Source organism: Trachurus japonicus, unplaced genomic scaffold (genome assembly GCF_045865225.1).
Source record: "Trachurus japonicus isolate A0001 unplaced genomic scaffold, Traja_1.0 AP029848.1".
NCBI classification, from domain to species: Eukaryota; Metazoa; Chordata; class Actinopteri; order Carangiformes; family Carangidae; genus Trachurus; species Trachurus japonicus.
The window spans coordinates 70,133-214,311 of record NW_028219981.1 but is presented as its reverse complement, the minus strand read 5'-3'; the positions used below and the strand labels follow the sequence as shown (position 1 = coordinate 214,311).

The 144,179-nt window shown below is 41.9% G+C and overlaps 4 protein-coding genes across 4 annotated transcripts in view; 3 read left to right on the top strand and 1 right to left on the bottom strand.

Annotated features, from left to right (window-relative positions):
* The window catches only part of LOC146960909 (E3 ubiquitin-protein ligase TRIM39-like), a 1,391-nt gene extending 1,336 nt beyond the window's left edge, over nt 1–55 (bottom strand). The window contains exon 1 of the mRNA XM_085771952.1: nt 1–55. This exon is cut by the window's left edge and continues 1,336 nt beyond it. Coding sequence (XP_085628078.1) covers nt 1–55 — 55 coding nt within the window.
* Nucleotides 56–29,510: 29,455 nt separating this feature from the next.
* On the top strand, nt 29,511–41,851 carry LOC146960908 (uncharacterized). The gene is given in 12 exon segments (XM_085771951.1): nt 29,511–29,665; nt 29,943–30,110; nt 30,428–30,506; nt 30,690–30,903; nt 36,810–38,619; nt 38,726–38,899; nt 38,996–39,169; nt 39,423–39,596; nt 39,776–39,949; nt 40,131–40,304; nt 40,386–40,432; nt 41,299–41,851. Coding segments are annotated over 12 exon segments (3,804 nt in total). The 5' UTR covers nt 29,511–29,576; the 3' UTR covers nt 41,826–41,851.
* A 4,012-nt stretch (nt 41,852–45,863) lies between these two features.
* Nucleotides 45,864–78,496, top strand: LOC146960907 (NLR family CARD domain-containing protein 3-like). The gene is made up of 9 exons (XM_085771948.1): nt 45,864–46,018; nt 46,231–46,361; nt 47,456–47,532; nt 47,997–48,222; nt 50,008–51,817; nt 51,902–52,075; nt 52,984–53,157; nt 58,243–58,289; nt 77,973–78,496. The coding sequence occupies exons 1-9, from the start codon at nt 45,930–45,932 to the stop codon at nt 78,494–78,496; spliced, it is 3,252 nt and encodes a 1,083-aa protein (XP_085628074.1). The 5' UTR covers nt 45,864–45,929.
* A 15,769-nt stretch (nt 78,497–94,265) lies between these two features.
* Nucleotides 94,266–123,318, top strand: LOC146960906 (uncharacterized). The gene is made up of 11 exons (XM_085771950.1): nt 94,266–94,294; nt 96,500–96,578; nt 97,039–97,249; nt 98,012–99,803; nt 99,896–99,971; nt 111,666–111,876; nt 112,626–114,435; nt 114,532–114,975; nt 119,869–120,042; nt 120,155–120,201; nt 122,789–123,318. The coding sequence occupies exons 1-11, from the start codon at nt 94,266–94,268 to the stop codon at nt 123,316–123,318; spliced, it is 5,403 nt and encodes a 1,800-aa protein (XP_085628076.1).
* The last annotated feature ends 20,861 nt before the right edge of the window (nt 123,319–144,179 follow it).

Genomic DNA, 144,179 nt, shown 5'->3' with positions numbered 1-144,179 from the left:
TGAAGACCTCCGTACAGACCGGACAGCAGAAATCCTCCTCTAGTCTGGAAGCCATTTAGTCTGTGAGTGAAGCTGAAAACACAGCAGACAGGAAGTAGAGTCAGTCATGGCTCCCCTCCCTCCTCTACCGACTAGACTGAAGTTTACTGTGACTCTGAGTCCAGGTTTTAGTCCAACTCACCTTCAGTGTGTGGAGTGTCAGCAGGTTGAAGCAGCAGTGTTGTAGCTGGACTCACTCACAGGAAGTTGTTGGTTTGGTCTGAAGCTGAATCTGATCGTCTCTTCTTCAGTCTGCCGCTCTGGGACTGACAAAGTCCAATAAATTTGTTCCTGGGACTTTGTCCTCTGTGTTAATAACTAACTTGGTTTATCTCAGGTGAGTCATGTGAGGGGGCGGAGCTTTGAAAATGATTGAAAGTTGAACCGGTCAATCCACATGAATGTAGAGGAGCAGTTCCAGGCACGTGCCTTGTATTGAAAAGGGTCTTTTCATGTGTTTTTTAATAAATAAATAAATTACTGTTGCACATAAGGATGTAAAAAAAAAAAAAGTTATCTACCATACACATTTCCTTGTAAAACCGTCTCTTGTGTGTGTGTGAGAGAGTTCAGACATGTAAACTCATGTAGATTAATAACAGTGTGTACAGTCAGTGTGTGTTCAGTCAGAGTGTGTGTGTTCGGTGTGTGTACAGTAACAGTGTTTCCCTCTGAGCCTCCTGGAGGCCGCAGGAACAAAGAGGGGAAACAACAGAGTGTGAGGTCACAGAGGGGTCAACAACCCACCGGACCAGGAAGAGGAGCAGCTCCTCCTCCTCCTCCTCCTCCTCCTCAGATCCACACAGCACATGGAGGAGCCAAACAGAAGAAAACTCAGGTCGTGAACCGGCTCACGAGACGAGACACACACACACACACACACACACACACACACACACAAAGTCTCTTCAGGTTCAGACAGTTCGTCGACAGTTCAGTTCCTGTATCATCGTCTGATGTCATAAATTTAATCTCCACATTAGACACAGAGAGAAGTCTGGGCTGAATCACTGGTTTCCACGAGAGGAGTGAAACATGCATCTTCTCTTCTGTACATGAAACCATCTTTAATTTATAATATGATACAGCTCTGGAAAAAATGAAGAGACCACTGATCAGTTCCTCTGGTTTTACTATTCATAGCTATGTGTTTGAGTAAAATCAACACTTTTGTTTCATTCTATAACCTACTGACAAAATTTCTCCCAAATTGGAAATAAAAATATTTAGAGCATTTATTTATTTGCAGAAAATGGCAATAGGTCAAAATAACAAAAAAAAGTCTGGTGTTTTCAGACCTTACCGTATAATGCAAAGAAAACAAGTTCATATTCATTTTAAAACAACACAACACTACTTTTTAAACTTAGGAAGAGTTTAGAAATCAACATAGGTGGAATAATCCCAATTTTTAATCACAATCACAATTTTTTATTTATTTATAATCTTTCTTCCTCATAATTAAATAGGCTATGATTTGGAGTTCAATAGACACTGCATCGATGGCTGCCACATGTAGAGATAAGGCTGATTCATTAACAACATTTTGGAGTAGTAGTAGTAGTAGTGAGGAGTAGTGGTCTTTTTATTCTTTCCAGAGCTGTATACTTTCTTACAAATATTGTTTCTTATTGCTTCTCTACTGTTTCTCAATGTATCATTGATATTTGCTGCTGCAATTCTTTACATTTTCCACAAATTGGAACAAATAATGGAAAATCTGATTTGATCTTTCATCTCTAACCTGGAGCTGTTGATGTTTGAGACTCACCCACTGACGAGGATCAAACCAGGAGAAGCTCAGATCTGACTGGACGACGTTCTCCTGCTGAAGACGTTTCTGAAACTAAATGCACTCACACATTTCTCTGGCATCGGTTCATGAAGTTTGTGGAAACAGGAAGAAACCAAATCTTTAAAAAGTATCAGCAAAGTCAATTCTGGTGACAAATCTGATCCTCGGTAAATCAGTCCTCTGCAACTTCAAATAAAAACCACAGACTTCTTCTTGTTCCAGTTTCTCATTTGCACTGAAGCTGTTTTTCTCTGTGAAGTCACGATAAACTGAAAACACTGTTGGTGTGAGGCAGCTGCAGGGAAACAACAGGATGACACCGGTTCAACTGTCAGAAATAAAAACTAAACATTTAACGGAGGAAATAATCAGCAGGTTAATAGATAAAGAATATGAATCAATAATTCCCTCTTATAGGTAAAGATAAACCTCTGCAGTTCACAAGCTGAGGTTTGGTCAACATGCGGGTGAACAGCGCCACCTGGTGGATATTTTAACTTAACATCTCAGAGGAACAACTGAAATTCACAAAGATGAACAATCAAACAGCAAAAAAAAAACAAAACTGAGAACAAAGTCTGGTTAAATTCTTATTTTAATATTTTTTAAACACTAAAACTCCACAGAGCTGCGACGCTGAGCCTCAGGCAGGAAGAAGAAGCAGGAACAGACAAAACTAACGAGCCGTTACCGACAGATGCACTCTTCACTGTTTCTAATGTTTCCTTGTCCTCTAATGTGATTATTTAATTCCTTTTCAATCATTTCTGTGACTGAACTTTTCTCCCACACACAGAAGCAGATGTGACGCCCTTATATGGCAGTTTTTAATTGTGTAGCTGATGCTGATGATCCAGTCTGACAGATGTGCAACAGGTTGAACCTATAGATTCACATCATGTGTAACAAATCAACAGTTTTCCTGCATGAGGCTCAACTATAGGGTTGCAAAGGGGCGTAAAATTTCCAGTACGGTAAATATCCGGTAAATTTGCAGAAACTTTCCATAGGAATTATGTGAATTTATGGGAACTATTGGGAATTTATGGAATTAACTGGATATTGGGGGTTAATTTAAACAAACTATCATATCCAAAAACAAATGTAAATATTTTGTTTTGTCATCCATGCAAAATAATACAATTAAAAAAACATGACATTTCAATTAGATTTATTCGTAAGTAGAACTTTATCAAGTTTTAAATCAATTCTTTTACTGAACAACAAAAACATGAATGTTGAGTAAAATATTACCCCCTCCTCCACCCCATAGCCTCGTAAACCAGCCTCTCGCGGAAATGCATTTCATTTCATTTCTCGGGAGAGTCTGGCCTCATCCCCCCTGTAAGCGTTTGGGCTGGGCGGGAGTAGTAGCGTTGACAGACAACCCCATTCAGCCAATCAGCAAGTTGGTGTAGTGACGGGGCGTTGCACCAGTCGGTCCCTGATTGGCCAACGTGCTGTGTCAATCACAGCGGCGACGCTGATTGGCTCGGCCTTCTGAGGGTTTCAGGCCAAACGCTTAGAACGGGGATGAGGCCCGACTCTCCCTCGGAATGAAATGAAATGCATTTCTGCGAGAGGCTGGTTTACGAGGCTACCACCCCTACCCCACCCAATCAAAAAGTAAAATGCTACAATATATTTTCCCCAACTATATTTAAGTTTCCTGATAAGGGCCAACCTTCAATTTTGTAAATTTTGGATTTATTTCTGTTAATTCCCATGGAGAGTTTCCAACTTTGAAACCCTAGGCTCAACGTTGTGTTGTTTCTACGAGTTCCTCTCAGCAGCGTCATTCATTCAACAGGAGGAGTTCCTGTAGAAGGACAACATGTCGTCCAGACTCTGAGCCGAGCCCTGAGCGCCGGTCTGCAGGTTCTGGTTCTGGTTCTGGTTCTGGTCCTGGTTCTGGTTCTGGTTCTGGTTCTGGTTCTGGTTCTGGTCCTGGTTCTGGTTCTGGTTCTGGTTGTGGTCCTGGTTCTGGTTCTGGTCCGCGGTGCCGGGGGGAAGCGGCTCAGACTGGTTCTGTCTGTGCAGCTGAGGCGGGTAGTGGGGCGGATACTGAGGAGGGAAGTGAGGAGGAGCTGCAAACTGATGAGGAGGAGGAGGATAAGGAGGATAAAACGAAGGAGGAGGAGGATTAAAAGGAGGAGCCGAAACAGAAGGAGGAGGCTCTGATGACTGAACCTCCACCTGAGGAGCAGCAGCTGCAGGAGGAGGAGGAGCAGTCCCCTCCTCTCTGTCCTCAGGCTGCGGGCCTGTTGGTTTCCCTAACAGAACTTTACTTTACTTTATTTGTTTATTTAGTCGGGACAATGCATATTAATCGACAGGGAGTGCAAGAGTACCCACGGTAAATATACTGGATTTAGCATATGTGCTAGATTACATCCGTAGTCCCCAAAACATACAACAATTAACATAAAAAGTCCATAAAGACAGAGGACCAGTAGATAACATTTACATAGTTACAGGAGGGTTGGACATGATTCTTTGAATTGTAAAAAAATATAAAAGAGGAATGTGTTTTAAAATAAAATTATTCCAACTCTATGGGCACCCGTGTATATACATGAGGCAACTTTCCAGAGCTAGAAGATAGCTCGTTGCCTCAACAACTGAAGCAACCAAGTTAACAAGTAGCTAAATATGCTACTGTACGTTATCTTTTTTATCTTTGGCCACTTTTTGAAGTCGTCCTCACACCTCACAATATTAGTGGGCAGCGGTATTATGATATTGTCTCGTTTGAGTTGTAAAAGGTGGTGTTTTATGTCTCTAACGCTCGCATAAAGTGGATTAGCGCGTACTGTTAGCATGTAAACAAACGCGACTTCCGGTTCGCACCGGAAGTTGCGCCCATAATTCCCGCAAGGCATCATGGGGGCTAGGAATTAGGTGGATAGGGATTATGGCAATGGGCCAATTTGACAAAATGTTGAACTATTCCTTTAAGACTCTTACAGTTATAAACAAACACAATCTCTTGTTCACTTTTAACCCTTTCATGTAAATTTCTAAAAACAGCTGCAAACACGGAGGCATGGGAGCAGCAGAGACACCGGTTACCCTGGTTACCCTGGTAACCCTGGTTATATTCAGGATGTAATCTATTACATAGAGCGGTACCTTTGCCTCTGTCCCACTCTCTGACGTGACATACCGAATGACACTTAACGACAGCTGTCATAAGTATTCACTGATGTTTATGACAGCTGTTATGTCATGGTTATGACAGTGTTATGTCAATTTTATGAAGACCTATTGAAGTAAAGTGTTACCAAACACACTTGCAAACTGACTTCTACATTGCTACAGAGTGAACCCTGACCTTCTTTCTCCTCGTCGCTCTTCACTCCTAATTCGCCGTCGTCCGGTTTGTTCCTGCCTCACCTTGGCCAGCCGCACCTGCAGCATGGCCTGACGCTTCTCCTTCAGACGCTCGCGTTTGCTGCGCTGCTCCGTCGTCTGGACAACAACAACCACGACAGACACAGACACACAACGAGAGAAACAAAGACTGAGCAAAACTCAAAGGCAGGAACCAACTAAACTCTTCAGACTGGAAACAGCTGCTGATTAAACAGCACAGAGTGTGTGGTTTTCTGTGTGGAACTGGTTGTGAGAAAAGTGAAAATAGGCAACCCTTTAATTTACAGGCCGCTAATTATGTGATAATGTCAAGAAATAGCCCAGAAATACCGGTCAGTTTCATAGTAAGTATTGTCCATTTTTATTCTATCTATTGTATCTGTTTATTGATTGTGTTTATTGGTTGTCTATAAGTGTTCCTGTTTGAGCTCTCGCAAATCCTTTTCCAATGTGGTCTCCTTCCACAAATGGCAATTAAATAAACTCAGCAGCGTCGTGACCTCAACCATGGTTGATGAGAGAAGAAATTTGTTGTTGTAGTTATACCCATTTGTTTTGGATAGAACTAGAAAATATGTTTAAATGTTTGACAGGCATCAAGATTGCCTCACAGGTCTCACAGGTACGCTCTGGAGAAACGTTAGTATTTAATCATGGTCAACAAACTAACCTTCCTCATCGCCCCCGTTTGTTTCGCGCTGCTGGGGGTGTGCTGCCTGCCCGGATCGGAGGAGCTGGCATGGAGGTCGCGGTGGCCGGGCCGGTGGAGGCTTCCATGACTGGGAGTGACGGGGCGCGACATGCCGCTGGGGGTCTATCGGCGCCGGGGGAGAGCTTGGCTGCCGGAATGGAGGCCGGGAGCGTCGCGGCTGATTCGGAGAGCGAGGGGGATGGTGCACTGGCTGAACTGCGGAGTTTCCCGACCATTGTCGACTTTGGTTCAAGTAATCCACGTACAGTTATCTCGCACAATGTAAACAGTAAACTGGTAAATCCGGCGCACTCAAAGAACAGGAAGTGGGATGTCTTTCGGACTGTCAATCACTCAAAAATTGTTTGGGATCCTAAAGCTAAGCCAAAGGGTCTCTTGGGGGGGCATTTGAACATAAGAAGTATTAAATCTAAAAGTGACCAAGTGCACCATCTTTTATTGGATTCTAATTTGGACTTCCTCTGTTTATCTGAGACTTGGTTGCACAAAAACACTCCATCTGCAGCATTAAAAGTCCCTGGTTTTAACTTTTACAGGAGAGATAGAGTGGGCTCAAAGGGGGGAGGAGTTACGATTTATGTGAAAGACAGAATCCAGTGTAATGAAATCCATTGGTCAAACTGTGAGGAATTGGAATGTATTGGTCTAAACATAATTTTGTCACCACAGATGTCCTTTACTCTTATTGTAATTTACCGGCCTCCCTCTTCAAATATTAGTTTCTATGAGAAATTTGAGAAATTATTAAAAGAATGTAATTTCAACAAAGAAGTAATTATTATGGGAGATTTTAACATCAACTGGGGGGAAAAATCCTCTAGAAAGAACCTCAAACAGATAACTGATAAATTTGATCTCATTCAACTGATTAATGGGCCCACAAGAATAACTAAGTACTACTCAGTAGTACTCAAATTGATTTAATATTTAGTAACAGACCTGAGAGAATTTTAAAATCCTATAATATGGTAACTGGTCTCTCTGACCACAATTTGACACTGGTAGCCAGAAAACTAAGCAATAAGCGGTTTAGCCCTAGGGCCAAGGAATATGAATATTTTTGAATCCCCAAAAACAAACAGGAGAACTTTAAGAGTGCTGTTCAACAGATTGAGTGGGATGATCTACTGTTGGGCATAGACCATGAAGAAGATACTCAAATATTCTCAAATAAACTAGAGAGCATTATTAAAGATTTTAACTGCAAATTTAGGTGCAAAAATAACAAAAACACTGTCCCTTGGATAAATGCAGATATTTTAAAACTAATGAAAGAACGGGATTCTGTTCTAAAAACCGCAATAAAAACTAAGTTGAGTCATGACAGACAACACTTTGCTAGTTTAAGGAACAAAGTGGTAAAGAAACTAAGAAAAGCAAAGGCAGATTTTTTCTTGACCATAATAGAAAAGGCAAGAGGTAACTCTAAAATGATCTGGAACCAGCTAAAAAAATTAACAGGGCATCAAAACAAAGAGAGGAAACAGCTCGAACTCAAAATAAATGGAATACTCACAAACGATCCTGTAGAAGTAGCAGAAGCTTTTAACCACCACTTTATTGATTCTGTGGCCACTATTGCACAGTGTTTTTCACCTGAGTACACTAATGTCTGTCCAGTTAATACAATGGAACCTGCTTTCAGCATAAGAAATGTCACTGAATCAGAGGTTGCCAGAATGATTCGATCTCTGAATCCATCTAGAGCAAAAGATATATTTGGTATGGATGCAGTTATGCTCAAAGAGCTCAGTACAACACTAACTAATCCTATCACCAAAATTATTAACCTCTCGATTTCTCAGGGATTGTTTCCGAGTGTTTGGAAGTCAGCTGTTGTTGTCCCAATATTTAAATGTGGAGATCCTGTTTCAACCTGCAATTACAGACCGATCAGTATTCTACCTACAGTGTCAAAGGTTGCAGAGAAAGTAGTAGCTGAACAAATCACCTGCCATCTTAACAATAGCTCCACTCTGCACCCAATGCAATTCGGCTTCAGAGCTAACTATTCAACTGAAACTGCCAACTGTTTTTTAATAGAAAAAATCAAATCTCTGTTGGATAAAGGTGGTGTAGTTGGAGCTGTGTTCCTTGACTTCAAGAAGGCATTTGATACTGTTAATCATAGAATTCTCATGTCAAAATTAGCCAGTTTTAATTTCTGTTCAGATACACTTATGTGGATAGAATCATATTTGTCAAATCGATCTCAGTCTGTTCAGGTACAGAATCATAAATCAGCTACCCTTCGTCTGTCCACAGGAGTCCCACAAGGATCCATATTGGGCCCTTTGCTATTTACACTATATATCAATGACTTACCATATGTCCTGACACCAACATCCAAATGTATGCCGATGACACGGTAATTTATGTACATGGTAGCAGCATGACACAGGTTGCTGATAAACTCACAAACTCCATGACTCATGTAACAGCGTGGTTAAAGCAATGCTGTTTGCAGCTGAATGTGTCTAAAACAGTATGTATGTTTTTTACCAAGAAGAACAGTCCTAGTGTCGAGCCAGATATCTTTGTTTCAGGGGAGAGGCTACAGGTCGTATCTGAATACAAGTATCTTGGTGTTTTGGTTGACTCTAAACTTTCTTTCAAGGCTCAGGTGAAAAAGGTCTGTAACCGGGTCAAATTCAATCTCTCAAACTTTAGGTTCATTCGAGATGATATGTCAACAGAGGCGGCTAAGATGTATATGCATTCCATGGTTTTTTCCCATATCATCTACTGTTTAAATACCTGGTCACAGGCTAGTAACACTTCTCTAAAACCAATAGAATCTTTGTATAAACGAACAGTTAAAATCCTTGACAAGAAACCGGTACATTCTCATCATTGTCCAATATTAAGAAAATATAATCTGTTGAGTTGGGACAATTTGATTAAATATGTAAATGCCTGTCTTATGCACAAGATTATATATGGTTCCACCACGCCTCCGCTTAGACAGTTCGTCAACATAAGAACAACTGCATATGGGTTCACAAGAGGTGCAGCAAGAGGAGACTGTATTATTCCATTTAGGAAAAGTTTGTTTAGTCAGTCTGCATTCTCTGTTAGAGCTGCACTAGAGTGGAATTCCATCCCAGCTACTATTAGAGACCTGAATACTTACAATCTATTCAGAGCTCATTTGAAGAGATGGTTGATTGGTGCTCAGATCTGTCAGCACTAGTTTTTTTTTTTTTTTTTTTTACACCTTCCTTCCTCTCTCCGGTCCGTCTGTGCTGAACCTGCAACCATCTTGTTGTTGTCTGTCTGCCTTCATGTGTCGGCATGCATGTCTTTTTGTGGTGTCGTTATATTGTGTATGCATGCAGTTTGTGTCTGTGCTTCTGCTTTGCATGCTGTGGTGTGATGTGTCTTTGCTGCATGTGTTGGGGATGTATTGAATTATGTTTTCTGATTGATGTTATATATGTTCTTTTGTCATGTCATGTTGTATGTTCTTTTGTCAAGTTGTTAATTGCTGTGCATGTTTGTAGATTGCCTTGGCTAATAACTTTGTAATTTTAATCATATTCATATTCTGTTTTTAGGGTGACTTTTTAACATCTGTCTGGGGACTACAGATGAAAAATAGCCTCTTGGCTAATTCTGGCGCATTTACAGTGATGTTATTAATGTGCACTGTCCCTGTTTTCAAATAAACTTATAAACTAAACTAAGATTAAACTTTAAAAAAAAAAGATATAATTCTCACTTATGATGAAAAAAAACTTAAGGGAAAGGAATTGTTTTTGTTGAATCTTTTTATTTTACAAGGAACACATTATATCCATAAATGTAAATGGTCATCCAAAAAACCAAATTTTTATGAGTTTAAAATAGAAATCAGATATTACATGCAGCTATTACAAAATATGAAAGACAGAAAAGCTATAAAAACCTTGGAATATTATAAATTATTGCAAACAACTATTTAATAATACCTATAATATATAATATATAATATAGTGTTGGTACCCCTTTCAGTGTATATATGTATATATTTTTTGTTTGTCTGTTCATTGTATGTTTTTTGTTTGAATATTTGTATGTTTGTATATATAAATGTTTAATAAAAAAATTTTTTTAAAAATGTTGTTGTAGTGAAAATGGGCGGGACAGTCAAAACGAGCGACAAATCGCGTATCTCGCGTTTGGTCGCGCGTCAAAACTCGAGCGAGAAAAAAGCGTTCCTCGTGTTTGGTGGGAAGACGCGATAATCCCGTCGCACAAAACAAATCATGTCACAAAAAAAAAAAAAGTTGCGTGTACCGCGTCGCCCGGCGCGCGCGCCTAACCGTGTCATTGCATTACCGCCTTTTAACCACATTATTTACCAGCAACATAAAGTGAAACAGGCAGAGGTGTCCTGCCACAGTCAGTCTACCTCCTCCTCCTCCTCCTCCTCCTCCTCCTCCTGCTGCTGCTGCTGCTGCTGCTGCTGCTCAGGTTGCGCTGGAGCTAATAAATGCTAAACATGCTAATCGGTCGCGATCATCACACACACGCGGTCCCATACAGCAGACATAATAGTACGAATCGCCTTGTTGTTTACAACTACTTCCGGGTAGAAAACCAGCATTCGAACGAGAGTTTCACTATCTACTTTTTCATGTCACTATATCGCCGTTTAGACTAATCTGATGTTTGTAAAGTTTATAAAACCAATGATCGGACAAACATTACTATTTACGTGTGCACATTTTTTGTAATCAGTCATGGTTATCAGAGATTAGCAGGGCTAACGGTTAGCTACCTGTTTAACTTTAATAACTCAGTGACTCAATAAACGCTCCATGAAAAAATATTTTCTCCAGCGGATATCTGAGTTCCAACATGACTGAGCTATCTGGAGTAGTTTCATGTCGTGTCCCACAACGGGAGGGTAACAGCTGACGTCCTGGTGTTAGCTTAGCTACCGCCGTTAGCTTAGCTACCGTTAGCTGTCCGTCAGCTGCAGCCACTGATGCTTTCTAGACACCGTGATTCCCCCAAACTGAATAAATACAACACATAGCAACACAAAACACACACACAGAAATAGTAATGTTTCTTCATCATTTCAGATTTGTCTAAACGGTGATAGGGCGTGAAAAATATGATATATGATATATAGCTCAAATTACGTGCTGGTTTTCTACCCGGAAGTAGAATGTAAACAACAAGGTGATTCGGTAGATACAACGCTGCTCCTGGAGCATCTTCTAGCTCCGACTCTTTCACTCGCCATGCTCACAAACGTTTCCACAAGTGACCAGCTGATACACTGCTCTGCTTCTTCTTCTTCTTGTTCACCCATAGCAGCTGTAGCGACTTCAGCCAAAAGAGCCGCTGAGAGGCTAAAAGCATGGGCCGGTTATCAGACGCGCTATCAAAAAGAAACTCACTGAGATTCAGAACTAAAGATCAAAGTGTTTATTAACCAAACTAAATAGGTTAACACATAATAAAGTGTAGGGGAGAGTGGGGTAATTTGTGCCATGGGGCAAGTAGTTCCACCCCTGTTATCTAGAAAACCATAGAAGAAGTTGGTCATGTGACCACATATTTTTGAAGGGGCATCCATTTCACTCATCCAATCAAGAAGGGAGACACATGGCTTCAGAAGAAAGCACATTTATGTTCAAAAAACAAGTTTTTGCCCTCCAAAGTAAAATTTCTATGATCAAGGTTTTTTGATTGCCGTGTTTGAACAATTATAGATAACTTTGAAAACACTTCACACATGTTTTAGTGCTTTATTAAGCTACACCATGAGTCTATACAGTTAGCATGATGCCAGCCCAAAACAGCTGGGGAATCCTTTTTTCTCAAAATGCTGGGCTTGGGGTAATTTGTGCCAAAGGGCCTGGGTTAAATTGTGCCAGTGGCAGTGCTGTCTGTGTATAGGAGAAACATGGCAGTGGGCACTGATTTGCTTGAAACTTAACATGTGTGATGAGGGACTGCCCCTGAACACACCTGCCCAGTCTGGTTGTGCTCGTAGCCTGGTGGATGAACAAACATTGCGTTTCTTTGCGCCACAGCCCCCAGCGTGCCTCAGGCCTCCGCGACTGCATGGGGACAAGCGAGGGTCCGATCTTCGCCGCTTCTGGCTTTAATTTTGTATTGAATGTCTTGCTTTTATATAGTATTATCATTTGTGAGATTAAAATGATCTATTTTACTTCAATTATCAATGGCACAATTTACCCCAGTGTATTTTCTCTAATGGCACAACTTACCCCGCACCGGGGGCAAGTTGTGCCACAAAACCACTTTTTTTTCTAAAGCTATATTTCTGAAACATTCAAAGTGATTGTTCCCAGGGATGCACAACATCCTAAACTATATGTACATATATTAGTTGGGGGCATTATTATAATCCCCTTGCTTTAAAGGCAATTTAAGTAAAAATTGGCACTACTTACCCCGCTCTCCCCTACCAAGTAAAGCAAAGTAATCCAGAAAATAGCTTAACTATTTAACCCTAACCCACTCTCTCTCTCTGAAACAAAGGAAAAGCAACAGATGAACAGAAGTGCTAAACCCCGCCCATAATGACGTGACCCGCTACTGAAATAATAACATCAACTAAATCATACTCAAAATAAACAACACCAAAATAACCCTTAAACTTAACTAGAAAAAGCATTTCCAAAAATGGAAATGGTGTGAATGCTGAAAGCCATTGCTGAACCATGCTGAATTAGCAGAATAAATTGATAAAGACATGCGGAATGGCATACAAGAAACATGTCCAAGGAAGGAATTGAACCCGCAACCTTCTGTACATCAGCCCACTGATGTAACCACTTCACCATAGTTACATTCAATGTGAGAGTAAAAGAAATCCCTGTATAAGAGGCACTGAAGAGAGGTTGAGACTTGAGATTGAGATTTTTCAATCAAAAAGAAAGAAAAGAGTATAAATGTGCCATTAGTTTGTCTATAGATCAGAAATTGAATGAAGTCTCTAGCAGAAAGTACGACATGAATGAGGCAGGAATCGAACCCATGACCTCATGATCAATAAACCTGCACTCTGCCGCTTCGCCACAGAGAGCACACACATAAGCATGTTGTCATTGATTGTAATGTGATGATGTGCTGCAAACTGTGGCACTAGGAATGAATGAGTCTCTTAATGAACACCTGTAACCAATTGAGGGTGGGGGAGGGGAGCAGAATTCAACATAACATAACAAGAGTGCTCCCCTTGGATTCGAAAGTATGAAGGACTAGTTAAGTTTCAAAAGTATAAAGAAAATGGCCGAACAGAAGAACAATAGTGTGAATGCTTCCAGCATTCACTAGTGTGAATGCTTCCAGCATGCTTCCAGCATTCACACTATTGTTATTCGGTTCGGCCATTTTCTGCCTTTCTTCGTCATGTAACTAGTCCTTCATACTTTGTGCTATTTCAACAATTCAAATATCAAAATGTTCAGCCTTTTCGGGACAGGTGTGCTATGTCTTTTCTCTTTTCAACTATTCATACTTTTTGCAATATTCAACTATTTCTGATTTTTTTTTCCCCATAGAGAATGCATTGGAACAGTCTTGAAACTCTTCAAATCTTCTTACTTCTTTCAGCCTTTAAAGCGTCCACATACTTTCAGCTAGAGACTTCATTCAAATTCTGAGCTGTAGACAAACTTCTAATGTATTCATCCTGTATGTACAACTTTTTCATAGCTTGTACCGTTTTTGAGATAAATCCTTTAAAAGCACATGAGGATTTCTGTCTCAGTGAGCCTAATTGTGCAGCTAGACCCGCTCCAGTGGCTCATCCACTTCAATATAAAAGTAGGAGCTGATTTTTTTAGAAAAGCAGAAATGCCCCCCTTTTCTACCTTGCGACCCTGAGAAAAGTTTTTGCCCTACAAACATTTAATGCACATCAATGTGCTCAGGAAGGTCTCCTTGCCCCAGTAGTCATGGCCACATTCTGATAAGAGGTACGGTTCTCTTTTTATGGGCTGTTTTCAGAAGCTGCACAGAGCTCAAATCTCTCTGCTCTGCTCTGCTCTGTGTGCAGTTGGTCCAGCTGTAGCGGCCAGCTCGTTATCAAAGTCTATAAATAGAACAGGTGCAGGTGCAGCCTGGCCGCTCGTTAAGATGTTTTTAAACACAGCCCCACACACACGCGATAAACCAGACTGACAGAGGATGTCCATGCACAAACACAGGCATCACACTCACACAGACAGACACAGACAGACACTCACACACAGTCACACATGCACACATACACAAACAAACAATTCCATTCCATTCTTCATTCTTCCATTCTTAGATAATAATTTAAAATATTTTTTAAATGCAGCCAGGGAGCTCTCTGCTCTCATTCAGCCCAATGCATTTTTTTCACAGCAGCAGGAGAAGGAGCTCAACTTTGTAACTTGCTGTTAAGTGCTTTTTAATTCATTTTAATTCACCAAAAATAGTCACAGGTCACAAAAAAGTCCTTTTCTTGCTTGGTGTGGCTAATTTCTGCACTTTCCTTACTTTTTTTTTTAAGCATCATTGAAAAATCTCACATTCATCAAAGTCTCAACCTCTTTTGAACAACTCCACTGTAGTGTAGGGGGTATGGTGGCCGCTTGCCAACCCCAAGGTCACTGGTTCGAATCCAAGGGAAGAACTCTTGTTATGTTATGTTGAATTCTGCTCTCCTCCCCCGCCTTCAATTGGTTACAGGTGTTTGTTATCTCCTTGATTACTCATACCAGTTTGCAGCACATCATCACATTACAATGAATGACAACAGTCTTGAAAGCAGTGTGCTCTCTATAGCTGAGTGGCAGAGTAAAGGCTTAATGATCATAAGGTCATGGGTTCAATTCCTGCCTCAGTCATTCAGCTGTCATTGGACAGTCTTTGATTCCTCATAGTATAAAGCTCATTGTAACTCAGGTTCTCTGTGGCCGTATGGTTAGTGTGTTAGGTTACCACTCATGAAGTTGTGGGTTCAATTCCTTCCATGGACATGTTTCTTGTATGCCATTCCGCATGTCTTTGTCAATTTATTCTGCTAATTCAGCATGGTTCAGCATTGGGTTTCAGCATTCACACGCATGTTCCGTTAGGAAATGCTGTTTCTAGTTTTTCTTATTAGTGATAAGAAAAAATCCACACAATAACAGTAGTGCCCGGGCTTAGCACTGGTCCCTGCAGCTATTTCATAGCTGTTGGGACCAGTGCCCGGTGCGATTGCCCGCGGCCCTAATTATGAGATAACTAAGTCATAATTATGAGATACTAAGTCATAATTATGAGATAGCTAAATCGTAATTATAAGATACTGAGTCAAAATTATTATTTAAAGCAGAAGTAAGCAATATATTTGTGTTAATATAAGCCTTAAATAGTTATATCTTCCGACAGTAATCACTTACATGGAGTGTTTGGACCGAAACACGGGTCTGTCAGTCCCTCTGGTCTGCTCTGAGCTGAGGAGAAAACTTTTCTTGTATCCCACAGTTTTTATCCAATGAGGAGAGAGAACGGCATGCAGGGTTGTGTGTGCAGCCAAGGGATGCGCGTGAATGTGGTGACGTAGGGACGAGGACTGTTATGGTGCGTTCAAGGCAGCCCGTAACTCGTGTTTTTCCGACCTGTGAAGTCATACCAGTTCGATCTGGTACGAGTTCACGGGTCGGAAGTTACAAGTGGCCGTTATAGTGACTTTCACAGGTAAAAAAGGTCATAAAAACACGAGTGGGTTGCCTGGAACGCTACAAAATCGTAAGTTGTGACATGAAGCTGTAATTTACGGTTTCAAAAGGTGGCCTGGAACGCAGCATTAGCCAAAACGACCGGATCGCTTCTGCTTTAAGTCAAAACAAGGAGCACACAGAGGGTCTCCTCGGTAGCAGGATGGCTATGGAGTTTTCATCAATTTCAAATTCCGGTTCCCGTATAATTTACTTTTTAAAACAGTGAGGACAGATACCACATGGAGGACTAGCAGCATAGCTCCACAGCTGGATGAAGAACACACGTTCACAGTGAAGAGGTGGTTAATACTCCATGGTGCTTTTGGGTCATTTTGACTTAGAATCTCATAATTATGACTTAGCTATCTCGTAATTTTGCCTTTGTATCTCATAATTTTGACTTAGTATCTCATAATTATGACTTAGCTATCTCATAATTTTGACTTAGTATCTCATAATTATGACTTAGCTATCTCATAATTTCGATTTAGCTATCTCATAATTTCCACTTAGTATCTCATAATTATGACTTTGCTATCTCGTAATTTGGACTTAGTATCTCATAATTATGACTTAGCTATCTCATAATTTTGACTTAGTATCTCATAATTATGACTTAGCTATCTCATAATTTTGATTTAGCTATCTCATAATTTTGACTTAGCTATCTCATAATTATGACTTAGGAGCTCATTATTTTTTTTCATCAACTGGCGGAAATGGGCTTCCATAGTACACCTCCATACTAGTGACTGAGATCCATGTGAACTCACAGCTTTATAATTCTATAGAAAACAATGAGTTTTCATATTCTTGTCTTTGTGCACATTGAGGTTTGTGCATCTGACCCCTGGTTGAAATCCAGAGTCCCCCATTTGGGGGACTTGAAGACATGCATAACAATAACAGAGCCCCCAGTGCACTGATTATGAAAGAATATGGTCATATTATATGTCAAATTAAACAGCAGAAGCTGGGCTACAACGTGTAAAAACCATGTTTATATGACCCAAACACAGCCCAAACACTACTCAAACAAACAACTAGACATCAAACTTCATAAAGCACCTCTGTGTGGACCCAGTCGCCACATTTCTGGCTCGTATACTACTGTACATTATGCAAAACACATCAGCGACCGCTCATCTGAACGTGAACATCGGGGCGTCCCTGAACAACAGCTGCTAACACAGCAGCTAGCAGCAGCACGGCAGAGGGAGAAGACAACAACCAGCAAAGTCGAGCAAAAACAGACACTGCGTGGCCAAAACATGGTCGTACATTTGCTCTTACCTTTGCTGTTTTGCCGTGAAAAGGTTGTGTTATGGGTAAATCCACAATATTTCCAGTTGAACTCTGCCTAGTGTTTACATCTGAATCAGCCGGGCCGAAACCCGACGGCGCTAGGACCCTACACGGAAGCCTGGTGCGCGCGCATACAACCCCACGTTGGCCTACACGTGGATCTGCTGATCTGATTGGTTCATGGCTGGCACATGGCTGCCAGTGCGGCCAATCACATCGACCTGGGTCTAGCGTCATTCCTCTCTCTCTAATGGTCACAATGAGCCGCCCCTCACTCGAATCGACCACTGCGCTGCAGAGATAGAGGCTGAAAGCCAAACCCACCCAAACAAGCTGCTCTGAGAGTGCAGCAGTACGCAGAGAGACGTAGGCCCAATTCCAATCCGCCCCCTAAAGACTCACGCCCTGAACCCTCGTTGACTAAATTGACGTCAGCTGTAAGTGATTAGGCTCGTTCGAGATGAACTGCGCCTCGCCTGGACGGTCGGCGAGAGCAGGCGGCAGCAGCAGGGGGTGGTGACAGAAAGCTGCAGTCAAGTCGGACAGTTTCCAGCCGCCGTCAATACAAACAGGAAGTCACCAATTGTATATATTTCTTATGCTGTACTGCAATTGTCCAATAAATAACCAATATATTTCTCAGGATATAAGTTTGATTCAGTGTGAATATTTTTTTAAGCAGTATAGGCCTACAACATGAAATTCATATAATCTAGCATTATACAACAACACGTAGTGTTTGCAGTCCTAACTAAGAGCCAATCAGCTCGTGATCCGGTGCGTTTCCCATCATGCCCTGAGGCTTGCAGGCGGTTGCAGTCGGTGGAGAGCAACTGCGGCGCCTGGCTCTAAAAACTGCGGCCGCCTTGATCTCGTGAGGTTATCGTTGCAGGCGCGTGCATGACGTCAGAGCAAGTCGGGATCAAGTCGGACACAAATCTAACCGGCATGCATTGTGCGCTGGTCACCGGCGATCGATTCTGCGCACGCCTGGCTCATCTCGAACGCACCTTTTGAGTGTGAGAGCCTGTGAGGGTCCAGGATCTTAGAAATAGAATTGGAACAGCACTTCCACCCTTTCACGTTACCCTGGCAACAAAAATGCTGTTGACGCTGGCAACTCTGGGTCTGTTGATCTACAAGTTACTTACTGCACGCACAAGGCGAGCAACTAGACTCCCTCATCAGTCCATCTTTATCCAAGCACTAGCTTTGCAGGATGGACAAGAGGTATTTTCAAAATAATGATTGTATTCAGTGACAGACTGGCCATAGGGCAATATGGGCTTATTATTATTATTATTATTATTATTATTATTATTATTATTATTATTATTATTATTATTGTTATTATTATTAATTCATGTATTCATTTATTTTTGCATGAGTCAAATAGCTTCTGATAAAATGAAGAGTGTTTGTTCTGTATTGAAAGATAGACTTTTATTATTAATCTCAAGGTCCATTTTAAAAAGACAAACAAACACACATACAAATTTAAAAGAGACAGTCATACCAGTGTTTCCACTGGTATCTCACAGCACTGAGACCAGGATGCATTAAGACAAGTCTTCCATATCTTTAGTAAAAAAAAAAAAAAAAAACACCTTCTGCAATGTTTCATTGTCTATCAGGCAATCGTGCGCCAGTACGCCCGACTGAACACCCGAATGGCAATAATTCGGGTGTATTTGGACCCAGAGAGAGACATGAGGCATGACTTCAGGCTGTCCAGGCAGGCCTTCACTGGCCTTCTCAATATCCTGTCCCAGGAGAGGGACCATGGATGGGGTCATCATCTGGAGGCACTCATTTTTATATATTGGCTGGCCCATGGTGTGTCATACAGGGTGGCAGCACGGGCATTTGATGTGCCAACAACTACAATTTATAGAGTTGTGCACAGAATTGCAAAGGCAATACGTCAGGCCAAATCCAAGGTCATCTCCTTCCCTCCCCCTGACACCCTGGAAGAAGTTGGCCAAGGCTTTGCCCAGCTGGCACGTCATGCAGCATTCAACAAGGCTGTGGGGGCCATAGATGGGTGTCACATCCGTATAAAGCCTCCAAAAAGAAACAAGGCCTGCTACTATAACTATAAAGGATTTTACTCCATACAACTGCAGGGCATCTGCGACTCCACTGGAAGGTTCTTGGACATTTTTGTTGGGTATGGGGGGTCTGCCCATGACACCAGGGTTTTAAGAAATAGCCCAGTTTATTATAGATCACTGTACCCCCCACCAGGTTATTTTCTTTTGGCTGATGGAGGGTACCCTTGCCTGGAGCGGCCCATTGCAATCTTGACACCTTATAGAAGACCAGTCCATGGCATAATTGAGGAGCGGTTCAATAAAGCCCATGCCAGGGCTCGGAACATAATAGAGAGGACCTTTGGCATCATGAAGGCACGGTGGCGGGCCACATTGTTCAAGGCCCTGGAGGTCAGGCCACATTTTGTGTCAGAAGTTGTCTTGGCCTGTGCATTCCTCCACAACATCTGCCTCTCACATGGAGATGTGATGGAGGAAGAGGAGCTTCAGCCAGAGGAACCTGGCCCCCCTGTTCCAGCTGATGAACAGCACCTGGAGGAGAGAAGTGGGGACAACATGAGAAGACGGCTGTGTGCCCAGATTTCTGCACCTCAACAGCGTCATGGTGCTTTAACCGACCATGATTATACAATGGCCTGAATTTTTTTTTAATAGTTAAATTGTGAGAAGGGCAATTTATGATGGCTTTCCCACATTCATTTTGAAGTGACATAATTTTTTTTAACATGACTGCGGGACTGTGGGAAATCCCCTTTTTCAGTTTACCTTCTCTCCTACTTAATTTAGCTCTGAATTGTCACTTGACTGAATTTTAATTTAATTAAATTCTTATTTCTATTTTTATCCCTGCCTTGGCAAGGCAAGGCAATTTTATTTATAGCCCATTTTTACAAACAGTTTGTCTCAAAGGGCTTTACATGGCATCATAACAACATCCTCTGTCCTTAGACCCTCACATCCACTGAGGAAAAACTCCATGGAAAACCCTTTTAACAGGGAAAACCTTTAAACTATTCTTGGTACCTTTATGTTTGCACCTAACACCAAGACAAGTTCCTTGTGCTGTAAACTGACCCTTGCTGCTCTTGGCAATAAAAACAGTTCTGATTCTGATCCTGATCATTTTCATAATACTCAGAAATGACATATCAACACATTTGTTTTATAATACAAAGAACACTGCACTGAAATGGATGCTGCAAACCGTTTATTATTCAATTAAACTGAAATTGGGTGTTGTCGAAAACAGAAACAAAAATATGGCAAGTTGGTGGAGAAAGCTAATTGTTCTTCTCCACCAACTTGCCAAGAATCCCTATCAGCGCGTCCATCTGCTCCTCCTTTTTCTTCTCCCTCTCCTCCTCCCTGGCGTCCAGCTCCCTCTTCCTTTTCTCCTGCCTCTCGCTGTACTCTCGGATGTACTCCAGGACCTCATTTCTTCTTTTTTTGGGTCTTGAAGGCAGTGCAGATGTGGATGGACCAGGCAGTGCAGATGTGGATGGACCAGGCAGTGCAGATGTGGATGGACCAGGCAGTGCAGATGTGGATGGACGAGATGGGGAGTGTGGCTGCTCGACAGCGGTTGACTCTGATGTCGCAGAGGAGCCTGGATAGGAGGTGTCCTCCTCGTCCAGCTCCTCTGCGACATCAGAGTCAACCGCTGTGGCTATGGGGTTCAGGGGTTTCACTGAGTCCTTGTCCCCTAATGCTTTATGCATGTCATCAAAATAGGGCCAGGTGGCTGGGGTGCTCTCACCACCCTCAGTCCCTGACCCAGTTCGTGGTAGAATCAGGTCCTGTGTGAGGAATAAGACAAGAGTCAATTACCATATTACATTTTCTGATTGAAACAAAAAAAGAAAAGAAAAAAAAAGTTTGGTTTGGTTATTTAAAGGACTGGAGTGAGATAATTCACAAAGCTTTACCACCAGTGTAAAGAAAACCACCCACATACAGAAACACATGTGATCCAGGGGCCCATAACACAAGATAAGACTTCGTTTACCCTATATTTTTTCTTTAGATTTTCCCATTTTTTTGATGCTTGGGATGCGGTCACTTCTGCATCTAAACCCATTTCCTTTAACAATAAACTGATGACACACACAGACACAGACACACACACACACACACACACACACACACACACACACACACACACACACACACACACACACACACCTTGTGTTTACAGTCATTCTTTGGCTACAGTAGCCTAACAGTAGCCCAATAACTGGCAGTTGTAACGTTTACTAAGTGAATAGGCCTACTTACTCAAATCCCTGGGCAGACGCATTCCTGTGGCCAGTAAAAATTGCATCTCTTTCCACTCTGAGCTGGACGAATTGTTTTGTTTGTTGCTCACTCCCTGTTTGTAAGCAAAACCTATGATCGATCTGACCAACTCATCAGACTGCAATGATCACATTCTACACACAGTTGTGACAATCAACGTTTTACTTACATACAAACTTCTTCTTTCTGGCTCCTTCCATCGCTTTGGTTTAGGCTATTTGTTTATTTACCGATCGTTCTTTTCCTCCTTTTTTTTTTTTTTTTTTGATATTTCCGGGTATTCCGACGGAATCCTGCACAGCGCTATGAACTGTGGGTAATTCCCCTACCCAAAGTCCGCATCGGTGCTGACTTACGGTAAGGGGGCAGTAAGGGCTCATTCACTGACTCACTGACTTGATGCTCTGACAATGGAACAGCCCTCACACACTCACGGACTTCCCGTGAACGCGCCTCTAAGTCAGTGAGTCCGTGAGGGGTCGGATTGGAATTGGGCCTGAATCCACTATGTTAGTTATTTACAATCGGTTCCAGTAGATTTATTTTCAGTTAGTTTATCCAAATTGTGTGAAAATAAAGATTAAACAATAGTTTATAGTAGCAGGTGGTTCCAAGCTGTGCCAAAAATGGACATTTTGGAAAGTTCGCCTGGATATTTTGTAGTAAAATCTCAATAATTTTGTCCTGCTTCAATTAATCAGAATCAACCACTGCAGAGACAATGTTCACATGTTGTACAATGATTTTATAGAGAGTTTGAGCTTCATCAGCATTATTCTAAAGGGCACTCATCAAAAATATGATTTTTTTTTAGGCGAATATTAATTTTTATTAATTTTTTTCTGTGTGTCATCTTAATTTACTCTTTACCAGTAACAGATATACTGAAATTTACACATCTCAGCAATTCCTCATTTTTTTCCCTTTACTATGACACCAAAAGTATTCAAATAGACCTTGTGGTTGCAGAGATATACTCATTTTATTATGGATATGCAATTTTCGAGAAAAGGCCTAAAAAATAGGCTAGATTTTAAAGGGTTTAAAACCAGTCAGTGGAGCCTCAGTCCTCTGACTATATTAATCAATACTGAGTTTAGATCATTGCAGCTTTTGGACCCAACCATCCAGACTGTTGTGAAACTTGTTGCAGACGACACTTTGAGATTTGATGTCAGAGGTGTGAACTTCATGCTGAGTGTGAGCTCTTTTATGGAGGAGATGACAGTTTTAAGTTCAAGTTCAAGTTCACTTTTATTTGTATAGCACAGTTAAAAAGACCTGTGACAGTCGTCCAAAGTGCTTCACAGAGCAGAGACAGAAACAAAGACAAATGCATGTGCAAGAAACAAAATTACATGCATACTATCACACATTCTCACACACAGATGTATGTACATATACATATACGGACATATGCGCATACATACACATACGCAAATGCAAATGTGCACAGCTACAGTAGTCATAGACAACATTGCACATAGATATTTAAACAAAAAACTCGCCAGGATCAGAAGTCCTTATGGATCCGAAGGCCAAGGAGAAAAGGTGCGTTTTTAAGGCACACTTAAACTTCTCCATGGATCCCGCATGTCTAACATGTAATGGGAGGCTGTTCCATAGTCTGGGAGCAGCCACAGAGAAGGCACGATCACCCTTGGTTTTTAATTTTGACCTTGGTGCATCCAGCAACAACTCACTGGATGACCGTAGATTTCTGGCTGGATTTCGGATTTGTATAAGGTCTGCTAGATATAGAGGAGCCAGACCAGTTAAAATCTTAAAAACAATTAATAACACTTTAAAATCAATTCTAAAGCGGATAGGAAGCCAGTGGAGGGAGGCCAGAACAGGGGTGATGTGTTGATGTTTTTTAGTGCCGGTCAAAAGGCGAGCAGCAGCGTTTTGCACCAGCTGCAGGCGACGGAGTGAGCTCTGGTCTAGACCAACATATAATGAATTACAAAAATCGAGCCTACATGTTACAAAGGCATGGATAACTCTTTCCAAGTCATTAAAAGATAAATAAGGCTTGACTTTTGATAAAATACGAATTTGGTAAAAAGACCCTTTTACCACTGAGTTGATTTGTTTCTTAAAATCAAGTTTACTATCGAAAGTAACCCCAAGGCTTTTTATAAAAGGAGTGGTGTTAAAAGCAAGGAGATCCTGACCATAAATTGTGTGTAGGCTGCCTTCAGGGAGGCCAAATACGGTGACCTCGGTTTTATTTTCATTGAGGTTAAGATGACTCAGGCTCATCCAGCTCTTGACGTCAGCTAGACAGGCTAGAAAAGATTTCAGAGGATCCTTAGAGGACAGCTGAAGAGGGAGGTAAATCTGTACATCGTCCGCATAACAATGGAAGGAGATGTTGTGCTTACGGAAGATAGATCCCAGAGGCAGCATGTACAATGAAAATAACAGAGGGCCTAGAATTGAACCCTGTGGCACTCCGCATGTGAGGGGGGCCATAACAGAGGAGGAAATGCCCAACTGCACAGAAAAACTCCTATCAGTCAAGTATGACCTAATCAGCGTGAGGGCTGACCCTTTTATGCCCACATGGTGCTCCAAACGTGACAGCAAGGTCCTATGATCAACAGTGTCAAATGCTGCAGTTAAATCCAAGGTCATTAGCATTGCTGCACATCCTGAGTCCAGGGTTATACAAATGTCATTAAAAACTTTAAGCAGGGCTGTTTCACAGCTATGACGTGGTCTAAAGCCAGACTGAAATTTTTCAAAAATGTTATTCTCCTCCAAAAATGATAACAGCTGTTTTAGAACAGTTTTAGAAAGCAGATGGTTCAGAGCTTCTTTGTGCTGCAGTGGAAGATGATGATCCAGTTTCATTAGTGACACTTTATTCACTCCATATGTTTATTGGTGTGGATCTTCTTCAGCCTCATCCTCAGGTCCACACCAGAAGAAAAGCATAACATTGTTGATGTTTGAATTATTCTTTTTCATGAATTGTCAGTGAAGTTGTTGATAAATGAACAGATGATAAACTGCAGCTGTGTTGTGTCTTGTTCTCTCCATCAGACGCCTGTGAACTGGAACTGGGCATGATCTCAATGAACACACAGCTCAAACTGTCTGACAACAACAGGAAGGTGACAGGATCAGTCATATCCTGATCATCCAGACAGATTTAACCTCTCGCCTCAGCTGCTGTGTACAACTGGTCTGACTGGTCGCTGTTACTGGGAGGTGGAGTGGAGAGGAAGGGTTTATATATCAGTGAGTTATAGAGGAATCAGCAGGAAAGGAGTCAGTAAAGACTGTTGGTTTGGATGGAACGATCATTCCTGGAGTCTGATCTGCTCTGGTGGTCGTTACTCTGTCTGTCACAACAGCGCAGAAACATCCATCTCCTCCCGTGTCTCTCACAGAGTAGCAGTGTATGTGGACTGTCCTGCTGGCTCTCTGTCCTTCTACAGTGTCTCCTCTGACTCACTGATCCACCTCCACACCTTCAACACCACCTTCACTGAACCACTGTATCCTGGGTTCTGGATCGGTCCTGGTTCCTCAGTGTCTCTGTGTCCTGTGTAGGTCCCACTGTCTCTCCTGAGGATGGATAGATAGATAGACAGACAAACAGACAGAAAGTATTCAGACCCCCTTGCTTTTATTCATTTCATAATTAACAGCTTGTACATACTTTCTTACATACAGAATGAGAAATCTGAGACAGCGGAAACTGAAATGAATGTCGATGTTATGTTAATGTAAACATAATAAATGCTATGTTTATGTACAGTGTATAAAAAACAAATAAAGGTGGAGCTGAAGTGAGGAGTGTCATTTAAAAGCCTCAGGATTGCATTTTTCTCTGGCTTCAGAGAGATTTACTGACGAACACAGAACAGAATATCCCACAAAATTAATTTGTCATAATAACAGTACAATTTCATTCGGGTCCTCGTCGGTTAACTTAGGCGACACTTAGGCCCTAATGAAGAGACAAAATTAACACTATGACTGATTCTGACACTCCCTTTACATTAATATTTGAGACGTTCAGATAATAAAATTGACCTATTCTCTGCTGATCAATCATCTCAGACACCAACAGATAAAATATCTGGTCTTTAATCCAGGAAACAGCAGCAACATCACAGATCACATTAAAAACAACTTCAGTGACTTAAAGTTTGTTCAATATCAGCAGGTCGATGCTTCAATGCTGCAGATAATCAAGTTTTATAATGTCAGGAAGCCTGATCTATAATCTATAATCTATAATATCACATCACAACTTTACTCCAGTCGAGGTCCAGATCTACAAACCTGGACTTCACCTGGGTGAATGCAGAATAAAAGGAGGTGAAGAATCTGTTTTACAAAGAGCTTTATTAAACAGCTGGTTCACCAGGACAGAAAATAAAAAAGACGGCAAACTGACGACACTGTTTCTAATCAATACTCTAATTAATCCCCATGATCTGGTTCCTTTTCTGTTTTTGACCCCAATAATCAGATTAATTCAAACATGGTGACTTTTATTTTGAAATTCTGCTTGAATGTTTTTTTTAAACTGGGTTCGAACCCGCCGGCCGGCTGGGGCCCTTCTGTGTGGAGTTTGCATGTCCTCCCCGTGCATGCGTGGGTTCTCTCCGGGTACTCCGGCTTCCTCCCACAGACCAAAGACATGCAGGTTAGGTTAATTGGTGACTCTAAATTGCCCATAGGTGTGAATGAGAGTGTGAATGGTTGTCTGTCTACAGTATATACTGTATGTTAGCCCTGCGATAGACTGGCGACCTGTCCAGGGTGTACCCTGCCTCTCGCCCAAAGTCAGCTGAGATAGGCTCCAGCTCACCCGTGACCCTAGTGCAGGATAAGCGGTATAGAAAATGAATGAATGAATGAATGAATGTTTTTTTTTTAATCAAATATCAGTACATCAGTGTTTTAACCCCTCGATCTCCATCAGCTAAATCAGTTCTGTAGTTTCTTTCTCCTCCACAACAGGAGGAAGATCATCAAGTGAAAACATCTGTCTATCACCACACACACACATTCCTGTGCAATAATAAAACTGTGAAACACCTGCAGCAGGTTCTGGTTCAGACTTCTTGTTAAAACAGTGTTGGGTCGGGTCGCTTGTCTAAGTGTGTGTGTGTAGGTGTGTGTGTGTGTGTGTGTGTCAGGATTAACACCAATGGATGAGAGTTCAGAGCACAACAGGTCGAATGATTGTGTTTGCAAACAGCAGCTCCACCCTCTTATTAATGTTGCTGAACCACACCAATATACAACCTGTCAAAAGACTTTCTATATATGAGCTTCTTAATGGAAAAACTGTTCATTATCTTTAAACTACATTAGGCTGAATCTAATTTTGAATTGCGTGACTGACGTTTCTTTAACTGTATCAGGTAAAATATACAGTGATTATGCTGAAGCCTGGCTGCTGTGTCAGTCAGCTCTAGTGATGCAAAGAAAAAAAACAAAAACAAACGTATAATTTAATTCAATCATGTCTGGAACTACATTCTGCTGGGCGGAGTGATTTCAAGAATGTAATGTTACATGATTATCTCATAGCGTGGTGAATGTGCAGGTCACAACTTGTCCACCAGAGCGTTGTGGAGTTGTTGCATTGTGTATTTGATGAGTTTGATGAGGGACAGGGGACCTGTACCGTTCACCTCCATTGTGTTCACTGAGCAGCTCACGTCTCTGCCCCGCCCATCTCAAAACAACATGCACCGATAATTAAAGGTAATGAACCTACTGCTGTGACTATAGGGATTATGGTGAGAGGAGGACCTGACTAAATGTTGAACTATGCTTTTATGTAATTCACTGCACTCATAAACATATTAGATTTTTTTTTTTTTTTGCATAAAATTGGAAATGTAACATTTTGGACAAAATGCAAGTTGATGCAAAGTGCTCTGCTGTTGGTCAGGGATGTGACTGTCAGCTGTTACTGAACCTGAATATATTGCTCCCTGGAATATGACTTACCACCATCTAGTGGACAGACCATAGAACTACACCTCTCTAAACAGGTTAGACGGGTGTAGATGTCATTCTGATGTTTATTAAGGTGTGGACTCTGAAGTTATGAGGATGTGAATCAGATTAAATGCTCACATACAGCATGACTAATGAAGAAGACGGAGCAGCTTCTTCTCTCAAATGTTTTGTTGAGACATGAAGGTGGAAAGTGTGTGAAAGTCAACCTGAAGAGAGTTCAGCAGGTGAGAATCTTCAAATGTCTGGTGAACAGGATAAATGTGGTCACATTTGGTTGTGTCACTGTTTGACTGGACATGAGACAAGTTTTTGATGCTTAATGGGTGTTTCAGATTGAGTCAAATATTGTTATGAATGTCTGTTGGAGTTAAATGACAATAATTTAGGAACTATTCACATTTGTGTTAGTGTTTGATAGAAGCAACAGAGGCTTGATACTTCAATTGAGACTGCCTTCTGTTGCACTACTGTATAGGGCTGTGATATACTGTATTGCAGTGTTTTTCAACCTTTTTTGAGCCACGGCACACTTTGTTCATTAAAAAAATCCCGCGGCACACCACTAACCAAAAATGTTAGAAAATGACACAGTGCAGCCTAATGCAGTAAATATAATACAAATTTTGTCTCTTACACTGTTTGTTCTGACTCAGTAATGGTCATTGTGCAGGCTTCTGCCACTACACTCATTGACATAAAAAAGTCCTATTTTATTAGCCAACTCTGCCAGACAGTCACTATTGCAGACACAGCTCAACAAAGCCTTTTTTTCTAGCTGTCAATCAACTCATGGGAGCTTGTCAACACGTGCACACTTCCACTCGTGCCTTCAGCCATATTTCACAGCAAACATTAAACTTATGTTGTGCACTCCCTGTGATAGAAAGTCAGAACAAACTGAGTGCAACCTGCAACACGTGCTTCACTCTGCATGGTCGCACATCTCGCGCTGTGGAGCGCAGTGCATGCAGCTGCAGCGCTTCAAATCGGTTCAGTTCTATTTTTCATGCGAGCCGTGAGCCCCGAGAGCGCCGTCTGTCAAGCTGGGTAGACCAGATCAGGTCGTACCAGACAGGAAGTCGGGCACAGAAAAGGCGAGAGAATCCGGTCAATTTTCAAAATAAAAGAATTAAATGATGATTAATTAAGTTGTTGCTCGTCCCCGTCTATACATATTTGACCGTTGCGTCTGCACACGAGACACACACACATGTTTACGTGTGTGTGTGGAAAACAGAGTGAATACGAATAAGGACGGTGCCCCTAAAATCAAAAGGAGGGGCTTAGCCGGCTCCCCCGTCACTCACCTGCAGCTGCACAGACGAGCAGAGGAGCGCTCCGCTGTTCTGGCGTGGATGAGCCGCAGCACAGCGGGAGCAGCGCGCGTGTGTTATAAAAATAAAAAACAAACAAAATAAGACTGGCCGGTCGGCACGAGCCTATAGTCACAGACACTCAGTGGAGTGCTGAATCTCACTCGTTAACGGTTATAATCGCCTGAGCGTCGGTTATCGGTCTGAAAAAAAAAATCAAAATGTGCATCACTAGTTTGAATCAATTAAGTAAATTTGGTAATTTTCCACGGCACACCTGGCGAAAGCTCACGGCACACTAGTGTGCCGCGGCACAGTGGTTGAAAATCACTGCTGTATTGTATGTGTGTTGGAATGTTTTTTATACACCTACTGCAACCAAAATGCCCAAGTTGGGACAAATAAACAATTCGTGACTTGACTTGACTTGATTGTAACCTGAGACAACGACATCAGAAATAAATGCAGAGTGACAGAACTGGTTGTTGATCTTTGCTTGAAATGAATCATGTTGTTTGGACTCCATGTCCTTAAAACACTGTCATAACTAGTACAGACTTGTCTTGACTGGAGCCTTGTTTCCTTCCTATAGACGAATCTGTTCAAGAGCAAATATTCAGTCAAAGGTCAAAGGACATTGTGCTGTATGTGATATTGTTGTTGCTTCGAGGAGGAATCAACAGCAATTTTTATTTCTGTGTGTGTGTTAAAGCATACGTCTTCAACTTTCTTTCCCCAGACTGAAAACATTGTAAAATTATTGAGTGAATGTCACACAGAAGCAGTACGGGCTAACAATATCACTTCTAATATTTCAGTCAAAATTGCACATACCTGTATCAATCCTGTATTTTCCTGTGTTGTTCACTTTTCCAGTCTCATCTACTAGATGTTAAGATGCCCATTATTATGTGTCCTGTGATGTGAGTCCTGTTGTGATGAAGCCTGTTGTTGTGTTTGTGTGAAGGTGGGGGCTCTGCTATGAATCAGTGTGAGGACAGAGAGGAGGGAGCCCCTCCCTCTAAAACCACTCTGAGGGGGGAACATGAGAGCCAGACCAAAGCTCAGAGGTGAGATGAGGATCTCTAACTGTCCATGACTCTTCACAGCTCATATCTTCATCAGGGTATATACAGGAATCTTGAAGTTAATTCTAACACATCTTTTGAAAACCAACTTAATTTATCATGTAATTTGATGGTTATTAGGGTCATTATAAGTAAGTAAGTACTTTATTTATATAGCACCCTTCTCAGTACGGATAAACAGAGTGCTTCACAGCGTACATATACACATACATTATCAGGTTCAGTATATGTCATTATTCGTTATTTTCCTTATTACCAGCACCAAGAAGCAGGGAGAAGACTCTCTTGACCCCAGCTGTTTCTCCATGAAGAGTGACGGGTCCATGTTTAGACCCATTAATTTTAAAAGTGGACAACAGTCTCCTGTCCCCAGCTGTTTGTCCAAGAGTGACCGGTATAGGGTTCAGCTTGATGATGTCACAGAAAGGTAAACCTTATTATTCTCCAGTTTTTCATAATGTTGTTTTTTCACCAAAACTGGAGTTTTTTCCTACAGAGTTAACCTGCTGATTGAACTTGAGATTACTATCAAAAATCACACCTGGATTATTTTGCAGATGACTGGACGTTTAGATACCAAAAAATCACCTGGAAAATCTGATGGATTGCACCCAAACATTATCATCTTAGTCTTATTTTCATTTAAGTTTAAAAAGTTTCCTTTCATCCAGGATTTTACTTGAGGAGGTTCAATTCACAATCATGTTTTCTTTCATGTTCTAAACATTCATCTATTCTCCACAGAGATCTTCATGAGACCTCAGAGGTTCTCAGTGATCAGTCCACCAAACAGCATCACACAGACCTGGACTCCATTTTTATGGTGTGTAAATGTTCATCTACACACAGAACTGATGAGTACAGCAGCCACCAAGAGATGTTCAACTACTAATAGTGTCATGCTGCTTCATTTGTTTAACAAAACATTTCTAGAGAAGTGAATATGATTAAGGACAGTGTTTGATCCATATGTTAATACTAAAAGTGAAGCATGTTGTTTTTCCAGCTGCTGGAGGAGAACATTGTCACCTTTGTGAAGAACGAGCTGAAGAGAGTCCAAAAACTTCTGAGTCCAAATTGCCCAGAATTATTAGATAATCCTGACAATGACGATGAGGTAGTGGGTGGTGATGATGAAGACCAGAGGAGGAGCAGAGAGTCATTTCTGAAGATCACAGTGAACTTCCTGAGGAGAATAAAGCAGGAGGAGCTGGCTGACTGTCTGCAGAGCAGTAAGATGATTTCTCTAAAGATTTAAGAAGAATGGGACATTTCTTAGTATCTGAAGGGATAGAGTGAAATAAACTCACAGGTGCATGACTGACCTGCCATGTCCAGACAACGCAATTGAACACAAGTTTCACTCTTCTGAGTTGCTTGGTGGATTGGATGAATACATTCTCCCACAGTAGTAAGGGGGGAAAAACAGATATTGGCCATTTTTACACTTCATTCAATTGACACTGTCGGGGACCTCAGTAATGTGTAGAAGATCCGTATGCAGCCACAACTTCTTGGAAACTCCTCCTCATGTTGGTCACCATGTTTGTAACATTTTACTGTGGGACGGCTTCCCATTCCTCAATCAGTAGTTATTGAAGGTTGAAAGTCAACCAGCTTGGTTGGTTGTGTTGGTCATTCATGGGTTGAGGTCTAAACTCATGGCAGGTCAGTCATACGCCTGTGACTGACACACACCTGGCAGCACTTGAAGCTCAAAACAAGAGTGAATACCAACAGGAGACTATTGGAGATTTGGTACCATTTTGGGGGCGCTACCATTCCGCGCTACTCACTCCACAGATGAGCAATCCTAACCAGTTGTACCTGATTGTAAAGGTGACTAATCAGGATTTACAACGATATACAATACAACACCAATTGGTATTGTAGCTCCCACAATAAATTTATTTGAGGCTAGGACCACAACGCAGAATCAAAATTGAGCTGTGATCAGAAGACTAAGCTACAAGTAAGGAGGGAGTGAACAAGAGACTGAGGTTTGCTTAGAAAAATATGTATTGACACCAACAACCAAACAACAACAACAGTTAAAGTGCTAGATTTATACAGTGGAAAATATGTGAATAATAATTTTGGATAGCCAGTCCGAATGATTCATGTAGCTACTCATTCAATCATATATGTAATCAATAACAACTCGGACATGACAAAGAAAAAACCCCAGATGTTCTACTCAATGAATGCAGTTCACAACGCGGCTGCCCACCCACAGCTCATGGAAAACCCACGTCTGGGTTTAAAGGAGAACTCCGGTCATTTTTGACCCCTAAATCGTTGTCCTGATGTTTCACCCGGTGTTGGGGGGAGCAAAAAACGCGACTAAAATTGATGCAGGCAAACCAGAGTTACACCATGGCTAGACGGCGCTAGGGATAGCCACAACGCTAAAGTATGGAGGCAATTTTTTCAACCACAATAAACACTCAGAAAACAATCAGATATCTCTGGTACATGACTCGAATCCTTATGACACACTACTGAACCCATAAACTGTACAGTATAAACAGTGTAAACTTTGTGTTTTAGCATGTTATCACTCACCTCAGACAGCCAAACTCTGGAGCATCCTGGGAAGACATTACTATTCGATCACAGAGCGCCTTCTCCCCGCCACAGAAACAAACACTTTTTCCTTAGTAATGTCTTCCCAGGATGTTCCAGAGTTCGGCTGTCTGAGGTGAGTGATAACATGCAAAAACACAAAGTTTACACTATTTATACCAATTTATACTGTACAGTTTATGGTTTCAGTAGTGTGTCATAAGGAGTCGAGTGATGTACCTTAGATATTTGATTGTTTTTTGGGTGTTTCTTGTGGTTGAAAAAATTGCCCCCATACTTTAGCATGCAGAAAAACTCAGAAATGCAATTTTGCACTTCCTTTTCTGCTGATATGTGCTCTAACACAATAAAAATGCCACAGGAACATGTGAAAAGCTCAGAAAACACGATTTTCACGGGAGTGGGTCTTTAAGTGGAGTCCAGGGGGAGGTATGGGTAAGAGAATGTGTGGGGGAAGAGTGCGTGTGTGTGTGGGGCAATGGGCAGCAAGTGGGGTGAGTTCGTTGTGGGCTACAGGGAGCCCCCTACCGGCCTGGCAGAAGGTGGGGGGGGGGTGATCCGTCGAGGTTCTTGTCCAGCTGTAGGCTCTAGGCCTGCTCCTTAGCTTGCCATCAATCCAGAATCTGTCCTGGAGAACAGGACCATAGTTCCATAAATCACTATAGGCTACATCAAATAAATACTAATTCAGTGCGCACATAATTCAACCATAGCACTCCTAGCACTAGAGTAACTACTTTCAAATATTCATGATTCAGCAATAGAAAAATAATTAAACATAATTTGTTAATCATAAACAAAATTTCCAATATCATTTAGCAACCATGATTCAATCACATAATATCAATACAAATACAAATAACATGATTCAAAAGCTTTAAAAAAAAATACATTCATTAGGTTACAAATGCCATGATTCGAAAAACATTCATTTACGTTGCAGCAATGTGCTTCTGCACAGTTCATTCATTGCAGGACCTTTAGCTTTAATTTCGGAGAACCCAGGCATGTTTAGCAACCAAGCGCTAACCACGTCTATTAAAATGAATGGTGCGGCTAGGCAAATGCTAATGCTAAATGCTACAAACAATTAGGGCTGAAGCTATCGATTCTTTTTGTAATCGATTAATCTAGCACTTTATCGATCAATTAATTGGATAATTTTTTGTCTGCGTTTTTAAACAACCAAGACAACAAAAATGATGTGGCTTTGAATGATCAGGCATTTCGCTTTTTTTATTGGCTCCAAAAAGCCCATTTATTGCAAGTGCCAACAAGCAACACAGTTAACTTACTGTAAATTTAAACATAGGCTACAACATGACAAATAAGGATTTGCTCCTTCTGAAAATTACCTGAGACCAAAGAATATAAAATATCAAGCCAAACAGGTTAACAATATAAAATGTATAAAAAAAATAAATGTAAATAATACAATTATAAGTCAAGACTAGGCATAAAAAACTAATTATGTTTCCTATTATTAAAAATTGCACCAGGTCGGACCACGGGCTTCTTTATTTATTTTGCCGTGGTCCAGCCGAGAATTAATGCTCCCGAGTGCAGCTGCATCAGGGCTTCAACACCTGCGGATTGGACGGGGTCGGGTCTTTGAGAACCGTAGCATCTTAGAAACAGTTCAAACGGGCTTTAAGAGGAACTTGCTTTTATTTGCTCAAACCAGCAGCCAGACGTGGTCCAGCACAGGGGACCGGAGTCTATTGACACTGCCTTTTTTCTTTTTTGAGAAGTTGCAGTAGGTTTACAGTCTGGGAGATGCTATGGTGCGTATAGCCTACTGTGGGTGTCAAGTGTTCTGTCGGTGCAAGCTTTCCCACACTTGAAAGGGAAGGGCCCCAAACTCTTTAAAACCAGACGCTGGACTTCACTCGGTGCATTTAACTTCTTGACTTTTATTTCACATTTGGCACAGGTGAAAAACCTTAGAAAAAAAACCAAACATCCAAAATTAGAATGACTGTACCAGTAGCTATAGCACTGCTAAATATCACACACAAGACTGTAGGCGCCTCCGCCACTTTAGCTTTCAACTTCAACCACTCTCTTAACTCATTGAGTGCCGCGCTCCTTTCCAAAGTTTTAGTCAAGTGTACGGGCAATTTAGACCATTTTTGACTTTTTATGTAGAGCCATAGTGTATTCTATATTATTGCCACCAACACATACTGTAGCTCAATTGAAAGGTTTAACTTTATGCTTCAAATGGCCACAAACCGTTTGTTTCTACGTGCCTCCGTTCCTGAGAAAACTCAAGCTAAACATGGCTGGGTTTCACCAAAATCCCTCCTTTTTTTCTAGAAAAGGAGATAGAGTGTCTTTTATGAAAGCTGCTCTGTTTGTGTCTGTCGCTCTTCTCACACTCGCATTTCTGGATCAAAGGGCTCGTATAAGATAAATATAAACAACAATTGTTGTTCTATTCACAAAACCACCATCGGGAGCGGGGGGGGGGGGGGGCGCCACTAAACAACAATAACACAGACGCACCGTGCCGTGTCACTGCCTCTCGCCGCGGAACGTGAGGGTCTGCCGGCCACAGCGGCTCGGGAACACCGGTCCCACCGGTGGTCGCGGTCCTTCTGTGGTACGGGTCGGTGATGCCGGTCTGCTTTGGCCCAGAGACCATCAGATTTTACCGCGGGAGGACTTTGGGGAGGACACGGTGTTGCTCCAGATGAAGACCGGGCGGGACTGTGGGCTGAGAGCTTCCTGTTTCTGCTCCGAGCAGCTGGAGCAGCTGGAGCAGCAGCGCAAGTGAGAGCAGAGCAGCTGCTGCATCTGAATGCAGAACTCCGTTTGCAGAAGCTGAGTTATGATAAAAACTTCCAGATCATGAGCTGTCAAGAGACTTTGATCGTCATCTATTTCAGTTCTCCTCGTCGTAGAGTCCCCATACATATAAGGTGTATTAAAGTGTCTATTTTCATAATAAAAAAAAAAAAGCAAAAAAACGAAAAATTTCATTTTTGGCACTCAACGCATGGGAACGAAAAACGAGAAATTACGTGGTTGGCACTCAATGAGTTAACTGAAAAGGATTTTAGCAGTGGCTTCAAATGAAATGAAAAGGAATTTACCAGTAGCTTTAAACAATATGAAATGGATTTTAAATGAAATAACAATTCAATTTAATAGACCCATTAATTATTTGTATCTCTGACTTTTTTGACTAAATCAAATGTTTTAACAGGTTTTTACAGTGCATAGTTTAACAGTTTTTATAGTTCACAGCTTTACTGACATTTTACACTTTTATTCAAAGGCTTACCCTGTGATCAACTAATAATCTATTTCATTGCATTATTTTAACTTAAACATTTTTAACAGTGCATTTACACTGCGCACCCCAATATAACCACCTAGGTCACAGATCACGATTAGCGGGGCACTTCATGCCTCATAATGTCCATAAATAAATAAATTAAATAAGTGACCCAGTTAACAAGGAATAAGAAACTAGAATACCGGCAGTCCTTTGAGTTTTAGAGCCTTTTCCTTGCCCGTTCCTCCGTGAAGCGTCCGTCTACTCCCGACATGCACACACAATGCCAACCTGTCCTGCTCAGGTGATTACTGAATCTGCAACACCTGTGGGCCGCTCGCGAGCGATTGCCGGTGCCAGCGTGCGCACGCGCGCCCCACCACGCTCACAGCAGAGCAATCAGCCTCCACCTGAGGAGCAGGAGCGGAGCGCTCGGTGCTGCCCCTGACTCGCTGCAACAGTGGGGGGAAGCGGAGCGGGGGGGCGGGGGGAGTACGGGTGCCAGCGCCGCTTGAGTATGTAATGATCCCAAACTTAAGATGATCTCTCTGCCATTCACGGACATCCTGACTCTCCGCCATCTTGCCGAGTGTATCGCACGCTAGTGGTGTGTTTCCTTAACAACGGTCCATGTGGAACAATATCCCTGCGCATCATATAACGAGGCTTTGAGGCTTTGCCTCTAGCTATTTTTGTAATCAAGTTAATCGAATAACTCAATGAACCGTTTCAGCCCTACAAACAATTGGACTCACCAGTCTCCGTGCAAGTTACACGCTCACTCGTTGCAGATTTCCGCACGGCAAGAGGCTCCTATAAGTTAACACATCGCTTAACAATCGACCATCATAACAATGAGAAAGCATTGGAAAAATATAGTTTTACCCGACCTGTAGCTCGTCTCTCCTGCAGCTTCCCCACCCCTCTTACTGAGACTGAACACCGTGGCTCTATACATAAATGCAGTTGGTCGCGCCAGCCCACGTGACCCCGTGACGTCACTGAACCGCGACATTGTGATTGGTCCAGAGGGACCACATGAGAACTGGGCCTAACCCTGCGAGATTTTAGACAGGATGACCAGGAGAGAGAGGGAGAGAAACTGTCACCTGGGTTCAAGTATTGAAGATGATTGACTGAATAATGTTCCCAAACTTTAGGTTTCGAGTTTATATTATAATGGGCATTCTTGTGGAATTAGATGTTAAAATATTGATTCATATTTCATTCGTTGATCTTATGTTTTTCTCTATTTAGAAAGTCAAGTTGCGGTTTGTTGTCGTGAACACAAATTGAACCTGAAAAAGAAGTTCCAGTGTGTGTTTGAGGGGATCTCTAAAGCAGGAAACCCAACCCTTCTGAACCAGATCTACACAGAGCTCTACATCACAGAGGGAGGGACTGGAGAGGTCAATGTTGAACATGAGGTCAGACAGATTGAAACAGTGTCCAGGAAACCAGACAGACCAGAAACAACCATCAAACAAGAAGACATCTTTAAAGTCCCACCAGGAAGAGACCGACCAATCAGAACAGTGATGACAAAGGGAGTGGCTGGCATTGGGAAAACAGTCTTAACACAGAAGTTCACCCTGGACTGGGCTGAAGACAAAACCAACCAGGGCATACAGTTCACATTTCCCTTCACCTTCAGAGAGCTGAATGTGCTGAAACAGAAAAAGTTCAGCTTGGTGGAACTTGTTCATCACTTCTTCTCTGAAACCAAAGAAGCAGGAATCTGCAGGTTTGATCAGTTCCAGGTCGTCTTCATCTTTGACGGTCTGGACGAGTGTCGACTTCCTCTGGACTTTCACAACACTGAGATCCTGACTGATGTGACAGAGTCCACCTCAGTCAACGTGCTGCTGACCAACCTCATCAGGGGGAAACTGCTTCCCTCTGCTCGCCTCTGGATAACCACACGACCTGCAGCAGCCAATCAGATCCCTCCCCAGTGTGTTGACATGGTGACAGAGGTCAGAGGGTTCACTGACCCACAGAAGGAGGAGTACTTCAGGAAGAGGTTCAGTGATGAGAAGCAGGCCAGAGAGATCATCTCCCACATCAAGAGATCACGAAGTCTCCACATCATGTGCCACATCCCAGTCTTCTGCTGGATCACTGCTACAGTTCTGGAGGAGCTGTTGAAGACCAGAGAGGGAGGAGAGCTGCCCAAGACCCTGACTGAGATGTACATCCACTTCCTGGTGGTTCATCTAAAACTGAAGAAGGTCAAGTATGATGGAGGAGCTGAGACAGATCCACACTGGAGTCCAGACAGCAGGAAGATGATTAAGTCTCTGGGGAAACTGGCTTTTGAGCAGCTGCAAAAAGGAAACCTGATTTTCTATGAATCAGACCTGACAGAGTGTGGCATCGATATCAGAGCAGCCTCAGTGTATTCAGGAGTGTTCACACAGATCTTTAAAGAGGAGAGCGGCCTGTACCAGGACCAGGACAAGGTGTTCTGCTTCGTCCATCTGAGTGTTCAGGAGTTCCTGGCTGCTCTTCATGTCCATCTGACCTTCATCAAATCTGCAGTCAATCTGATGTCACAACAACAAACAACGTCCTGGTGGTTTAAAGTCTTGAGAGAAAAACCTGAATCAAAATCTTTCTACCAGAGCGCTGTGGACGAGGCCTTACAGAGTCCAAATGGACACCTGGACTTGTTCCTCCGCTTCCTCCTGGGTCTTTCGCTGGAGACCAATCAGACTCTCCTACGAGGTCTAACGTCAAAGACAGGAAGTAGCACACAAATCAAAACAAACATCATCCAGTACATCAAGAAGAAGGTTGAAGAGACTATCTCTGCAGAGAAAAGCATCAACCTGTTCCACTGTCTGAATGAACTGAATGATCGTTCTCTAGTGGAGGAGATCCAACAGTCCCTGAGATCAGGACGTCTCTCCACAGACCAACTGTCTCCTGCTCAATGGTCAGCTCTGATCTTCATCTTACTGTCATCAATTGAAGATCTGGATGTGTTTGACCTGAAGAAATACTCTGGTTCAGAGGAGGCTCTTCTGAGGCTGCTGCCAGTGGTCAAAGCCTCCAACAAAGCTCTGTAAGTGCATATACAGTATATCCATCTGGATTAACTCCTGGTCTTTTGTCAAGACAAACAAGCACATTTTCTGTTACTGTTACCTTTTGTTTTTTTCTCCTTTCAGGCTGAGCTGCTGTAACCTCTCAGAGAGAAGTTGCGAAGCTCTGTTCTCAGTCCTCAGCTCCCAGTCCTCTAGTCTGAGAGACCTGGACCTGAGTAACAACAACCTGAAGGACTCAGGAGTGAAGCTGCTGTCTGGTGGACTGGAGAGTCCACACTGTAGACTGAAGACTCTCAGGTTTGTGTGTAGCTGTTGTGTATTTATGATACTGATCTCTTGTTGTTTTGAAGTATTGAATGCTTGTTTTGTTTTTTGCCTACAATTCCTCATCAGACTGAGTGGCTGTAACCTCTCAGGAAGAAGTTGTGAAGCTCTGTCCTCAGTCCTCAGCTCCCAGTCCTCTAGTCTGAGACACCTGGACCTGAGTAACAATGACCTGCATGATTCAGGAGTGAAGCTGTTGTCTGTTGGACTGGAGAGTCCACACTGTAAACTGGAGACTCTCAGGTAGGGTGAATTTAGCAAGGCTTTATATATCTTTTACGATCTTGCATTGAATGAGGTGTAATAATAAAGTAGGACGTTTTGCAGAATTGGGCTGCAGAGTTGCAGACACTAATAATTTAGTATTTTATCTGAAGAACACACAACAAACACTGATTCAATCTCTGCGTGTGTGTGTGTGTGTGTGTGTGTGTGTGTGTGTGTGTGTGTGTGTGCGCGCGTGCGTACGTGCGTGCGTGCGTGTGTGTTTGTTCAGTTTGTCATACTGTCAGGTCACAGAGGAAGGCTGTTCTTCTCTGGCCTCAGCTCTGAGCTCCAACCCCTCCCATCTGACAGAGCTGGACCTGAGCTACAATCATCCAGGAGACTCAGGAGTGAAGCTGTTGTCTGGTGGACTAGAGAGTCCACACTGTAGGCTGGAGACTCTCAGGTAGGGTGAATTTAGCAAGGCTTCATTTATCTTTTATGATCTTGCATTGAATGAGGTGTAATAATAAATTGGGAAGTTTTGCAGAATTGGGCTGCAGAGTTGCAGACAAAAATAATTTAGTATTTTATCTGAAGAACACAGAAATCACACTGATTCAATCTGGCTGTGCGTGTGTTCAGGTTGTCATACTGTCAGGTCAGAGAGGAAGGTTGTTCTTATCTGGCCTCAGCTCTGAGCTCCAACCCCTCCCATCTGAAAGAGCTGGACCTGAGCTACAATCATCCAGGAGACTCAGGAGTGAAGCTGTTGTCTGCTGGACTGGAGAGTCCACACTGTAGACTGGAGACTCTCAGGTAGGGTGAATTTAGCAAGGCTTCATAAATCTTTTATGATAAAGTTTGTACAGCAACTAAGTGCTTCTTCTAGGTGCCAGCTGGTGCAGGATAAATCACAGTAATCACAGTGTGTGTGTGTGTGTGTGTGTGTGTGTGTGTGTGTGTGTGTGTGTGTGTGTGTGTGTGTGTATTTGTTCAGCTTGTCATGCTGTCAGGTCTCAGAAGAAGGCTGTTTTTCTCTGGCCTCAGCTCTGAGCTCCTACCCCTCCCATCTGAGAGAGCTGGACCTGAGCTACAATCATCCAGGAGACTCAGGAGTGAAGCTGCTGTCTGCTGGACTGGAGGATCCAAACTGGAGACTGGAGACTCTCAGGTATGAAGAGATGGACAGACAGCAGTTCTCACACTGTGTCAAGGTGGATGAAGTTGATCCTGACTTTGTTTCGTCCTCCAGGGTGGGCCATTGTGGACCTCAGAGACTGAGACCTGGTTGGAGGAAGTGTGAGTGTGTTTTATTTTTTATTTTTTAAATTTGGTTAAAAAGAACAAAGCTGAACAAGTTACACTAGATTTTGACATTTTCCAGAGTTATGTACGAAGTCTAATTTCAGTATCATTCAGGATTCAGCTTTTGTTTTGTCAGTGTGGCTGGAAAGATGTTAGAATTCAATCAATTTAAATCCACACACAATAAACTGATCACATTGATCAAATGAAACAATACAACAATACATGTTATTAAAGGTGTACAGAAAAGAAAATTGAATTTAAGCCCACTCTGGGTCATAAAATTAATGTGATAACTCATCTTTCAGTCGTTGTAGGCCAAACCAATCTCCTTCAACCATGCACGGAAAAGGGGAATGCATGACAATCAGTGTTGGTAATAACGGCGTTAGAGTATAACGGCGTTACTAACGGCGTTATATTTTTCAGTAACGAGTAATCTAATTAATTACTTTTCCCATCGTTACAACGCCGTTGCCGTTGCCGTTACTGAGAATGTGAAGTGGCGCGTTACTACAGTTCGGTTGAATGAAACACAAGGTGGTTTCGGCCACACATCAGCTGCCTCAGGACAGGGCGGCGAGCTAAGGTAACGCAGCTAACGCAGCATCCGAGACCAATCAGCTGTGTGCCAGTGCAGCCTGCAGCCCCTGGGACACAGCTCGAGAGTCACAGCGAGACACACAAGCACCCACACCTGAACAGCAGCGGTTGGAGTGGAGTGGAGTAAAGTGTGTCAATTCCCACAGTGACTGAGATCCATGTGACATTGTTGATGTTTGAATTATTCTTTTTCATGGATTGTCAGTGAAGTTGTTGATATAAACTTAAGCTGTGATATGTCTTGGTCTCTCCATCAGACCCCTGTGAACTGGAACTGGACATGAACTCAGTGAACAAACACCTCAAACTGTCTGACAACAACAGGACGGTGACATGGGTGACAGAGGATCAGTCATATCCTTATCATCCAGACAGATTTGACTTCTGGGCTCAGCTGCTGTGTTCAACTGGTCTGACTGGTCGCTGTTACTGGGAGGTGGAGTGGAGAGGAAGGGTTTATATATCAGTGAGTTACAGAGGAATCAGAAGGAAAGGGGGCAATAGAGACTGTTGGTTTGGGGCAAATGATCAGTCCTGGAGTCTGATCTGCTCTGGTTGTGGTCTTTACTCTGTCTGTCACAACAACAGAGAAACACGCATCTCCTCCAATATCTCTAACAGAGTAGCAGTGTATGTGGACTGTCCTGCTGGCTCTCTGTCCTTCTACATTGTCTCCTCTGACTCACTGATCCACCTCAACACCTTCAACACCACCTTCACTGAACCACTGTATCCTGGGTTCTGGATCAGTTCTGGTTCCTCAGTGTCTCTGTGTCCTGTGTAAGTCTCACTGTCTCTCCTGAGGACAGATAGACAGACAGTCATAGATAGATAGATAGATAGATAGATAGATAGATAGATAGATAGATAGATAGATAGATAGATAGATAGATAGATAGATAGATAGATAGATAGATAGATAGATAGATAGATAGATAGATAGATAGATAAGACATTGGAAACTGAAATGAACTGAAAGGATGTAGCGTCTCTTTTTTGCAACAATGTTGATGTAACGTTAATGTAAACATAATGCTATGTTTTTGTACAGTGTATAAAAAAAATAAAGGTCTCAGGATGTCGAAATGGAGCTAAAGTGTGATTTAAAAGCCTCATGATTGCATTTTTCTCTGGCTTCAGGGAGACTTGCTGAACAGAATATCCCACAAAAAGGAAATTAATTTTTCATAATAACATAATAAAAAACATAATCATAATCTATAACAGTACAATTTCTATAGGATCCTCGTTGGTCGACTGGTCGATGCTTGGGCCCCAATAACGAGGGAAAATTCACCCGTCAGGACTGATTCTGACACTCAGTTCTCCCTTCACGTTAATATTTCAGATGTTCAGATAACAATGTTGACCCGTTCTCTGCTGATAAATCATCTCAGACACCTTTAATTCAGGAAACAGCAGCAACATCACATATCACATGAATAACAACTTCAGTGACTTAAAGTTTGTTCAGTCTCAGCAGGTCGATGCTTCAGTGTTGCAGATAGTCAAGTTTTATAATGTCAGGAAGCCTGATCTATAATCTATAATCTATAATATCACATCACAATTTTACTCCAGTCGAGGTCCAGATCTACAAACCTGGACTTCACCTGGGTGAATGCAGAATAAAAGGAGGTGAAGAATATGTTTCACAAAGAGCTTTATTAACTCATTGAGTGCCAACCACGTAATTTCTCGTTTTTCGTTCCCATGCGTTGAGTGCCAAAAACGAAATTTTTCGTTTTTTGCTTTTTTTTTAAATTATGAAAATAGACACTTTAATACACATTATATGTAAATTTGGGGACTCTACGACGAGGAGAACTGAAATAGATGACGATCAAAGTCACATGACAGCTCATGATCTGGAAGTTTTTATCATAACTCAGCTTCTGCAAACGGAGTTCTGCATGCAGATGCAGCGCAGCTGCGCCGCAGCTGCTCCGCTCTCACCTGCGAGGCTGCAGCAGCTGGGAGCTGAACCAGGAAGCTCTCAGCCCACTGTCCCGCCCGGTCTTCATCTGGAGCAACACCGTGTCCTCCCCAAAGTCCTCCCGCGGTAAAATCTGATGGTCTCTGGACCAAAGCAGACCGGCACCACCGACCCGTACCACAGACGGACCGCGACCACCGGCGGGACCGGTGTTCGCGAGCCGCTGTGGCCGGCAGAGCCTCACGTTCCGCGGCGAGAGGCTGTGACACTGCACGCTGCGTCTGTGTTATTGCTGTTTAGTGGCGCCCCCCCCGCCCCCGATGGTGGTTTTGTGAATAGAACAACAATTGTTGTGTATATTTATCTTATACGAGCCCTTTGATCCAGAAATGCGAGTGTGAGAAGAGCGACAGACACAAACAGCGCACCTTTCATAAAAGACGCTCTATCTCCTTTTCTAGAAAAAAAGGAGGGATTTTGGTGAAACCCAGCCATGTTTAGCTTGACTTTTCTCAGGAACGGAGGCACGTAGAAACAAACGGTTTGTGGCCATTTGAAGGATAAAGTTAAACCTTTCAAATGAGCTACAGTATGTGTTGGTGGCAATAATATAGAATACACTATGGCTCTAAAATAAAAAGTCAAATATGGTCTAATTTGCCGGTACACTTGACTAAAACTTTGGAAAGGAGCGCGGCACTCAATGAGTTAAACAACTGGTTCACCCGGACAGAAAATAAAAACAACGGCAAACTGACAACACTGTTTCTAATCAATACTCTAATTAATCCTCATGATCTGGTTCCTTTTCTGTTTTTGACCCCAATAATCAGATTAATTCAAACATAGTGCATTTTATTTTGAAATTCTGCTTGAATGTTTTCTTTTTAAATCAAATATCAATACATCAGTGTGTTAACCCTTGATCTCCATCAGCTAAATCAGTTCTGTAGTTTCTTTCTCCTCCACAACAGGAGGAAGAGCATCAAGTGAAAACATCTGTCCAATCACCACACACACAGAGATTCCTACTGTGCAATAATAAAACAGTGAAACATCTGCAGCAGGTTCTGGTTCGGACTTCTTGTTAAAACAGTGTTGGGTCGGGTGGCTTGTCTAAGTGTGTGTGTGTGTGTGTCAGGATTAACACCATTGGATGAGCGTTCAGAGCTCAGCAGGTCAAATGATTGTGTTTGCAAACAGCAGCTCCACCGTTTAATTAATGTTGCTGAACCACACCAATATACAACCTGTCAAAAGACTTTCTATATATGAGCTTCTTAATGGAAAAACTATTTATTATCTTTCAATTACATTAAATCAAATTTTGAATTGCGTGACTGCCGTTTCTTTTACTGTGTCAGGTAAAATATACAGTGATTATGCTGAAGCCTGGCTGCTTTGTCAGTCAGCTCTAGTGATGCAAAGAAAAGAAAAAACAAACAAACGTATAACTTAATTCGACTGCTGGGCGGAGCGATTTCAATAATGTAATGTTACATGATTATTTCCTAGCGTGGTGAATGTGCAGGTCACAACTTGTCCACCAGAGCGTTGTGGAGTTGTTGGATTGTGTATTTGATGAGTTTGATGAGGGACAGGGGACCTGCACCGTTCACCTCCATTGTGTTCACTGAGCAGCTCACGTCTCTGCCCCGCCCATCTCAAAACAACATGCACCGATAATTAAAGGTGATGAACCTACTGCTATGACTATGGGGATTATGGTGAGAGGAGGACCTGACTAAATGTTGAACTATCCTTTTATGTAATTCACTGGACTCATAAACACTCTAATATTTGATTTTTTGCAGAAAATTGGAAATGTAACATTTTGGACAAAATGCAAGTTGATGCAAAGGGCTCAGCTGTGACTGTCAGCTGTTGATGAATCTGAATCTATTGCTCCATGGACTATGACTCACCACCATCTAGTGGACAGACCATAGAACTACACCTCTCTAAACAGGTTAGATGTCATTCTGATGATTCTTTTAGGTGTGGACTCTAAAGTTATGAGGATGTGAATCAGATTAAATGCTCACATACAGCATGACTAATGGAGAAGACGGAGCAGCTTCTTCTCTCCAAATGTTTCGTTGAGACATGAAGGTGGAAAGTGTGTGAAAGTCGACTTGAAGAGAGTTCAGCAGGTGAGAATCTTCAAATGTCTGATGAACAGGATAAATGTGGTCACATTTTGTTGTATCACTGTTTGATTGGACATGAGAAAAGTTTTTGATGCTTAATGAGTGTTTCAGATTGAGTCAGATATTGGTATGAATGTCTGTTGGATTTACGTAAATGACAATAATTTAGGAATTATTCACATTTGTGTTAGTGTTTGATAGAAGCAACAGATGCCTGATTGTAACCTGAGACAACGACATCAGAAATAAATACAGAGAGCAACAGAACTGGTTGGGCATCTTTGGTTAAAATGAATCATATAATGTTTGCACTCCAGTCATCACTAGTACAGACTTGTCTTCACTGGAGCCTTGTTTACGAAACTGTTCAAGAGCAAATATTAGTCAAAGGTCAAAGGACGATGTGCTGTAGCTATGTTGTTGTTGCTTGGATGAGGAATTAACAGCAGTTTGATTTAGGAAAGACCATTAGTTAAATATTTAAGGACATTTTTTTTTCCATTTTTCCATTTTTTTAAACATTGTATTTCATGTGTTTAACTTTCTTTCTCCAGAGTGAAAACATCGTAAAATTAGTCCTCTGAAATGAGAGTGAATGTATCAAAAAAAGCAGTATGGACTAATGACATCACTTCTATTGTAATTTAAGTCAAAATTGCACATTCCTGTATCAATCCTGTGTTGTTCACTTCTCCAATCTCATCTACTGGATGTTAAGACAGACATTATTATGTGTCCTGTGATGTGAGTCCTGTTGTGATGAAGCCTGTTGTTGTGTTTGTGTGAAGGTGGGGGCTCTGCTATGAATCAGTGTGAGGACAGAGAGGAGGGAGCCCCTCCCTCTAAAACCACTCTGAGGGGGGAACATGAGAGCCAGACCAAAGCTCAGAGGTGAGATGAGGATCTCTAACTGTCCATGACTCTTCACAGCTCATATCTTCATACTGTTTGTTTTTATTGAGCTTACTTGACATTCTTGGTGAAACTGGACAACGTCAGTGAAAACCAACTTGATTTCTCATGTGATTTGATGTTTATTTGGGTCATTATCAGGTCCAGTATATCTCATTATTTGTTATTTTCTTTAATGCCAGCAAGAAAAGGAAGAAGAAGAAGGAGAGAACTCCCTTGTCCCCAGACTCTCCTGTCCCCAGCCGTGAATCCATGAAGAGTGACCGGTCTATGGCTATATCCAGTGATTTTAAAAGTGGACAACAGTCTGCTGTCCCCGGCTGTGTGTCCATGAAGAGTGACAGGTCTATTGGTTTACCCCATAATTTTAAAAGTGGACAACAGTCTGCTGTCCCCAGCCGTTTGCCCATGAAGAGTGACCGGCCTATGGCTCAGCTTGATGACATCACAGAAAGGTAAGACCTGATCATTCTCCTGTTTTTCATGATTGCCAATAAAACCTCTCAATTTTGCTTCATCTTGTCATGTTAGTCATAGAAAACATATGTAAAAACTCAACTCAACTTAACCAAAGTTTACCAAAGTTCTGCACTGATAAATAAAAACAGGCCATCATTAAAATACCATAAAATACATACTTAAAATTGTAAAAACAAAATACATGTAAAAGAGAAAATGTGTCAATTCAACTGAATGCCAGGGAGAAAATGTGTGTTTTTAGGGAGGATTTAAACGTCTTTATTTACTCCACCGACCAGATGTGTCACAGCAAGCTTGGAAAGGCAAAGGCAAAGGCTCGGTCACCTTTGGTCTTAAGCTGAGTTTTGGGCTGACCAGTAACAGCTGATTGGCCGATCTCAGTGCTCTGGCAGGTGGATATGTAGGAGCTCAGATACTGGGAAACCAGCCCATTAAGAGCTTTAAAAACAAACAGTAAAATCTTAAAATGAAACTGGAAGTCAGTAGAGTGAGGCCAAGATAATTGATGTGTGGTCTCGTTTTTCCAGTGAGGAGACGGGCTGCTGTATTCTTTACAAGCTGTAGAGTCTAGAGTGACGATGTAGTAGTGAGTGATCCAGGCCAACATAAAGTGAGTTACAGTTATCAAACTGAGCATTAATAAAAGCAGGAATTGTCATCTTTAGGTCTCTGCAGGAGAGATTACTTTCAATAAAATCCTCAACTGGAAGACATTTTTACAGAAGACCGGACATTAAGAGCCCAGAACCTGGGAAATCCAATGGGTTGCACCCCAAACATTATGATGTCCGTCTCATTTTTATTGAAGTTTAAAAATTCTGATGCCATCCAGGATATTACTTGAGTTAAACAGTCCAGCAGTGTCTGTTCTGACCCAGTTCAATTTACAATCATGTTTTATTGCATGTTCTAAACATTCATCGGTTCTCCACAGAGTTCTCCAGGAGACCTCAGAGGTTCTCAGTGATCAGTCCACCAAGCAGCATCACACAGACCTGGACTCCATATTTATGGTGTGTAAATGTTCATCCACGCACAAAACTGATGACTACAGCCACCAAGAAATGTTCAGCTACAATTACAGTGTCATGCTGCTTTATTTGTTTTACCAAACATTTCTGGTCTCTCCTGTTCATCTGCAATGAATCCTAAAAAAAATATTTGTTGTAATTTTTCTCTGGCATTTCAGCCTCATCAAAAATAACTGAGATGCTGAGGTTTATTTTGTTCTCTCTTTCATATGAAACATGACAAAATGTTCTTTTTTTACAATAGTCTTTAGCACCAGTTCAGCACTAAGGTACTGAATATATTTTGCTCAGATCAGCAGGTTTGATTAACATCTATAAATCTCTCTGTGCAGCTGTGAAGAGAAGTGGATATCATTAAGCACAGTCCTGGTGACTGATGATCTGATGTTTGATCCATGTGTTTATACTGAAAGTGAAGTTTACACAGCATGCTATTGTTTTTCCAGCTGCTGGAGGAGAACATTGTCACGTTTGTGAAGAATGAGCTGAAGAAAGCCAAAAAACTTCTGAGTCCAAATTGCTCAGAATTATTAGATAATCCTGACAATGATTGTGAGGTAGTGGATGGTGATGATGAAGATCAGAGGAGGAGCAGAGAGTCATTTCTGAAGATCACAGTGAACTTCCTGAGGAGAATGAAGCAGGAGGAGCTGGCTGACTGTCTGCAGAGAAGTAAGAGGATTCATCTAAAGATAAAGAAGAATGGAACATTTTCTAATATTTAAACGGGTAGAGTGAAATAAACTCCTCAAATGTTATTTCAGTCAATAATTTTTCGCCCCTTTAACAATACCAATTGGTGTTGTACTTTATATCATTTATATCTGTGGAAGGAGCAACATAGCTAAACGTGTAGGTAACACCCCAAAAGAAAATACCAAAAGCCCAGCAATATTCTCCTGTTGGTATTTACTCTTGTTTTGAGCTTGCCGTGCTGCCAGGTGTGTGTCAGTCACAAGTATATGACTGGCTTGCCATGCATGCAGACTTGCTTGGCGGTTGGATGATTGCTGTCCAAAACAACACAGCCATTTTTTACACTTCATTTGACACTGTCAGGTACCTCAGTACTGTGTGGAAGATACATAGGCAGCCACAACAGCTTGGCACTTGCCCCACATGCTGGTCGCTGGCCTGGTCCCAACCAGGAGTTGTTGAAGGTTAACCAGAGTGGTTATGTTGGTCACTCTAGCACTTACAGCACGCCCAAGCTGATCCCACAAGTGTTCAATTGTTGCTCTCATTCCATGGATTCAAGGCAAGGCAAGGCAAGGCAATTTTATTTATATAGCCAGTTTTTTTTGTTTTTTTTACAAACAATCTGTGTCAAAAGGCTTTATATGGCATCATAACAACATCCTCTGCCATTAGACCCTCACATTGACGGAGGAAAAACTCCATAGAAAACCCTTTTAATAGGGAAGAATTGGAGAAACCTCAGGGTGAGCAACAGAGGAGGGATCCCTCACCCAGGACGGACAGACGTGCAATAGATGTTGTTACAGACAAGAAAACAGTTTATAACAGAGAATGTGAGAAACATGGAAATGTTAAAGAGAGTTGATGGGGGGGAGGAGAGGAGAAGGAGGGAGGAGGAAGGAGGAGAGGGGGGGTGGGGGGTTCTGTGTAACCAGATGTGTCCCCCAGCAGTCTAAGCCTATAGCAGCGTAGCTATAAAATGGTTCAGAGCTACCTGAACCAGCCCTAACTAAAAGCCCTGTCATGAAGGATGGTCTTAAGCCTAGACTTAAATGTAGTTAGAGTGTCTGCCTCTTTGACCCATGGAGAGAGCTGGTTCCACAGTAAAGGAGCCCGGTAACTGAAGGCTCTACCTCCCAGTCTGTTTTTAGAGATACTGGGAGTCACTAACAGACCTGCATTCTGGGAGCGGAGTGCTCTGGTCGGACAGTAAGGAATGATTAGTTCTTTCAGATAGGATAGAGCTTTATCATTAAGAGCCTTATAAGTCAGCAGAAGGATTTTGAAGTCTATTCTAAATCCTACAGGAAGCCAGTGGAGAGAAGCTAAAGTGGGAGAGATGTGCTCTCACTTCCTAACTCCTGTCACAACCCTCGCTGCGGCGTTCTGGACCAACTGGAGACTCTTCAGAGAGTTTTTGGACATCCTGACAGGAGAGAGTTACAGTCCAACCAAGAAGTGATAAAAATGCATGCACCAGTTTCTCAGCATCACTCTGGGAAAGGATATTCCTAATCTTAGCGATACTACGCAGGTGGAAGAAGGCGGTCCTTACAAGTTACCTCGTTGTAAAGGTGACTTATCAGGATTCCAATTGTATAAAATACAACACCAATTGGTTTTTACCAAGGGTGATTGACTGAAATAATGTTTCCAAACTTTTTTGATGAGTTTATGTAATAATGGACATTTTCAGGTGCAATTAGATGTTACAATATATTTCATTCATTGATCTTATCTTTTTTTTTCTCTGTTTAGAAAGTCATGCTGCAGTTTGTCGAAGTGAACACAAATTGAACCTGAAGAAGAAGTTCCAGTGTGTGTTTGAGGGGATCTCTAAAGCAGGAAACCCAACCCTTCTGAACCAGATCTACACAGAGCTCTACATCACAGAGGGAGGGACTGGAGGGGTCAATGATGAACATGAGGTCAGACAGATTGAAACAGTGTCCAGGAAACCAGACAGACCAGAAACAACCATCAGACAAGAAGACATCTTTAAAGCCCCACCAGGAAGGAACCGACCAATCAGAACAGTGATGACAAAGGGAGTGGCTGGCATTGGGAAAACAGTCTTAACACAGAAGTTCACTCTGGACTGGGCTGAAGACAAAACCAACCAGGACATAGACTTCACATTTCCCTTCACCTTCAGAGAGCTGAATGTGCTGAAAGAGAAAAAGTTCAGCTTGGTGGAACTTGTTCATCACTTCTTCTCTGAAACCAAAGAAGCAGGAATCTGCAGGTTTGATCAGTTCCAGGTCGTCTTCATCTTTGACGGTCTGGACGAGTGTCGACTTCCTTTGGACTTCCACAACACTGAGATCCTGACTGATGTGACAGAGTCCACCTCAGTCAACGTGCTGCTGACCAACCTCATCAGGCGGAAACTGCTTCCCTCTGCTCGCCTCTGGATAACCACACGACCTGCAGCAGCCAATCAGATCCCTCCTCAGTGTGTTGACATGGTGACAGAGGTCAGAGGGTTCACTGACCCACAGAAGGAGGAGTACTTCAGGAAGAGGTTCAGAAAGAAGCAGCAGGCCAGAGAGATCATCTCCCACACCAAGACCTCACGAAGCCTCCACATCATGTGCCACATCCCAGTCTTCTGCTGGATCACTGCTACAGTTCTGGAGGAGCTGTTGAAGACCAGAGAGGGAGGAGAGCTGCCCAAGACCCTGACTGAGATGTACATCCACTTCCTAGTGGTTCAGGCCAAAGTGAAGAAGGTCAAGTATGATGGAGGAACTGAGACAGATCCACACTGGAGTCCAGAGAGCACAAGGATGATTGAGTCTCTGGGAAAACTGGCTTTTGAGCAGCTGCAGAAAGGAAACCTGATCTTCTATGAATCAGACCTGACAGAGTGTGGCATCGATATCAGAGCAGCCTCAGTGTACTCAGGAGTGTTCACACAGATCTTTAAAGAGGAGAGAGGCCTGTATCAGGTCCAGGACAAGGTGTTCTGCTTCGTCCATCTGAGTGTTCAGGAGTTTCTGGCTGCTCTTCATGTCCATCTGACCTTCATCAAATCTGGAGTCAGCCTGATGTCACAAAAACATACATTGTTCTGGTGGTCTAAAGTCTTGAGAGAAAAACCTGAATTAAAATCTTTCTACCAGAGCGCTGTGGACGAGGCCTTACAGAGTCCAAATGGACACCTGGACTTGTTCCTTCGCTTCCTCCTGGGTCTTTCACTGGAGACCAATCAGACTCTCCTACGAGGTCTAATGTCAAAGACAGGAAGTAGCTCACAAAACAAAACAAAAATCATCCAGTACATCAAGAAAAAGATCAGTGAGAATTTGTCTGCAGAGAAAAGCATCAACCTATTTCACTGTCTGAATGAACTGAATGATCGTTCTCTAGTGGAGGAGATCCAACAGTCCCTGAGATCAGGACGTCTCTCCAGAGATGAAATGTCTCCTGCTCAATGGTCGGCTCTGGGCTTCATCTTACTGTCATCAGGAAAAGATCTAGATGAGTTTGACCTGAAGAAATACTCTGCTTCAGAGGAGGCTCTTCTGAGGCTGCTGCCATTGGTCAAAGCCTCTAACAAAGCTCTGTAAGTGCACATATATCCATTTGGATTAACTTTTTGTCTTTTGTCAGGTCAAACCTTTAACCTTTTGTATTTTTCTCCTTTCAGGGTGAGTGGTTGTAACCTCTCAAAAAGAAGTTGTGAAGCTCTGTCCTCAGTCCTCAGCTCCCAGTCCTCTAGCCTGAGGCACCTGGACCTGAGAGACAATGACCTGCAGGACTCAGGAGTGAAGCTGTTGTCTGTTGGACTGAAGAGTCCATGCTGTAGACTGGAGACTCTTAGGTAGGGTGAATTTATTATTATTATTAATACATTTTATTTAGAGGTGCCTTTCATGACACTCAAGGTCACCAGTCACCTTACAATTAAAAAAGACAATGTGAAAGAACACTTCAATAATAAAACAAATCTGTAATAAGACAATCTAATCAAGTAAAAGCAGAACTGAAGTCAAACAAATCAGAAATCTGCAGCAGCAAAGGTCAACAATGAAAAATGCACAGAGTGAACACAGAGTTAGAGGGAGTAGGCCTGTTTAAAAAGGTGGGTTTACAGACAGGATTTTAACCTGGAAAATAAGGTCAATGTTCCTAATGTTGGGGGGAGAGAGTTCCAGAGACGGGGCGCAGAGCAGCTGAAGGTTCGGACCCCATGGTGGACAGACGGGCAAGAGGAACAATGAGGCTTATAGACGAGGCTGAGTGTCCGGGAAGGGATGTTTATGTGGAGGAGGTCCGAGAGGTATGGGGTAGTGAGGTTATGTATGGCCTTGAAGGTGTGGGGCAGAATTTTAAAGTCCATGTGGAATTTGACCAGAAGCCAGTGAAGCTGTTGCAGAACAGGTGTGATGTGATGGATGAATGGAGTCCTGATGATGATGTGGGTGGCAGAGTTCTGGACCAATTGGAGCATATGGATGGACTTGTGGGGGAGACCGAAGAGAAGGGAGTTGCACTAATCCATATGGGATGTGACCAGAGGGTGGACCAGGATGGCAGTGGTGATGGGAGTAAGGGATGGACTGAACAAGGCTTCATGTATTTTTTTATGATCTTGCATTGAATGAGGGGTAATTATAAAGTGAGAAGGTTTGCAGAGTTGCAGACACCAATAATGTAATATTTTACAACACACAACTCTGATTCAGCCTCTCTCTCTCTCACTGTCTCTGCGTGTCTATGTCTGCTCAGTCTGTCAGGTTGTCAGGTCTCAGAGGAAGGCTGTTCTTCTCTGGCCTCAGCTCTGAGATCCAACCCCTCCCATCTGAGAGAGCTGGACCTGAGCTACAATCATCCAGGATACTCAGGAGTGAAGCTGCTGTCTGCTGGACTGGAGGATCCACACTGGAGACTGGACTCTCTCAGGTATGGACAGATGGACAGACAACAGCAGCTCTCACACTATCTGTGTCTCTAATGGTGCGTTCACACCAAAAGCCTTGGGAGTGTTGTGGCGGCCAGATGTCATCAGAGGTGGCAAAAGTACTCATATTCTGTACTTAAGTAGAAGTACAGATACACGCCTAGAAGTACAGATACGCGCCTGTAGTTGCTCTGGATAGGGCATCAGCAAGGACTAGGTGTTTACCTGGAGTATATATCAGTTCAAAATCATACCTCTGCATCTTCATCATTAACCGCTGAATCCATGGAGACATTTCATTCAGATTCTTTTTGATGATGGCGACCAGCGGTCGATGATCAGTTTCGACTGTGAAAGACGGCAGGCCGTACACGTAGCTATGAAACCGCTCCAAACTATACGCCAGTCCCAAACATTCTTTTTCGATCTGAGCGTATCGGCATTCAGTTTTTGTCATAGCCCGAGATGCATAGGCTACCGGTTTCCAGTGCTCACCCTCAGCCTGGAGTAGAACGGCACCAATACCATCTTTGGAAGCATCTGTAGACACTTTTATCCTCTTCGTGTGGTCATAAAATGACAACACAGGTGCTGTGCTCAGTGTGTTCTTGAGTTTTTGCCACTCATGCTCATGTTTCACTGTCCATTTAAACTCACAGTCCCTGTGCAGAAGCTCTCGTATGCATGATGTCTTTGCTGTCAGATTGGGAATGAATTTACCTATGAAATTCACCATCCCCATGATGCGTAGCACCCCTGTCTTGTCTGTGGGCCTTGGCATGTTCTGTATTGCATGTATTTTGTCTTTATCTGGTTGGACACCACATGCAGACAGCTTGTCTCCCAGGAAGAGGATCTCTTGAACGCCAAACTCACATTTACTCTTGTTGAGTTTCAGCAGGGCCGGCCCTGTACATCTGGGGGCCCTAAGCAGGATAAAATTGGGGGCCCTGCCTCACAGTGTATATGTACCATCAAATATTCATAAAACCAGCTACCGTATGCAACCCTTGCATATTTTATTGTACCTCTATCAACATGATGGCGAGCATATATTTTATTACTAATTAGAGTCACTGAAACACTTAAAGCTGTCTAATTGCACTTGTCATTTTTTCTTCTACTTTGTTTTTGTCTGAATGTTAATGTTAATATTGTGAATGGCAATAGGTGGCTCCAAACCTGCAGTATTAAATCACTACTTTTGATATAGCAGAAAGATAAAAGATTCTACAAAAGATTACAGTTTGAACAGATTTATTTTCTTTAAATTATCTGTACAGCTAAATTCTAGAACCCTTAAAACAAAACTTAAGTTGAGAAGAAGATAGAGGATGTTGGTTGGTCAGCAGCATCATCAGCAGTAACCATTGGAGCTGTGGAGAAGATTAGTAGAATTTTTTTAGCCACTTGTGTACACACAATTTAATTTTCCAACAGAGATAAACATATTGTGGCAACAAACAAGAAACTTACCAACTGTATGACTGGAACCAGCCACAGGGGATGAGGATGTGGCAACATGACATATCTAATCAGCCATTAATAAATGGGTGATTGATCCTTTATCCCCTCACAGGAAAACAGCTGTTATCTTTTCACTGTAAACAGACCTTAAAATCAGCCAGGACATGTTAACTGCAGCAGGCTGGTATGTAGCAGCTAGCCAGCTAAGTGAGCTAACACAAGCACCGACATGTTTTTCGGCTAAACGTACATCTAGTAAACATAACATTAATTAGCCTTACCTTGTCCTTGTTTTTTTTTCATCCTCGACCTTCTTCTTTTTCCTATTTTCCGCATCTGACGGATATATCCTTTAGGACATCGTCGCTTTCCAAAAGCCAATCACCTCCTCGCAAATCGCGATCTCAGTGAGTGAGGGAGGGAGGGGGCCAGGGGAGAGAGAGGGGGGGAAGGGGTGGTGCGCGCTCGTTACCGGAGAACGGCCACAGTCTGCGTTACGTTTACGTATGCGTGTCACGGTCATTGTTGCCAGTTGGGTCAAGGGTTACATGTTGCCGTTGTCAGAGACGGTTAGACAAATGATTGAGCAAAGTTTGGGGGCCCCCTAGTGGCTGCGGGGCCCTAAGCAGCTGCTTAGTTCGCTTATAGGGAGGGCCGGCTCTGAGTTTCAGTCCATACTTTTGTATGCGTTCCATAACTCTGTTCAGCCTCTCGTTGTGCTCTTGGGCTGTGGACCCCCATATGATGATGTCATCAATGTAGACTCGAACTCCATCCAAGCCCTCGATGATCTGCTCCATCGCTCTGTGAAATATTTCAGGTGCTGACTTGATTCCAAAAGGCAGTCTGAGAAAGCAGTGTCTGCCGAAGGGCGTATTAAAGGTACAGTACTTGGTGCTGCTTTCATCCAGTTTCAGCTGCCAGAAGCCTTGTGAGGCGTCAAGCTTTGTGAAGTAGTTGGCACCTGACATTTCAGTGATGATCTCTTCACGTGAAGGTATTTGATAATGTTCACGCTTTATGCTCTAATTTAAGTCTTTAGGGTCCATACATATTCTCAACTCACCATTCTTTTTCTTTGTGATGACCAATGAGTTGACCCAGTCTGTAGGCTCATTAACCTTTTTGATCACTCCTAGCTTGATCATTCTGTCGAGTTCTTTCTTTAGGCAGTCTTTCAGTGGCGCCGGAACTCTGCGTGCTGCATGCACAACTGGTTGGGCTCCTTCTTTCATCTGTATTTTATATGTGAAGGGCAAAACACCAAAACCCTTGAAAACATCTGAAAAGTTCTGAACAATTGTGTCCATAGAGTCATTTGTTGGGTTTATGGTTGGGATGATGCGATACACTCTTTTCACTTCACTTTCGCTCTGTCACCAAGAAGTGATTCACGTCCTTCATTCACAACAAAGAAGAATAGGTGGTGCACTTTTCCTTTAACTGTGATACTCAACCTGCATGTGCCCAAACATTTGATTGGCCGCCCATTGTAGTCTTTCAGTCCAGATTCTTTTCTTTTTATTTGTGGCTTATTTTTCATTGCCTTTACATCACACATGCTTATGAGATTTGCTTTCGCACCAGTGTCCAATCTCATGGTGACCACAGTCCCATTTATCATTAGAGGAGCTATCCACTTATCTTCTTTAGTGACATCATTTACATTGTCTGGTTTATTTATTTGTTCACTTTCACAATTCACCATTCCAACAAAGAACGTGTCACTTAGATCAGGCTCGTCTATTAAGTTTACAGTTTTTCATTTCTTCCACTCTTTCCGTTTGGAGAAGCATTGTTTAGCAAAATGATTCTTGCCTTGGCAAGTAGAGCATTGCTTACCAAATGCTGGACACTGTCTATGCTTGTGCTGTGAGCCGCAGCGCTTGCAGTTTATCATCACGTCCTCCGACTGCTGTGCAGGCCGGGTCTGTGTGTGGCGTCTCCGCTGATACGACACTGCTCCAACCGCTGCCGCGCTGTCGCTCTGCGCCGAGGCGACTGCAGACATCTCGCCGAACGTCCTCACGTGCCTTTGGGACAGCTCACTCGCCTGGCAGATCTTAATGGCTCCTGCCAGCGTCAGCTCCATCTCTCGTAGTAGCCTCTCTCTGACCTTTTTATCCTCCACGCCGAATATGATCTGGTCCCGGATCATGGAGTCCGTCAGCGTTGCGAAGTTGCAGGACTGCGCCTTTAGCCGCAAGTCCGTCAGGAAGCTATCAAATGGTTCATGTTGCCGCTGTGTACGAGACCGAAACACGTACCTCTCGTACGTCTCGTTCTTCTTCGGAGAACAGTGAGTATTGTAGTATATTATCCACCTCAACTCTTTTCTTTAATGTCTTGTATTATCTTATGTTCTTCTTTGTGTATTTACTAGAATAAATAAATGTGTAGACTAATGCCCTGCTTCACAGGTTCTTATATTTAGCACAGAAAGAATCTGTCTTGTCAGGTATCTTGAGACATGTGTTTCTTGTCTATTGCCCTCCTTTGGTGGGTTGTAGTTTCTGGGGACACTGGACACTGTCTATTCTTAAGTTAGCTTGGTCAAGAGGTTAAATGTCAGAAAGCTAAGGATAAATTCTGTTTTTAGATCTTGTCTTTGTCTGACCATCCTGGTCAGTTATGTCCTTCTGTGGGAGAAGGTGGAGTTTTAGAAAACGTATATAAGGTTTGAGATTTCAGGCCAAGAGAGAGTCATCTCAATTCTTGGCACCAGAGATGCTCCACGATTCGGCATTTTTGTACACTGTTCTTCTTCTTGTAATAAACTCTTTTTGAATGCAAGAAAAGACGTGTCGGCGGTGATCCCTTCTCTTCATCAACACATCAATATACCACAGTATCAAACTTACTAAGCACTACATCCAACTTTTCATTATCTTCAGGACTGTCAAACACGAACGTGTTAAATACTTCTATGGCCTGTGGCCCTGCTATCGTTAGCAGCAGCGCTACCTTTCTTGCTTCCGGCTTAGCCTCGAGTCCCATAGCAGCAACATAAAGGTGAAACCGCTGTTTGAAGGTGCGCCAGTTCTCGTCGACATTCCCCGTTAGTTTCAAACTTTCCGGTGGTTTCAAATCCATGTCGCCCATTCGAGTTTACTCCTGGTACCATGTCATGTTCGTGTTCCAAGGATGAGGCCGTGTTGATAGCAAGTAACTTAGTTTAATGTCTCACGTTCTCAACAACATACATGTGGCTCCATGCAGTCTTGCTCTACTCTGTTATATGGTACGGTAAGCTGACCACTAACCAGTACTGCCGCCTAGCGGTCAAACATGTAATAACATCCAATCATAACAGACGCGCGTCGGAGCGTTGAGAGGCGTCAAATTAGAAGATGAGAGAAGTTCAACTTTATGCAAATGAGGAGCGTCACCGCCACAGCGGCAGCCAGTTGCAGACCGGGAGTCTCACAGCGGGAGAAATTGAGAGCGCCTGACTGGACACATCTTCCGCGCTGCTTGAAAGTCCCGCCCCTTTGGCCGCCGGCCGCTGGAGCTGGCAGCTGGTGAACAGAGAGTTGAGAGCGTCTGCTGCCCATGCTGCTGACGCTTTTGGTGTGAACGCACCGAAAGGCTAACTATCCTGACGTTGTTTCCTCCTCCAGGGTGGACCACTGTGGACCTCAGAGACTGAGACCTGGTGTGTTGAAATGTGAGTGTGTTTTAATTTGTTTTAAATTTGATTAATGAGAACATAGCTGCACATGTTTCACTCTATCTTTACATTATCTAAAGGTACGAAGTCTAATTTCTCCAGAGTTTCATTCAGGATTCAGCTTTTGTTTTTGTCAGTGTGGGTGGAAAGATGTTAGAATTCAATCGTCGTAAAGGTCTGCACCAGGGGCCGCCCACAGCCCAGGCCAGGACGCCTCCACCCAGGTACCCACCCACCAGTGAGGGGCCCAAAAGCGGTAAAGCACTGCCATAGACCCCCCAAGCCCAGCTGATGTTCGCCACGTGACAGAAACATCCCAGACACAGCCGAACGCATGGTTGGATTATTATTTCGGATTGCGTGCTAGTCAAACATATTGTGAGCTGTTTATTGATGGCCTTTATTGTTTGGTTTATTGCAGAATCACACCCACAACCACATACATAGCCTACACAGCATACACATCCTTCTGTGTATGCTGTGTTGGATTAAAGCACCATAAAAAGGATTGACTGTCTCCTGCTTCATTTCACCTAAGTCTTGGGGGGAACTTTAGACTGCATTCTAACAGACGCACACTTGCGTTTACAAATCAGAGACGCCAGTCTGCTAGCTTTAAGTCTCCATCATAAATAGTAATGAGCTGAATAACCTTATAACCATATTAAAAAGAACAGACCAAACCCTTCTAAAGAAACTTTTTGGGATTTCTGATTTGACCAGCTGCCAGGATTGTGATCATGAGGAGAATAAAGAAATGTGGTGGTCTTTTATTTTCTTTTTAGAATAAAGAACACTTTACAAAAGTAGTCAGTAGGGGGTGGTATGTAGCAGCATTACAGCGCCATGTGCTCCACACAGGCCTGGAGTATGTACTACAGTGTTTTGGGTCGTAAGCAGTGGATCCGTGTGGACGCAGATATTTCTTGAAATTATGCCGTGTTGATTGAGATTTTTTTTAACAAACAAAAAAATATATAATTTTTGGTGAAGCCCGCGTATCTGTATGGACATGGCCACAGAGTTTTCACAAAACCTGATTTCTGAAACGGGGCCCAGGGCTACAGTAATGGCACGGCAGTAAACAACTGTATCATCAGCATAGAAATGTAAAGAGTGAAATAAAGTCTGTCCACCATAGTGACTGAGATCCATGTAAACTCACAGCTTTACAATTCTTAAGAAAACAACAAGTTTTCATATTTCTGTCTTTGTGCACACAGGTTTGTGCATCTGAGCCCCTGGTTGGTTAAAATAAGTTGAGCCTCAGTCCTCTGACTGGATTTTCACCAACACCGAGTTCAGCTCTTTGCAGCTTTTGGACCAAACCATCCAGACTGTTGTGAAACTTGTTTGTAACAGTCGACACTGAAATTTGTTGTCAGAGATGTGAACTTCGCACTGAGTGTGAGCTCTTTGATGGAGGAGATCACAGTTTTAGAAAGCAGATGGTTCACAGCTTCTTTGTGCTGCAGATCAGGATTTGTAATTTGTAATTATTTATTTATTTAGAAGTCAGGACAATGCACATTAACCCTTTGATGCACAACATGGGTCTAAATAGACCCGAGTGAGTTTTTTTGTGCTATATCTTTGCGAAAAATTTATTTCATCATATAGAATTCCAGGTATTCCTCAATTAACTTGTTTTTGATCATAATACATCCTTATTTTATTTTTTACTTTTTCACTTTTTTAATAAAAACACATTTTGTATCACTACCCCTCTAATGCGCAACATGGGTCTAAAATGACCCACATTCATTTCCAATGTGATTTCATGCTGAGTGATAGTTTCTTTGTTGTAACTTTTGAAATCTATCTATTTTATGATTGAATGTTCCAAGTATTATTTAATATCTTGTTTTTTATTAGTGGGGTCATTATTTCCATTTTTCATTTCTTACTTGTGAACAAAAATGTCTCAGTGAGTGGACCAGTTGAAAAAACAAGTATAGCAAGAATACTTTAATTTTAGCATTCCCTCACTATCTATACCAACAACAGACCATTGTTTCCTTGATTACAATAATGACTAGTCATTACTTGTCCTTTTTCCCCATTAATAGCTCTGTTGATATATTCTACTGTGGTCAACAGCTAGCCATAGTTTATTCTATCTGAGTAGGCTATTGTGTTATATCTTTGAAATCACTACACAGTATTTATCATTTTCTTCAGTAAATATTCTTTTTTAAGCACATATAATCATATTTACTTGTTTTACAATTATTCCAATTTACCTAAAGAAACATTTGATGACTCATTAAAGATAACTGTGCATAATTGATAAGGTTTTAGTTACCTTGAATAAGTAGCTACATTACTTGTCATAAAGGGAAATACCTTAATATTAGCAAGTTAGCTAACTGTTAACATGATAACATGTTCTAGCTGGTGTCTACAATAGAATAATATTCTATTGTAGACACCAGCTAGAACATGTCAACAGCTACCTAGCTAGCTAGCTGGTGACATGTTCTACTGTAGTTATGTAACCCCAGTCCCATGTAGCTAGGAAATACTGACTAATTGGGGTGTTGTAGTACAGTGGGACGGGGCCTGAGTTCGTCTAAAGATGGCGCTACCTGTGATAACTGTGATAGTGAAATAAAATAACTTGGCGGTGCCTCCAATAACTTTTAAGAAGTAAACACAAAATTTGGTACTTCCCCTTTAAATAATAAAAGTTCACTTTAACCTCATTTATATTTATCCAAACAGTATTACCCTTATAATTACAACACAGGATTTAGTTGAAATAACAAAAATATTTATTACAATGTTACGAATTGGATTTAGAATTTAGTTAACCAGTTCACTGTTGACCTTTAAGTATGCATTGATAACAGTATTCAAAACTCTCATATAATACACTGGAAGTTTGATACACAAATGACCACTGTTAACCCACTGAGAGAATGTAATCAAAGTGACCAGGTCAATTCAAGTGTCCACAGCCCACACTCACACACACATTCACACAGGGCTATTAAATGTAAATGAAAATAAAAAACGTTGCAGGCCCGTTCGATGCTTGTGAGCGTGGAGGCCGGAAACGAATGGCCACTTCACTGGGTTTTAACCAGCACAAACAAACAAGAAAGCACGTGCAATGTGTTAGTGTACTCACGAATCCTCACAGTCAGAGATGGAGATGGGGGGAAAAGGGGCAAAGGCAAGGTGCAGTTTCAGCGGCAAGGGGACGGAGCGTGCAGCAACACGGTGCGGAGAAACCACGCTCAAGTACAGCAGCTACAGTCTCTCTCCACGGTCCAGGGCTCTCCCGGTCCTCACTCTCTCCCTCTTATGGCTAATGTCCGGTCCTGAATCACACAATTCCTCTTAGTAAATAAGCAATAGGCCTATTCATGGCGAAAAACCCACAGAACGTATCACACAAAATAGCAATTGCTAACAACAATGCAGAATAAACAGTGTGAAGGCCTATGAGGAGGCTAAGCTAAAAGCTAGCGGCGATTAGCGATTTGGCTCGTTTTATACACGTTACAGATAAACAACAGCACCGAGCACATTAAAACACATGAATTTACCTCTGGCAGCTTCACAGAGTTCACACACATCGACCACAGGACGACTCTCCGTCAGTCTTGGAAGTTAGGAGTGTTTTTACTTTTACAAGTTAACAGCTATCCAACTCGGACGCCGATAAAAGCAGGCTCTGCTACCGCTAACTTTGCTGCGGCACGTAGGTGACGCTAAGTCCCTCCTACCTGAGCAAGGTGAGGACAGGATTGGCTCTACAGACATACAAAGATGGGAGAATAAAATAAAAGATGCTTCACTACCCCACAACAATCGAGGTCTCCTTGTGCTGACATTACCCATGAATGATTTTTAAGACAACACCACTCTTTTATCTCTGACTTGTGACTGTATATAACATGGCTGTTTAACATTTTATAATCCAACATTTTTAACATATTTACACTTCATGAACTATTAAGTATTACCAATACAAACATTTTAATATCTGTATATGAATGAATGAAATTAATAGCCACAGGGCTACAATCTCCCCTTTCTAAAGGGTGTTGATGTCCTCATCACACTAGTTTACATCTGTCACGTCCGGTATGTCAATATCAATGTCTGGCATGTATGCTACAGACTAGGGTCATAAATATGTGTTTTTGTCATTATACATTATCCCAACTTTGATAAAGCACTGGGGAGTCTCTTTTAATAGTAATCCTCAATCCCCTATGTACAACTACAATAGGTTCATTGGTGGAATGGCCAGGTCTATCATAGCTTAACCGCACGACGGGTTTCACTTGTCTTCGGGCGGGACGGTTACAACCAGACTCGGCACTACTTTGGGACTGACTAGTAGAGGGGAGCTCTCCCCCTTCTAGACCTGTGTGCACCACAGTGTCCTTTGGCAGTTGCTGAATTTGCTCTGTATCTTGTCCTTCCGAGATTTCATCCACATCCTCCTCAGTATCCACATCAATGTCCTCTTCAACAATGTTATGCTGAGTTAGTGCATTTTCCAGGGGAACATCTCCGCTCAGGTGATCCGCCAGCAGATCAAGGGCCAGTAAGATGTCCTCCCTCCGGTCAGCAGGTAGGTTCCAATGTTCTTCCTCGTCTTCCGAGGGTTCTTCCTGATTTGGATTTTCAATTGACTGTTTATTTTGATGCAATCGTGTCACCGGCCTCTGTGGTGGCCGCTCCACCTCCAAATCTGAGGGAAACCTGACCAGATACCCTATGGGTAAAAGGTGGTCCCTATGCAGGGTCTTGACCACGCCTCTTCCCTTTTCAGGTTTTACTCTGTACACAGGTAAGTCTGGTAATTTTTCGACAACAACGTAAGGGTCAGAATGCCATTTGTCGCCAAGCTTGTGCTTTCCAGGCAAGCCCAAAGCTCGGACGAGCACGCGATCCCCTTTCTCCAACACTTGGTCTCTCACTCTGTTGTCATAATACCTCTTGTTTTTGTCATGTGACTTATTAGCAACTGTCACTGCTAACTCGTATGCCCTTTTCAGGTCACTTTTCAGCTTGTCAACATAATGTAAGTAGTCACTACAGTCGTCTCCATCAGGAGAAGTTCCAAAACACAGATCAATGGGCAGACGAGCCTCACGCCCAAACATCAAGCAGTATGGAGAGTAACCCGTTGCATCGTTACGGGTACAGTTGTAGGCGTGGACGAGCGAACTGACATACTGGCTCCATTTTTGTTTTTGACTGGGTTGGAGAGTACCGAGCATAGACAAGAGCGTTCGGTTGAAACGCTCTGGCTGCGGGTCACCTTGGGGGTGATATGGACTCGTTCTGGATTTTTTGATGCCTAACATTCCCAAGAGCTCTTTGATGAGACGGCTCTCGAAGTCACGTCCTTGGTCAGAATGAATTCTGGACGGCAGGCCATAATGCACGAAAAATCTCTCGACCAGCACCTTGGCGACGGTGGTTGCTCTTTGATCTTTTGTCACATAAGCCTGTGCATATCGGGTAAAGTGGTCTGTTACCACAAGAACGTTGGTCATACCCTTTGAATCAGGCTCTATAGACAGAAAGTCTATACACACCAAGTCGAGGGGACCACTGCTGGTTATCTGTTTCAAGGGTGCGGCCCTGTGAGGTAACGTTTTACGAGCAACACACCGGCCACAGTTTTTGATGTACTGGGAAATGTCAGAGGCCATTTTGGGCCAATAAAATCGATCTTTCACCAGGTCAGTGATGCGGTCAACTCCCAGATGGCCAGAATCATCATGAACAGACTTAAGCACTCTAAGACGGTGTTTACTGGGGAGGACTAGTTGGAAAATCTGGCCGCTCAACGGTCTGGTGGTTTTCCTGTACAACAGGCCTGACTTTATCAGAAGCCTGCTGCTTTCTCGTTGCAGCAAAGCAACATCTGGAGTGTGGCTTTGGGAGGTCGGGGGCCAGACTCCACTTTGTACAGCTTGTTTGGCGACACCGATGTCTGGGTCTCCGTCTTGCGCTTTGCGCAGCTCCTCGTTGCTTAGCTGTTCCAAAGAACTCACCCCGAGCTGAGTGGATAAAGCATAAGCAGGGGGAATGACAGTTGGGGGAACTCCCAATTGGTCTATGAGACGGTTGGGCAGTTTAGATGATTGAGTGACACTAAAGGGGCGACAGAGAGCCTTAACACCTGATTGAGGGATGTGTCTCCATCCGTCGTCCTCTTCCATGTCGGCATCCAGCCAGTCGGCATCCACATTTTCTCTGCCAGGATTATACTTAATGTCAAAGTCGTAGGTAGTTAAGTTAGCCAACCACCTATGGCCAGTAGCGTTCAACTTCGCCGTGGTGAGAACATAGGTGAGCGGGTTGTTGTCGGTTCTCACCGTGAATCTGGCACCATAGAGGTAATCGTGGAACTTATCCACCACGGCCCACTTCAAAGCCAGAAATTCAAGTTGGTGGATAGGGTAGTTTTTCTCTGCTTGGCATAGCTTACGGCTAGCAAATGCCACAGGTCGCAACCCTTCAGGGTATTCTTGATTGAGGACCGCCCCAAGCCCGTCCATGCTGGCATCCACATGTAGGATGTAAGGCTTTGTTGCATCGGCAAAAGCCAACACTGGAGCACTGGTAAGACATTGGATGATTTGGCGAAAAGCGTCCGCACATGCTGGGGTCCAGCGCTTGCCAAAGGGCTCAGAGGGTCGAAAATAGTCATGAACATCGGACTTGGCAGGGTTCTTCCCCTTCCTTACAGGAGGGTATCCCTTCGTTAAGTCAGTAAGAGGGCGAACTATGGCTGAGTAGTTCTTGATGAACTTGCGATAATAACCGCAGAACCCCAGAAATGACTGCAGCGACTTCAAGTGGGTAGGTGGCTGCCACTGGGCTACAGCCTTGATCTTGTCGGGGTCAGTTGCAATACCGGCTGCGGACACTATATGCCCCACGTACTTTACTTCCGGCTGGCAAAACTGGCACTTGTCCAGTGAAAGTTTCAAGCCGACCTCTGCCAGTCGGTCAAGTACGCGCAGAAGACGTTCTTCGTGTTCTTCCAGGGTGCGACCAAACACGATGAGGTCGTCGAGGTAAACGAGACACTGAAGCAGGTTCATATCTCCCACTGCCTTTTCCATCAATCGCTGGAACGTGGCAGGGGCCCCGGTGATGCCCTGGGGCATCCGCTCAAACTGGTAAAACCCAAGCGGGCATATGAACGCTGTTTTTTCCTTGTCCCCCTCGGACATTGCGATTTGATAATAGCCAGAGCGAAGATCAAGCACAGAAAACCAACGGCTTCCCGTGAGGCTGGCCAAAGCATCATCGATCCGAGGAAGGGTTTATTGGTCAGGTATGGTCTTCAGATTAAGGGTGCGATAGTCAATGCACATTCTTATCTTACCATTCTTCTTCCTAGCTATCACTATGGGAGAAGCGTACGGGCTGCGTGATTCTTTGATGATCCCTGCAGCAAGGAGCTCCTGTAGATGTTTGCGGACATCATCGATTTCTGCTGGAGCAAGACGTCTGACTCTCTCTCTAAAGGGGCTAGGGTCTTTCAGCCTAATACAGTGCTCCACTCCTTTCGCCAAACCCACATCCCACTCAGACAAGGAGAAAACCTCAGGCCGATCAGCCAATTTTTGAGCCAGTCGGGTTCTCCAGTTCACTGGAATGGGAGAGTCACCAAAATTAAAGATAGCAGGGTCAAGTGTGCTAGATGGGGTCTCTACCTGCTGCAGCTGGGTGACAACTTCTGCTTTGTGCACATAAGCGATCACTGTGCCTTTGGGGATGGCTTTTGGTTTGGCAGACTCGTTTTTCAACAACACTGAAAATCTGTTGCAATCCATCTCTGCGGAGAGTAGGACGCAGGGGGGCATTAACACTCCAGCTGGAAGTGCTCCGTTGGAAGGAGTCTCTACCACGAGGATGCTATCTTCGATTTTCTCATTACATAACACTTTACAAATAGCTGAACGCTCACTACCAGGAGGTACAGTAAGAGGTCCAGGTCCACTCCACTTAACTACAGCCAGAGGATCACTACGAGGGAGGTGTGACTTAGACTGGGTAGGTAGCTGTGTAGCTACACGCATGGTTCGAGCTAGCTTGGGGTCACCATGAACCTCACTGGACTGCGGGGCATGACTGAATGCTCGGGCATTGGTGCCAACGATGAGTGGCAGCTTTTCAGGGCCATTACCTTCTGGGCAGACTAAAACAAGCACCACCTTAGGCTCACACTGATCAACATCTTCGAGAAACTGTATCTCAGCTGCAATGTAGCCTTTATATGGGTAACTAGCCTGACTTAGGCCCCATAACTCCAGGCTTGAGATGGAGTGAAGCGGTAGATGGGACAAATGCTTGTTGTAGTAGTCTTCAAAAACAATTGACACATTAGAGCCACCATCCATTAAAGCGTCACATGTGTGTCCTTCAATTATGACTTTCCCAATGCTAGACTCACCTACTAAACCTTTAGGGATGTCTGCTGGCGTGCTGAGCCCTAGGGAACTGCTGTTGAGTTGGCCTACATGTCCTATTTGCCCTGGGGAATTGGTTGGGGGACACTTTTGGTTTTGTCTGAGCTTTTGGTTGTTTCTGATTAGCTTGCTTATCACTTTGGAGGGGTTGTCAGGGCCACTGCAGTTTTTGGTGATGTGGCCATCCTCTCCACAGCGGTAACAAAATACACTCTGGCCATCGGTAGTGTTACTGCTTTTCCTAGGTTTAAAGGGCTGTTTTGCTCTAAACCTATGGGGGTCCCTTTCTCTGGGGGTCTCTTGCATGGCTGATTGCTCTCTGAGCTGATTTAACAGCTGCAAACTAGCCACTTGTTCCTTCAGTGACTGCACTTCAGGATCAACATGTAACACTGAGGGTTTCTCTTTGACTGATAGCTGCTGTACTTTAGCTTCTAAAGCTTTTACTTGGCTCTTAAGAACATCTACTTCAGCAGAATGGGCTGTACTGTCCTCTGCTGCACGTACTGTGTGTGCGCTTGTGGTGAGATTTCGTCTAGTAACCTTCTGATCTTCCTCTACTCTGATCTCGCTCAGTAACTCCATGAAAGAGGGAGGGTTCCTCAACCTCTCTTTAAGACGCAACTGGAGTAGCAGGATGTCTGATTCTGATGCTGCACCTCTCAATAGCTGCTCTGCCCGTGCACGGTCTCTGGACGTAGGAGGAAGGCCTCCTTTCTGAACAGCTTTGGACAACGCCTTTTCTAATCTCCTCAGATAATCTGATAGCCTCTCACCTGACTTTTGTTGCATGGATCTGAACGCAAAATAAAAATCTTCACCAGACTTGGTGATCCCAAATGCATTTTCCAAGGCTGCTAAATAATCTTCTGGACGCGCATCTGCATCATTGTATCGCACAGCCTGCATTATCTCAAATGCTGGACCTTTTACACTCTCAACAATCCTCTTCTTTTTCTCTTTTACAGAACCGTCACACTCATCCAGCATTACCTGTGCCTGCTCAAGCCAGTTTTCCAGGGTCTCCTCTCCTGCAGGTGTGGGCATCACTCCTGAAAACACACGTAACCTGCGGAAAGCGTTGTTTTCTGGTGGGGGTCGCATTGTTTTTTCCAGCAACTCTCCCACAGCACGAATGATGGAAGTTGGGTCTGACTGAGTGGGTGTGCTTTGCTCAAATAAGGGTTGGAGATCATTCAGTGATTTACCTTCACTTTGCAGCATCTTCAGCAACTTCAGGGTGAAGTCATCCGGCTGGGCGGTGGCACGTGTGAGAAGGGTCACTTTCCATGGGGTCCCACCATTAAGGGGGTAGATCTCAGGGGGAACTGTTTTAGGGTCAACTGGGTTTTGGCACTCACAGAGTATCATGTCTTGCTGTAGCTGTGAGACTGATATTTTAGCTTTATAGCGAACTCGGCCGAGGGCTTTTACAGCTTCCAGTGACTCTGTTATATCAGCTACAACTGCCTCTGTAGGTACATTACTCAGTATCAAAGCATTGGCTGGATCTACTTTTACATCATCACACCATTTCAGTAGCTCAGCTAGTAGCTCAGGGTTGGGTGAGTGAGTCATTATTGTATGTGAGTTTGATCTTCACTACTTAAATTTAGTTGGCCATACAGTGAACTAATCCCAGCGGTGCCTCCATTTATGTAACCCCAGTCCCATGTAGCTAGGAAATACTGACTAATTGGGGTGTTGTAGTACAGTGGGACGGGGCCTGAGTTCGTCTAAAGATGGCGCTACCTGTGATAACTGTGATAGTGAAATAAAATAACTTGGCGGTGCCTCCAATAACTTTTAAGAAGTAAACACAAAATTTGGTACTTCCCCTTTAAATAATAAAAGTTCACTTTAACCTCATTTATATTTATCCAAACAGTATTACCCTTATAATTACAACACAGGATTTAGTTGAAATAACAAAAATATTTATTACAATGTTACGAATTGGATTTAGAATTTAGTTAACCAGTTCACTGTTGACCTTTAAGTATGCATTGATAACAGTATTCAAAACTCTCATATAATACACTGGAAGTTTGATACACAAATGACCACTGTTAACCCACTGAGAGAATGTAATCAAAGTGACCAGGTCAATTCAAGCGTCCACAGCCCACACTCACACACACATTCACACAGGGCTATTAAATGTAAATGAAAATAAAAAACGTTGCAGGCCCGTTCGATGCTTGTGAGCGTGGAGGCCGGAAACGAATGGCCACTTCACTGGGTTTTAACCAGCACAAACAAACAAGAAAGCACGTGCAATGTGTTAGTGTACTCACGAATCCTCACAGTCAGAGATGGAGATGGGGGGAAAAGGGGCAAAGGCAAGGTGCAGTTTCAGCGGCAAGGGGACGGAGCGTGCAGCAACACGGTGCGGAGAAACCACGCTCAAGTACAGCAGCTACAGTCTCTCTCCACGGTCCAGGGCTCTCCCGGTCCTCACTCTCTCCCTCTTATGGCAAATGTCCGGTCCTGAATCACACAATTCCTCTTAGTAAATAAGCAATAGGCCTATTCATGGCGAAAAACCCACAGAACGTATCACACAAAATAGCAATTGCTAACAACAATGCAGAATAAACAGTGTGAAGGCCTATGAGGAGGCTAAGCTAAAAGCTATCGGCGATTAGCGATTCAGCTCGTTTTATACACGTTACAAATAAACAACAGCACCGAGCACATTAAAACACATGAATTTACCTCTGGCAGCTTCACAGAGTTCACACACATTGACCACAGGACGACTCTCCGTCAGTCTTGGAAGTTAGGAGTGTTTTTACTTTTACAAGTTAACAGCTATCCAACTCGGACGCCGATAAAAACAGGCTCTGCTACCGCTAACTTTGCTGCGGCACGTAGGTGACGCTAAGTCCCTCCTACCTGAGCAAGGTGAGGACAGGATTGGCTCTACAGACATACAAAGATGGGAGAATAAAATAAAAGATGCTTCACTACCCCACAACAATCGAGGTCTCCTTGTGCTGACATTACCCATGAATGATTTTTAAGACAACACCACTCTTTTATCTCTGACTTGTGACTGTATATAACATGGCTGTTTAACATTTTATAATCCAACATTTTTAACATATTTACACTTCATGAACTATTAAGTATTACCAATACAAACATTTTAATATCTGTATATGAATGAATGAAATTAATAGCCACAGGGCTACAGTTAACTAATACAGTAGAATGTAGAAATGTCAACAGCTAGCTAGCTAACTGGTCCACTCTCTGAGACTTTTTGTCTGTTTGTTCATAAAATAAGAAAGTAAAAATGGAAATAACACCATGTACTAATTAAAAACAAGATATTCAAATGATACTTGAAGGATTCAATCATAAAATATATTGATTTTAAAAGATACCACAAAGAAACACTCACCCAGCATGAATTCACATGGAAAATGAATGCGGGTCATTTTAGACCCATGTTGCGCATTAGAGGGGTTGTGCATATGTTGTGCATCAAAGGGTTAATAAAACATGTACCGTAGTACCTGTAAATGTGCCAGATTGTAGCCTGAGGGCTAATTTCCATCTGGAGTCCTCTAGGCAGGTTGGTGTTACAATACAGTACAAAAGGTCAGAATACATTTTAAGTAAGAAATAGCATCTTCAATAGGATCTTTCATTAGTGACACTCTATTCACTCCATCAGCCTCATCCTCAGGTCCACACCAGAAGAAAAGCACAACACCGTTGATGTTTGAATTATTCTTTTTCATTAAAGCAGAAGTAAGTGATATATTTGTGTTAATATAAGTCTTAAATAGTTGTATCTTCCGACAGCAATCACTTACATAGAGTGTTTGGACCGAAACACGGGTCTGTCAGTCACTCTGCTCTGCTCTGAGCCGAGGAGAAAACATTTATCGTATCCTACAGTTTTTATCCAATGAGGAGAGAGAACGGCATGCAGGGCTGTGTGTGCAGCCAAGGGACGCCGTGAATGTGGCGACGTAGGGACGAGGACTGTTATGGTGCGTTCAAGGAAACTCGTAGACTCGTGTTTTTCCGTCCTGTGAAGTTGTATCAGTTTGATCTGGTACGAGTTCACGGGTCGGAAGTTACGAGTGGCCGTTATAGTGACTTTCACAGGTAAAACAGGTCGGAAAAACACGAGTGTGTTGCCTGGAACGCTACAAAGTCGTAAGTCGTGACTTGAAGCTGTAATTTACGATTTCAAAAGCCTGCCTCGAACGCAGCATTAGCGAAAACGACCGGATCGCTTACTTCTGCTTTAATAGGGTAGGTGCTCAAGCTCTACTACAGATGTTACTGGTTCAAAATTGCGGGGTTTTTCCTGCAATGCAGGATCGCGTGAACGCGTGTCTTTTCACCACAACTGTTTTCCTCTAGGTGGCAGCACCGTACTAAATACTGCTCAGACGTTTTGGGGACAATGCTGACAGTCACACAATGTAGCCGCGATTAGGAGTGGCGCTGTTCATGATACAGAATACAAGAGGATGAAAGGAGAACTAGCTGCAGACAGTAAATAATATAGTAGCCTAGTTTTTCAATTACAAAATGTAACGACGGCAGCTACAGTAGACTATAGCCCACGTCTCACTCTCTTTTTTTGGTCATCTGTCTCGTCATCTCCAAAATGTGTTTTTAAAATGAGCCAACTACAGTACTGTGCAGTAGTGCCGCAGATTTCTCACTCCGCACCTTGTTTGAGAGTGCAGCTGGATGATTTCTTGTGAATGAACGGGTCTGTGTCACTTTGGGGCTGGGCGATAAAACATAGGATAAATAACTTTCCCTCGATAGAAGACGCGGCCGATACAAAGTCGATAGGTTTCATTCATCCATTTTTTGACAGACAACACAAACAGCCAGTGATAATGAGAGTGGTGACACCATCAGGCATGCAGCCGGCCTGGACTTTTTATTTTTAATTATGAAGGATCATCTGCGCAAGGCATCAACAAAACACGGCGTAACACACGCGGCTGTATGGGACAGGCTTTTATTTAATTCAGAACAAACCGCTTAGCAAAAATGGAAAATATAGTCTATAATAATTAATTGATTTGTTGTTTGGCCACTGTTTGAAAATAACCCGAATTATGAGCAAATAATCTGATCCAGAGCAGCAGTCATAATCAGACTTCTTCTAAATAAACCTAAACATTCAATAACTGGGTCAGGTCGGACCATGGGGTTTTTTTTTTCTCTTCTTCTTCACAGGAGAAAATGAGGTGCGCTGTGCTCACGGACGCGTTGATGTTTTGTGATTTATCTGCTGCCTTGACTCTGCCCTTTATACATGTGCGTTCAGATTAACAATAAGACAAGCCATGGTTGAGTTTATTGAGTTAATAATCAGCATCTTAGTACCTCTGATCCGGAGCGATAGTGTTATGAAAATCGCTACAGTTGAACTGGTCTGGTTTTTAGCTGCTCAATCTCATTGTTTCAAAGAAAAGGGATTGATTTTTATAACGAAATGAAACGAAAACAATATTATATTGATACATTGTTGTAAAAAAAATCCAAAAGAAACGAAAATGAACTAAAGAAAATAACTTTCACACACACATTAAAGGACAATTCCGGGCGAATTCAACTCTGGGGTGTATTTTCCTATCATTTTAGGTCTAAAAGAATGAATCTGAAGATTTTCAGTTTAATCGCTCCTGTTTTGCGGTAGTTGCATCTGTCCCCGCATCGCCACGGCAGCAATGAATGGGAGTGGATGTAAGTTCCGCTGTTTAAGCTGTTTCCAGCCCTCAAAGCCGCAATTTTTTTCCACAGACAGCGTCAGATGGCTACTCAAACATGCACCGAGAAGTTTATTTACCTCAAGCAAGCCGACATGTTTGTAAAACTAGATCTAATTCAAAGTCTCCCGGAGTCTCGCGCGAGACCCAGTTGCCGTGCGCGGTGTGTTCAGGTGCAGTGGGAAAAGCTACCGTTTGTGTCATAAACACAGGAATATCAACTCTTTACTTGCTTCAAGTAAAAAAAACTTCTCGGCGCATGTTTGAGTAGCCACCTGACGCTGTCTGTGGAAAAAAATGTACACTTCAAGCAAGTAAAGAGTTGATATTCCTGTGTTTATGACACAAATGGTAGCTCCGACTGCGCCTGAATACACCAGCACTGCAACTTCGGGCTCGCGCGAGACTCCGGGAGACTTTGAATTAGATCTAGTTTTACAAACATGCCGGCTTGCTTGAAGTAAATAAACTTCTCGGTGCATGTTTGAGTCGCCATCTGACGCTGTCTGTGGAAAAAAATTGCGGCTTTGAGGGCTGGAAACAGCCTAAACAGCGGAACTTACATCCACTCCCATTCATTGCTGCCGTGGGGACGCGGGGACAGATGCAACTACCGCAAAACAGGAGCGATTAAACTGAAAATCTTCAGATTCATTCTTTTAGACCTAAAATGATATGAAAATACACCCCAGAGTTGAATTCGCCCGGAATTGTCCTTTAAAACAGTGCGATTGGTTGAAAGCTGATAATTAGCCATGTGCTTATAAGCTGATTGGCCGAAACCAAGAACAAAGCCGCGTGAATGGCCAATCGCCATGTGTTAACGGACACACATCGACTCCTGATCTTTCCTCGTCGCAAGCCTTGATGTCTCCGCTGGTTCTATCTTCAACCTCGGACAGCATTAACATCTCTCACCAACACCCCGATGTAAGCTTGAGGCATGTCGGACCTGAAGACCATGCTCGAGTCCGTTCAATAAAATGTTTTCATATCCAAGTTTGCTTGAGGCATCTTATTTTGTCAAGTGATTCAAAAAGCAGTAAGCAAGGTTATTATAGCCTATAAAGCTCTATAAAGCTAGAGAAAAAAATCAGTTCTTTGTTCTAAAGACTCATCTTATTGTGGGAAATATTCATTTACTAGAGACAAGGGAGACACACATTAGGGCAGGTGCAGAGTGAAAACAGGCAAAAATAGAGAAAAAACACAAGCATATAATAAAACCAAATAAAAGCCCAGGCTTTGCTTTGCTTAAATCGCTCAAATCAACCGGCGTTTCTTAGGACGGCCAGTCTCTCCACTCCTCTCCCTCACTTTAGCACCTTGTGGGGGACAGCTCTCCATTTCAGCACCTCCACCCCGACAGCCCCCCTCCCCCTCCTCCCTCTGCCTCAAGCTTACATCGGGGTGTTGGTGAGAGATGTTAATGCTGTCCGAGGTTGAAGATAGAACCAGCGGAGACATCAAGGCTTGCGACGAGGAAAGATCAGGAGTCGATGTGTGTCCGTTAACACATGGCGATTGGCCATTCACGCGGCTTTGTTCTTGCTTTCGGCCAATCAGCTTATAAGCACATGGCTAATTATCAGCTTTCAACCAATCGCACTGTTTTAATGTGTGTGTGTGTGTGAAAGTTATTTTCTTTAGTTCATTTTCGTTTCTTTTGGATTTTTTTTACAACAATGTATCAATATAATATTGTTTTCATTTCATTTCGTTATAAAAATCAATCCCTTTTCTTTGAAACAATGAGATTGAGCAGCTAAAAACCAGACCAGGGGCCGTATTCACAAAGCCTTTTATCTTACCGCTAGGAGTGCTCCTAACTCGCACTAAAAGTTTTTACGTGGGAGTTTTTTCTTAAAAGCTATTCACAAAGCCGCTGAGACCTACTCTTACTAAGGATAAATCACTAAGAGCAAACTAAGAGTCACGCCCCTGGTGACGCCCCGTTGCTATGGATTACGTCAATTCTCGTGCACGAATTCGAGGCGCTCAACACGGTGATTGGTTGTTGAGTGCCGGCGGCGCCCCCCCTCCCCTCCCTCCTCCTCGTCGCCGCCGCCGCCCCGCTACACTTTTTTTTTTTTTTTGCCGTCAGGTCCGACGGGGCTTTTCAGACAGCTTCGAGTCCACACCACTCTCTCTGCTGCCGAGTTGGGCTCTGAACTTTCTGTCTTTCTCTCTGCCATCTGCATCTTTCTGCTACAGTTTTTGTCGCGTCTCACTTTCTGCAGTGTGACGCTGTGCAAATGCAATGAGGGTCAGTGCGTCCACTCGCAAAGCAGCCGCTGGTTTTTTTTCTTCCCACATTTTAATATTAATTTTCACATTCGTTGACAGCCCTATATGGTGATCATAATAATGATGAGAAAAGAAAATGCATTACCCACATTTGTGGCCTATAGCAGGATTTGAACCCAGACTAACAATAAGTTTAATTTACTGGGGGAGCAGCCCTATCACATGAGCTATTACTACTAACAGATGTGTGTGTCTAGCGCACCCACCAACTTTTTAAAAATATTTTTGGCTCACATCAGCATGACTGCATCGCAGCAGTCGCAGTTACCTCGGTCCGACCGTTGTGACGCCGATATTGGACAGTTCGTCACCTCACTACTCCCGTTTTATAGCGAAAATGTTGTAGATGACCCAAAAAAAGAAAAAAAAAAAAAAAAAAAAAAAAACACCGACAAAAAGGCACTTTGGGCATCAATGAGCAAAGGGGCAGGTGCTCCAGCTCCCCCCTCTGCAGCAATTCGCAGTCCTCCATACATTTGCCTGGCTGCAGCCATTTGCGATTCTTTGTGAATAGGTCTTACTGAGTTAGGAGTCCTCACGAGGACTTTTAAGCTCTCCCAGACTTAGGAGCTACTTTTAGGCATAAAATACTTTGTGAATTACTCTTATTTTAAAAAACTAGGAGTCCTAAATTTAAGACTGACACGCCCACTTTTTTTAGGAGTTGCTCCTAAATTCGGCCCTTAGGAGCTACTTTTAACCTTAAGATTCTTTGTGAATACGGCCCCAGTTCAACTGTAGCGATTTTCATAACACTATCGCTCCGGATCAGAGGTACTAAGATGCTGATTATTAACTCAATAAACTCAACCATGGCTTGTCTTATTGTTAATCTGAACGCACATGTATAAAGGGCAGAGTCAAGGCAGCAGATAAATCACAAAACATCAACGCGTCCGTGAGCACAGCGCACCTCATTTTCTCCTGTGAAGAAGAAGAGAAAAAAAAAACCCCATGGTCCGACCTGACCCAGTTATTGAATGTTTAGGTTTATTTAGAAGAAGTCTGATTATGACTGCTGCTCTGGATCAGATTATTTGCTCATAATTCGGGTTATTTTCAAACAGTGGCCAAACAACAAATCAATTAATTATTATAGACTATATTTTCCATTTTTGCTAAGCGGTTTGTTCTGAATTAAATAAAAGCCTGTCCCATACAGCCGCGTGTGTTACGCCGTGTTTTGTTGATGCTATCATCTTTGCCTTGCGCAGATGATCCTTCATAATTTGTGATACATAATCATCAAGTCATAAAGCAAGACAGGCTTTATCATATTACAATAGTTTCTGTGATTTAGGCAGGGTATACAGTAGTTAGTTCTAGTTTAATAGCCTAGAGTTTAAGCTGTGGATTACTGCACAGATCACTGAGTCATCCGCCTGTCGTCCTCCGTTCTCACAGATGCCACCTGGTGGTTGTTTTCGCACATTGAGGCTTTTCATTAAAACCTCTTGTCTCGCCAAAGAAAAAAAATGCCTGAGTCTTGTGGCGTCTCGCGTGAACCACGCGTGAAGTCCGCAATTTTGAACCAGTAACATCTGTACTTCCTGACAGGAAGACTGCATCTTTATTTCCTGTACCATACTATTGGGTTAAGTGATTGATCAGGTGTGCGGCACCTCTTGGGCACACCCAGCTCACGCCTGATTAATAATCACTTAAATAGTGTGGGACAGGAAATAAAGATGCAGTCTTCCTGTCAGGAAGTAGTAGAGCTTGCGCACCCATATATACGTAGACGCTTCATCGAGCCCTGAGCCGTACGTCAATGTCGCCGGCATATTGAAACAAGCAAGGTGGAGCGCCTTCAGCATTCATGTGCTGCATAGAATTGTACCAACTGGTCTACAGTCGAAACCATATCTCGGGGGATTATCTTTCACATTAAGTATTTGGCCATAACGTAATTTTATGAACAGATTTCACTGACTTTTTTGCTCCCTTGTCCACCGAGACACACACACACACACAATATTATAATATTTATCATCACAATAACAATGTTTCATACAGTGGTAGCTGTAAAAACTAATTAAATCATTAGAATTATACATAGGTTGGTTTGGTGTATGGGTGAAAAAAGGCATTATCTTAAATCACTTTTAAAGGTCCCATTATGCTGTTTTTCAACCATTTCACATGGTTCTAAGTTGTCCAACCATATTGTATTCCTAGTGTATTGTCCCCAAATCAATCTGCAGCTCTACATCTCAGTAATCTAAAAGTGTCTCTCCAGAGCTCTCCTGCGAACGAGCCATTTCTGTGTCTGCACCTCGAAATGCAAATAAGATGTGTAAACCCGCCCACTCCACAGTGGTTTTCGCTACAGGTACATGTGCCAATGTTGACACTGGGAATAGTGATGGGGTTGGGCATTGATTTTCGAAAAAAAAAAAAAAAAAAAAGTTTCTGAGACTCACATCTTGTCTGAAAAAATGTAAATGTTCCTTTTTTACTGTGACAGAAGGAGATACCTGGAGAGACACCTACATCCATCAGAAAGTTCTGTGTGAAACTATCAAATAAAAAAACAAGTGAAACTGAGGAGCAGCACAAACTGTGCACGGTGCGACTGATGAGAAGCTACCGGAGAATATTGAGGTGGTTTTGCGCCGGGAGAGGAGACTTCCTCGTTCAGATGTCTCTCATTCCGCGATTTCATTTTTTAATGACAGACGGCTGTTTTTCAGTCAATGATTCAAAATGATCATCTGGGTACCGCGGTACCGACCGCTCCTGCCGTTCCTCCGTTCCGCTTCATGTCAATGACGGACGGGGGAGAGAGAGATAGGATTGTAGCAATCAATTAAGGGAGTGAACAGACTTTTTTCATCTCCGGCTGTCATAGAAAGGCCACGGGAACACATAGGACCACTACAAACCGGTAGAAAGTGGATTTTGCATAATATGGGCCCTTTAATGAAGTTCGGTCCATCTCCTTGCATTAGTTTACGGGGCAGAGCCAGAGACGTTCTGCCAGTTTCAACATGGCGGACACGCTGACGTGTGGCAGCAACGGGCCAACCTGCTAAATGAGGCGTCTACGTATATATATGTCTATGTACGGGTTCTACATCACTACCCTATTGTCAGTGAAGTTGTGGATAAATGAACAGATGATAAACTGCAGCTGTGTTGTGTCTTGTTCTCTCCATCAGACACCTGTGAACTGGATGTGGACATGAACACAGTGAACAAACACCTCAGACTGTCTGACAACAACAGGGAGGTGACAAATGTAAGAGAAGATGAGTCATATCCTGATCATCCAGACAGATTTGACTTCTCACCTCAGCTGCTGTGTTCAACTGGTCTGACTGGTCGCTGTTACTGGGAGGTGGAGTGGGGAGGAGATGTTCATATATCAGTGAGTTACAGAGGAACCAGAAGGAAAGGGGGCAATAAAGACTGTTGGTTTGGAGGAAGTGATCAGTCCTGGAGTCTGATCTGCTCTTGTGATGGTTACTCTGTCTGTCACAACAACAAACAAACATTCATCTCCTCCCGTGTCTCTAACAGAGCAGCAGTGTATGTGGACTGTCCTGCTGGGACTCTGACCTTCTACAGTGTCTCCTCTGGCAAACCGATCCTCCTCCACACCTTCAACACCACCTTCACTAAAACTCCGTATCCCCGGTTCTACATCGGTCCTGGTTCCTCAGCGTCTCTGTGTCGTGTGTAGGTCTCACTGTCTCTCCTGAGGACAGAGAGAGAGATAGATAGATAGATAGAGAGATAGGTATATAGAGAGATAGAGAGATAGATAGATAGATAGATAGATAGATAGATAGATAGATAGATAGATAGATAGATAGATAGATAGATAGATAGATAGATAGATAGATAGATAGATAGATAGATAGATAGATAGATAGATAGATAGATAGATAGACAAAGTTCTTATTGCTTTTATTTATTTCATATTAAAGGGCAACTTCGGTTTTTTTCAACCTGGGCCCTGTTTTCATACGTTTTTCTGTATATGTGAGTGATGGATAATACTTTTATTGAGGTCGCTGCAGTATTGAGCCGGGCAGGCAGCCTGCAGCCCAGCTAACGCTCTTCATCCGGGCAAGTGGCACCCGTCAAAGTTCAACCAATAAACCTGCATTTTTTCACACTGACAGGCTCAGATAGTTACAATGACTGTCTGACAACATACTAGAAAGGAGAAATGAACGTAATAGTCTCTACCTTTAGCACGCCTCTTCTTCTTCTCACTGGCAGTAGTCATCCCGGTCAAAGTGATCACAGCAGACCCAACCACGCTTGGGCCCTAATAAAGAGGGAAAATTCTTCTTCACATTAATATCTGAGACGTTCAGATAATAAAGTCGACCCGTTCTCTGCTGATCAATCATCTCAGACACCAACAGATAAAAGATCTTTAATTCAGGAAACAGCAGCAACATCACAGATCACATTAAAAACAACTTCGGTGACTTAAAGTTTGTTCAATATCAGCAGGTCGATGCTTCAGTGCTGCAGATAATCAAGATTTATAATGAGATCAAGCCTGATCTATAATCTATAATCTATAATATCACATCACAACTTTACTCCAGTGGAGGTCCAGATCTACAAACCTGGACTTCACCTGGGTGAATACAGAATAAAAGGAGGTGAAGAATCTGTTTTTCAAAGAGCTTTATTAAACAACTGGTGCAGAGACAGGAAATGACACTGTTTCTAATCAATACTCTAATTAATCCCCATGATCTGGTTCCTTTTTTGTTTTTGACCTCAATAATCAGATTAATTCAAACATAGTGAGTTTTATTTTGAAATTCTGCCGTCTTGGCCAGGTCACTCTTGGAAAAGAGGTTTTAAATCTCAAGGAGTTTTTTTTAACTTGGTTAAATAAAGGATATTGATCGTTTTCTTTTATATCAAATATCAATACATCATTGTTTTAACCCCTCGATCTCCATCAGCTAAATCAGTTCTGTAGTTTCTTTCTCCTCCACAACAGGAGGAAGATCATCAAGTGAAAACATCTGTCTATCACCACGCGCACACACACATTCCTACTGTGCAATAATAAAACTGTGAAACACCTGCAGCAGGTTCTGGTTCAGACTTCTTGTTAAAACAGTGTCGGGTCGGGTCGCTTGTCTAAGTGTGTGTGTGTGTGTCAGGATTAACACCATTGCAGACAGTCATTGGATGAGCGTTCAGAACACAGCAGGTCGAATGATTGTGTTTGCAAACAGCAGCTCCACCGTTTTATTAATGTTGCTGAACCACACCAATATACAACCTGTCAAAAGACTTTCTATATATGAGCTTCTTAATGGAAAAACTGTTCATTATCTTTCAATTACATTAAATCTAATTTTGAATTGCGTGACTGCCGTTTCTTTTACTGTATCAGGTAAAATATACAGTGATTATGCTGAAGCCTGGCTGCTGTGTCAGTCAGCTCTAGTGATGCAAAGAAAAGAAAAAACTAACAAACGTATAACTTAATTCAATCATAGGAACTACATTCTGCTGGGCGGAGTGATTTCCGGAATGTAATGTTACATGATTATCTCATAGCGTGGTGAATGTGCAGGTCACAACTTGTCCACCAGAGCGTTGTGGAGTTGTTGCATTGTGTATTTGATGAGTTTGATGAGGGACAGGGGACCTGCACCGTTCACCTCCATTGTGTTCACTGAGCAGCTCACGTCTCTGCCCCGCTGATCTCAAAACAACATGCACCGATAATTAAAGGTAATGAACCTACTGCTGTGACTATAGGGATTATGGTGAGAGGAGGACCTGACTAAATGTTGAACTATGCTTTTATGTAATTCACTGCACTCATAAACATATTACATTTTTTTTTTGCATAAAATTGGAAATGTAATATTTTGGACAAAATGCAAGTTGATGCAAAGTGCTCTGCTGTTGGTCAGGGATGTGACTGTCAGCTGTTACTGAACCTGAATATATTGCTCCCTGGAATATGACTTACCACCATCTAGTGGACAGACCATAGAACTACACCTCTCTAAACAGGTTAGACGGGTGTAGATGTCATTCTGATGTTTATTAAGGTGTGGACTCTGAAGTTATGAGGATGTGAATCAGATTAAATGCTCACATACAGCATGACTAATGAAGAAGACGGAGCAGCTTCTTCTCTCAAATGTTTTGTTGAGACATGAAGGTGGAAAGTGTGTGAAAGTCAACCTGAAGAGAGTTCAGCAGGTGAGAATCTTCAAATGTCTGGTGAACAGGATAAATGTGGTCACATTTGGTTGTGTCACTGTTTGACTGGACATGAGGAAAATTTTTGATGCTTAATGGGTGTTTCAGATTGAGTCAAATATTGTTATAAATAGAGTTAAATGACAATAATTTAGGAACTATTCACATTTGTGTTAGTGTTTGATAGAAGCAACAGAGGCCTGATTGTAACCTGAGACAACAACATCAGAAATAAATGCAGAGAGTGACAGAACTGGTTGAGCAGCTTTGGTCAAAATGGATCTGATGATGTTTGGACTCCATGTCCTTAAAACACAGTCATCTAGCAGTTATTACCAACACGAGCACAGACTCGTTTTCAAGAGAAAATATTAGTCAAAGGTCAAAAGACGATGTGCTATGCTACGTATGTGTTATTGTTACTTGGAGGAAGAATCAACAGCAGTTTGATTTAGGGAAGATAATTAGTGAAATCTTTAAGGACATTTTTGACACATTTCATGTGTTAAGCATACTTTCTCTCTCCAGACTGAAAACGTTGTCAAATGATTCCTATGAACTGAGAGTGAATGTTCAGTATGGACTAATGACATCACTTCTGCTGTAATCAATAAGTCAAAATTGCACGTAACAATCCTGTGTTTTCCTGTGTTGTTCACTTTTCCAATCTCATCTACTGGATGTTAAGACAGACATTATTATGTGTCCTATGATTTGAGTCCTGTTGTGATGAAGCCTGTTGTTGTGTTTGTGTGAAGGTGGGGGCTCTGCTATGAATCAGTGTGAGGACAGAGAGGAGGGAGCCCCTCCCTCTAAAACCACTCTGAGGGGGGAACATGAGAGCCAGACCAAAGCTCAGAGGTGAGATGAGGATCTCTAACTGTCCATGACTCTTCACAGCTCATATCTTCATACTGTTTGTTTTTATTGAGCTTACTTGACATTCTTGGTGATACTGGGCAACATCAGTGGAAACTAACTTGATTTCTCATGTGATTTGATGTTTATTTGGGTCATTATCAGGTTCAGTATATCTCATTATTTGTTATTTTTCTTGTTACCAGCAACAAGAAGCAGGGAGCAGACTCTCCTGTCCCCAGCTGTTTGTCCATGAAGAGTGACCGGTCTATGGGTTTACCCAATGATTTTAAAAGTGGACAACAGTCTCCTGTCCCCAGCTGTCTGTCTATGAAGAGTGACCGGTCTATGGGTTTACCCAATGATTTTAAAAGTGGACAACAGTCTCCTGTCCCCAGTTGTTTGTCCATGAAGAGTGACTGGTGTATGGTTCACTTTGATGATGTCACAGAAAGGTAAAACCTGATTATTCTCTATATAAAAGCTCTCAATTTTGCTTCATCATCTCAGGTTATTCATAGAAAACATCTTTAGAAACTCAACTCAAGAGTTTCTAAAGATGTTTTCTATGTTTTCGATGTTCTCTATGAATAACATGAGATGATGAAGCAATATCTTCATACTGTGGCTCTTTTGTTTGGTTTTATTGAGCTTGACATTCTTGGTGATACTGGGCAACATCAGTGGAAACTAACTTGATTTCTCATGTGATTTGATGTTTATTTGGGTCATTGTCAGGTTCAGTATATCTCATTATTTGTTATTTTTCTTGTTACCAGCAACAAGAAGCAGGGAGCAGACTCTCCTGTCCCCAGCTGTTTGTCCATGAAGAGTGACAGGTCTATGGGTTTACCCAATGATTTTAAAAGTGGACAACAGTCTCCTGTCCCCAGCTGTCTGTCTATGAAGAGTGACCGGTCTATGGGTTTACCCAATGATTTTAAAAGTGGACAACAGTCTCCTGTCCCCAGTTGTTTGTCCATGAAGAGTGACTGGTGTATGGTTCACTTTGATGATGTCACAGAAAGGTAAAACCCGATTATTCTCTATATAAAAGCTCTCAATTTTGCTTCATCATCTCAGGTTATTCATCATCTTTAGAAACTCAACTCAAGAGTTTCTAAAGATGTTTTCTATGTTTTCTATGTTCTCTATGAATAACATGAGATGATGAAGCAATATCTTCATACTGTGGCTCTTTTGTTTGGTTTTATTGAGCTTGACATTCTTGGTGATACTGGGCAGCATCAGTGGAAACCAACTTGATTTATTTATTTGTTTATTTCGGGCATGTCAATTTAAATCATCATCATCACACTTCATCTTAGTTCAAATAATACAATACACATGGCCGAAAGGGAAAGCAGGAGAAGCAAAAGCTTATCTAGTCCCGCCCCCATTACCCACAGAATAAAATCTTTATCGTAATCTTTTCTTTTCTTTTGCTTTTTACATTTTGACATAACATTCTTTTACTTATGACATTTTGACATAACATGTTACAGCAGTAGGTAGTATACAGAGCTGAAGTCTAGCTCTAGACAGTACATACAGATTACGTGCAGTGGCGGACTGGGACAATAATTCAAGCCGGGAATTTGATGCCATTCCAGGCCACCCTTCTCATGCAGACCACCATACCTCTAGTTGTGTATTCTAACCCTATTTGATAGTTAAAAGAAAATTAGGAGTGACCAATAAGTTATCTATTTGAATAAATGATTTTCATTGAAAACCCTATTTTCAAATGTTATAGCAATGGGTGAATCCTCAAAAACTCATGAGGACAGCAGCCATAGGATACACAATTGTACAAGGCAAGACACACAAAACAATGGGCCTATATTTTTAAAAAGAGAGAGAAATACTAGCTCGGATGTTCAATAATTAACTAACTCAATGGTCACCACACACACACATACACACACACACACACACACACACACACACACACACACTTACTTCTCTGTGTATACATATATACAGTATATTCATTGATTGATTTTATATTATTAATGATTGCACACACAACCCAGAAAGACAGGTGTCTGTGCACACAGCCTATAAAGTTCATAGTCGTACTATATAGAGCTTATATTATAATGACTGTCAAACTATCATTTATGGTGCAGAATTACAATAAAGAAAACTGCCACAAAGCTGCAACCTAATAGATTAAGAGTAAACAAAAAAGCTAGCTGTATTTAATTATGATTTATTATTTCAGCAACTATCCTGTAGTGGCTCAAACATTATGCAACAAAATAATATTTTTCATTCATCTCTAGGTATTCTGGATTGATTGTTGGGCCGTGTGCCTGTGTGTGTGGAGGGGGCTGGGGCGGCGCATATTTACCCTCCGTGAGACACACAGTCTGCGGTGGTGACGGTGATTGAACGATAAACGCAATAAAAGATATAGCGTTTTTGACTGACCTTCCCTCCTGGTGAACATGTCACTTATTTTGCAACATTTCGCTGCATCTGTGGCAAGGGCTTTCCGTTTTCTGTCCCTCTCTCTCTCTGCTCGCTCCACCTTTCCTTTTCTTCTGTCCCTCCATTTCTCGAGTGAAGACAGCGGAGCTAATTACGCCGACAGGTCGCCGAGCGGCGTCATTACATAACTAGATGGATTGATTTGATTGGCCCGGGTGTCCGACAACCAGCTCCCCAAAACCGTCTGCTCCACTGACACTTCCTGTAACACAAAGGGTGACCGCGGTACCTGCAGAGTGACTGACAGGCTCACTGTTACTGTGCAGAGGGACGAGATTACAGCTGTTACTGTCGTCCTGACAGTGACTCCCGACACTAAAACACGAGCTGCTTTTATTCTGAAAAACTCTGACCAGTCAAACTGTAGGATGTGTTAGAGTACTCATTTATCTGTCTAAACATCATAACTATGACACCTGAAACTGTAAACACAGCTGATCGATCGAAAAAAATGACCGCTCCAGTGAATTTACTTTCCGTCATTGAGAACAGGTTCTTGAATGTAACTCGGTCAAAGTGAGACGTATCCTCAAGATTTTTAGCAGCTCTGTTAGGTCATGCTGCTGCTTTACATGCTGGCAAAGATAGACATGTCAGACTTGTGTGGGCTCGGAGAAAATCGCTTCGTTACTTGCTCGTTTTTAAACTTTGGCGGCTCTGCCACTCGTCTTTTTGCCACTCAGTGGACGTTCCACAGTGACTTCCGAGTACCGTGACGTCATGTGCATACCCTCTATTGTGTGGATTTTTTCCTAGTTATTTTTTTTTTTCATCTTCCGGACGATTTTCGGTTCGCTACTAGTCTACAAATTATATATCAAAACGTGCGCCCTGATCAGGATCGGTGTGCTATTACTTTTCTCAACAGTGTACGAAAACTGCGCAAAATTTTGCATTGAAGTCAATGGGAGGGTGGGAAAAAAAGAGCCAAAAAGACCAATCATTGGAGTTTAACAAACGTCTACTGCTCAGGCATACTTTCACCTAGAGACTTCATTTAAACTTTAAACAGTAGACACAAGTCTTGTGTATTGTTGTATCACTCCACGTTTTGATAGGTCATATAGTTTTTGATCAATCCCTGATCAATGACCATGATCATTTTTGGAGAAATTATGAGATTATTCATGGGTTGCAGTGACGTCACGTCGAAGGGACCGCCGCCATATTTGTGTCCGATTTGACAGGTCTCCTCATATGACAGCATGCAAACCACAGGATGGAAATGAGAGTTTCTTGACAAAAGGACAGGGTTTCATACATCCTGTCTGGGTTTATATCTCTATAACAACAGACTAACTCTATATTATCCCATTTATTACACAGTTTATTAATTAATTAATTAATTAATTTGAGACGTAATGTTGATCAAAGTCCGGTCACTTCTCCGCTGTTTGCTCCTCACCCTCCTCTCGGTCGACTCGTGTGTAGTTGTTTTTTGATAATCAATCAGTAGATTGATGAATTATCATGTAAATGTTACGATGTGCGCATTTATGTAGTCCTGTCTGTCATAAGAGATGACGGTTACGGGACACGTTGTGTCGCGGACTCGCGGTGGCACAGACACAGCTGGTCACAGCTGTGACACTGCGCTGGCCCGTCCGCTCTGTCCCCTCTGATCGCAGGTTTGATTCCAGCAGCGGTGAGGGAGGCAGAGAGCCTCCACTCTCCCTCTAACAAGCTACAAGTCATTTTTCTAACATCACAATTAGTCTGAAGCTGGTAAAAATGAAACACAAGGTAAAAACCCTTGATAGTTCTTCTGCCCTGCTCCGCTGATCAGAGCGGCGTCCCTAGCAACTGCCCGTTTTACTTAGCAACGGTCTGTTATACAGAAATAAAAGACCCTAAATGCAGAATCAGTGAGTAATTAATAAGAAAGTAATCAAAATGCAGAATTCAATATATCCATGTTATTAAAAAAAAGTGAATCCCCTCTTTTTGTGAGACTTGTCACAGCCCATGCTGCACTGATAGACTGCCTGCAGTCAACTATTTATTCCGTCTATAACTTTACGTCTTTTGGGATGGAATAAAACTGCAGTCTGGGTTTTTTTTGGCGACTGCTATCACAGTCAACAGCACAATATAATCCTGGCATCTTTCAAATAACGTCAATTTTCGGTCTCTTGCTGATTTCCTCCTACTACTCCACTTGTTCTGGTAACGTGACGCTGTGATCTGTGCCCAGATCGTTAATATAATACATCCATGGCCCAGATTGCCCTGATTCGGACACAAATATGGCGGCGCAGAAACACAGTGACGTCATGTGAATCTAATGAATAATGGATGTGTATTGCACGGAATGTTCATGTCAGAGCGCGTAACATGACATCATCGGTTAGAGTGAGAGAGAGTGAAAAAACATTCTGGATTTTTTCTGGATAAACTGTCAGCACGGCCACAAATTAAACTCTAGACACATTATTTCTTCACCGTTTGTAGCCACACTTGTCGTGTCTCATATGATGTGCTCAAAACAGCAGACAGACTTACAGAATTTTATTACGGAGCCTCTTTGTGCAGCTAGACCCGCTCCAGTGGCTCATTGACTTCAATACAAAAGTAGGAGCTGATTTTTTGAGAAAAGCAGAAATGACCCCCTTTTCTAACCTGCGATTCTGAGAAAAGTTTTTGCCCTACAAACATTTAATGCACATCAAAATGCTCAGGAAGGTCTCCTTGCCCAGATGGTCATGACCAGATTCTGATAAGAGGTACGGTTCTCTTTTTCTGGGCTGTTTTTGGGAGCTGCTCCGAGCTCAAATCTCTCTGCTCTGCTCTGCTCTGTGTGCAGTTGGTCCAGCTGTAGCGGCCAGCTCGTTATCATGTCTATAAATAGAACAGGTGCAGGTGCAGCCTGGCCGCTCGTTAAGATGTTTTTAAACACAGCCCCACACACACACATGATAAACCAGACTGACAGAGGATGTCCATAGGAAATGAATTCAGTCAGTCACGCACAAACACAGGCATGCACACTCACACAGACAGACACACACAGACGCTCACACACAGTCACACATGCACACACACACACACACACACACACACCAGCCCCGGCGTCAGGGGGTCAATTAGGGGGGCAGTGCCCCCCCGCCCGTGCCTCCTTGCCCCCCCATTGGCTGTCAGAGGAGCAATGAGTTTTTTTTCCTGCTGAATTTTGTTTGGGGAGGAGTCATAATTTGTTTTGTGTGTCACATTGTATTAATTCATATTCAGTTAACTGAAATCAGTAAAATTTAAAATACAAAAAAAATATTTCATTATGATTTAATTCATTATGGAAGATACGTCTCGGCTTGTGTCACGTGACGCGTACGTGCTGCTGCAAGCGACGCGCGGAAGTTTGTTTACATTCACACTGCCGTCTCGGAGCGAGAGGAAATGTGTAGGCTAATTAAAAACTGATATCAATGGATATTAGGAAATTATTTTCCGACCACCGCCACAAACTAAAACTGCCTCTGGTAGGACAGAGCAGCAACCTGAGGCACGAGCGACAGCTGAGCACGAGAACCATAACAGGTGTGTGTGTGTGTGTGCTCGCGCTGCGTGTGTACATGCTGTAAAAGGCTTTATTCTATAACCATAGAAGGGTGAAAATCTCAGGACATGTCCGCTCCAATTATTCAGCAGTATAAAGCTAAAGCATGTGTGGGTCTTATATTAATATCTGACAGTAGCTCCAGCTATCAACATAAAGATGAAAATAGGGCAGAAGTGGAAGGAGACAGTGAGCTCCATGGTGAAGCAGAGGAATCAGGCCCTTGAAGGCTGGTCCAGGGCGAAAGATTTAAAAACTGAGTTTTGTTTTTGCTCTCCAGCCACAGCTCCCCAGACCAGTTTAATACACTCTTGCCATTACAATGATAGGAACCCCAGTCAGTAGGCTACTGAATCTGTTTTTTTTTGTTTTGTTTTTTATCTGAAGCAATGTTGTCCTTTCCCCCTATTTCTCCTCAGAGTGCACCAGAATGCCTCATTTATGTGTTAATTTTTTTTTTTCTGGGGGACTGCCCCCAAACCCCCCTATTGCAAGTGGTGCGTGTGCTTGTGAGGGGGGGGGGCGACACTCTATTAGATAGTAAAGAAATATTTTTTTAAAGTGCGCCCCCCTGAAAAGATGCAATGCCCCCCCTTAGATTTGGTTCTGCAGCCGGGGCTGACACACACACACACACACACACACACACACACACTCACACTCTAGAACCAGCTTCATGTGATTACAGTTACAGACACACACACGCATCAAAACACACAGGTAACATACTGTACAAATGAGCGCAGAAGCGTGCACTCCTCTCCCACACTCTAACACACACAGGTAACTTCATGCGATTACACGCACACGCACACAGTTAACCTAATGTGGTTACAGCTCCTCCATATCAGTACTTATAGAAAGATGATCATGTGTCTGTCTGATCAGCTCTGTCTTGACCTTAAGATCGTGGGTTTGATTCCCATGTTGACAGAGATGGCAAAACCGGCAGTAGCCCCGTGGCCCATTCAAAATTTCCCCAGAGGAAATTTTCTAGTTTATTTATTTATTTAGTGATCATGGTGTTGGTGCAGAATAATCAATCAATAAATAAATAAATTACGTCCTTGTCGGAAGCTACGTCAGACCAAGGGGGGTGAGTTGTGGATTCTACAGGTGAAGACCACTTCCGCGTTCAAAAAGCTGCTCTGTTTAATCAATATTCTTAAGAAAGATCTGATTATTAGCCATAACGATCCAAGGATCCAAGGAAGGAAGACTGTGTAACAATATTATGTGCTTCTGCTGAGTCCAAAAGCCCTTTGTAATATCAACTTTATTTTAAGAAAACACGCTTTGTTTCCAATGTCATATCACGGAGAAGCACTACATTACCCATAATCCTCATATTTATCAGCGACGTGTCTGATTGGTTGAGCTTGCTGTTACCAGCAAATGAAAAAATAAAACAAATTGAGCTTATATTATTTTCTTAGTAACTAAAAGGTCTTAACATCTTTTTTGTTTTCAACATTGAATAAAAAAACGGTTCTATACTGTTAAAATTCAACAATTAAGTGCATAAAAGTTGGCTTGACTTCTTTCTTTTTTAAATTTTTTTCATAATTTTCACCAGCATCTTTCTGGTCCACATCACATCACATTTATTGTAATTTTTAATTCAATGAGTGAAATTTTATTTTTTATCTGAAAAACATTATTATGAATTCAAGGGTCAGAGGTCACTGATCAGTGTTAAATTTAACCTTTTTTTTATTTTTTATTTGTTAGGATCCCCATTAGCTGCGCTCTAGAACGCCGCTAGTCTTCCTGGGGTCCACAGTCCACCTTTTTGACCCTGTTTCCTTGAATAAATCACTAAGACTTTGATGCGGGAAGCTGAGATTTTGATAGGTTGTTCAGAGCACTAGGGACAAAGTTTCTGTAGGATATCAGACCTGTCGGACCTCCAGAAGGGTCACAGCTGACCGTTCAGGCTCGTTTCTCGGCCTTCAAAGTCTGGATTTAGAAGCCTTTTGTCTAATAACGTCCACATTCTTGGGGTTATAAGGCTGAAAGTTTAATTTGTTTGTCCGGGGCCTAAGACCATCCACCATGTGCAATTTCAAACCCATGTGACCTTCACAAGTGTCAAAGGTCGCTGATCTGTGACCTTTTTGACCCCGTTTCCTTGAATAAAACACCAAGACTTTGATGCGGGAAGCTGAGATTTTGATAGGTTGTTCAGAGCACTAGGGACAACGTTTCTGTAGAATTTTAGATCTGTCGGACCTCCAGAAGGGTCACAGCTGACCGTCCAGGCTCGTTTCTCGGCGTTCAAAGCCTAGATTTAGAAGCCTTTTGTCTAATAACGTCCACATTCTTGGGGTTATAAGGCTGAAAGTTTAATTTGTTTGTCCGGGGCCTAAGACCATCCACCATGTGCAATTTCAAACCCGTGCGACCTTCACAAGTGTCAAGACTTTGATGCAGGAAGATGAGCTTTTAATATGTGGTCCAGAATGTCTAGTAGATTGTGTGTGATAAAATTCAGAGCTCTGTGACATTCAGAAAGGTCACAAATAGCCAAAAAGCAATGTTCCTTTCTCTGACCTCATATTAAAGGAGAAATGTTTGAACAGCAATTCTTTAATAGCTTCCAGATGCTTTGGCCTATCAGGCTGAATTTTTAGCTAAAGGAGCTGGTGTACGATCAGGAAGTAGGGGAGCTGTGCATAAAGCCAATTGGTAAGTGTCAAAGGTCAAAGAGGTCAAACATCAAAGTGAATCCAGTCATTCCTGCTTTTTCCTAACAAAACACACACGCTTTAAGTTATCATCATGAAATATTAATAGGTTGTATATCAGAGAGTCCTCTATCAGAATATTTTGGTCCCGTTGCGCTAGGGGCCCCGGGGGGCCACTTGGCTTTCCCATGCTCCCACAGAGTTGGGTCTCGGGGAGATGGATAAGGGCCTCACCATGAGTCCACAGGCCAAGTTTCAAGTGATTTGGTCTGTTTCTATGGAAACGGCGGCCTCCAGGAAACAAAGGAATGCGGCTGTTTGAAGCCCCGCCTCTCAAAAAGTAATGGCTCAATCAGGACCGAACACACACCTACGCGCTCATCTTGGGCCCCCGAACCATGTATTAAAAAAATCTGAACTGTACGACTTTTGGAAATGTGTTTTGTCTATTTCGGCTTTTCTGACTCAGGGTCTGTCAGACTTAAAGCGTGAGAGACCCTCTTAGTTAAAAAAAGGTTAAATTTAACACTAATTAGTGACCTCTGACCCTTGAATTCATAATAATGTTTTTCAGATAAAAAATAAAATTTCACTCATTGAATTAAAAATTACAATAAATGTGATGTGATGTGGACCAGAAAGATGCTGGTGAAAATTATGGAAAAAAAATTAAAAAAGCCAACTTTTATGCACTTTATTGTTGAATTTTAACAATATAGCACCGTTTTTTTATTCAATGTTGAAAACAAAAAAGATGTTAAGACCTTTTAGTTACTAAGAAAATAATATAAGCTCAATTTGTTTTATTTTTTCATTTGCTGGTAACAGCAAGCTCAACCAATCAGACACGTTGCTGATAAATATGAGGATTATGGGTAATGTAGTGCTTTTCCGTGATATGACATTGGAAACAAAGCGTGTTTTCTTAAAATAAAGTTGATATTACAAAGGGCTTTTGGACTCAGCAGAAGCACATAATATTGTTACACAGTCTTCCTTGGATGGTTACAGCGTTATGGCTAATAATCAGATCTTTCTTCAGAATATTGATTAAACAGAGCAGCTTTTTGAACGCAGAAGTGGTCTTCACCTGTAGAAACCACAACCCCCCCCCCTGGTCTGACGTAGCTTCCGACAAGGACGTAATTTATTTATTTATTGATTGATTATTCCGCACCAACACCATGATCACTAAATAAATAAATAAATAACCGAAAGGACGTCCTTGCCGAAAGCTACGTCAGACACAGCAGCATCAGGTTCAATAAAGCTTTAAGGAAAAGTAAAAAAAAAAAAAAAGTTATCTTCCGCTCACAGCGTCTTTCAGTGCCGCAGCCGGGTCGACTGGATCACTTGCTCTGAGCGTCACATATCGCCGCGAAGGGGATTGCATTGGAATCAACTGAAAGCCCAGCGCGTCAAAACCTGACGAAAAACGGGCACCTAATGAGTCAGGCATGTGACGATGAGGGACAGTGACTGTTCGTCAGGCTGTTGATGCACTGGGAGTGAGAACGTGTTGCTCCCAATGGCCAATCCGCCACTGACTACGTGTGTGTCTGCACATGTGTCCATATTTGTCCGTCATGAGTGAACAACAGTCTCATCTTGTGGCCTGGCATGTCACAAAGTCACAAAGTGGTCCAATCGACAGAGAGCAAAAGTCCAATCTTATGTGATTTGATGTTTATTTGGGTCATTATCAAGTTCAGTATCATCTCATTGTTATCTTCTTTATTACCAGCAACAAGAAGCAGGGAGAAGACTCTCCTGTCCCCAGCTCTTTGTCCATGAAGAGTGACAGGTGTATGGTTCAGATTGATGACGTCACAGAAAGGTAAAACCCGATTATTCTCTATATAAAAGCTCTCAATTTTGCTTCATCATCTCATGTTATTCATTGAAAACATCTTTAGAAACTCAACTCAACTCAGACTTTATTTATAGAGCACCTAAAAAACAAACATATTTGACCAAAGTGCTGCACAGATCAATAATAACATGGTATTAGTAAAATACCATAAAATACACAGTAAAATGCAATAAAATACAAGCTCTAAAAACAAACACAATACAAGTAAAAGACTAAATGTGTCAACCCAACCGAATGCCACGGAGAAAAAGTATGTTTTAAGGAGGATTTAAACGTCTTAATGACCCTGCTGACCAGATGTGCCATGGCAGGCTGTTCCAGAGCCGAGGAGCAACCACAGCAAAAGCTTGATCACCTTTGGTCTTCAGCCGAGTTTCTGGGCTGACTAGTTGCAGCTGATTGGCTGATCTCAGTGCTATGGCAAGTGCATGGATATGTAGGAGCTCAGCCAGGTACTGGAGAACCAGTGCATTAAGAGCGTTAAAAACAAACTGTGAAATCTTAAAATCAATTCTTAAAAAAAACGTGAGCCAGTGGAGTGAGGCCGAGACTGGGGATCTGTGATCTCGCTTTTGTTTTCCAGTGAGGAGTTGTGCTGCTGCGTTCTGTACAAGTTGTTAATAATGATAATAATAATAATTCTTTATTTGTTGACAGAGTAATTGTGAGTGATCCAGGCCAACATACAGTGGGTACTAGTTTCATTTGGACGATTTCACGGGAGAGTCACACAGATTTTTTGTGGAGGAGTAATTGTGTTTTCACCAGAAGCTGCAATGTGCCCAAACGACCGCCAGGTGGCATCTGTGAGCAGCAGGACGCCTCCATAAGACAGCAGCACGGAGCAGTGAACACGAAGGGGGAATGCAATGTAATAATAATAATACAGTATAGTTTTTCAATGAGAAAAATGTGACGACGGCAGCTAGAGTATACGTCTCACTCTCTTTTTTCGGTCCTCAGTCTCGTCAGCTCCAAACACACCCGTCTGTGTTTTTAAAATGAGCCAACTACTGTACAGTAGTGCCACAGATTTCTCATTCCCCACCTTGTTTGATTGAGTGTAGCTGGATGATTTCTCGTGAATGAACGGGCAAGAGCCTGTGTCACTTTCGGGCTGGGTGATAAAACATAGGATATCCTGAAATAACTTTTCCTCGATAGAAATAGGCTACAAGACGCGGCCGATACAAAGTTGATAGGTTTCATTCATCCATGTTTTGACAGTGTGTGTGTTTGTCGAGCGGACCCGTTTAGAGAGACACGCGTCTGGATTGATTGATTTTTACTTAACGAAATGAAACGAAAACAATATTATATTAATATATTGTTGGAACTTTAGAAAATATAATCCAGGGGAAAAAAAGGCTTACAAACATGGACCAAAACGGCTTCTCATCTTATGAACGTGATGTAAAGTAATAACTTTATTTTATATATATATATATATATATATATATTTTAATGCAACCTCTAAAACTAGAATGAAAAAAATTTTACTATGTTCCACCTTCTCGGCTCTATTGAAAGTAATGAGCTTAATAGACATATAAAGTAAAGTAAAGTAAAGTAAAGTATGCCTTTATTCATCCCACGACGGGGAAATTCGCAAGTTACAGCAGCAGTACATACAAACACACTCACACATGCCATGCACACTGTGATGGACTGGTAAAAAAAAATATTAGCAATGACCAATAGATGTGCTTGTAATAATTGCTGTGACGACAGCTGGACACAATGTAACACATGAGCGACACATTAGCATCCTCTTTATCTCTGACCAATGGGTGTGTTTGTGGATACTTCACTCAGGTACATTGTCAGACAAAAGTCCTGCCCCCCACAGTACTTCACACAGCTGTTTGCTTTGAACAGAAAAACCGGTTACTACAGTAGCTCTCCTGACACTTTTCAGTTCATAGGCTAAGTGAAGAAATTTCGTCGTGTTTCATGTAATAAATTTCACATGTAAGGGGAGCTGAACATAAAGCCTCCATTTTCAGAACTCCAAGACACATGTGCCAGACGCACAGAGGCATGCGTAAAACACAGACTGAGACCACTTCATGATGTTTAGTTGTTTTTTTGTTTGTTCATTTTCGTTTCTTTTGGATTTTTGTACGTATTACTGAGCCGTTTTGGTCCATGTTTGTAAACCCTTTTTCTCCTGGATTATATTTTCTAAAGTTGCAACAATATAGTAATATAATATAAATTGTAAGTAAAAATCAATCAATCCGTTTTCTTTGAAACTATGAGATTGTAGAGCAAAAACCAGAGCACCAGTTCACTGTAGCGATTTTCATACACACACCCAGTCTGGCTTTCAATAAAACACACTTGCATTCTATTACAATCAGTGAAATATATGAAAACAATATAAAACACAAATTTAAAAAATGACAGTTGTTGTTGCTCTAGTTTTTTGTTTGGATAAGCTTCATATTTAAAAGCGCAATGTTCAGCTGTCAGAAATTAAAAGCAGCCTCCTCTTGTTATATTTGCAGCAACACTGTTGCTTCAGGCTGTGATCAGCTTTTTTGTATCGCTCGTAGCCTACTTTCCATTAAAACAACCTGCTGCTCTTGGCTGAAATCAGCCCGTTGTCGCTCCATTCTATTAAAGTAGCATGAACAAAGTCACTGTTAACAAAATCAGCATCTAATCTGTCCCTTCAAATTGTGTTTTTTGGAGCAGCTGCTGACAGATGTGCATTAATGCTCCGCTTGTGAGTCCAGCCGCATCGGGTCCAGGCTGCTGGCACGGACGAAGCAGCTTAAAAACTGTTTAAACGAGCGATCGTCGGCTATGAGTGGATTGTTACATTCACCAGAATTTGCAGAAAATAGATATGAGACAATTTACTCAAACTTGGAGCCAGACCCGGCCAGGCTACAGGAGAGATCAGAAATATGGAGGGACCCCCATGAGAACCACTGATCCTGTTGAACGTAGGCTACTGTAACCACTGTGATACAATAAAAAAAAAAAAACATTGATCTGATTGACCGGCATAGCGGTCCCTCTCTCCATTCACTCTCTAGCTCTCTCAACCACAGCTGCAAATTAAGTAGCCTATGGCTTATAAACAGCGCCACTCTCCATTGCAGCTACGTTGTGCTCAAACGTGGAATTATCCCAAAATCTTTTGAGCTGCATCTCAGTACGATGCTTCCACCTAGTGGCTACAATGTGACCTACAATTTCACGCAACGCGTGAATCACGCTTTCCGTGAGGGAAACGTCTAAATGAAACTATAGTACCCACTGTAGAGTGAGTTGCAGTTATCAAGCTGAGAATTAATAAAAGCAAGAATTACTGTAGGTATCTGGAGGAGAGATAGCCCTTTACTTACCATAAAATCCTCACTGATGGATTGCACCAAGGGCGTCAGTATACTTTGAAAAGTGGTGGGGACAATGACCATATGCATTTGCGACTTAAAAGCTATGGCCGGACGTTAGTTATATTGACAATTACTTTGTGTTTTCGGAAGGTGAACTTCAGACACCACAACACAGTATGAACTCTAGGGCTGTAGTGACTCTCAAATCACTCCCAAATACACCACATCATCTATCACACAAAGACTTCAGAGACAGTGTGGACAAAGTCCCCATCCAACAACTCAATAACACCTTACTAGGAAAGTGTTATAATGCTTCACCATCAGCAGAACAACCTAGCAGGGCAAACAGTGCAGTAGATGAAAAGATTATTCAGCCACACCAAGCACACAGTTATGATCTCTGCTGTGACCCATGCAAAACATTCTCTACCCACTGTAGAGTGAGTTGCAGTTATCAAGCTGACAATTAATAAAAGCAAGAATTACTGTAGGTATCTGGAGGAGAGATAGCCCTATACTTACCATAAAATCGTCACTGATGGATTGCACCCAAACATTATTATCTCCGTCTTTTTAAAAAGTTTTTGGGCATCCAGAATTTTTCCAATTTAGTTCAATTTACAATCATGCAATTGTTTCAATTCATGTTCTAAACTGTTCTCCACAGAGTTCTCCCGGAGACCTCAGAGGTTCTCAGTGATCAGTCCACCAAACAGCATCACACAGACCTGGACCCCATATTTATGGTGTGTAAATGTTCATCCACACACAGAACTGATGACTACAGCAGCCACCAAGAAATGTTCAACTACTGACAGTGTCGGTGCTTTATTTGTTTTACAAAACATTTCTCGTCTCTCTCCTGTTCATCTGCAATGAATCCTAAAGAAAACATTTGACGGTGTAATTTTTCTTTGGTATTTCAGCCTCATCAAAAATAACTTGGACAATGAGGTTTATTTTGTCCTCTCTTATGAAACAAAACAAAATGTTTTTTTTTTTTTTACAATAGTCTTTAGCACCAGTTCAGCACCAAGGTACTGAATATAATTTGCCCAGATCAGCAGGTTTGATTAACATCTCCAAATCTCTCTGTGTAGCTGTGAAGAGAAGTGGATATGATTAAGCACAGTCCAATGATCTGATGTTTGATCCATGTGTTTATACTGAAAGTGAAGTTTAAACTGCATGCTATTGTTTTTCCAGCTGCTGGAGGAGGACATTGTCACTTTTGTGAAGAACAAGCTGAAGAGAGTCCAAAAACTTCTGAGTCCAAATTGCCCAGAATTATTAGATAATCATGACAATGATGGTGATGATGAGGATCAGAGGAGGAGCAGCGAGTCATTTCTGAAGATCATAGTGAACTTCCTTAGGAGAATGAAGCAGGAGGAGCTGGCTGACTGTCTGCAGAGCAGTAAGAGGATTTCTAGAACATTTTTTAGAAGATAGAGATACAGTGAAATAATCTCCTCAAGTGTTATTTTAGTCAATCATTTCTCCCCTTTAATAATAACCAATTGGTGTTGGATTTCATACCGTTGGAAAACCTGATTAGTCACCTTTATAATGATGTATGATTGGTTTTATCAAAGATGATTGGCTGAAAAAACTTTTCCAAACTTTTCTAAATAATCATGAGCATTCTTAAAGGTTTAGTTTGTAAAATGGGGTGAAAGCCGTGACATCTATTGTTCAGACTCTAGATTGCAGCGCTCATTCACTCACTCACTTGCACTCACCCCTCTCGTTGGCAAAGTGATGGTTTCCTCTGAGGACAAAACTACTTGTTTACTCGACTGAGAGGACTGGGAGTATTTCAGGAGCATGGAGCGGTGAGGTGAAGATCTAAACCATCTTCACCTCATCTGGCTGGATTTTCCATTCGGGCTGCCGTACAAACATGGTGGTGCCAGATGGCGGCACTCTCTAAAGCAAGACCCTTGCTATATGTATATATAAAAGAAGAATTATAAGGCTGCAACAAATTTTGTTTCATTATTATTATATTGCTGTTTATAGCGATTATACACTTATACAAATATAATCATGGGTAGGAGATTCAGGTTTTGTCAATAAACCTTGACAAGTATTTCACACTAGACCTTTACGTGCAATTAGATATTAAAATATTGATTCATATTTCATTCATTGATCTCATTTTTTTCTCTCTATTTAGAAAGTTGTGCTGCAGTTTGTCGACGTGAACACAAATCTGCCCTGAAGAAGAAGTTCCAGTGTGTGTTTGAGGGGATCTCTAAAGCAGGAAACTCAACCCTTCTGAACCAGATCTACACAGAGCTCTACATCACAGAGGGAGGGGCTGGAGAGGTCAATGATGAACATGAGGTCAGACAGATTGAAACAGTGTCCAGGAAACCAGACAGACCAGAAACAACCATCAGAAAAGAAGACATCTTTAAGGCCTCACCTGGCAGAGACCGACCAATCAGAACAGTGATGACAAAGGGAGTGGCTGGCATTGGGAAAACAGTCTTAACACAGAAGTTCACTCTGGACTGGGCTGAAGACAAAACCAACCAGGACATAGACTTCACATTTCCCTTCACCTTCAGAGAGCTGAATGTGCTGAAAGAGAAAAAGTTCAGCTTGGTGGAACTTGTTCATCACTTCTTCCCTGAAACCAAAGAAGCAGGAATCTGCAGGTTTGATCAGTTCCAGGTGGTCTTCATCTTTGACGGTCTGGACGAGTGTCGACTTCCTCTGGACTTCCACAACACTGAGATCCTGACTGATGTGACAGAGTCCACCTCAGTCACCGTGCTGCTGACCAACCTCATCAGGGGGAAACTGCTTCCCTCTGCTCGCCTCTGGATAACCACACGACCTGCAGCAGCCAATCAGATCCCTCCTCAGTGTGTTGACATGGTGACAGAGGTCAGAGGGTTCACTGACCCACAGAAGAAGAGAGAAGATGAGAAGCAGGCCAGAGAGATCATCTCCCACATCAAGACCTCACGAAGCCTCCACATCATGTGCCACATCCCAGTCTTCTGCTGGATCACTGCTACAGTTCTGGAGGAGCTGTTGAAGACCAGAGAGGGAGGAGAGCTGCCCAAGACCCTGACTGAGATGTACATCCACTTCCTGGTGGTTCATCTAAAACTGAAGAAGGTCAAGTATGATGGAGGAGCTGAGACAGATCCACACTGGAGTCCAGAGAGCACAAGGATGATTGAGTCTCTGGGAAAACTGGCTTTTGAGCAGCTGCAGAAAGGAAACCTGATCTTCTATGAATCAGACCTGACAGAGTGTGGCATCGATATCACAGCAGCCTCAGTGTACTCAGGAGTGTTCACACAGATCTTTAAAGAGGAGAGAGGCCTGTACCAGGTCCAGGACAAGGTGTTCTGCTTCGTCCATCTGAGTGTTCAGGAGTTTCTGGCTGCTCTTCATGTTCATCTGACCTTCATCAACTCTGGACTCAACCTGATGTCACAACAACAAACAACCTCCAAGAAGACTGAAACAACTGGAGTCAAATCTGCAGAGACAAACTTATACCAGAGCGCTGTGGACGAGGCCTTACGGAGTCCAAATGGACACCTGAACTTGTTCCTCCGCTTCCTCCTGGGTCTTTCACTGGGGACCAATCAGACTCTCCTACAAGGTCTAACGTCAAAGACAGGAAGTGACTCACGGCCCAATCTAGAAACAGTCCAGTACATCAAGAGAAAGATCAGTGAGAATCTCTCTGCAGAGAAAAGCATCAACCTGTTCCACTGTCTGAATGAACTGAATGATCGTTCGCTAGTGGAGGAGATCCAACAGTCCCTGAGATCAGGACGTCTCTCCACAGATGAACTGTCTCCTGGTCAATGGTCGGCTCTGGTCTTCATCTTACTGTCATCAGAAGAAGATCTGGACGAGTTTGACCTGAAGAAATACTCTGGTTCAGAGGAGGCTCTTCTGAGGCTGCTGCCAGTGGTCAAAGCCTCCAACAAAGCTCTGTAAGTGAACATTTATCCATCTGGATTAACTTCTTGTCAAACAAGCACATTTTCTGTCACTGGTACTTTTTGTCTGGTTGTTCTCCTTTCAGGCTGAGTGGCTGTAACCTCTCAGAGAGAAGTTGTGAAGCTCTGTCCTCAGTCCTCAGCTCCCAGTCCTCTAGTCTGAGGGCGCTTTCACACCTAATAGTCCGGACCAAGGTCCGGACTTAATTTTTTTTTTTTGTTACATTGTTTCCATATAGTCCAGTAAAGTTCGCTTTCACACTGCTATTATGACAGCGGACTAAAGGATCTACCGACGTCATGACGGATGAGCGTGCGTCTGACGTTAGCGCATAGAAAGTGCTCTGAAAAAAATAAAATAAAAATATGTGTAAAAAAAAAAAAGAAAAAATATAGCCTACTGCTGGAAAGCACGCTGTGGTTTGTAATCGCGGTGCAGAAGAGTGAGTTTAGAGCTGATGAAAGGAGAGAAAAAAAGAGGATTGTGCCGCGGCGAAATGCTCTCATTGATCAGAGTGGCAGCGATCAGCGATCAGCTGTTTTGTGTAGTGGAGGGGAGCACACACACGCTATGCGCACACACGCGTGATCCTCCTGTCTGTCCTCCTGTGTGTGAGTGTGAGAGAAATAAAAGCTCTGACTTGCTGGGGCAGACGTTGTTTGGTGTCACCCGCTGATCCGTCTTGTTCAGACTTTTTTCGGCGGAAAAAATATATATTCGGGTCATTATATAAAAAAAGAGGCTGTATTGTTTGGGGATTTATATTAAACACTCTACTGTTTAATTCCGTGTAAACGTTTACAAGTGTAGCCTACACTGACACACCCATCCCTCTGACCAAATCTGGATATAATATGATCTCCTCCTCTCCCCAAGTGTTGCCGCCGGTTGCCGCGGCTCCTCTTTCCTTTTTTTCTGTTTATTTACTTTTTTCGGCACGAGCGCATCTGACGTTATTTCCTGTATTTGGTCTGATAGTTCGAACCTTCCAAAAAAATGCTTTCACACTACGCAGCAGCGGACCTTGGTCCAGGATAGTCCGGACCGAGACTACCTTCTGAGGCTGGACCAAAGACTCGGTCTTTAGTCCGGACCGTGGTCCCGGGGAGCTTTCACACCTGTCAATTTGATCCGAACTATCTGGAAAGTCCGAAAGTCCGGACCAAACGAGGTAGGTGTGAAAGCCCCCTGAGAGACCTGGACCTGAGGAACAACAACCTGAAGGACTCAGGAGTGAAGCTGTTGTCTGGTGGACTGGAGAGTCCACACTGTAGACTGGAGACTCTCAGGTTAGTGTGTAGCTGTTGTGTATTTATGATACTGATTGTCATTTTGACCAAAGTGCTGCACAGATCAATAATAACATGGTATTAGTAAAATACCATAAAATACACAGTAAAATGCAATAAAATACAAGCTCTAAAAACAAACACAATACAAGTAAAAGACTAAATGTGTCAACCCAACCGAATGCCACGGAGAAAAAGTATGTTTTAAGGAGGATTTAAACGTCTTAATGACCCTGCTGACCAGATGTGCCATGGCAGGCTGTTCCAGAGCCGAGGAGCAACCACAGCAAAAGCTTGATCACCTTTGGTCTTCAGCCGAGTTTCTGGGCTGACTAGTTGCAGCTGATTGGCTGATCTCAGTGCTATGGCAGATGCATGGATATGTAGGAGCTCAGCCAGGTACTGGAGAACCAGTGCTGGATGCTGGATGATTTCTCGTGAATGAACGGGCAAGAGCCTGTGTCACTTTTGGGCTGGGCGATAAAACATAGGATATCCTGAAATAACTTTTCCTCGATAGAAATAGGCTACAAGACGCGGCCGATACAAAGTTGATAGGTTTCATTCATCCATGTTTTGACAGTGTGTGTGTGTGTGTGTGTGTGTGTGTGTCGAGCGGACCCGTTTAGAGAGACACGCGTCTGGATTGATTGATTTTTACTTAACGAAATGAAACAAAAACAATATTATATTAATATATTGTTGTAACTTTAGAAAATATAATCCAGGGGAAAAAAAGGCTTACAAACATGGACCAAAACGGCTTCTCATCTTATGAACGTGATGTAAAGTCATAACGGTAACACTTTCTATGAAGACTACCTCTATAGTGCATTATGAGCACATTCATAATGCATTATAATGCTCATCATAATCAGTCATAATGCACTATGACTACACTCATAAACACACATAAAGCTTTATGATGCACTATATCAACAGTTATAAATCTAGTTTATAATGATTTATAAATCCAAAGGCCTTACGAGTGCTCTTGACTGGTTATAAACTACAGACTGACTGATGGGGCTTATAATACATTATACCCCTCTATACACACACCTAACAATCAACTGTTATAAGGACTCATAGGATGCTATAATATTCCATGAAGGATCATAAGTTATCAATGTATGCTTTAAGTAAAGTGAAGTTTATATGGATGCATCTATAATGCAGCATACCTCATCATAATGTTTCATTGTTGGTGTTAAGTAAAGTGTAACACATGTGCATGCATTTAAAAGAATCTATGATGCACCCTAAGTCATTATGTCAGATACCAAAGTATAATAAATAATAAAATAAAGGTACTTTATTAGTCACATATACAGCTAGTACAGTGAAATTCTTTCTCTGCATTTAACCCATCCCTGAGGAGCAGTGGGCAGCCGCGGTGCAGCGCCCGGGGACCAACTCCAGATTATGAGCCAGTGCCTTTGGTCAGGGGCGCTGACTGGAGGATTAACCTAGCCGACATGTTTTTAGTGGTGGGGGAAACCGGAGCACCCGGAGGAAACCCACGCAGACACGGGGAGAACATGCAAACTCCACACAGAAAGGCCCTGGGCGGCCCGGGATTCGAACCCAGGACCTTCTTGCTGTGAGGCAACAGTGCTAACCACTGTGCCACCGTGCCGCCCCAAATAGATAGATAATTACATTAAGATTTGTCTGCTTAGGAATATGACATTAAAGCCGGGTTTCAACTTCCTTGAAATGACAATAAATCATCCAGAGATGAATATCAAAGCTTTTGCACTCTATACATTGATCATGAGATTATGGTAAATCTGTAAAAGAAGTACAACAATTTATTCACAGTAACTTTTTTATTATCACCTTTTTCAACGATAACAATCATGGTCTAAATACAAGTTATGTATTAATTGGAATATGAAAATAACTGCATAAAAAACTTAGGCTAACTGACATTTTATGTTCAACCTAAAAAGTTGGAGGTCAAATGTGAATATAGAATAATAGCCTAAACCAACAGTTGGTCTAATCTCTCATCAGAGGAGGCTGGACAGAAGATGGTTTCCTGGTTTCATCATCACAGCTCCATACATGATGTCCTTCTTCTGTTGGCACCGGTCACTTAGCTTTCAGTGTGGCTCCTTAGAATTACAGTAAAACACAAAAACTTAAGTTTAAACATGAATGGAGAGGCGCATGACTGTCAGCAGTAAATGACAACCCCCCACCTATATATTGTGCATCAGTACAGTATGATACCAGCAAGATAACAAGTTGATGGATAAACATGGGGAGTTTGCAGTATAAAATATATATAGACCGATCCTACCGGTTCATTGTTCTGGTCATTAGATGCTAAACCGTATTTATCCCGGTCCGGTGCAAGCCTGAGACCAGAGCTACGGTTAGCATGGCTAACATGGAGCTAACACGAAGCTAACGGCTAGCTAGCCGTGTAGTGAATCAGTTATTCACGTTGACAAGTCTTATGTTCTTCGGTCAAAACACACATGAGAACACGCGGAAGAGCAATCAGTGCTATTCTGGAATATACAACAAGTTGAATATGATTAAGACATATTTAGAAAAATAAATGTACTCACCGAATCGAGATATCAGCTCCTCCGGTCGTAGCATCGTCGGACGAGTTGTTTCAGACCGGAAGTCTACGTCCGGTTTGCGTAAAAGGAGCGGGAGGTTCTCTCGTTTCCATTTCCCTCTGTTTACAACTCGTCCGACGATGCTAACGACCGGAGGAGCTGATATCTTGATTCGGTGAGTACATTTATTTTTCTAAATATGTCTTAATCATATTCAACTTGTTGTATATTCCAGAATAGCACTGATTGCTCTTCCGCGTGTTCTCATGTGTGTGTTTTGACCGAAGAACATGAGACTTGTCAACGTGAATAACTGATTCACTACACGGCTAGCTAGCCGTTAGCTTCGTGTTAGCTCCATGTTAGCCATGCTAACCGTAGCTCTGGTCTCAGGCTTGCACCGGACCGGGATAAATACGGTTTAGCATCTAATGACCAGAACAATGAACCGGTAGGATCGGTCTATATATATTTTATACTGCAAACTCCCCATGTTTATCCATCAACTTGTTATCTTGCTGGTATCATACTGTACTGATGCACAATATATAGGTGGGGGGTTGTCATTTACTGCTGACAGTCATGCGCCTCTCCATTCATGTTTAAACTTAAGTTTTTGTGTTTTACTGTAATTCTAAGGAGCCACACTGAAAGCTAAGTGACCGGTGCCAACAGAAGAAGGACATCATGTATGGAGCTGTGATGATGATGAAACCAGGAAACCATCTCCTGTCCAGCCTCCTCTGATGAGAGATTAGACCAACTGTTGGTTTAGGCTATTATTCTATATTCACATTTGACCTCCAACTTTTTAGGTTGAACATAAAATGGCAGTTAGCCTAAGTTTTTTATGCAGTTATTTTCATATTCCAATTAATACATAACTTGTATTTAGACCATGATTGTTATCGTTGAAAAAGGTGATAATAAAAAAGTTACTGTGAATAAATTGTTGTACTTCTTTTACAGATTTACCATAATCTCATGATCAATGTATAGAGTGCAAACGCTTTGATATTCATCTCTGGATGATTTATTGTTATTTCAAGGAAGTTGAAACCCGGCTTTAATGTCATATTCCTAAGCAGACAAATCTTAATGTAATTATCTATACTTTGGTATCTGACATAATGACTTAGGATGCATCATAGATTCTTTTAAATGCATGCACATGTGTTACACTTTACTTAACACCAACAATGAAACATTATGATGAGGTATGCTGCATTATAGATGCATCCATATAAACTTCACTTTACTTAAAGCATACATTGATAACTTATGATCCTTCATGGAATATTATAGCATCCTATGAGTCCTTATAACAGTTGATTGTTAGGTGTGTGTATAGAGGGGTATAATGTATTATAAGCCCCATCAGTCAGTCTGTAGTTTATAACCAGTCAAGAGCACTCGTAAGGCCTTTGGATTTATAAATCATTATAAACTAGATTTATAACTGTTGATATAGTGCATCATAAAGCTTTATGTGTGTTTATGAGTGTAGTCATAGTGCATTATGACTGATTATGATGAGCATTATAATGCATTATGAATGCGCTCATAATGCACTATAGAGGTAGTCTTCATAGAAAGTGTTACCGTAATAACTTTATTTTTTATATATATATATATTTTAATGCAACCTCTAAAACTAGAATGAAAAAATTTTTACTATGTTCCACCTTCTCGGCTCTATTGAAAGTAATGAGCTTAATAGACATATAAAGTAAAGTAAAGTAAAGTAAAGTATGCCTTTATTCATCCCACGACGGGGAAATTCGCAAGTTACAGGAGCAGTACATACAAACACACTCACACATGCCATGCACACTGTAGTGGACTGGTAAAAAAAAATATTAGCAATGACCAATAGATGTGCTTGTAATAATTGCTGTGACGACAGCTGGACACAATGTAACACATGAGCGACACATTAGCATCCTCTTTATCTCTGACCAATGGGTGTGTTTGTGGATACTTCACTCAGGTACATTGTCAGACAGAAGTCCTGCCCCCCACAGTAGGCTACTTCACACAGCTGTTTGCTTTGAACAGAAAAACCGGTTACTACAGTAGCTCTCCTGACACTTTTCAGTTCATAGTCAAAGTGAAGAAATGTCATCGTGTTTCATGTAATAAATTTCACATGTAAGGGGAGCTGAACATAAAGCCTCCATTTTCAGAACTCCAAGACACATGTGCCAGACGCACAGAGGCATGCGTAAAACACAGACTGAGACCACTTCATGATGTTTAGTTGTTTTTTTGTTTGTTCATTTTCGTTTCTTCTTTTCATGGTGTTTAGTTGTTTTTTTGTTTGTTCATTTTCGTTTTCTTCTTTCTACCAGGCATATGTTGAAGTTTGTGATGCACAAGCAGCTCAACTGGAATTAGAAACAAGAGAGCAAAGTGCATCTGATCTGTGGCACAACTGTAGGAAAATCAGGCTTACAGCAAGCTCAGCAAAAAAGGTTCCTGTACATGCATCCACAAGCAGTGAAAAATTTCTTTGTGAACACATATACCCCTCCTTTTGTGGCAACTATGCAACTAACTATGGTCAGGAAAATGAAGTTAGAGCTTGCCATCAACTGAAAGAACAGGGCATGAACATTACTCACAAGGGCACTGTTGTAAGTGTACAAGAACCATGGCTGTCTGCCAGTCCAGATGGGGTCATTGACACACATATGCTTCTAGAAATAAAATGTCCTGTGCCAACCCAGCTCTCACTCACTGATCAGCTTAGTCAGAAATGCAGTGACATCAAACTAGTTGATGGAGAGCTCCAGCTGCGGAAAACTGGTAGCAGGGGATATTATATGCAAGTACAGCTTACAATGTTTTGCACAGGTCTAAAGTCTGCTACACTTCTGATCTGGACACCCAGTGAGCATGTTTCCTTCACAGTGCAGTATGATGAAGTGTTTGTGAGGGAGCTAGTGAAGCGCTTGAGAAGTTTTAGATTGGTTGTAGATGAATATGCTGCAGGCCGGTTTAAGCTGAATGAAAGATACATTGAGATAATGGACAAGGTTTAGTGCACATCTGCACATGTGGCATGACCATAAATGTGTGCCATTCAAAAAGAGAATTAAAAGGACATCTACATTCACATATCACATTTAAAAAGTTGATGACATGTTGCTGTAAACAGTAAATATATACAGTCATACATATATGTTTTACCGTATTCCACGGTTATTTTATTAAATGCATAAGTATTCACATTCTGTACAACAGTTTAACATTGAACGATTCATTGTTTTAAGTACTGGCACTAAATGTAATTTATGTAATGTAAAATAAAATAAATAAGTATTGACAGTGTATAAAAAAAAATGCAAAGAATGTTCACATAAAATCCATAACTCCCTACATGTTTTGTACCAGAGATGTTCTTGTACCCATACATTTTTCAACTATTATGAACACATTTCATTTCATAGTCCTGTACAGTTTAGTGTGTGTGTATAGTGTGTATAGTACTCAAAGCCCTGTTCGTATGGTCCACTCATGTTTATCACATCCCATTAGTTTGAATCACGGATGAGATCCTCCCTTAAATTGACAAGAGCTGCACAGATTCTCAGAATATTGTCTATTTTAGGAGCCATGGTGATCGGAACAACCTGTGAAAGTATTTTGTAAACATTAAACCGTCTGATTGCTCTTTCCACACGAATTCTTACATGTGCAATTCGTCTAGTCACTACTGCATGTCACCTGTTCCTCAGTTAGTTGTCCACGCTTCTTTGTAAAAGAAGGCATTACCAACTTTACCTTTCTCTCAAACAGCAAATCTTTTACAGTAAAGCATCTATCTGCCATAACCTCATCTCCAGGCATCAAGTAATCTAATATTCCTGAGTCCATGGTGATGAATTTGTCACTACATCGACCCCCATATGCAGAAGAAATAAACATAATCAGTCCACATGGGGCAACAGCTACCAGGTATTTCACTGTGTTATGTGAATAATAATGGCTGAATGATTCCCCTCTTGAATCAAGGTTTTTGGGTTTTTGTAAAAGGCTCTCACTGCAGTCTACAATACATGTTGTGTTTGGGAAGTTCTCCTTAAATGATGCAGGCATGCACAAATGGTTTCTCTTGGAAGCCATGGGATTAGAGGTCGCAAAACTTCCTCCAGTTTATCAATCCAGTGCGAGATTATTTTGCTAGCCATGCTTACAGAAATGTCTGCTCAGATCTTGGTCTTTAACTTCATAATTGTCATGAGAACTTGATCTTTCACACACATAGAAAATGACCTATTGGCATACCCTTCCAGTACTGACACAAGAGTGTTAAATGTTTCTAGGGCTAGACCAGTGTAGAGCAACGCATCTGTATTATTTTGAAGCAAGAAGTAGCTAATTTCATCACACTGAATCATCTTACCCTGGATGTCCTGTACGTTGGCTGTCAGGTGGTCAGGGGGATGGTGCAGGATTTGAGATGCTGGTCTGGTCTGGTCTGAGGCAGTTGAATAATCATGATCATGTAGTGCAGAGTCCCGTGTCTGGACTGAGCGCATCTGTAGGTCAGGGGGATGGTGCAGGATTTGAGATACTGGTCTGGTCTGGTCTGACGCAGTTGAATTACAGTCCACTGTGCAGTCTGATAAACAAAAAAATATGGCTCAAGTTAGACACTCGGACAGTAAACACTGTAGACAAGCAAGCATGTCACATATTCAGAGGGCATTGCAATATGAATTTAAATGAAGTAAAAGTACAAAAGTCATATGACTTTTAAATTATAATAGAAATTATAATATGTGTGTATACACACACACACACACGTATAATTTCCAGTTGTATTGTTTTTTTTGTTTTGTTTTTGTATTGATAATCTTAATCTGCAAGGTAACTAACTAAAGATATAAAATACTTGTAGTTTTGTTAAAAAGAACAATATTTGCCTCTGAGATATATATCTCAGAAGCATGTCTGTATAAAAAACTGCTAATAGTAAAATAACAATCACTTTTAAGGTTAAAGCAGAAGTAAGCAATATATTTGTGTTAATATAAGTCTTAAATAGTTATATCTTCCGACAGCAATCACTTACATAGAGTGTTTGGACCGAAACACGGGTCTGTCAGTCACTCTGCTCTGCTCAGGAGAAAACGTTTCGCGTATCCTACAGTTTTTATCCAATGAGGAGAGAGAACGGCATGCAGGGCTGTGTGTGCAGCCAAGGGATGCACGTGAATGTGGTGACGTAGGGACGAGGACTGTTATGGTGCGTTCAAGGCAGCCCGTAACTCGTGTTTTTCCGACCTGTGAAGTCGTACCAGTTCGATCTGGTTCACAGGTCGGAAGTTACGAGTGGCCGTTATAGTGACTTTCACAGGTAAAACAGGTCGGAAAAACACGAGTGGGTTGCCTGGAACGCTACAAAGTCGTAAGTTGTGACTTGAAGCTGTAATTAACGGTTTCAAAAGCCTGCCTGGAACGCAGCATTAGCCAAAACGACCGGATCGCTTACTTCTGCTTTAATTCTCATGTGACAAAGGATAAGTGTAGTTTTACTTACGACGTTCATCCTCAACGTTTTCATGGCTGCTACTGATGGAACCAACAGTCTCAGTGGCTGTTGTGCGGACTAACTGTCGCCTCTTCGGAGGAGGAGGTCGGTAGTAACCCAAATAGAGATCCGGATCGGGGTTCAGTTTTGTCGGACGTTTATCGACGAAGTGGCAGGAGCAAACATACACTCTTTTCGGAGGATACTTCCGTTTTAAAGCTGCGAGCCACGCTAGCTTTCGTTCCTCGTCCCTCGGCATGGAGTGCAGGGTGTAGGGTGCAGGGCACGGGCAGTCGAGCCGTAGTTGTTGGTGCTCAAAACAAACTTTTTCTGATAAAATTTTTAGTTTCTTTGAGTTGTTGTGGCAGCCAATAACAGCACAAGTTGAACCTGAGCTCATTTTTAAAAAACGTATATGACTTACGCTGCTTCGGCTAGTTTGTATTTTTGTTTCGATCAGCTGACACTGGATCAGCTGTGTTGACACCGGAAACAGGAAACCGGCAAGCGGAAGTAGTGTTCTGTCATGGCAACGCCCATAGGGTTTTTAAGAAACTCGTGGATAGGACCGGGTCTGGATCCAAGTTTGAGCAAATAAATGAGCAAAGACCCGACCAGGTCCGACCAGTGTTTAAGCCTGGACCGGATGTGGCTGCAAGATTTATTTATTTTTTTAATTCTCCGCCGGACCGCAGCAAAAAAAGAAAAAAAAAGAAGAAGAAGAAGAAGAAGCCCGTAGTTGTGTTTAGAGACGTGACAGGTGTGGCATGACCATAGACTGTATAAAGAAGGGCATGACAAGCTGGTGATCAGCTGTGGTCATTGAATTGTTAGACTACACTACAGTAGGTCATTTCAATTTGCGCATCTGTGTTTTTTCCTTTTTATAACATCTATGCGCATCGAGAGTGAGTGAGAAACAGAGAAACAGCGGGTGCACACCAGATGATTGCCAACCAGCAAAAACTGAAACGAGACAGTTATAGAGAGGAAAAACACACAATATAGGCTATGTCCAAAAGGCTTTGCCCCGTCATCACGACGTGAGTGAGGAAGGATCGGATGGTGGCTCAGGTTTAGTGATGAGGAACTGTCACTGTCAGCTGCTGCTCCAAACAGACATGTTACAAACTTTATTTTGAAGGGACAGATTAGATGTTGATTTCGTTAACAGTGACTTTGCACCCAAACATCAAGCATATATCGGGTGCTGTCACATCCGGTACAATCGACCGCGCGTGGAGGACGCGCTTCAGTTCGGCGTCTGGTCTATTTTTCACGTGAGCCATGAGCTCCGTCTGTCAAGCTGGATAGACGGATCGTACCAGACAGGAAGTCAGCCACAGAAAAGGCGAGAGAATCCGGTCAACACATCCATACATACAGCGCTAGAGACAGACCTGTGTGTGTGGAAAACCGAGTACAGACGAGTGGTTGATGTTTTCCCGGTGCGGAGAGAGCAGGAGAAGCAGCTCTCTATGTAACCAGCCAAGCTGCGAGGACGTGCGCAGCGCCCGCTCCAGGCTGTGAGAACTCTTTAATCGAAGCAACATTGTTGCGAATTATTGGCTCTGGCAGAAGCTCTGCGCCGTGCCTTTATATAAAGTCTATGCGCCGTACACACTGTTTCGGCTGCCTGTTTTGTCATAGTTTATCAACGTTTTTTCGCCATTCTTCATTAGGATAATGTTAAGTTCATTTTGTGGTGGGGACAAAATTTTTCTTGACAAAAAGTGGTGGGGACATGTCCCCAGCGTCCCCAGTGTAAATGACGCCTATGGATTGCACCCAAACATTATTATCTCCGTCTTTTTAAAAAGTTTTTGGGCATTCAGGATTTTTCCAATTTAGTTCAATTTACAATCATGCAATTGTTTCAATTCATGTTCTAAACTGTTCTCCACAGAGTTCTCCAGGAGACCTCAGAGGTTCTCAGTGATCAGTTCACCAGGCAGAATCACACAGACCTGGACTCCATATTTATGGTGTGTAAATGTTCATCCACACACAGAACTGATGACTACAGCAGCCACCAAGAAATGTTCCGCTACTGACAGTGTCACGTTGCTTTACCTGTTTTACAAAACATTTCTTGTCTCTCTCCTGTTCATCTGCAATGAATCCCAAAGAAAACATTTGTTGTTGTAATTTTTCTTTGGTATTTCAGCCTCATCAAAAATAACTTGGACAATGAGGTTTATTTTGTCCTCTCTTATGAAACAAAACAAAATGTTTTTTTTTTTTTTTACAATAGTCTTTAGCACCAGTTCAGCACCAAGGTACTGAATATAATTTGCCCAGATCAGCAGGTTTGATTAACATCTCCAAATCTCTCTGTGTAGCTGTGAAGAGAAGTGGATATGATTAAGCACAGTCCAATGATCTGATGTTTGATCCATGTGTTTATACTGAAAGTAAAGTTTAAACTGCATGCTATTGTTTTTCCAGCTGCTGGAGGAGGACATTGTCACTTTTGTGAAGAACAAGCTGAAGAGAGTCCAAAAACGTCTGAGTCCAAATTGCCCAGAATTATTAGATAATCATGACAATGATGGTGATGATGAGGATCAGAGGAGGAGCAGCGAGTCATTTCTGAAGATCACAGTGAACTTCCTTAGGAGAATGAAGCAGGAGGAGCTGGCTGACTGTCTGCAGAGCAGTAAGAGGATTTCTAGAACATTTTTTAGAAGATAGAGATACAGTGAAATAATCTCCTCAAGTGTTATTTTAGTCAATCATTTCTCCCCTTTAATAATAACCAATTGGTGTTGGATTTTATACCGTTGGAAAACCTGATTAGTCACCTTTATAATGATGTATGATTGGTTTTATCAAAGATGATTGGCTGAAAAAACTTTTCCAAACTTTTCTAAATTATCATGAGCATTCTTAAAGGTTTAGTGTGTAAAATGGGGTGAAAGCCGTGACATCTATTGTTCAGACTCTAGATTGCAGCGCTCATTCACTCACTCACTTGCACTCACCCCTCTCGTTGGCAAAGTGATGGTTTCCTCTGAGGACAAAACTACTTGTTTACTCGACTGAGAGGACTGGGAGTATTTCAGGAGCATGGAGCGGTGAGGTGAAGATCTAAACCATCTTCACCTCATCTGGCTGGATTTTCCATTCGGGCTGCCGTACAAACATGGTGGTGCAAGATGGCGGCACTCTCTAAAGCAAGACCCTTGCTATATGTATATATAAAAGAAGAATTATAAGGCTGCAACAAATTTTGTTTCATTATTATTATATTGTTATAGCGATTATACACTTATACAAATATAATCATGGGTAGGAGAGTCAGGTTTTGTCAATAAACCTTGACAAGTATTTCACACTGGACCTTTACGTGCAATTAGATGTTAAAATATTGATTCATATTTCATTAATTTTTTTTTCTCTATTTAGAAAGTCGTGCTGCAGTTTGTCGACGTGAACACAAATCTGCCCTGAAGAAGAAGTTCCAGTGTGTGTTTGAGGGGATCTCTAAAGCAGGAAACTCAACCCTTCTGAACCAGATCTACACAGAGCTCTACATCACAGAGGGAGGGGCTGGAGAGGTCAATGATGAACATGAGGTCAGACAGATTGAAACAGCGTCCAGGAAACCAGACAGACCAGAAACAACCATCAGACAAGAAGACATCTTTAAGGCCTCACCTGGAAGAGACCGACCAATCAGAACAGTGATGACAAAGGGAGTGGCTGGCATTGGGAAAACAGTCTTAACACAGAAGTTCACTCTGGACTGGGCTGAAGACAAAACCAACCAGGACATAGACTTCACATTTCCCTTCACCTTCAGAGAGCTGAATGTGCTGAAAGAGAAAAAGTTCAGCTTGGTGGAACTTGTTCATCACTTCTTCCCTGAAACCAAAGAAGCAGGAATCTGCAGGTTTGATCAGTTCCAGGTGGTCTTCATCTTTGACGGTCTGGACGAGTGTCGACTTCCTCTGGACTTCCACAACACTGAGATCCTGACTGATGTGACAGAGTCCACCTCAGTCACCGTGCTGCTGACCAACCTCATCAGGGGGAAACTGCTTCCCTCTGCTCACCTCTGCATAACCACACGACCTGCAGCAGCCAATCAGATCCCTCCTCAGTGTGTTGACATGGTGACAGAGGTCAGAGGGTTCACTGACCCACAGAAGGAGGAGTACTTCAGGAAGAGGTTCAGAGATGAGGAGCAGGCCAGAGAGATCATCTCCCACATCAAGACATCACGAAGCCTCCACATCATGTGCCACATCCCAGTCTTCTGCTGGATCACTGCTACAGTTCTGGAGGAGCTGTTGAAGACCAGAGAGGGAGGAGAGCTGCCCAAGACCCTGACTGAGATGTACATCCACTTCCTGGTGGTTCATCTAAAACTGAAGAAGGTCAAGTATGATGGAGGAGCTGAGACAGATCCACACTGGAGTCCAGAGAGCAGGAAGATGATTGAGTCTCTGGGAAAACTGGCTTTTGAGCAGCTGCAGAAAGGAAACCTGATCTTCTATGAATCAGACCTGACAGAGTGTGGCATCGATATCACAGCAGCCTCAGTGTACTCAGGAGTGTTCACACAGATCTTTAAAGAGGAGAGAGGCCTGTACCAGGTCCAGGACAAGGTGTTCTGCTTCGTCCATCTGAGTGTTCAGGAGTTTCTGGCTGCTCTTCATGTTCATCTGACCTTCATCAACTCTGGACTCAACCTGATGTCACAACAACAAACAACCTCCAAGAAGACTGAAACAACTGGAGTCAAATCTGCAGAGACAAACTTATACCAGAGCGCTGTGGACGAGGCCTTACGGAGTCCAAATGGACACCTGGACTTGTTCCTCCGCTTCCTCTTGGGTCTTTCACTGGGGACCAATCAGACTCTCCTACAAGGTCTAACGTCAAAGACAGGAAGTGACTCACGGCCCAATCAAGAAACAGTCCAGTACATCAAGAGAAAGATCAGTGAGAATCTCTCTGCAGAGAAAAGCATCAACCTGTTCCACTGTCTGAATGAACTGAATGATCGTTCGCTAGTGGAGGAGATCCAACAGTCCCTGAGATCAGGACGTCTCTCCACAGATGAACTGTCTCCTGGTCAATGGTCGGCTCTGGTCTTCATCTTACTGTCATCAGAAGAAGATCTGGACGAGTTTGACCTGAAGAAATACTCTGGTTCAGAGGAGGCTCTTCTGAGGCTGCTGCCAGTGGTCAAAGCCTCCAACAAAGCTCTGTAAGTGAACATTTATCCATCTGGATTAATTTCTTGTCAAACAAGCACATTTTCTGTCATTTTCTGTCACCTTTTGTCTGGTTGTTCTCCTTTCAGGCTGAGTGGCTGTAACCTCTCAGAGAGAAGTTGTGAAGCTCTGTCCTCAGTCCTCAGCTCCCAGTCCTCTAGTCTGAGAGACCTGGACCTGAGGAACAACAACCTGAAGGACTCAGGAGTGAAGCTGTTGTCTGTTGGACTGGAGAGTCCACACTGTAGACTGGAGACTCTCAGGTTAGTGTGTAGCTGTTGTGTATTTATGATACTGATTGCTTGTTTTCTTGAGGTATTGGATGCTTGTTTTGTTTTTTGCCTGCAATTCCGCATCAGGTTGAGCTGCTGTAACCTCTCACAAAGAAGTTGTGAAGCTCTGTCCTCAGACGTCAGCTCCCAGTCCTCTAGTCTGAGACACCTGGACCTGAGTGACAACGACCTGCAGGACTCAGGAGTGAAGTTGCTGTCTGGTGGACTGGAGAGTCCACACTGTAGACTGGAGACTCTCAGGTAGGGTGAATATATGTTTTTGGTAACCCTTTAATTTCCAGGCCGTTAATTACGTCATAATATCAAGAAATTACCCAGAAATAATGATTAATTGCCTAGTAATGTCAAGAAATTGCCTAGAAATAACGGTCAATTTCATAGTAATAACGAGAAATATAGCCAGGAAATAACTTATAATTGTGTAGAAATAGCCCAGTAATAATGGTCAATTGTGTAGTAATGTTGAGAAATATAGCCCAGAAATAACAATTAATTACATGGTAATGTCAAGAAATATAGCAAAGAAATGACTCTCTAGTAATATAGACAAGTTGTAGTAGTAGAATTGCAGTGAATTACTGCTAAGTATTGGGTAATTACAGAGTAAATAGCCTGTCGTTTCCATGATATAGTCAAGTACTTTCAGTGTGATTAACCTGATGTAATTGTAATTTCCACAGTCTTACCTTATGGTTAGCTGCAATATCTGTTTCCCAAAAGCAAATGGTAGATCTGGCAACTGCTGGAAATGTCACCATAGTTAACCCATAATTACCTTTCTGCTGCCTGCAAAGTGTAGTGGACTTTGTTCCTTAGAAACGTATGGGTAGTTTCAGCATAACTAACATGGTTATGAGAACTTCCACAGTAATAGTCTTGCCCAGTGGAAATGTCACCGTAGTTAACCCATAATTACCTTTCCACTGCCTGTAAAATGTAGTGAGCTTTGTTCCTTAGAAACGTATGGGTAGTTTCAACATAACTAACATGGTTATGAGAACTTCCACTGTAATAGTCTTGCCCATAACCCATTTGGATGAAAGATGGTAGATGTGGCAACTGCTGGAAATGTCACCGTAGTTAACCCATAATTACCTTTCTGCTGCCTGCAAACTGTAGTGGGCTTTGTTCCTTAGAAACGTATGGGTAGTTTCAACATAACTAACACAGTAATAAGATCTTACACTGTAATAGTCTTTCCCAGTAACCCATTTGGATCAAATGTATAAATATTTTCCAACAAAGATAAGCTACGTACCATGAAATGTCACAACATGAACTCTTTTTAGGAACATAGAAGCCATTTCCAAATAATGGAGGAGATAATTACCTTCACATTTTATATTAAGTGTACAATATTCCTGCTATAACCTATCCACCTTTTTCTGAACTTCATAGAAGAAAGGCAAAGTAGATTAGAGTACATGAATGGGATGTTGTCCTGTTAAATCTCAAAACTCATATTCACATGTTCCCATGAAGAAAATACAATGAAGCTGTTTTCAGTTGTTTTTAATAATTTCCCTGCTTATGTCAGCGTATTGGAACATTCCCAGTAGAGTTATTCCCTTTCCGATACCAGTATTGGAAATGCCTCCGATACCACCAAAAATGTTGGCATCGGTATCAGCAGTCGGCTACTGGAGTCCATGTGTAGCCGGGATGGTCTACTGCGTTGTGTTCTGTGCACAATAACACGGGACGCAGGGCTGGGTTCACACTCAGGTTTATTCCTGTATGATGGCAACATAAAACAAAAAGGATGTGAATTAAATGGTCATCTTCTCCATAAAAGTCCTCTCTCAGTCAGGAACAGTGCAGACTGACAAATGCAGCACTATTTCTCCCAAAAAACTACCACATTTCTTCACATGGTAAAACATACAAGTAAACATCTCTAACATAACAATGGAGGCTGAGCAACCACACACATACCTGTATGATGGCGACATAAAACTAAATGGATGTGAATGAAATGGTCATCTTCTCCATAAAAGTCCTACCACACAAAAAATAAAATACATTTAGCATGTAGGCTAGTACATGGAGGACGCATTGACACATGCACACCACACACGCACACCACACACACACGCACGCACACTCACGCACACACACAGGGAGAAATCGCGGCAAAATAACTGTCTCTCTCTTGCTCAAAACAGCTCTTAAAACACACTACACGACAGAAAACACCATTCCAAACAGTTTTAGATTAACATTTGTTCATTAAATTGGCAATAAAACTCAACAAATGTAACTTTTCGGTCCCGGAGCCTCAACTAGGCTACATACCTCTCTCAGTCAGGAACAGCGCAGACTGACGAGAGAGAAGGGAGCGACATGCGTCATATCCGCAGACTTTCAAAATAAAAGATCGGGTTTGTAAAGATGAAAGAAATACAAAAATAAAACCACAAAAATTTGAATTATACAGTATTAACAATAACAATAATCCATATTTGAAGTAAAAAGAAACCAAAACACATCATCTGATGGATTTTGGTGAAATTCATAACAATAAAATAAACACCAAAATGTGTAGTAGTTTCCTTTTTCTGTTTATCTGTGGCCCACAACATAATTTTAATTATTATTATAATAATTATTATTCTATTCTAGCTGCATGTTGTATTTATAACCCACAGATAAACACACGTGGTATCGGATCGGTGCCTGTAACAGATAGAAAAAGGAAACAACACATTTTATTGTTATTAATTTCACCAAAATCCATCTGATGATGTGATTTAAGTTCTTTTTTACTTTAAATATGGATTATTGTTAATATAATTAAATTTTTGTGGTTTTATTTTTGTATTTCTTTCATTTTTACAAAACCGATCTTTTATTTTGAAAGTCTGCGGATATGACGCACGTCGCTCCCTTCTCTCTCGTCAGTCTGCGCTGTTCCTGACTGAGAGAGGTATGTAGCCTAGTTGAGGCTCCGGGACCGAAAAGTTACATTTGTTGAGTTTTATTGCCAATTTAATGAACAAATGTTTATCTAAAACTGTTTGGAATGGTGTTTTCTGTCGTGTAGTGTGTTTTAAGAGCTGTTTTGAGCAAGAGAGAGACAATTATTTTGCCGCGATTTCTCCCTGTGTGTGTGTGTGCGTGAGTGTGCGTGCGTGCGTGCATGCGTGTGTGGTGTGCATGTGTCAATGCGTCCTCCACTAGCCTACATGCTAAATGTATTTTATTTTTTGTGTGGTAGGACTTTTATGGAGAAGATGACCATTTCATTCACATCCATTTAGTTTTATGTCGCCATCATACAGGTATGTGTGTGGTTGCTCAGCCTCCATTGTTATGTTAGAGATGTTTACTTGTATGTTTTACCATGTGAAGAAATGTGGTAGTTTTTTGGGAGAAATTGTGCTGCATTTGTCAGTCTGCACTGTTCCTGACTGAGAGAGGACTTTTATGGAGAAGATGACCATTTAATTCACATCCTTTTTGTTTTATGTTGCCATCATACAGGAATAAACCTGAGTGTGAACCCAGCCCTGCGTCCCGTGTTATTGTGCACAGAACACAACGCAGTAGACCGTCCCGGCTACACATGGACTCCAGTAGCCGACTGCTGATACCGATGCCAACATTTTTGGTGGTATCGGAGGCATTTCCAATACTGGTATCGGAAAGGGAATAACTCTACTGGGAATGTTCCAATACGCTGACATAAGCAGGGAAATTATTAAAAACAACTGAAAACAGCTTCATTGTATTTTCTTCATGGGAACATGTGAATATGAGTTTTGAGATTTAACAGGACAACATCCCATTCATGTACTCTAATCTACTTTGCCTTTCTTCTATGAAGTTCAGAAAAAGGTGGATAGGTTATAGCAGGAATATTGTACACTTAATATAAAATGTGAAGGTAATTATCTCCTCCATTATTTGGAAATGGCTTCTATGTTCCTAAAAAGAGTTCATGTTGTGACATTTCATGGTACGTAGCTTATCTTTGTTGGAAAATATTTATACATTTGATCCAAATGGGTTACTGGGAAAGACTATTACAGTGTAAGATCTTATTACTGTGTTAGTTATGTTGAAACTACCCATACGTTTCTAAGGAACAAAGCCCACTACAGTTTGCAGGCAGCAGAAAGGTAATTATGGGTTAACTACGGTGACATTTCCAGCAGTTGCCACATCTACCATCTTTCATCCAAATGGGTTATGGGCAAGACTATTACAGTGGAAGTTCTCATAACCATGTTAGTTATGTTGAAACTACCCATACGTTTCTAAGGAACAAAGCTCACTACACTTTACAGGCAGTGGAAAGGTAATTATGGGTCAACTACGGTGACATTTCCACTGGGCAAGACTATTACTGTGGAAGTTCTCATAACCATGTTAGTTATGCTGAAACTACCCATACGTTTCTAAGGAACAAAGTCCACTACACTTTGCAGGCAGCAGAAAGGTAATTATGGGTTAACTATGCAGCAGTTGCCAGATCTACCATTTGCTTTTGGGAAACAGATATTGCAGCTAACCATAAGGTAAGACTGTGGAAATTACAATTACATCAGGTTAATCACACTGAAAGTACTTGACTATATCATGGAAACGACAGGCTATTTACTCTGTAATTACCCAATACTTAGCAGTAATTCACTGCAATTCTACTACTACAACTTGTCTATATTACTAGAGAGTCATTTCTTTGCTATATTTCTTGACATTACCATGTAATTAATTGTTATTTCTGGGCTATATTTCTCAACATTACTACACAATTGACCATTATTACTGGGCTATTTCTACACAATTAAAAGTTATTTCCTGGCTATATTTCTCATTATTACTATGAAATTGACCGTTATTTCTAGGCAATTTCTTGACATTACTAGGCAATTAATCATTATTTCTGGGTAATTTCTTGATATTATGACGTAATTAACGGCCTGGAAATTAAAGGGTTACCATGTTTTTTATGATCTTTTATTGGATGAGGTGAAATAATGAAGTGGGAAGGTTTGCAGAATTGGGCGATGGTTTAATATATTATCTGAAGAACACACAACTCACACTGATTAAATATATCTCTCTTACTCGCTCTGTTATGTGTATATTTACAAATTAATTTAGAGTTGTGTGTGTGTATTTGTTCAGGTTGTTATATTGTCGGGTCACAGAGGAAGGCTGTTCTTGTCTGGCCTCAGCTCTGAGCTCCAACCCCTCCCATCTGAGAGAGCTGGACCTGAGCTACAATCATCCAGGAGAATCAGGAGTGGAGCTGCTGTCTGCTGGACTGGAGGATCCAGAGTGGAGACTGGACAATCTCAGGTATGGACAGATGGACAGACAACAGCAGCTCTCACACTGTGTCTCTGTCTCTCTGACTGATTAACCGATTGGAGGTGGATGAAGCTGATCCTGACTTTGTGTCGTCCTCCAGGTTGGACCATTGTGGACCTCAGAGACTGAGACCTGGTCTGAGGAAGTGTGAGTGTGTTTTAAATGTGATTCATGAGAACACAGCTGCACATACAGAGAACAAAGGGAATCGTGTGCTTGAATCTGATGTAAAGATGAACTGGGTGCCGGCTCAAAAAACGAAAGAAGAAAAAACTGAAATATCAGCACTCACAAAATAAACTTGAAACATTTATTAAGCGCACAGCAGTGTCTGACGGACGCGTTTCAGCCCTTGGCTTTCCTCAGTGTAACACGGCGTTCACACTGGACACGATAGACGCGAATACAATCGCGCCAGACGCTTCATTCGCGCCGCTTGGTCATTTTGGATCATTCGCGTCCATCGCGTCATTCGCACTAGACGCTCCGCCCGTTAATTTGAAAACCGGTACTCTCAACCCGCTCTCTTTCCACGTCGATCGTGGCTGATATCATTTTTACAGTCTATGCTGATATCACCACCGTTGCTGCACTGTACTTGCTGTACCTGGCCTCCCCTTCCTTCCCATGGACCAGTCTGCCACCCAGTCCTCCCATCGAGCTGACCGCCCCCCCCCCCCCCGCCCCCTCCCCTCACCAGAGACTGCCTTCATCAACTCCTGCTAACATTTCCATATTTCGCACATTCTGTGACAAACTGTAAACTGTTTTCCTGTCTGTAACAACATCTATTGCACGTCTGTCCGTCCTGGGTGAGGGATCCCTCCTCTGTTGCTCACCCTGAGGTTTCTCCGATTTTTCCCTGTTAAAAGGGTTTCCATGGAGTTTTTCCTCAGTGGATGTGAGGGTCTAAGGACAGAGGATGTTGTTACGATGCCATGTAAAGCCCTTTGAGACAAACTGTTTGTAAAAACGGGCTATACAAATAAAATTGCCTTGCCTTGCCTTGTACAAGTCTCAGAGACACCGGAAAACCACCCGCCGCCGTGTCTGGGTTCACTGTGTGTGTGTGTGTGTTTTTTTTTGTTCACTCTGTGTAGAAGACGGCAGCGGTGCCCACACACAGCTCATATACAATTAGCTTCTCCTTCATGTTGTTCTGAGTGTAAACAACCGTACAGAGAAGTGATGTCGTCGGCTTGAACTCGTCGCTGATTGGATGTCACGGCGCGATGCCACCTGAAAAGTTCAATATTTTCAACTTTATTTGCGCCGCTCCAGACGCTTCAGATGTGCTGCTTCATTCGCGCCGCTCCAGACGCTTCATTCGCGCCGCGTCTCATCGCGCCAGATGCTCCAATCGCGCCGCCTCCGTCCGAATCGCGTGTCATCGCGCCATTTACATTGATTTTCAATGTAGCGTTGCCGCTCCATTCGCATCTATCGCGTCTGGTGTGAACGCCCCTTAACACACACAGCTGCACATGTAAGACTAGATTTTTACATTTTCCAGATGTCTAATTTCTCCAGAGTTTCATTCAGGATTCAGCTTTTGTTTTTGTCAGTGTGGCTGGAAAGATGTTAGAAATCAATCAATTTAAATCCACAAACAACAAACTGATCACATTGATCAAACAAAACAAATCAATACATGTGATTAACAGTGGAACCAACAAAACCATAAACACAACAGGCTATAAATGCAACAGAATGATGATGGTATACTGACGAACTGTGTAGGTATTTTTACTGTTTCTTATTTATTGTATTGTTTTTGTATGAATGTCTCACTGCGAGGAAAATTTACCTGCGGGTACAAATAAAGCAATCTAATCTAATCTAATCTAATCTAATAATTAAAGCAGAAGTAAGTGGAATGTTTGTGTTAATATAAGTCTTAAATAGTTATATCTTCCGACAGCAATCACTTATATTGAGTGTTTGGTCTGAAACACGGGTCTGTCAGTCACTCTGCTCTGCTGTAAGCGGAGGAGAAAACTTTCCTTGTATTCTACAACCTTTATCCAATGAGGAGAGAGAACGGCATAAAGGGGCAGTCCTCTCTGTGTGTGCAGCCAAGGGATGCGCCTGAATGTGGTGACGTAGGGACGAGGGCGGGGACTGCCAACTCCATCGGCTGACAAGAAGTTAGCCAAAACGACCGAATCGCTTACTTCTGCTTTAATGTCACAAAGATGTTAAAAAGATGATTAAAGTGATCTGAGGTTCATTTATCCTCCAGTTCCTCCCTGAATGTCAGACCTGGAGCCAGATGTGTGACACATCTGTACAAATACCAGACACACTCAATGAAAAACATATAAACTAGTGTTTGTTTAAACAGTGTGTGATGGTTTCTAAATCCGTCTCTTCAGTCTTAACATTGATCTTTAAATCACCAATCAAAGGCATATTAATGAGCTTAATTTTGTCTGAGTAATCTACTGAGTGTGAGCTCTTTGATGGAGGAAATGACAGTTTTAGAAAGCAGATGGTTCAGAGCTTCTTTGTGCTGCAGTGGAAGATGATGATCCAGTTTCATTAGTGACACTTTATTTTATTCACTTCATGTGTTTATTCGTGTGGATCTTCATTAGCCTCATCCTCAGGTCCACACCAGAAGAAAAGCACAATTGACATTTGAATTGTTCTCTTTGATGAATTGTCAGTGAAGTTGTTGATAAATGAACAGATGATAAACTGCAGCTGTGTTGTGTCTTGTTCTCTCCATCAGACGCCTGTGAACTGGAAGTGGACATGAACTCAGTGAACAGACACCTAAAACTGTCTGACAACAACAGGAAGGTGACACGCGTGAAATGGGATCAGTCATATCCTGATCATCCAGACAGATTTGACTTCTCATCTCAGCTGCTGTGTTCAACTGGTCTGACTGGTCGCTGTTACTGGGAGGTGGAGTGGAGAGGAAGAGTTTTTATATCAGTGAGTTATAGAGGAATCAGAAGGAAGGGAATCGGTGAAGACTGTAGGTTTGGATGGAACGATCAGTCCTGGAGACTGAAGTGCTCTGATTTTGATGGTCGGTACTCTGTCTGTCACAACAACAGAGAAACAGCCATCTTCTCCTCATGTGTCTCTAACAGAGTAGCAGTGTATGTGGACTGTCCTGCTGGCTCTCTGTCCTTCTACAGTGTCTCCTCTGACTCACTGATCCTCCTCCACACCTTCAACACCACCTTCACTAAACCTCTGTATCCTGGGTTCTGGATCAGTCCTGGTTCCTCAGTCAGTACGTTTACATGACACTTGAAAAAACCGAATTATTGGCTTAATCCGACTATAACTGGATAACTGAAGTGCATGTAAACACCTTAGTCCGACTGAAATCGGAGTTGAGAACTCCGATTAAGACACCCAGATAATGCGATTGGAATTCGATTTTCTCCGTCATGTATACACCTTAGTCGGAGTATAACTGGACAATGCATGTGCGCATGCTCCACAACAGTAGAGACGGCACCAAGTGGAGCAGAGAAGCCGCCCGAACCCCGCAAAGTAAAGAAAAAAAAAACAACGTCAGCGCAGATTCAATGCGTTTCACACAGCGCCACCAGCAAGAGTGTTTTATTAGAGAGAGAGAGAGAGAGAGAGAGAGAGAGAGAGAGAGAGAGAGAGAGAGAGAGAGAGAGAGAGGAAAAAAGGAAGCCCGTATCCTATTCTCAGCGCGCATCCAGCCCAGACTGGTGCGTCTGGTCGGGAACTGCAGTTGAGAATTTATTATTAAGCTACTAAGTTGTTTATATTCAGTTTTTTACGAGGTAACAGAAAAGTCAACAGGACAGGGGGCGTATTAACCCGCTGAAACAACGGCTGACGGCGCATGAGGGGGTGGACCCCGTCAGTTATTCGATTTTCTCAGTTGCATGTATATTGAGACAAGGACAGAAGTCCGACTTGACGCCAAAATCGAATTTTGAGCATAGCTCGATTAAGCTCTGCATGTAAACGTACTGAGTGTCTCTGTGTCCTGTTTAGGTCACACTGTCTCTCCTGAGGATGGACAGACAGACAGATAGATAGATAAAGAGATACAGTGCATACAGAAATAAAGTATGCCCCCCTTAAAATTTTCTCCATTTATTATGTTGTAGCTTTATGTTAAAAGGTGGGGTTGGCAGGATTTGTTTTGAAAACAAGCCTACAGGTCTTTGACCAGTCAAATCTGTTCTGGTCTGGGGGTTCCTGATTGGTTTAAGGGCCAGACCTACCCTGTCCTAACAAATTGGGAGGACATCTCTGCTTATCCTACCCTGTCCTAACAAATTGGGAGGACATCTCTGCTTATTGGTATTTTTATTTAATGTCTTGCTTTGTTTTATTATTAACTGCTTGTACATAAACACACAGAATGAGAAATCTGAGACAGGGGAAACTGAAATGAACTGAAAGGATTTAACGTCTCCTTTTTGGAACAATGTTGATGTAATGTTAATGAAACATAATAAATGCGATTGTAGTGGTATGAGGCACCACTGTTATATTGAACACAGGGTTCTGCTGCACTGACACTCGTTTTAGCTTGTAGCCAATCGTTGCTCAAGCCTAGAGTATAAAAGTAGGCCGTGCCCCTCCTCCTGACCTCTCGCTTCCTGCTTCTTCGGCCCGCCCACTGACAGGTCGTTGCATTCGCTGCTCGCAGCAGAGCACAGATCCGGCATCTCCGCCGCGGTCGAGGCGACATAATGGGTCGTTAACTGCCATCCGACCGGCGTGTAGCCAGCCGGTTGTATGGCGCGTGGTGGCCTGCCCCCCCGCCACGCCGACCCTCTTCACCCCTCTCCCTCTTTCGAGGAGACGTTAAGTGACCGGTCTGAACCGGGGTTTTTGGACACTAAACCTGAGTAAGAAGAGCACTATCCGTCATGGATATTTAGCCACGGCTACATGCTACCGCTGCTTCGCTGCCAGTCTGCTGCTACTATGTTTCTGCCCTCCTTGCTGCTTCGGCTTGGTTCGGGGTCCTGTCGGCCTACTGACCGACTTCCTTCCTGTTACTGACCCTGCTCCCACCGCTACTGCGCGTGGTGCCGGTTGGTGTGTGTGTGTGTTTGGCTGCCGCTCGTGTGCGCTGCTACGAGCTCTACCAGGACTTTCAGCCACTCACCTGGACTGCGTGTGTGTGAGAGTGGATGTAAGCAAGGTTTGGTTATATTGTTTTGGTTATGTGTTATGTGATTTAGTTTTCATTTGGAATTTATTTGTATTAGTTTGTCATTGATTTCATTGTTTTGTTTTACAGAGCCCTCTTAATTTTGTCCCCCCCCCCCCCCCTAGAGCTGAAGGCCAACGGTGGTAGTGGTTCTCCTTCTGGGTGGTGGTGATCCCCTTGTGTGTGTGTGACCCCCGTTCAAGATTTATTTTGTGTGCACATCACATTTTTGCTGTGTGAGTGGGGTGCTCCCCTTTTTATTTTGGACTTCACCTTCCCCCTTTTGACCCCTCCTCCGGCCGGTAAGCCTCAGCCAAGTAATCCCCTTCTCCTGGGCTTCCTGTTAATTTCATTTTTGCAAACCTTGTCATTTTAAATAAACTTTTGTATGTGATCATTGAACTCCGTCCTTTGAGTGTCCTTTGATAGGTTATAGTTAACCATAGTACGGGTCCTTGGGCCCTAACCCAAGGTGGCGTTGTTGGCGACAAATTTAGTATATAACATAGTATAAGTAAACCCTCGTATTGCCACACTATGTTTTTGTACAGTGTATAAAAGACAAATATAGGTCTCAGGATGTCGAGATGGAGCTGAAGTGAGATGTGTGATTCAAAAGCCTCAGGATTGCATTTCTCTCTGGCTTTCAGGGAGACTTGCTGACGAACACAGAACGGAATATCCCTTTAAGCCCACAAAAATGTAACCCCAGTCCCATGTAGCTAGGAAATATTGACTAATTGGGGTGTTGTAGTACCGTGGGACGGGGCCTGAGTTCGCCTGAAGATGGCGTTACCTGTGATAACTGTGATAATGAAATAAAATAACTTGGCAGTGCCTCCAATAACTTTTAAGAAGTAAACACAAAATTTGGTACTTCCCTTTAAAAAATAAAAGTTTACTTTTACCTGTTTTATATCTATCTAAACAGTATTACCATTATAATTACAACACAGGATTGAGTTGAAACAACAAAAAATATTTATTACAACCTTACGAATGGATTTGCAAATGAGTAAACTAGTTCACTGTTGACCTTTAAGTATGCATTGATAACAGTATTCAAAACTCTCATATAATGCACTGGAAGGTTTGATACACAAATGACCACTCATAACCCAATGAGAGAATGTAAAATCAAAGTGACCAGGTCAACTCAAGTGTCCACAGCCCACACTCACACACACATTTCACGCAGGGCTATTAACTTATTGGCTGCCAGCCATTTTCAGAGCAGAGAGCCCCATACTGCCAGCCGTTTTAGAGCATTTTGAACGATCTTATAAGACCCACAGATTTCTGTTCTATGACTATGTAAACATCGAAACTACCAAGAGAAAGAGTAGACTTTCTTCTTTCAATAGGAAAAAAAGTTTGTTTCTACCTTTTTCCATTCTTTTGTAAACAGCAGTAGAACATAGGCTGGTTTCGCCAAAAACACCAGTTTTTGACCAAAACACTGAGAAAACGAGCTTTTTGTGGAAAGAAACATGTCAAGCAGAACAGTGACTTTGACGTTAATATTTTTTGCTTTAGTTACACCTCACACATCTGAACAGTGTTCTCCTTCTATAAAACAACAAAAACACTGAGAAAGGACTTTTGAAAATAATAATTAATTTACAAATATCAGTACAAATGCATGAACTTTTTTGTACGTTTGTAGCTGTCACATGACCTCTGCCCCATGGTCATGTGACCTGTAAATTATAGAAATATATATAATTACCATAAAAATACATCTCTTATAGCTGTAGTCAGTGTGATGTAGAGTTTTCTTTTTTTCTTTCCGCCGGCGATCAAAGCAATCCGCCCTTCTCTACAATATCATTATTCGTTATTTATAATTTTATTTAGCCTCTAATTTTCATTTAGACAGTATGCTAAGTTAGCCGAGCGGCTAATGGCAAAATGCGATCAATGATTAAATTATAAAAATGCTTCGACTACTATACAAACTGAACCGACTACACTATTAACAACATGTAAAAACATAACTATGACTGTAAAATGAGAGAGTTAGGTTTAAAGTGTTAGATGTAGGCTAATAAATGCAGCAAGCGCTATGGTAAAGATGTTCCCCGGAAGTAAGCAGACCGTAACTTCTTAAACCGGAAGTACGTCACATGAAACACTACCAGGAACGCCGGCGTTCTCGTGTCATGACGGAAACACCCAGGCCGAAGCCAGACCCTTCTCCTTCTCTAAGCAGTAAAAGTTTGCTCGCTAGCAAGTTAGTTTATTTTATTTTTTTTTACCATTGATGTATTACATTATTACCTTCATGTCTTTCTGAAGCGTGGGGACGAGTCTCTGCTGCTCCTGGTTGATCCGGACAGAACCACTCATCTGACGAATCCGGGTCACGTCCGCCGAGCCGTCAGTTGAGCTGGGCTGTGGTGATGCACCGTCAGCTGCTGACTCTCTCACCGGCCGCTCGGCCTGGCTTGATCGCCGTTTTCCAGCGTCAATGTCGGTCATCGGTGTCTTTTTCAATGATTTCCGCCGTTTTCTCACGATCGCGACCCTCTTCCTCTCCGAACTACCGCGACACATACGGTACATAATGTGCCGACATGCGGAACACATAGGCTCCGTGCGTAAGTTTCTTTAGCATATCTTTTGTCATCTCACTTCTTCTCATAATCAATGCTGATATCTCATCCAAAGAGGGCACTACTGCCACCTACAGGGCAGCTACACGTCTTTACACTAGTTTACAAGCCTGATATTGATGGACAAGCTCCGCCAGACCGTCCTCCAGCCCCTCCCGTTGAAAAACGCAATTGACGTCTATCGACATCAATGGCAGTGAACGGTTGTAATTTGTCAAGGCCCCGCCCCCAACGGTTATTGTTGCTAGGTTGGACAAACAATGCTCACGGAAGGGTAACTCCCATTGCAAACCATTGAAAATTAAATTAAATTGCTTGTAAGGAAAATTTGAAATCAGAAAAATGGTGTCCGTGATAGAAGACAGATGTGGCCTAAGAGCGATTGAACGGGCATTAACCGACTTTTCCGAAAGGTGGGGAAAAATCATTGTTTTGGTCACTAACTAGCTAGTAGCTAACAACGCTAGCTAAAGCGCTAGCTAACGTTAGCTACAAACTAATGCTTAATCTCCGCCGATCTCCCGTTTCTCCTCGTAAAACTTCACAAAGTTCAAAAGACATTAGCAGCGGTAATGTTACGTTTCCTAGATAACTTTGAAGGTATTAGATCTTCTATGAACAGGACCGGAGAGTGGGCTGGAGAATGAATGAGCTTTAATAGCACTTCAGTAAAGCCAGGGAAAACGGGCTCACTTCTCATGAGTACTGCATAACAACAACAAACAATACTATGCAGTTAACCCCTGACCTATGCCTAGAGCTCCCCCTAGTGGACCACCACCTATTATTAAGCTCAACTAAATACATAACAGAAGGTTAAAGTAATATGTTATATACAGAACAGGTACATAGGCTAATTATGTTTATTGATGTCTTGGGTTTGTGGAATGGGATAAAAATGACTCTGGGAATACGTTCCAGATATCGCGAGTCGCTATTGCAGGAACCACAGGCACATTTTAACCATATTGAAAAATTATAAAGTAGTTATTGCCAAAAAAAATTGCTGTCTCCCTATCTTGTTTCTTGGGTTTCATCCCAGGATTGTCCAACCTTAGAATGCTGCGCAACACGTGACATGGGGAGAAACGCTCTGATTGGTGTCAATCAGAAGGCCAACAAAGGGTCAATTAGATTGACGTATAGACGTCGATGGCAGCCAATGAGTTAAATTTAAAAGAAAATAAAAAACGTTGCAGGCCCGATCGAAGCTTGTGAGCGTGGAGGCCGGAAACGAATGGCCACTTCACTGGGTTTTAACCAGCACAAACAAAAAAGCACGTGCAATGTTTTAATGGGGTACTTACGAGTCCAGCACAGTCAGAGATGAAGAGGGGAAAAGGGGCAAAAGGCAAGGTGCAGTTTCAGCGGCAAGGGAACGGAGCGTGCAGCAACACGGTGCGGGGAAACCACGCTCAAGTCCAGCAGCTACAGTCTCCCTCCAACGGTCCAGGGCTCTCCCGGTCCTCACTCTCTCCCTCTTATGGCAAATGTCCGGTCCTGAATCACATAATTCCTCTTAGTAACTGAGCTACAGGCCGATATTCAGGGCGAAAAACCCAGTGTGTCTTAAACAAATTAGCCAGCAAATTGTTAACTTACTGCAATGCAGAATTAACCACGTGAAAGTCTATGAGCATGCTAAGCTAAAGGCTAGCGGCGATTAGCAATTCAGCTCGTCTTTAACACAGTACAAATAAACAACAGCACAGATTACAATAAAACACATGGTAACACTTTATTTTAAGGTACACCTATTCACCATTAATTAGTTGCTTATTAACATGCAAATTAGTAACATATTGGCTCTTAATTAGTCATTATTAAGTACTTATTAATGCCTTATTCTGCATGACCTTATTATACAACCAGTAAGCCATTAACTAAGAGTTTTCCCTCAATAACCTCAGAATTATTGCTTATTAGTAGTAAGTAAGGAAGTTGTCATATATGAATTACAATCTCAATATGCTTTGCTTAGTATGGACTTTATAAGGTGGTAGTACCACAAGAATAGTTGTTCTCCCTTAATACCACATAATGAATATGGTCTGTTCTTACATAACAAAACACAAAACTACAATAGTGTCCAAATAACTCTAAATTAAGTCTTTGTTACTTAGAATATGTTCCCCATACTAACAGTGGCGTAGATGACGTAGGGTTGGTGGGTTTTGTAAACCCATGGGCCCTTCTTGTGGTGAAATCCTGCGGCCCCCCCACACACTGCCGAGGATTTTTATTTTTTTTATTTTTTTGGTTTAAATCAGGGGCGGGCTGGTCATAGGGAGGTTCGGGACGCGGTTGACCGCGGCTGCCTTCTGTCGCAGCGGCAGGTAGCACAGAGTGTAACATCAGACCGGGTCACTGCATTACGTTGCATATTAAGGCTGGATACGAGCGGGCGCGGCCCCTCCCAATTTGAGCTGATCCATACGTCTATTACATAAAATTAAACAACAGAAGCTGGTCTACAACGTGTAAAAACCATGTTTCTATGACCCAAACACAGCCCACTACTACTACACTACTCAAATAAACAACTAGACATCAAACTTCATGAAGCACCTGTGTGTGGACCCAGTCGCCACATTTCTGGCCCCTATATACTAGTACTGTGCATTATGCAAAACAGTACACAGCTGCCGCTCAAGGGCTACAAAGATTGGAGCGTTACATAGCAGCCGCGGCTGCACAGCAGCAGGCAGAGAGAGAAGACAACAACCAGCAAAGTCCAGCACACACAGACACTGCTTGACCAAAACATGGTTGTACATTTCCTCTTACCTTTGCTGTTTTGCCGTGAAAAGTTTGTTTTATGGGTAAATCCCATAGACCAGGGGTGCTCATTACGATTTGATGAAGAACAAAAAAAAAGTAGGCTAGGCCTATATTTAAAAAAACACAGTTGTCTGGACAGTAGGCATTTTTCTCACAACCGACCTCAAAAGCGAGGGCAGGTCCGCCGAAGCATCATTCCGGGTGAATCACGCTCTCCGCCCGTTGTCTTTGTTGTCACTTTGTTGCTGCTCCACAGAGCACATGGCTACTTAATTATGCACGTGCTGACCATGTTGTGCTGAGGCATTCTGGGGGAGTATGAGGTGTGTTCATGTCTGCACCATTCTTGGGTCCGGTGTGATTTAATGGAATATTGCGGAGAGGTGTGCGAACGCACAGCTTGACCAGTGTTTCCCACTAACAGAAAAACGTGTGTTTACGTGCGGTGCGCACGCACGCGAGAGAGGTGGCAGGTTAGGCTGACTGGCGGAGATGAGAGATGGTGAAAAGCTAGCATGATTATTAAAAAAACACCATCTCTTATCTCTGCCCGCACATAGACAGACACAGGTTCACATACAGACAGGGGCGCACGGTAAATGCAGCTGCAGCGCTATTAACCCCGCATAGTCCGACAAACCACTGGATGACCAAAAATGTATGGACATTTATTGTGCCATATGGATTCATGCAGTTATGAAAGGTAGACTACACCGACATATTGTATATGAAGTGTTATGTATGTTCATATACTAGACTATATAAATAAACGTGAATCATTAATAATGTTGGTAGATCATTTTTGACTTGGTCACTTGAAAAGTATAGCTCTCAGGCTGAAAAAGTGTGAGCACCCCTGCCATAGACTGTAAGGTAAATCCACAATATTTCCAGTTTGAACAGAACTTTGACAGGTGTTAGCTACATCTAAATCGGTCCGGACGGGCTTTAGGAGCGGCCGAACCTTTGTTGTTTATTTATTTATTTATTTTTTTCAACTTTATTTAAAGTTGTAGCAACAACAACATTTCAGTCTTTCCAGCTCACATTCGTTACAACAGTAACAGCACACTTTATCAGAATCAACCACTGCAGAGATAATGTTCATACATTGTACAATCATTTGATAGAGGTTTTGAGCTTTAGCAGCATCATTCTGAAGGACACTCATCTAAAATATGATTTTTTTTTTTTTATTTTTTTTTGGTGGGGGGGGGCTTTTTTTCTGTCCTCTATTTGTGTGTGCAATGTGGCCCGCTGCGCACGCGGGCCCTTTGGACCTCAAAACCCATGTGGAATACAGCCCAGCTACGCCACTGCATACTAAAGTGACATCTTGATCATTACTAACTCACTAATAGTTGAACACTTATTAACCAACACATGTTCCCTAATCTAAAGTTGCCTCCTTTTCACAACTAGTTAATATATTATAGCACATAACTACTGCAATAAACAAGTGATGGGTTACACCTTTGAAAAAATGTATCTATCTGTAGGTTCCCTCTCATTCAGTGGTAGAATAACAAAGCACAACACAGCACAAGTACAAATACCTCATTTATTACAGTAAACCACTGGTTCAGGTTTTCCAAAGGCTGACAACAAATACTGCTCCAACAGGTAATGGGGTCTTCCTGAAATTTCAAACACTGACTAGTATCAGTGTACTGTATGCAAATTTGTCATACAATGTGGTATCAAAGCAGGTCATAATACAGGTACTCTATTGAAAAACACTGCACAATATAAAGTACAATAATCAGAAAATTATAAAACCTGCAAAACTCAACATGACGACTTGTCAAAGGTTATAACAAATATACTGAACTGTACAAACATATACATTTTTCATTTATTGGTTGATTTGAGATGGGACTCCACATATTCATGAACATACAAAAAAACAATTAGGGTGTTAGCAGCAATTACATTGTTGCAAATTGCTCAGCAGGTGACAATGCTAGGCGACGCATTGCCACCTGCTGAGAAAGAAAAGAGAAAGAAGAAAGAAAATAAAAATAAATAAATAATAATGCAGGTGACAATGCTCGGCGACGCATTGCCACTTGCAGGGAAAGAAAAATGAATAAATAAATAAAGAACAAGAAACAATAATAATAATAGAGAAAAAAAATAAAGAAGAAAATAAATAATAATAATAATGATGCAGGGGACAATGCTCGGCGACGCATTGCCACTTGCAGAGAAAGAAAATAAAAATAAAAATAAAATAATAATAATAGGCTATCATATAGATATCTTTATCTACATTTCAGGTTTCACACTGGATATTTTTTCCTGATGTCATGCAAAAGCATTCCAAGTGTTCCGTCACTGTGACGGTTTCCACGCCAATAAGTCCACTCAATTACATCTAAGTGGTCCCTCAACAGTTTTTGTGTGCGGTTCCCTCTTTGTCTCCAGATAGTGGACTTGCAAATAACCCAAAATCTCTCCAGGTTTTGTGTATGTGCACCTGTAACAGGGTCAACAAAAAAATCGTGATGGTTGACAGTCAGGTGATTGTACCCTTCATCCTGAAGACGGCGGTAAGACCTCCACCCATCAGAAATGATGGAGCTTCCACGCCGAACGTGCTTCTTTATTAGAGGCAAGAGATGCCTGGTTGAACGGCGATGCACAATCTTGAGAATGGGTCTCCTCCTGTCATCCTTAATCCCTAGCATTCCGAACACCCAGGAACTCCTGTTGCTTGCCCGTCCTCTGTTGTACTGAAATTCACAAGAGCAAATAAAAATTAAAAATGAGGACAATGATTCTGCAATAATGGTGGGAAATGGGAGAGAATAAATCATAAATCAAAAATTCAAAAGTTCTCTTTGGAGTAGTGGTGCATGTTTACAAATATTGAACTGTTCTGGGGTGTAGGAATAATGTAGTTTCTTAAAACCGACATTCCCCTCTATTGCATCAATGAACTACAATGTATCTTATTCCATAATGCAGTAGTTACTTCACGAGATACAGGAAATATACCTCCAAGCACCTCAGGCAAAAACAGGTTTTAAATGTGTGTATATTGTCTCTACTGACAGTAGCTGAGTTTAGCACAGACTTAACCAACATCAAATACACATTTTTAGACACAAAATCATGTATTTGGCATCAAAGTAATACTCATACTGTAAGTGTAACTTTCATACCTTTCTTTTATGGCCAAATTTGCTTTCATCGATCATAACAATCTCTGCTCTTTGTCCAACAGTCTGCTTGCCTCTTCTTCTCATTCTTTTCATTCCTGATTTGCAAACTCTCCGTAGCTTGTCTGCAAGTTTACTCAGAGTTGCAGAACTCCGAGTAATTCCTTCCTGCAGCATGTCCACTTGCCTCAGTCGAAGGCCTTGGGCAAATCTGTAATAGATCAACCAGATAAATATTTCAATGACACAATTTAGAAGTGGGTGGTTAAAACCAATTTCTTAAGTTGTCATTAGTCTTTTTATAACCATAATTATAACCATCATTTCTCATTTTGCAGTCCCATTTGCAGACACAGCAGATACTCATAGCCTGAATATAAGAGTGTATTTAAAGCAGAAGTAAGCGAGCCGGTTGTTTTGTCTAACTTCTTGTCAGCCGATGGAGTTAGCAGTCCCCACCCTCGTCCCTACATTCACGCGCATCCCTTGGTTGCACACACAGAGAGGACCGCCCCTTTATGCCGTTCTCTCTCCTCATTGGATAAAGGTTCTAGGAAAGTTTTCTTCTGGCTTACAGCAGAGCAGAGTGACTGACAGACCCGTGTTTCAGACCAAACACTCTATATAAGTGATTGCTGACGGAAGATACTATTTAAGACTTATATTAACACAAACATTCCGCTTACTTCTGCTTGAACCTGACACAACAAATCTCAAAAGCAAAGTAGGGTGAAGAACATTCCCTATAAGACGAGAGGAATGGAATAAAACCTCAAAACGAATGAAATCTGCTTTAAGAAAAAAAAAAGGATACTGAGTAAATTAGCAAAGTGAAGTGTCTGTTTAAAAAAGTTAAGTTCTTTTGAAACCATTTCCAGGAACCACCTAAAACCTAAAAATCCACAAAACCTTTGTACTACATTGGACTCTTCGCAACCCAGCACTTATACAATTACACATACTTGAAAATTCAACCGATATTCAGAATTCTTCCCATATACTGTATAAACTCATGTCTCGTATAGCATTGGTTCTTATGACCCACCCAACCAACAGTATAGTGAAAACATTGAAAGAAAACATTATGGTCCAAGTTAGAGTTTGTCTTTGATGGCTATTGTTATTATACAATGTAAAACCACGCACCTGTAGATGTAATGCATCCACGTATGCAGTCGAAGGTGCGATCTCTCAAATATGGAGCCACTTCGGATGGACCTCGATACCGTTTTCCCTTTGTGACAGGAGTCTCGGCAAATCCTGATGATTAAATCCAAAGGTTAATTTATAAAAACCCATGATACTGATTTCACTAAATACAAATGTAACATAAATGAAGATGAAGAGGGGGACATAGATATATAGGTGTTGAAACAGCTAAGATTGGGATTGGACAAGGTGCACTTGTACTCTTAGTAGCCCTTGTGATTCACTCCCCCCATGCAATCTCAAAGCACAACAGAACAGTCCTATTTCTAGGCCTACTTGACAAGTAATATCTACAACTGTTACACCTTAAATCGGGTTAGACAGTAAATTTAGCTGTGTCTACTCTACTCACTGTGCCACAGCATGAAAAGGGTGATATCAATCAATTAATCCCTGTCCATGTACAAGTTTAAGCTGATTGGGTGGCATTTATTGAACAATATGACCAGGAATGTGATCTAAAACTGTTTTTTGGCATTTTTCATTTCAGATGTTGTACACATGTAGAACTTCGTGGAAACATGAGCACCCCTATCTCTACCAAATAAACGGTAGCTTACTTAAAAATTAAAAATTGCAGCTGTGTGTGATTTGTGACTTTGTAGATGTGACTTATATATTACTACTACTACTAATACTTATATAGATATTTTGTGTGTACATCACTCATAGCTTCTGTCGTAAAATATATGATTTGGCACTGAATTTTAATCGGATGGCTGCATGCTGCACACTCTCCTATGCTTACACAAAGAAAATTAATAAATAAGGCACACGTCTAGTTTTTCTACTCACCATGCTGCCTCCTTTTTGTCGTAGGTCCGTTTCAACTTCATAACATGAGAGCAAGACGGGCATTTCATCCATTTTCGAAGTAGGCCTTCTCTCATTAACCACCTGGTGAACTTATAGTTTTCTTTGGGGCACTGTCTAAAATGTATTCGACTCAAAAACTCGTAACTCAACATCTTCTTCTTCTTCTCATAAGTTCTTTCTTTTTTTTCCTTTCTTTTTTTTTTACGAAATGGGTTGGTTTCAACTTCGCAGTCCTGCTTCAAAAAAGGCGCAAAGTGACCCAGTTAATGACTGACAATCTACCTATCCGTAGCCGTGCTCCTCCGATGTTGCTCTCATCCAATCATTGACTGTTACTATGTCGTCATGTGACATCCTCATCCAATCATCCAAAGGGAGCCGCTCTGGGCGCCACCAGTCCTCTATGCACGTCAAAGATCTGGAGAAGGTGGCCATTTGCTATTTCGTTCAAGCTTGGAGAGGGAAGAGGCAAATTCGTGTAACAAAAATGGTAAGTTAAGGGCTAGCCTGTTAATTGAAAGTCCCCCTGAGTTTTGTAAGCACATCATAACACCCGTCCCCGGGCCGTTTACATAGTTAAAGAGTAGTAAAGCCTCCCGTTTATCTGCAGTGTCGAGGCTAATTAGCTAATGTAATGTTAAGCTAGCTGAATCACGTGCTAGGCTAATGTTTTAGTATGAACCGGAGATGGGGACTTGGACTCATAGCTTGGACTTGACAAAAAATAAAAGACTTGCGACTTGACTTGACTTGACTTGACTTGAATGACCACCTCAGCTGAATTTCTCACCGGCACGGCACCAGCTCAGTCAGTGTTTTTTTTTCCCCCCGGACTTTTTATGCATTTATTTTGAAAGGACCGCTGGACAGTTACTTGAGACTTGCACATGACGTGACTTGATCCTATCTCTGGATGAACCACATTTTATAATGAAAAATAAATTATTCACTATGCAGTCATTGAACAAGAAGAGCTTTTGAATCTTGTGTAGATTATTATTAAGTTACATTTTGCCAGTTATAGTGACATGCATTTATTTATATTTTTACAGCCTAAGGCCAAGAAGAAAATGTCCCTAAAAGTCCCTAAAGATGACTCGATGACAGAGATGACCAAAAATGATCTGGATGGTAATTTTTGTCTTTGTCAACTTTCAAAGAACTGTAATACTTAAATAATTAGCTTGTCCAAATGTGTTTAAACGTTTAAAGTCATATGTTGATTTTGTTATATCTATGCCATGCTGTAGGTCCTGAAGATAAAGGAGATAAAGGCTCTGCTCCAAGTTGCAGCAGCGTAAGCAGCATTGGATCAGGTAATGATTTCTCATTTTCTAGCAGTGTATCTTTGTTGTCTAAAATGAGTTTAATTCCTTGCATGGTTTTTCCACCTGAGATTAAAGTTGTTGGCAGATTTTGTCAGTATACATGTGCTTACAGATCAAATTAAGGCACACACCATATCTGATCCACTACCTTTGTTGCATGCATGTCATTCTCTCTGTCTCACTCATTTAATACTGTCAAATCATAATCTTTTTTGTATCCTGCTCTCTTGTTTTTAAGGATCAATTTCCAAAGTAGAGTTCCTAGAAGCCAGGATCCAGTGGCAAGAAAAAATAATAAAGGATCTTGAGCAAGAGCGCAATTTCTTGCGTGAGCAAATCATGGGAAAGAAGAGATCATGTGAGTGATTTGGGAGCAACTTGTATCTGCAAAATATAATGTAATTGTAACTGTTTGATATATTTTCATAACAATCTGATCTTTGTCTCATCTATCCTCTGTTTGATCAAAGCTCAACCAAAAGTATTTACTTTGGAGAACGAGAACGAGGATGACGATGGCAACATGGATGAAGATGACGTCATCTCCCAATCTTCTCCAGATATCAGTGAGTCCTCGGACAGTGATGTTGTCATCCAAAGAAGGAAGAAACGTCGGACACAGCCACCTGCATCTGCAACTGTGGCTGTGCCTGGAAAAGCTCATGTAAGAGGTAAGAATGGCATAACTTGAACCACCTGCCCTGTTAGCACCAGGTGGTCATGAAAAATAAGTATTAATAAAAGCGTTGGAAGAGCTGTTATGAATATGTCCTGAAGTAATTATGAGGCAAAAATATAGATCTTCAGTTCTAGATTCTGAATATACTAGGAATTTGATGATAAATGAAAATTAAATGTCTAAAGTCAAAAATGTGGCTTTCATCAAGAATAAAGCTCCATTTTATTATTATCCAACATCAAATGCTAGAAAGATTTGTCTCTCAGATGAGCAGATTCTTCAATTCCTAAAATATGCTTTGACCTTCCCGTGTTCTTTGTTTTATATATTTTTCAGTGAAAGGGCCAGCTGAGGTTATCAGGAGATATAAAAAAGTCTTGAAAAGCTTAAGCAAAGTCCGCACCATGACTGAAGCCTTCAGAATCAATGGCGTGGACCGGGGAACCATCAAGATGACTGCTGCAATTGCAGAGCTCAGCATTGTGGATCCTGCAACCTTCAACACCCTGAAGTATGATCCTGCAACTGAGACCCTGCAGTCCTTTGCTAAGAGGTGTGCAACGCACATAACCCCTGAGAAGAAGAGCATTATAGAGGACATGAAGGGCAAATGTCAACTCCTCCCTTTGTTGATGAAATATTAAGATACAAGTTTAAGCTGTTCTAACCTTTGACTTTTAGCTCATGTTGTTGTTCATGTTGAGCTGTGCAATTTCAATTGTTTTTTTTTTGTACTTTATATTGTGCAGTGTTTTTCAACAACCTGTATTATCTATAGTATGACCAAGTTCGAGCAGTATTTGTTGTCAGCCTTGGGAAAACGTGATAGATACATTGACCCTGTTACAGGTGCACATACACAAAACCTATCAACAAAGAGGGAACCGCACACAAAAACTGTTGAGGGACCACTTAGATGTAATTGAGTGAAATGTAGATAAAGATATCTATATTATATTTATATGTTTGTACAGTTCAGTATATTTGTTATAACCTTTGACAAGTCGTCATGTTGAGTTTTGCAGGTTTTATAATTTTCTGATTATTGTACTTTATATTGTGCAGTGTTTTTCAACAATGGAGTACCTGTATTATGACCTGCTTTGATACCACATTGTATGACAAATTTGCATACAGTACACTGATACTAGTCAGTGTTTGAAATTTCAGGAAGACCCCATTACCTGTTGGAGCAGTATTTGTTGTCAGCCTTTGGAAAACCTGAACCAGTGGTTTACTGTAATAAATGAGGTATTTGTACTTGTGCTGTGTTGTGCTTTGTTATTCTACCACTGAATGAGAGGGAACCTACAGATAGATACATTTTTTCAAAGGTGTAACCCATCACTTGTTTATTGCAGTAGTTATGTGCTATAATATATTAACTAGTTGTGAAAAGGAGGCAACTTTAGATTAGGGAACATGTGTTGGTTAATAAGTGTTCAACTATTAGTGAGTTAGTAATGATCAAGATGTCACTTTAGTATGGGGAACATATTCTAAGTAACAAAGACTTAATTTAGAGTTATTTGGACACTATTAACATTTGTAGTTTTGTGTTTTGTTATGTAAGAACAGACCATATTCATTATGTGGTATTAAGGGAGAACAACTATTCTTGTGGTACTACCACCTTATAAAGTCCATACTAAGCAAAGCATATTGAGATTGTAATTCATATATGACAACTTCCTTACTTACTACTAATAAGCAATAATTCTGAGGTTATTGAGGGAAAACTCTTAGTTAATGGCTTACTGGTTGTATAATAAGGTCATGCAGAATAAGGCATTAATAAGTACTTAATAATGACTAATTAAGAGCCAATATGTTACTAATTTGCATGTTAATAAGCAACTAATTAATGGTGAATAGGTGTACCTTAAAATAAAGTGTTACCAAACACATAAATTTACCTCTGGCAGCTTCACAGAGTTCACACACATCGACCACAGGACGACTCTCCGTCCGTTAGTGTTTTTACTTTATAGCAAGGGTGCCCAAATTCTTCTCAGTGAAGGGCCAAAAACGAATCGGGGTGGAGGGTCGCGGGCCAAAATTAAACATTCAAATTAAATATGCCTATAACATATGTTAATTGTGCAAAATAAACACTCATACAAAGTATTTTTTAAATAACACTATTGATTATTATGTTTCACTGTTAAACAGGGCTCCAGACTGCCCCTAAATGGGGGCATTTTGCCCCAAAAATTTGGGACAGTGCAAGTAAATTTTTCATCTACTTGTGCACATGTGCAACCAGTGAATTTGCCTGTGTTTTGTTTTGTAACGCTTAAAACATGAAAGGAGAGACTCAAAAAATCTGATGTTTGTAATTACAGGTGGCAGGTCAATGTGTGTGAGTATTGTGAATACTTGCCCTGCAAATCAATTTACAAGTGTGTTCCCCTAAATTTCCTGCTTGCTCTCCTAAAATTTTAAGTTCGGGGCTACTGTGCTCCTAGTGAAAAATGTTAGTCTGGAGCCCTGCTGTTAAAACAAAGCAAATGTTACTGGTAGGCTACTCTGGTAGAGAATTTTCTGCTACTTGTGTCATCCCCAGAAAAGCAGAGTAGCATCATGTGAATTTGTTGCCATTGCCCAGTCAGCTAATGCCCAGTCTCCCTGCTCCTCTCACCCGCACACAGCACCCTGTGTTGGGGGCTGCACGGCCGGCAATTTTACATTTAGGCTTAGCATGACAAAACGGTAACTCCTATCAGAACAAAACACAGATCAACGTTGCTCTAAGGACGTACTGAAAATTTTGGTACGATTTGGTGTTTCTACAGTAAATATTTTGGCGACGCTGGCAGTTTTAAAACATCAGGCCGTTCTGCTTCTCTCAGAAAATATTTGTATTGGAGTCAATGAGGAGCAGAGACAGACGTGGCCGCACTTAGAGGCTCAGAGTTTAAATTCTGTAAGTCACTCTGATATTTTGAGCAGAATAAGAGATCGAGGATGAGCTCGTCTACAAACGTGGCGGAAACTATGTGTGTAGAGTGTAAATTGTGGCCGTTTGGAGTTTGGAAAGAGAAAAAATCTGGAGTTTTTCTGGCGTCTCTCCCACTCTAACCGATGATGTCACGCACTCTGACACGAACATTCCGTGCAATACACAACCATTATAATCTCATAATTTCTCCAAAAATGATCATGGTCATTGATCAGGGATTGATCAAAAACTATATGACCTATCAAAACGTGGAGTAATACGACAATACACAAGACTTGTGTCTACTGTTTAAAGTTTAAATGGAGTCTCTAGGTGAAAGTATGCCTGAGCAGTAGACGTTTGTTAAACTCCAATGATTGGTCTTTTTCGCTCTTTTTTTCCCGCCCGTCCCATTAACTTCAATGCAAAATTTTGCGCAGTTTTTCGCGACGTGTTGAAAAAAGTAATAGCATACCGATCCCGATCAAGACGCACGTTTTGATATATAATAGTTTTGATATAATATATAATATTAAAAAGATATAATATAGTCCTGCAACTCGAAGAGTAGCAAATCGAAAAAGCGTCCGGAAGATGAAAAATAATAAAAACTAGAAAAAACATTTCCAAGAATGGAAATGGTGTGAATGCTGAAAGCAATGCTGAATGAGCTGAAGAAATTGTTGAAACAATGCTGAATGAGCTCAAGAAAGAAAGAAAGAAGAAAAGGACAGAAGGAAAGAAAGAAAATGGGAAGGGTAGATGGAGAAAGAAAGAAAGAACAAAAGGACAGAAAGAAAGAAGACACAGAGAGAAGGGTAGATAGAGAATGAAAAAGGTAAGAAAAACAGAATAATAGAACATAAAGAGAATAGAGAATGAATGAAAGAGACAGAGGAGTAGTAAGAAAGAAGGAAAGATATTGGGGTGGATAAATGAAAGCGAGAGATATACAGAGAGCAGTAGAAAGAAAGAAAGAAATGGGGTAGAAACATAGAAAGAGAAAAGGAGTAGAAAGAAAAACAGAAAGAAACAAAGAAGTAAAAAGAAATGGGGTGAAAGAAAGAAAGAAAGAAAGAAAGAAAGAAAGAAAGAAAGAAAGAAAGAAAGAAAGAAAGAAAGAAAAAGAGAGAGGGGGATGATAGATAGAAAGAGGTAGATGGATGGATGGATAGGGAGGGAAAGATAGAAAGAAGTTATGTAAAATACAAATGAAGGAGTAAAAGAAAGAAAGAAAAAGAGAGAAAAAAGAGACAAAGGTTTTATAGATGGATGGATGGATGGATGGATGGATGGATGGATGGATGGATGGATGGATGGATGGATGGATGGATGGATGGATGGATGGATGGATGGATGGATGGATAGATAGATAGATAGATAGATAGATAGATAGATAGATAGATAGATAGATAGATAGATAGATAGATAGATAGATAGATAGATAGATGTTAAAAGCTGCGTCCTATGTCCCAGGCTCCACCTGTAATTGTACTACTATTAATAGAGTTGGAAAGACTAAACGTCTGAACTTAAATTCATGAGAAAAATATAAATAGGCCTATTTCACGAGATTCGGAAGTGACGTCACACAGGGTAAATCAACATCCGGCCCGGTCAGCTGCGACCGGCGGCTGTCAAATGATGGAGCTCTATTTCACAAGTTCACTCGTAAGTTTACCCAAACTTCGTTTCGAAGACGTGGAAAAATTTGTAAAATCTCACTCTTCTACACCACAGTCGAGGTTTCAAAAGGGTTACAAGTTCTTTGTGGAGGAGTATATCCACGACTATCAAGGTAACGTTAAGCTGCCTGTTTAGTGCAATATAAGTAGCTACGCCAGCAAACCTACGTTTTGGCTCGGTTTTAACATGCGATGACTTGTAATGAATGGTAAGATTATCTAAAATCAAAGTCGTTATCTGAATATAATGATATATAGTGTCGTAGCTACAGTGTTGACAAGCTCTGTGAAGCTCTGTAAGCTGTAGAAGCTAGCCCAATATTACTGTTGTTGTCATTGCTGCTAGCTTGCTGTTAGCTGCCCATTATGTGTGGTGAGACTAATATTTGTCCTCCGATGTTTGTGTCTGTGTAATAACAACACTTTTTTTTAGTGTAAAATGTGGTTGATGGCAAGGTGGTAGTCAGGTGTAGATGCTACCATTCACAGAAGAAGAATGATGAGCCCCACAGACTTGAGGTTTTTGTGTACAATAACAATAAGATAAGATAAGATAAGATAAGATAAGATAAGATAAGATTATAGCTGCTGCGCAGCAATGGGTCGGGTCCGGGCTACTTTTGGGCATATTTAGGCAGTTCTGAGCAACAAACAGGAGAATAGGAAGACAAGACAGTTGACCTTATAATGTTCAATTTGCATCATTTGAGGATTGAACCCACAACCTCGGGAACCAAAGACCGTTGTCTATCGCACTGAGCTAATTGCCAAGTGGCAGTGCAAGAGTGGCTTCACAAATTGAGTAAGCCATTCACTGTCGCGCAGGCAGATTTGAAACCACAGTAAAAAGAAAAATCAGTTTTTGAGGTAAAATAATGATATGTATTTGTAAAACATCTACTGTGACTCCTAAGATGTTAGGAGCCTTCGCACATGGTCCAGTCCAAGCTGTCCAATTGTCTTGTATTTCGTGTTGAGGACAACTGACATTTTGATCTGTCATCATCATCATCATCACCCTTGCTGGGTCTCGAACTCACAACCTCTGACACCAAGAACCAGCTCCTAACTCGCTGAGCTAATTGGCTGGTAGTGAGACCTGCTGTGTAGCTTCATTTATCCACTCAGGTGAGCCAGTGCCCGGGCAGCTGTTGTGATGAAATGGTCAAAAGTCAGAAATTCAGTCATCTAAACAAAAATCTGATAATACATAAATTGCATCTTGACAGCATGGAAATGTTGGTGATTTGTTTTTAATGATAAGTGTTTTGCTTCATAAGAGAAAATATGATGTTTAAAAATTCCACACTCACATTGATTGCAGTTGTTCCCATGAGAGCAGAATTCAAAATGTTCTCAAAAATTCAGTTTTTGAATTAAAATTCTGATATTTGCTAAACGTCATCAACCATGACTCCAGAATATTGTCATTTTTTTTCAGGAAGTTTGAAAATGTATTTAGCAAGAATTTGATGGTATATGTTTACAGTACCGTTTACAGTCAAACGTTTTCTTGCACTGTAGGCTCAATTTTTGCTTAATCAAAAATCCGAGAAACAAGTTTTGTGGAGGACGGTCTGGAGATGCTCTGTAGCAAGTTTGGTGTCAATTGAGCAAAAATTGTGGGAGGAGATACATTTTAAAAGTTTTACAGTTATTGAAAAAAAACAGAGTGACGGGTTTCATAATTTGTAATAAGTTTAAGTGGACAAAAGTTTCAGTAGTATTGAGGCTACA

What these genes read in the sequence shown, in the direction of transcription:
- LOC146960907 (XM_085771948.1), top strand. Translation starts at nt 45,930, where the DNA reads ATGAATCAGTGTGAGGACAGAGAGGAGGGAGCCCCTCCCTCTAAAACC. An exon ending in GGCTGACTGTCTGCAGAGAA is followed by an intron (nt 48,223 to 50,007) that starts GTAAGAGGATTC and finishes TTCTCTGTTTAG; the next exon opens with AAAGTCATGCTGCAGTTTGT. An exon ending in TGGAGACTGGACTCTCTCAG is followed by an intron (nt 53,158 to 58,242) that starts GTATGGACAGAT and finishes TTCCTCCTCCAG; the next exon opens with GGTGGACCACTGTGGACCTC.
- LOC146960906 (XM_085771950.1), top strand. Translation starts at nt 94,266, where the DNA reads ATGGGTGTGTTTGTGGATACTTCACTCAG. An exon ending in AAAGCCTCCAACAAAGCTCT is followed by an intron (nt 114,436 to 114,531) that starts GTAAGTGAACAT and finishes TTCTCCTTTCAG; the next exon opens with GCTGAGTGGCTGTAACCTCT. An exon ending in TGTAGACTGGAGACTCTCAG is followed by an intron (nt 114,976 to 119,868) that starts GTAGGGTGAATA and finishes GTATTTGTTCAG; the next exon opens with GTTGTTATATTGTCGGGTCA.